We start from the raw sequence: 136,986 nt of genomic DNA on the forward strand, positions 1-136,986 counted from the left end.
GATCAGAAAGGCTTGAAGATGAATCGTGGTGATGCCCAGGCAGATTTGCTAGAGGTGAAGTTCGGTTGCAAAGAGAAGCCAGGGTGGGCATGGAGGGGGCTGGCCAGGGCAGCGATGGGGCTGGGGTGGAAGGGAGCCACGGCAGCCAGAGGTTCAAAGGCCTCTGCAGCGAGGAGCAGAATTGGAGGATTATTCACTTTCTATATTTTCACTCCTGCAGCACACATGGGAATCTAATTGGCCAGGATGAGAAATACAGCCAGACAGCTTACAAGTGGGCTCGAGAAGACAGAAAAATATTTGCAGCTGCAAGCCATTAAAGGCAAACCCAGCCTTGCTCTTACACTTTAATTACCCTGCTGCATGCTCTCCTCCGCGTACCAGTGCTAACGTCAGTTCAGAAACCTTTCTGATCTTAAAAGGCCAAGCGCAACGCCTGGCTGCACCGGGGCAGCAGTGCTCTGGCACGGTGAGGGCTGCACACCTCGCAAGGTGTCCAGGCATCAGCTCTCCCTCCACCGCCCCAACGCCGACCCCGACACTGCTCCTGCAAGGCTGACAGCAGCCCTGAGTCCCCCCAAAGGGTTTAGCTTGGCTCTTTATGGAGGGAGGGAGTCCAGTCTCACGGTCTCGGGGCTTCCCGTGCAGCCTGTGCTCTGCAGGGTCCAGCCAACCTCATCCCAGCATCTCCCTGCAGTGGCGGCATGTGGCAAAGCCCTTTCCAGGGTGATGCCCGCGGGTGTGTCCTCCCACAGCCCCCCCGGCCATCACTGCTACTTCTGTATTTCAGCTGAGCCGCTTATTCCTCAGGATCCGAAAGCACTCGCTGGGCAGATTTTTCTCTTCTCAGTGCCTGGACCCACCCCGATGGCTGGAGGCAAAGGGTGACAGAGGGACCCAATCTCCCCACCTCCATCACGGCAGCCACACACCCAGGTCGCTCTTCCCAGTGCTACAGGCACTGCAGGCTGCCCAGGAGACCACGCTGCCCATGGCCACGGCGCAGCCACCCCGCAGCAGGGCTCTGGATTAGGCGAGGGGTGGTGGGGCAGCAATCATAACCCAGCCCACCCGGCCACCACCGTGCTGCTCCCAGCTCTTTGACTGCTTATTTCCTTTTCCGCTCCTGCAGTGACACCAAAGATGTTATTGCAGGTGCTGGTCCCAGCCCCACTCGCTCCCCAGCGTGGTTCACCCCACTTCTCCTGAAACCTGAGGAGAACTGAACTCATTTTATGCCATTTTATTTCAATGCTCTGAGGGTTAACCTTGTGCCAGGCATTTTTAATCCAGCTATAAACATGGGAGAGGAGAGGGGCTGCAATTTTACTTAATGGGGCAATTTATTATTGGTTATTTTGAGGCATTGATGCAATCTCCTTCCAAATGCATGAGCTGGGGGGGAAGAGGGTGTTTGAGTCTGGACTCATTTTAAATTGAGCTTAAAGTTGTTTGGCAGCACCAAAGGGGCATTGCAGGATGTAGGCAAGGACCCCAAAAGAAGGGGAAAGACCCTCAGGTGGAAGATCTGAAATGAATACACGGTGTTTGCGCTAGTTTGAGATGTTAAACCCAGGTGCGTGCATGGGACAAGAGTAAGACCCACCTGGAAGTGCCGGTGCTGGGACTGTGCACCAGGGCGTAGGCAGGGAGCTCTCTGGTCCTGAGTCCCCACGGTGCCGGTCCTGGGGGTCTGAGAGAGCTGCTGGCTTCTGGGGGAGATGCTTCAAGTCCAGCAAGGAAATGCAGGGACAGGTGGGCTCAGGAGCCCAGCACCGCCTAGGGACATCTCTGCTGGAGCCAGCCTGCTGGGGGGTGAGACGGTGCCGCTGGCACTGCCGGGGGGGCCGACGGGCGCAGCACAGCAGAGCCTCGCAGGCAGGACGGCACAGGGGCAGCAATGCAGCACTGCCGGCAGCCCCGGCAGGCCTCCACGCGTGGAGTGCAGCAAGCAGGACCTGGCCTTTCTCTCTCCTGCCCCAAACCCTGCCAACCTGGCAGGAGCTGGCAGGGAGGGCAGAGAGGGTGCCGTGCCCCGGGAGCCCACCTGTGCCCGAGGACAGGGAGGTGGCTGCTGCAGCCCCGGCCAACAGCTGGGGAGGGCGAACTGAAGGCTAAATAAGGATGCTGGCTGCTCCTGGCTGCCAGCCCAGGGCTGCCCCTGCAAATCACCCAGTGGCAGATGAAAATCAAGCCCCAATGGGAAGACGATGCCCGGGGCCGGGTTAAGTGCCAAAGGAGTGATGTTAGCCCCTCCACGGGGCGTGGGCCAGCAAAGACCCTTCTGGGCATCGTGTCCGCAGCGGGAATTTGCCGTGAGCTGGTCTCATCCCTTGAGAGGGTGGAGGTTCCCTGTGCCCCCCAGGAGAGGACTGACCAGGGGACGAGTCCCTGGGTCGGGTAGCTGGGTGGCTGCCATGTGCCCGGGGCCAGCGTCGGGGCTGCTCCCGGCTCTGCCCCGCTCGGCTGCTCCCGGCCCCTGCCGAGCCCCGGGGGGCAGCGTGGGGGGAGCGGGGCTCCAGATTGGAACCACATGGAAGCACATTTGCAACAAATTAGGCCGGGAGCCAGCAGCTCTTGCTTGGCCGGGTGTGCAGCCAATCTTTGGGGATTGTCAGCTCCTCCCAGGTTTCCACAGCGGATGTTCCCCGGCCAGAGCGCAGCTGGGCTCTGCGCAAAGCTGCGGCCAAGGCAGCCCAGAAGGAGATGAGCACACGCGCAGGCAGGGACCCCCACCCACACGCACAGCCCCGCCAGGTCGAGCGGGCCCCCGCACGCTCCCTGCCTCAGACGGGCATGCTTTTGTGGGGTGAGGATGCCCCAGCACTCCAGAGGAGAGGAGGTGGTGCACGGGAGGGGTTATTCGGCCACTTCCCAGCCTGGCAGCCCTGGGGCAAGGGGGCAGCTGCAGCAGGCATCACATCTCCCTGCCTGCCCCGGCTCACCAACCCCTTGAGCTGCACCCAAAATTTGGCAGCTGAGAAGCCCTGGCTCAGGCACTGGTGTGAAATCACATCTCAGGGGTACCTGAGAAAAGGGCTGACCCGAGAGGTGGGAAAGAAAAGCTCCGCCTGGCAGCCCTCATGGGGGGGTGTGGGGGGGGTGTGGGGGGAGAGGGTTAAATCAGTGGTACAGAAAGGCTTTGAGTGTGCATGTCAAAGAATGACACTAACAACTCATGTGACAACCTGCCAGGAAAACATTTCAGATCATAATTCGCATAGCGTTTGTATCATGTTCCCTTCCTGTTTAAAAAGACAATATGGAAACCGTGCAAGGGGTTATTTGCTGGTCAGGCCGGTTTTCTCGTTACACTCCCTATCACGCGCGACCCTTTAGGAAGTGATGCCACCGTGACAGACATAATTTCTAAAAATAACGCCATCCCATGCATCAGTCTCCAGTGCCATTTGTTCTAATAATTCATTCCCAGTTAAAGAATAATGGCTAATGATTAGTGGTGGGTGCGTATTAAGCCCCTGGCAGAGCAAGAAATTGGGCTGCCTCCCCACAAACCACCTGAGCATCTTCCTCGGTGGCGTGTCCTACCGACAGCGGAGGACAGAGAGGGGACGCTGCCTTCCTCTGCCCAGCCCGGCCGTTTCAGCCCTCACAAACCCGTCAGCAGTATTTCACTGATCCTGCCCCACCTCTAAAGGACAAATCCCTGGGGCACCCAGAGCCCCCACGCAGCCGCAGAGCCATGGCACGGGTGCTCGGCTGGATGCGTGGGGCCCCCAGCAGCACTGCGGCTCTCCGACAAGGCCATGTCTGCTGTAAAACGGACTCTTGTTTCGCAAGTAAGGATATTTATGAAATGACAGGCTGCAGTGTCAATCTTGTTGGCAAGCAAGCATGCCAGCAGCGCAGCAGCCGGGCACAGCCTGCGAAAGCCTTTTGCTGCAGTCCGGGCAGGGAGGCACTTGAGGAGGACCTGGAGATCAGCCTGTCTGCCGGCGGGTTTCACCTCCAGCACTTTGCATGGTCCCTGCTCCCTTACACCCGTGTTGCCCGTGCCCAGCTCCCGGCGCAGAGGGGCTGGGGCAGGAACCGCCCGTGCATGGGCATCTCCAGCTGGGGGAGCTGACCTGAAAGCCCCCGTGTGCTCCTGGTGACGGCCCTGCAGCAACCGCGGCCCAAACACGACTCCCCTTTGGATTTTTTTTTATCACCCGCATAGCACCAGCAAAGGAAGGGAGGCCACCGCCGAGGAACATCTGGGCTCCATTGCTCATTGTCTGGCAATTAATGTCAGCGCTGAAGACAGAAGGGACGTCAGATATTAAATAAACACGACCGCATTCTGCAGACCAAAACAGCCCCCCTGGGGAAAGGCGCACATGCACCCGCACCCGCACACCCCCCCCGGCACGGTCCCGGCCGGGGCGCAGGACACAGGCGGCTCACCGCACACATGTGTGAGCGCAGCCACACACGCTCGCAGGCTCCCACACAGCTTGGGTTTCACGTCAGCTAAGGCACAGAAGGGAAAAAAAATAGAGATCCTTTTCCTTTTTCGTTTTCCAGCAGGCAGATTACATCTGCAAGTGCAGAAACCGCCAAAAACTCTACCCTGTGAAACCGGGTGATGCAGGGAAGGTGGTCGGAGGCCCCTGGGGTCTGGGCTGGCCGGTACCCCCACAGCCAAAGCTGCTGCTTGGGGTCTTACCCTTGGGCTGGACGTACGCCTCTGGCAAGGAGCAGCCACGTGCCGGTCCCCGTGGGTGCACACGCTTCACACGTGGGGCTGTGCGGGCTGTGCGCTGCCTTTGCCGGCGCGCACGGCCCCTCCTGCTGCCCCCACAGTCCCGGCACATTGGGGGGGCTGACGGCAAATCAGCGCAAGACCCTGCCCTACGGCATTCTGCGCTTCCAACCCGCCAAACAGGCTGGACAGTCGCACCCTCCCTTCCATCGAGCTGGTTAAAGGCTGTGTTTCCCCGCTCTGACCTCGGTGGACACCAAAAGCCTTTTCTCCTGCCCTTTCCCTGCGAGCGTGAGAGCGGCCGGACCCCCAGAGAGCAGGGGGGCTGCCGGGCTGCTGCGCAATTGCAGACGCACGCCTCGGTGCTGCTCCCGCGGGCTGCTGGCCCCTGGGCTGAGCGAGCCGGTGCACTATTTAGTTCACAGGCCAGGGCAGCTGCTCCCCATGGGCTGCCTTGTGCTGGGCAGAGGATGCACAGCTGGGCCGCTGGCCCGGCCCCAGCTCGCAGGGCATGCCGGCTGGGGCGCCGGAGCACGGCAGGGCTCAGCATTACCCCTGGCTGCAGGCTGCGGCACCGGGCTGGGCTGCTCTGATGTGTGTGTAAGAGCCATACCGCAGCGCCGGGGCACGGCAGGGACCGGCACTTGCCGTCCAGATGTGTGGGATGCTCCTGACCTCTGCCGCTGCTGCTGCATCGATGGAGCAAGGTTTCCTGCATCCCGGCATCTTCCAGCAAACAGGAGGCATTTCAGCAAGACACGTTCACCCTGCACAAGTGCAGGGGGAAGAGCAAAACACAGCGGGCTGGTAGGTGCCCAGGCTCAGCCTGGGTGGTCTCCCATCCCTTCGGGCCTTAAACTTGTGGGTCCTGTAAAGGGCGGCGAGGAGAGGGACAGGCAGTGAAACGTGCCCCGTTTGCACAGGAGAGGAGTGCTGCACCAGCCAAGGGCAGCACACAGGGTTTTCTGCTCCTGCGTGCAGCAGGGACTCATTAGCTCAGGGCTGGCTGTGCCTACTTTATTCTGTGGAAGCTTTTGTTCCCTTACAGAAACGTAGTCTCTCTCTCCCTTGCCCTTAGCCCCTTTTAATATTAAGGTCAATAGGTTGATGATTAAGCAGGAAAAGGGCATGAAGAATCAACCAAATTAAATCTTGTGTGCAAACAGGTGGGTGTGAAATTTCAATCAATGGCTGGTGTTAGCAGGGACCCCCGGGATCCCGATTTCCCAGGGGAAGACTGGGCAGCCCCAGGGGGATTTGGGTACAAAAACTCCAGACATGGGAGAATAGAAAAAAGTCTTCTCAAAAACCAATATTGACAAGGTTCCTGTGTTTGCACCCCGGCTTTCCCTGGCAGCACAAAGGGAGATGATTATCCCGGGTCCGGTGGGGAGGGGATGACGGGAGCTCAAAGGTGAGCCGGGCCCCCCCTGGCTTCCCTGGCCCCAGCCCCTCCGCTTAATCCCCCTCTTGCCCAAGCTTTGAAGTCGCCAGAGGTCGAATATGGGATGTAAATCACGTTAGCCGCAGTGTGTGATCACAACGCCGCTGCGAGACAATGCCGTGCTTCCCCCGGCGCCCAGGCATCCCGCCGAGCCGTGGCCGGCACCGGGCTATAAACAGCCCCGAGCTGCGGACGAAAGTGGGAACCAAGGGTGGGCTGCGGTGGGGGACACCCATTGCAGGCGGGAGAGAGCCTCGTGTTCCGCCATGGAGCCGAGAGCCGGAGCCACTGCGGGCACTGGCGCCCACCGGCCGCAGGGCTACTGATAGCAGGAGGCTCGTCCCTGGGATTAATTAGCAAAGGCTGTGGCCACAGAGCAATGTAAAACACGAGCCGTTTGCTGGGGTGTTGGTTACTGGGGCTGTCCCACAGCATTGCACATCTTGTAAGCATTAGCATCACGTAAGAGGAGCTTGCACAGAAGGACGTGGGGTTTATTGGGTTGTAAACTGCGTTGTTCCCGTTACAGTAACGACGTTGCTGGTGAAGAAATGTGCCTTTCACACACGAGGCTCGGGAACCAGGTGTGCCGGGAGGAAACATAGCAGGATTTGGAGGCTCTGCTGTCACCACTGGGATAAAGAGGGGAACAAAGCAGGCGTGGGAGAAAGCAGGAGGAGGCGCCAAGGAGATGCTACCACTACCCCCAGGGCTGCTGTCCCTTTCAGCCCTTTGCATTTATCTGCCCCAGACCTGGCTCGCCAGCGCTCAGCCCCCCTGCTCCCCGACACGGGGCTGCACACCCCACCTGCCGCCTGGGAAGTTCAGACCGGGGGTGCGAGGGGTGACAGGGAGACAGAAAGTATCTGCCAGCTCCTCTGCTCTGTTTTGATGCCCTTCGCTCTGCTCCGGCACTTGCACTGCCTCCCGTGGCACCTGGGAAGATGTGACACATGGGGTTTGCTGCCCAGCACAGAACAAGGACACTGCTGCCCGAGCGAGCAGCCCTGAGCACCAGGAGCTTCCCTACCCCGTGGAAAAATCTCCCATGTTTAATTTTCACTTAGCCAAGGAAGCAGCCTCCACAAAAAGTGATGGTGGACCCAAATGATTAACCTGTTTCCTTTTTTCCCCCCGCTACCAAAAATGCATCCATTCTCTGCAGGCATCAAGTAGGCTGTTACAAGTCTTTTTTCACCATTTCACACCCAAACCAGGACTGATTGTCCAAGACCAGCACCAGAGCTTATCAGCCATCACCATCTGGCTCCACAGATCTGGATGAACTGAACGCCCCCTTGGGCTCCCCTTCGCTCCTCTGCAGCTGGAGGGGCTGCTCCATCCCTGCCCACTGCTGCAGCGCCCAAGCACAGGACCCTGGCAGTCAGAAAATATCTGCTTTCAAAATTTTTTTTCTTTCGTCTTAATTGGGAGACCGGATGGCTTTTTTTTTTAACAAAATATGTTGTTATTGTGGAAAATATCTGCTCTCCACAGAAAATGCCTTGCATTCGCTGTACACATTGTGGGCCATACCAGAAAACATCTGATGTGCTTCCAAAACCGCTGGGGCATTTCTTTTCCTAGTAGAGTGGAAATTTTCTTCAGGAAACAAGTTTTACCTAGTTTGCACTGACATTTGCCGCAGCAGAAAGCAAGCAGCCCTATCCACATGCCACCCCTCCGTCTCTGGGAGGTAGCATCGCAGGGGCACCCTGGCATGACCGGGCACCCTGGCATGACCAGGCACCCAAACCTGCAGCACAAACCCTGGCTTCCCCCCAAGCTTTGACCCCCCCAAGCTTTGACCCAAGTCCTGAGGGCCACCAAGCCCCAACCGCCAGCACCCACCCAGCCTGGCCCAAGGGGAACCATGGCTTCTCGGGGCAAGATGATATCTGTTTGACAAACACAGAGGAAAATACACCATTTTAGTCCTGTCAACAGCTCCCCAGTGCCACGCGAGAGCCGAGAGGAGCACAGGCTCCCAGAGTCACGCTGGCCCAAGGACAACTACACAGACGCCCTTTTCTGCCCCGCCATGTGAGCTGCCCGATATTGTGGCACTGCTCTTTGTCCCAGGCCAGAAGAAAGGTCTGAAATTTACTGTGGAATAGCAATGTCTGACTATTAGATCTGGAAAAGTGACCTGATTTTATCACCATATCTTCTGCCTGTATTGCTGGTGTTTCACAATGTGAAGTACCAACAGTGCCCAAAACAAACTTCTAATATAATGAACATTAGCCAGTATGGCTGTACAGCATCATCACTAATTGAAAGTTTAGGAAGCTAAGGCAAAACAAACCACTGTCATTTCAATTTAGCATTTTCCATGATTATTCTATAGAAATAAAAAAAAAAAAAAGCAGAAAAAAACCTTGCAAAATTTCACTTGTGTCTTTAAAATTAATCTGTGACTAGCATAGATGTCAGGATGGTGATTACAGCAACTCTGCCCATCGGTTTTCCTGCTGTGTCCGTAGCACAAGGTAGGAAGCACCCAGGGACAACTGTTATGGTCCCTCCACAACAGCTCTGGCTGCATCTGAATCTGGCAGTCTGGGACTTAAACTCTTCCTGGCTCGGGAGGAGCTGCACCCTTTCCAGCTGGGGACTATTCCTTAACACTGTTCCCCCCAGCAAAGCTTCCAGGGACAGTAAAGAAAATTGCCTGTGCCTTCCCGCCTGAAACATGCCTTGTTTACTAACCGCTCCTCATCAAGTGTTTATAGGGTCAAAACCATGGTGGCTCGCCTCGCATGCCGGAGAGCCCAGGGGCTCATTAGGCAAGGGCTGGCTTCAGCAGTGATGAGCCCAGTGAAGATGCTGCGGTGCCGTGCGGCGCAGCCAGCCAGGCCACAACCATATTCTGAATTTCTTTCTTTTTTTTCCAAGCAGTCTTCTGAGAAAACATCTGCTGTGCCCTGAGCCTGCACTGGAGCTGAAGATCAAAATAAAGGACTTTTGTCTTTTTATTAAGCATTTTAGCAAACGTGACTATTACATTCATATTATATTTCCCTATTTTGTACAAACACGTTTAAGTCAGCACTAAGAGGATTACGTTTATGGCGCACCAATCTCTGCTCAAATGGGCTGACTAAAGAAACTCTTGTTAAACAGTATTTTCTCTAATGCCTGTTGCTTTTCTTCCTTGCCTTAGTGCTCAGACATCCATCCAGGCTCCCTAAATCCACCCTGCTCATAAGCTTTCAGATCAAGACTCTTCCCCCCTCTACTCCCCCTCCACACCCTTTAATACAGCTGAAGATGAACATTAGCGCTTGGTTCAACTGCACTGGAAAGGGAAAGGGCAGATTCATCAAAATCTTTATACCTCCATAGAAAAATGTAGCCTTTTGCCTTTCCTCGAGTGAATGCCTTTTCTAGAGGGTATTCATTAGGGGTTCGGTCTGTTTTTGCAGACAGCTCCACAGATGTTGACATTTTTTTTCTTCGCTGGGTTAAGACGCCTTCTATAGGCTTTCAGTCTTCATTTGTTACTTCTTTATTATCCAAGAGGGGTTTTTCTTTCTTTTTTTTTCCTCCTTTTTTTTTTTTTCTTTCTTCCCAAGAAGTTGACTCAGTTCTCTGAAGAGAGCAGTGGTAGTCAGGCTCATTATTATCTCGGACCCTTTTTCATCGCCCCGGCAGGCCGGCCGGGGCCGCGGGGCCATTGTGGCGGAGCAGCAGGTAGCTGTGGCACGGCGGGGTCAGCGCTCCGGCCGGCACAGCGCCTTTGTGCACCCGCCTCGTGCTGCCGGCTCCATTTGTCCAGCGGTGGGAAAGGTCAGGAGCATGCCACTGCTCCGTACCTGAGCTTTTGTCTCTGGCCTCTGCTGAGAGCTTATGGAAATAATTTGTTGGAAAGCAATCGCTGGACCTGGGGGGGAAGCAGAGTGAAGGGGTGGAGGTGTGCCTGCAGGGATGGGGGTGGTGCCGGAGCTGCCTGGTCCATCAGCCAGGCTGCTTCTTGACCAGAGCTGTTGCATGTTGCCAGTGTCCACCCTCTGCATGCTGCTTGGGAAGCCACGAGCTTGCTGTGGTCCACAAGGCTCGATATCATCACCTTTACATATTGAGATAGCCGGTTTCCCACTGCAAACTTCGCAAAGAGAGCAATTTGGCTCGGTGTGGAGGCTTAAAGCGTGATGCAGGCAGCACCCCACGCTGATGTCCCCATCTCCGAGACCAAACGTACCACACTTTGCCCAGGACCCATCACCCTTGCCTGGAGACATACACCAGCCAAATACGCCATCCCAGTGCCAGCAGGTGTCCGATACCTCTACCCCATCTTCCAAAGAAAATCTACAGTGTATCTAGAGATTTTTCCCAAAAAAAGATTGCTGGCACACACACAAGGACTGGCAAAGGCATCATAATTCAAGTGGTGCTTCAGGACCTGCTGTAACAGAAACTGGAGGTAAGGGCTGCAGCCTATTCACAGCTGGGCTCATTGTGTCGCCTTGCCGCTGCAGGCCATACATTATCTCAGGGATAAGGAAAGCCCTCCTGCTCCTCCTGGGAGCCCTCCCGGCCTGTTCCCGCACTGCCGGGAGCCTCCAGCCCCGCAGCCAGCACCGGGCTCCCCAGCCGTGCTCCCAGCGTGAGCCAGCAGCTGGGCTGGGCAGAGGCGACAGGTATCTTTATCCTGCCACCCAGGAGAGCTCCAGCGTCCCACTGGCAGGAATTTGTCTGCAACGTTCCCCCCATTGAAAGGAGCGAGGGGGCTGAGATGATCTCTTGGTTATGGCTGGGGCAGATGAGGTGGAGAGATGGGGCAGCTCCCAGGGAGCTGTGCTCCCAGCCCTTAACCTCTCCTCCCCAGCCTGATGATTTATTTATTTAATGCCTTGGCGGGGCCCATTGGCTCCAGCTATGGGGCAGCGGCTGGGCATTAAGGGTGACATGATCCCAATTAGCTCTCGCCATCTAAATAACGCCAGCTGTGGCTGGGAAGGAAGGTGCCTGGCCAGCAGGCTCAGCACCCTCCTGCCCCTGCAGCACCGCAGGGTTGTGCTGCTGCTTGTGTGCTGCCCAAGTGCTCCCCAGCTGCCCTCGCCCAGCCGAAGGAGGAGCAGGAGGACAGCAGCCCCCCGCTCCAGCTGCAGCCCCACGTCCCAGCCTGGGACACTGAGCTCACCACCCAGGGTCCAGATGGGAATATCGATGGGGACACCGAAAACCATCACATTCAACTCCCACCAGTATGCTAAAAGCTCCTGCCATTTTCCCCTTTTATCACGGCTTTAGCAGGGGAGGTCCCATTAGCTTTACACATCATCCTTGGAGAAATAGTGCTGATAGGTGCGTGAGATCAGGCAGGCGGATTTTGTTTTCATCACTTATGCCGGAGAAGCCTTCCACTGCTAAAAGCAAGAGGAGAATGAGCCAGCTCGTGCAGCCTGATAGTGATCCACGCGGAGGGTCGCGGCTGGATTTCACGCGCCTTGCTCTGCGCTGGTGCCGGGGGGGCTGCCTGGCCCTGGAGGGCAGGGCAGGAGCTGGCCCAGAGCAGCACGGGCTCAGAAGCGCTTTCCTTGGGGCTGGACTCCCCGTTTACCCCTGCACAGGCATGAGACCCCTCCCAGTGCAGCATTTCACCCTGGCAAAATCCCAGCCACAACCGCAGGGAGAAAGCAGCTTTTCTATAAAAGCATGGTGGCATCCCTTGCTGCGCCTGCTCTGTCTCACCCCGGTGTGTTTGCGTCAGCCGTTGTCCCCCCCGAGCGTGCTGCAAGCTTGGTGGTGCTGGCCGGCTGGCGCTCACGTGCGCTGACCGGCATCAGGGATGCGAAGGAGCCCCAGGCGCAGCATCCGCAGCAGCCTTTGCATGAGCGTTGTGAGTGCTGGGGTTTATAACCCAGAAAATCTGGGCTCTGCAGGGCTCTATCTGGCGGGGCAGGAGGCGTGCCGCCCTGCCCAGAGCCACTTTTATGCCATTGTGCCTTTTCAGCATTGCATTAGGGCGGCCAAAGAAGGAGGATTTTTAATGGTTCCAGGGGAACAAAGCGGGAACATTCGACCCAACTTCATTACAGAATCATCTGAAACGCTTGAGGAACGTTTCCCACTAATTAGCATAAATAGCCGAAAAAAATCTTTCCCTCCCAAAGCAGGTTCCAGCAGCCCCTCTGTGTTTTCTCACCTCCACTTCCAATAGCCTGACCCTGCCCCCGCACAAAGGGGAGACCCCATCTCCGCTCCCCCAACACTCGGGGGCTCTAAAGAAATACAAACAGGCAGCAGATTAACAGCACTTGTTTGCACCTTAAACAAACAGGCGACTTCCGCCCCTCCGGGCTCTCCCACTGCCCAGGGCAGGATGCACCGGCTGGCTTTCCTTGCCCTTGCTCTTGTGCCCTGCCCAAATCCTGGATAAAAGCGTGGGCAGCACAAGGCGTGAAGCAGGTAGGCTGAAGATGGGAAGGCCGGGGGTGCCAGCCCCGCACCCCCTTAAGCCCCGTCCCCCATGGCTGGGTGTCCTCTCGCTGCCCCAGCTGCCCTGGAGGAGGTCAGGTCCCTGCCCCAGCAGGACATGGCTGCAGCCCTTTTGCAGGAGGGTTGGGAGATGCCAAGGCCAAAGCAGACGAATGAATGTCCCAGTCCAGCTCCTGCCCCGTGTGTCGCACACAGCTTCTTGGCAAGGAGCAGCCTGATGCGGCTGGACGGGCGCCGTGAGTGGCACGGGGAGGGATGCTGCAGGTGAAGGATGGGGAGGGACAGACAGACTCCAGACGACACACGGGGGAGTGGTGCTGGTGTTCAAAACCGTCACCAGCATTGAGGGGGCACAGCAGCAACACCGAGCAATGACTGCCAGCCCACTCTCATCTCTGCTGAGCACAATGGGGGACGGATGGGTGCCAGACATGCCTGCCCAGCCGGTCTCTAGGCTGATCCCAGCAGCCACAGCTGCCTCTGCCAGCGAGCTGCCCCAGCTCAGATCCTCACCCCGCGGGTCACTTGTCGCCCGTCCCACCTCTCCAGGCAGCACCGCCAGCACCTCCCTGCTCCTACAGGACCCGGTGCCAAACCAGCCCCTTCTCGCCCTGCCCGCAGCACACAGAGCAGCCAGCCCCCAGCCCCCCGCCCCACCAGGGCAGGCAGTCGTGAGAGACGTGGGGGCTCAAACCACACCAGCAGCCAGCGAGACGCCGCTCCCGGCACAGCTATGGCACGTGTTCGGTGCCAGCACACGAGGTGGGCGCCCCAGGGGGAAGCCGCGGCAGCACAGCCGCGGGCTGGGGCAGGTTCCCAGCAGCAAGCCAGCGGTGGGACTTGCCCACTGGAGGCTCAGGTCTGCTCCCCGCTGGGTTATTGTGCAAATCCCCCCACGCAGGTGTTCGTTGCCCCCCCTTCCCCTCCCAGCCACAAGAAAGGCTGTCACTTGCGAGCCCCCTTCCTGCCCGTGGGGTGCTCCAGGGGCAGGAAGGGGACCGGAGGCAGGTGGCAGGGACAGCCCACCGCACCCGCAGCACGGGGGCTGCTGGGGTGGCTGGCGGGCAGAGGGGTTACAGGTCGGTACTGCAGCATGAGTGACAGGCCTGTGGGAACCACCTCCCACCTGCACAGGGTCGGAAGAGAGCCAGCAGTGGCTGCGGGGCTCCCAGGCCATGCTGGAGACCCCCGCTCCCAGTGCCACTCAAGGACACGCACACACGGTGTCCTGTCTCTGCTTCTAACTGGTTGTAACCTGAGGCTACCTACGAGGACCTCAGGCAGTCATGGCAACTGGGAAGGGGTTTACAGTGTCACTAGCAGCCTGGAGATGCCACACAGGGATGCTCACCTTTTTTTTTTTTTGAATGCAAGAAGCAGGGGCATCCCACGAAAGGAGTGGTGATCGGGGGGAGAGGAAAAGGAGGTGCTGCCTCGTTTGGTGCATCCAAAAATCCCAATCCTGGGCACTCCTTGCCACAGCATGCTGCGGATGCTAAAATCTTACCTGAGTTCAGAGAAACCAGGGAAATTCACAGATTAAAAAATCATCAAGCACTACTCAGTGCAATGGCTGTCCTGCAAAGGGATGCCCACAGCAGAGCAGGGAGAGTGTGCTGGGGGCTGTGCACCCCCCGGGCACCTGCTCTGGCCACGTACCTCCCCGCTGGGAGGAAGGCCTCTCCTTGGCATCGCAGCAAGGTGCGGCTCTGAAGCAGCAAACCTGTACACTGGTCTCGCTGGTGCAGATTCTCCATGCTCTGCCCCATCCCTTCGTGCTCGCTGGCTGCTCTCGCTCAGCGATCAGGAAACCCAAGCGTGTTCCCCCACAGGCTGCCCAGGCACATGACCCCCAGGAAGCCCTGCATCCCACCCACCTCTCAGCCCCTTCCCTCCCGGGGGGACACCAGAGGGAGCAGGGGCAAACTGGAGCGCCTGCTAATTCCTCCCAGCCCAGCACAGCCGTAGCCCTCCAGGGATCAGCCCCACAGCGATGGAGGCAGCCGACTCCTGCCTGTGAGCCAGCTGCACCAGCCTGGCCCATGGAGCACGGGTGGCTGTATTTTCATTGCAAATTAGAAATCAATCATAGAAGGAAATTCCCGTGCTGAGAACACCCTGGCTATTATTATTTTACAGCACTTGGAGGTGTTCTGGGCACTTAGAAAGGCGTGGCCCTTTCGGGGTATTATGGGGCAAATTAATTTTAAAGGCGGCTGTAGGAATGTTGGCCATTTGGTTTCCGGAGCAGGACGCACACAGGTGGAGGCTGCGGGGCTTTGTGCTTTCAGATACACCGCGGCTCTGCAAAGAGGGAATCAGCATGCTCCGGAGTGAACACCTCTAGCCTGACCCCAGCTTTATTAATAACAAGTAATTAATATGAGAGCGGACGTGCCTTGTGTCTCTGAAGACCTTTTAAGATGTGATTATGTTGTGCTAATCTCACCCCAAAGTACTTCCCTGTTTAGACTGCGCTGGGCCATTAAATATCTGAAAAGCCAGCAGGACCCCCCCTTCACCGCCCTGGGAAGTGCTCGGGGTCTGTTCCCCAGCAGCCAGGCCCCGCTTTCAAACCCTCTAAATCAAGTATTAAGTTGAGCCCATCTGGACTGCCAGGAAAAACACTCCCTCCCCCTCATCTGCGTCTCATTACCCGCCATGCCAGCCCCGGCCCCGGAGCCACTCGCTCCATCCCGCCCAGATGTGCTGCCCCGCGCTCACCTCCCGTATTTCACAGCCGTCAGCAGGACTTCAAGGAGCAGCCGAAGGGCCTGTAACACTGCACAGGCTCTTAGCAAAGACATATATCCAGGTCCCTAAAGCATAGCCGCAGGCAAATACCCTAACGTAAAGCCCCTTTCCCCCTCCCTTGGTCTTGCACCAGGCAGGGGAGCTGGGGCGCTTGGGGCTGCCCAGCCAGGAGGTTTCGGAGCCACTTCCCCGGGGCTCCTTGCCCAGCACATGTCCAGACTATTGATTTTCAGGGGTTCTCCCCCTTGAGACCTCCCCAAAGCAGGCAGCGCCTACACCCCACACCTGGGGAGGGGTACCCAAAGGCAGGGCAGGACAGAGCAGGTGCTAGCGGCAAAGGCCAGGGGTTGAGGACAGACACCTGCAACCCTCTTGTAACCCGGGTGATTAAATTTGGGAGCAGCTCGCCTAGCACACGGCAAAGCCAGCACTAAGCCTAGAGGAAATAAGGCACCCAAAGACCCAAACCAAGGAACAGCCCCTGTGTTCATCAGCTCAGAAATCTCCTAGGCTAAAGCTTTCTAGTGAAAGTTTCAGCACGTCCAGAAAACACACAGAAACAGCCGCTTTTGTTTAAGTTTGGCAACTTCCTGGCCCTGGCGGCAGCCCAGGACTGCAGAGGTGAAGGTGCACATCAAACCTACATTTACGAGGAGAGTTATCCCTCTCCTCCCGAGCTTCAGAAGAGCCGGTCCTCAGCCTGCAGTTTGGGCTCAGCATCAGGCGAAGTTACGGTATGAGCCCCACGTGGCCGGCCATGCTCAAATATTACTCTTCCAGAGAGGCCAGGGCAGGCAGCATTGCAAAGAGGTTTTGGGGGCACGAGATTTAAGAGGGGGAAGAAAAGCATGTCTATTGTCTGCGTTGCTGCCTGCAGGAGGATGTGTAACTCTGGTCCTACACCGGTCCCTGACGGCCGGCACTGACGGGGGACCCCACGCTCCAGCAAGCAACAGGAATCCCCCACAGCAGGTCACGGAGAGAAAAGTGCTGGGATGAAAATACTTGTCTCGCTAGTCCTTCAGTGCACGGCAGAGATGCAGCGGAGGCTTTAATATCAGTGAGGAGGAAAGGCAGAAAGAGAGGGGAAGAGGTCAGAGTGTTATGACGGATGTATAGGCACTGACACATCCCGTAAGGAGACACAGGGAAGAAGCCGGGGCGCAGGGCAGGAAGCTTTGGGAAGTCCTTCCCCAAGGACTGCTTGCACCCTGCGGGTACCTGCCAGGGGTGGGGGGAGATGCAGGCAGGAGCCCCGACCAGACCCTGCAAGCAAGAGCGGGCCGTGCCCGAGGTCCAGCGAGGTCCCCAGCCGGCTGGGTGCGGGGTCTCCGGCATTTCGGCGCGGTGCTTCCAGGGCCACTGGTCGCCCTCTCTGCTCCCGGTGGCCCTGGGCAGGCGGTGGCAGCTACTGCCTGTGTCGGGATGCCATCTAGTGTCGCTTGGCAGAAGGGCCCGTCAGCTAGTGACACGACGCATAGGCTCCCCAGGCTCACAGCATCTCCAGGGGTCAGCTGGGAGGCACCCCAAAACAGCCTGGGTGCTGGGACACCCACCCCTGGGGGACTGCACCCCACTGATGCTGGTCCGCACCCCATGACATATGCACCCCATCGCCAGCACGGCTCCAGACCCCAAAAGAGGGCTTTGGGCATTGCCCAGGTCACGCAGGGGCAGCGAAGCTCAAAGCGATGCCTGGGCTTGTTCGGGGGACCCTCGGGCAGCCAGGGCTTGGAGTCTCAGCAGCCTCACCGGCAGCACAGGGTGGCCCTGGCGGCAGGTGGCTTGGTGAAGGAGAAGGGCAAGCATCCCCCACAGCAGCGTGCAGCCCGCCTGCAGTGCCAGCACAGCCAGGCCCAGGGCCAGGGAGACCCGGCAGTGCCGTGGGCTGGACCGCAGGGCGAAGCCCCAGGCGTGACGGCCGCTGGGGGCCAGGGGTGGGGAGGCCGGCCAGGGACTCCTATGGTCTGGCGGCGGGGGGACGGGAGGCTTTGGGAGCAGGATGGTGCCTGCAGGAATGGGAGTGTGATGGGGGGCAGTGGGAGCAGGCTGGGTGCCAGCCACGGACAAGCCCCACAGAGTGACATGGTGCCTCTCCCTGTCTGGCACAGGAGCGTTGTGGGACGGGGAGTGTGAGGCCAGCAGGACCGTGCCTGGCGCAGCAGTCCTGGGGGGTAGCCAGAGGGCCGTGGGAGGGGCTGAGACAAAGGAGATGCTGGGTGTCCCCTGTGGGATGGTGGCTGGCCTGTCCGTGGGCACCAGAAGAGCAGGAGGCACTTGTTGGGTGGTGGCTGCCAGCGGGCTGGTTGGCACTGGTGTAGTGGCAAAAGCTAGAGTGGACAGTGCAGGCTCTGGGCTGGTGACCCCAGGAGGCTGTAGGCTTATGATGGATGGAGTTGGACACAGGCTGAAGGCCTCCTGTGGCACAGCTGGCGATGGGGTGGTGATGGAAGCCTTGGGCAGCACGGTTGATGATGGGGTGGCAATGGAGGCCTTTGGCAGCACAGTGGGTGACAGGGTGATGATGGAAGCCTTGGGCAGCACAGCTGGTGATGGTGTGTTGATGGGGGCCTTTGGCAGCACAGTGGGAGATGGGGTAGTGATGGAAGCCTTGGGCAGCACGGTTGATGATGGGGTGGCAATGGAGGCCTTTGGCAGCACAGTGGGTGACAGGGTGATGATGGAAGCCTTGGGCAGCACAGCTGGTGATGGTGTGTTGATGGGGGCCTTTGGCAGCACAGTGGGAGATGGGGTAGTGATGGAAGCCTTGGGCAGCACGGTTGATGATGGGGTGGCAATGGAGGCCTTTGGCAGCACAGTGGGTGACAGGGTGATGATGGAAGCCTTGGGCAGCACAGCTGGTGATGGTGTGTTGATGGGGGCCTTTGGCAGCACAGTGGGAGATGGGGTAGTGATGGAAGCCTTGGGCAGCACGGTTGATGATGGGGTGGCAATGGAGGCCTTTGGCAGCACAGTGGGTGACAGGGTGATGATGGAAGCCTTGGGCAGCACTGTTGGTGATGGTGTGTTGATGGGGGCCTTTGGCAGCACAGTGGGAGATGGGGTAGTGATGGAAGCCTTGGGCAGCACGGTTGATGATGGGGTGGCAATGGAGGCTGTTAGCAGCACAGTTGGTGATGGTGTGTTGATGGGGCCCTTTGGCAGCACAGTTGGTGATGGGGTGGTGATGGAAGCTTTGGGCAGCACAGCTGGTGATGGTGTGGTGATGGGGGCCTTCAGCAGCACAGTTGGTGATGGGGTGGTGATGGAGGCCTTCAGCAGCACAGCTGATGATGGGGTGGTGATGAAGGCCTTAGATAGCATGGTTGGTGGTGGAGCAGTGAAGAAGGCCTCTGTTGGCATAGTTGGCAACATGGCAGAGGTGGCCACAGGTGACAGCTTGGTTGGCAGTGCCAAGATGGGAAAGGCTGCCAATGGCGGCATGGTCGGCGCTGCAGTGGGCAAGGCTCCAGGTGAGAGCAAGGTTGACATACCTTGTAATGACGTGGAGGTGAATGGCAGAGATGGGCTAAAAGGAGCTGAAAGAGGCAGAGTAGCTGGGCAAATTAAGTGGTCGTCCCTCAGCAATGTCAGTGCTTGCCCTGCCAGGTGGGGTGGACTCTTGCATGACACTTGGGTGGACAATTTGACCTTCTCACTGTTGCCCAGGATCCAGCTGTGCAGGTAGCAGAGGTTGCAGTCACATCTCCATGGGTTCCCACTCAAATACACTGAGCTGAGCTTCTTCAGGGGGTCCAGGAGACCTTGGGGGAGACTCTCCAGCTGGTTCTTCTGAAGGCTGAGGGTTTTCAGATTTGGGAGAGAAGCAAAGACATCATCATCCAGAGCAGAGAGATTATTTGTGTCCAGCTGGAGGTCCGAGAGCTTGCTGAGCCCAGTGAAGGCACCTCTTGGTAGGGCTGCTAGCTGGTTGTGGGACAAGATTAGCTTGCCAAGAGACGTGAGGTTGACAAAGATGCTGTCTGGAAGTGTGGTCAAACTGTTCCTGCCCAGATCCAGCTCCTGCAGATGTGGCATGGTGTCAAAAAGGCAGCAAAGGAGCTCCGTAATGTGGTTTGAACCCAGAGTCAGCAGCTTCAATTTGTTTAAACCAAAAAAGCTCTGAGGTGGGAGAACCGTGATGAGGTTGTTGTCCAAGAAGAGTTTCTCCAGGTGAGACAGGCTCCTCAGGAGCATGGGTGGCAGCACCCTGAGCCTGTTCCTCTGGAGACTGAGCTCCAGCAGCTCCAGCTGACTGTCTAGCAACCCCTCTGGGAGGCCCTGCAACTCATTCTCATACAGCCGGAGGACTTGCAGCCGAGGGAGTTTGCTAAAGGCATCCCCAGGAAGAGTCGTGATCCTGTTTCTAGCCAGGTCCAAAAACGTTAGGTTGACAAGAGAATCAAAAACGCCTTCTGGAAGAGAAGGGATTGTATTGATGCGCAGTGAGAGCTCTCCCAAATTTTCCAGCCCATCAAACAGGCCTTTGGGGATATTTCTGATGTGGCTGTCTCTCAGCTCCAGCCTCTGCAAGCTTGGGAGGTTTTGGAAAGTGCCCACAGCTAGTTCTTCTAACGAGGCACCAGATATCTCCAAGTCCCTCAGCTTCTCCAAACTATCAAAGGCTCCAGGTTCAACTGTCTCGATCTTGTTGTCAATAAACAAAATCTTGATCAGGTTGGGCATGTACCTGAAGGCACCTTTCCTTATAGCAGTGATGCTGGTTTGCACAAAGATCATCTCAGAAATGAATGGCTTTGCAATCTTTGGGATCTCTTTGATGTCATTTTTTGTCCCTCTGTAGACCTCCTGGTAGTCTTTGGGCATTTCATATGGATCTTCACCAAGGATTTGATCTTGGCATTGATGGGGATGGAAGGAGAGGAAGAAAAGGAAAAAGAAATGCTGGTACATTGTCCTGAAAAAAAGGTTTCAAAAATCAGTTATGAAGAACAAAAAAAAATCTCTGTCCACAGCTCATGAACTGTGGTACCATGCTGTTGTTCAGCTCTCAGGACTCTTCCATTCACATATCATAACTCATTTGATGAGAAAGAGAGAGATTGTACAAGCCAATGTATGCTGCATTTACAAGAGTTCACTGCCATTGGTACCGAGGGATGGACAGGAAGGGAGAACAAGCCAGCTCATGGCTTGGCACTGGGAGATGCTCCAGGAGGGGCAAGGGCTGGACAGTCTGTTCTCTGACCATCCTTCTCCCACATTTGGGTGGTAGGCTTGGCATCTGTCTGGGTGAAAAGGGCAAAGTGCTGCTGCCCATTAGTGCTGCCCCAGTGGGTCCAGTTACTCAGCAGGGCAATAGCCCATTCATGCCACAACAGAAGCAATCAGCCTTGTGCTTGCTAATGAGGGACCAGAAAGGGTCCCAGGAGCCAGCCAAGACCAGATGACCTTGTTTACTCAGAATTTCCACACTGTGCTGGATGGACTTGCTATTTCATTGGTGTTTCTCTCAGTTCAGTGGAGTCATTTAAAACATTGCTTCTAAGCATCTCCTTTTCGGGATTCTTGGTAATTGCATCGTATTTTGGCCTTGGTTATGCAGCTATTTCAAATAGAAATGATTAACTTGTGAGCAACAACCAAGATTTAGAGCAAGGCTTGCTAAAAGGCTATGAAATATCCACAGATGACCTCTTTAATACCTAACATTTAAGGGTCTGACCTACAGTTAGGAAGTGAAGTCACTAATGCACACCCACCAGTAGCCATGTAAAGCCCACCACTTCCATTGAGTCATTTAGAAACACTCTACTAACAAATTAGCTGGGGTTTAATGACCGTGAGCATCGTATTGGGTCAGTAGTTTCCAGCTTGTGATTCACAGTCCTGGGTGGGAACAGGGAAAAGGGCTGTGGGTTGCTTCTTGGGTGTCCATCAAAGCTGACCATGCAAAAAAACTTATGCTGGGAGGGTAAATTTGCTACGAAAAGTTATTTTTTGAAAAATGTTGAGATGTCAGCAAATACAGGAGGCTGAAAGCCACTGGGTTTGAAGAGAAACCCGTGGGAGGTGAGGTATGTGCCAGCTGCCCCGCGGGGCTCACCAGGGTAGAAGCCGCTGCTGACCCCTGCCCATCCTCTCCCCAGGGAGACTCAGGTGCAGGAGCTGGGGGCACGGGTGCAAAAGCACCTGCTTCACTTCAGCTGCAGGGGCAACGCAATGGGTTAAATGCACAGGTGGGAATGGCTGGACTGGCTGCACGAGGATTAAGTTTAACAGTTTTGAACTGCAGAGTTCTTTTAAAACCCTCCCTCACCCTGTCTGGCTGTGGTGGACCTCAGTGTGGTCCCCTGCTTGTCCCGCCCTCCAGCAGTGCAGGGACACAAAGAGATGGTTCCAGCTCACGGCGCTGCAGCCTCTCCTGCTCCTTGCTGCAAGAAAATGATCAACAGCCCCCCAGAGCCACCCCTCCCGGCACATTTGAAAGAGAAAACAAAAAGCGTTTTGCATCACTTACTTGGCCAAGCGCTTGTGAACGAGTCCAGCTGCCAGAGCGAGGTGTGCCGTGCGAGGAGTGAGGCCACCAGATGGGGGTCCCATCACCTGGCCAGCTCTTTATCCATGGCCCAGGCGCAGGGCTTGGTTTCTCACAAGGTCAGGGAGCAGGTCTGCAAGGGGAGATAAGGGGCGGTGTGGAAGCGAGCAGCGAGCTCTGCCCACAGCATGGGAGGCCATTTGCAGAAACCCCTCAGAGAGGACACAGGCACGTACTCCCTAGGCATTATCTGCTGGTGCCACTTGACTAATCACATCCAGGGAAACCTGAAGACCTCCAGGCCAGCCTGTTTTGTAGCTGAAGCTCTCTGCAGTCCCATATCTCCACCAGCATAACCCACCAGCTTCACAGGCGCCACCCCCACCAACACAACAAAAAGGATCTTTTCCTATTTAAAGCTTTTCCTATTAAAAATATCCAGCTGTTTCCTTCCTCAGGAATTGGCTCATGTAGCTAAAGGTGCTGCTCTGAAGCCATTTGTTTACGCTTATAGCATTGATGACTTCGGTGGCTGGACAGATAGGCTGACACCCAGATACACCAGGCTCAGCCCCATAGCCTCACACCTCGCCAGCCGTGGGGCTGGGGCTGAGAGCTGTGCTTCCCTCCACGCTAGCACAAGCCAAAGACCCTCCCGCAGTGACACCCAGGACTTCTGGCTGGTGCAGGGCATTTTAAGTCTTGTGCTAGGCATCCATCACTGCCCACTGGATAATTGCACTAGTTGCATTTAAGCATTTCTTCTTCAGCTTTCACCTGCTTGTATTAAGGTTCAGCTTGTGCTCCTGAGCTTTCCTGGCAAATTTAGAAACATTCCAAACTATTGCACATTTTCAACAGCCTTACCCCTTTCCAACATCAACCCTGTACACATCCCCGCTCGGTAACCAGGCTGCTCCAGAGGCTGTAGGGTGGCGGAGCCAGGGTGCACGAGGGCACAGAGCTCGCAGCAGGAATGACAGCAGCCTCCCTGGGCCATGGACAACACCCACCCCATGGCGTGGCAGCTGTGCCAGGGCTGGGGAGCTGCAGCCAGCCCCAGCCTCCCCCGTCCAGGCTTGGAGGTGGCCACACCAGCATCACCTGGGAGATGGCCACAGTAGGGTGGCAGTCATTTGTGCAGGGGTGGCTGTGTGGGATCGCATCTAGGGGTGCAGCCTCAACCGCCTGCCTCCCAGGAGCTAACACAACATGGAGCCTCCACTTTGCTCCCAGCTGGCAGCAGCAGGGAAGGGGCTGGCAGAGACGCACAGCTCGGCAGCAAAACCAGCGCAGCCCCAGGCAAGGACTCCAGTTCCCCTGTTGCTGCAGGCTGGCTCAGAGGAGGGTAGCCAGGCACAGGCAGGGCTCTCCCAGCTTTGCCTGGCCCAGGAGAGCCCGCGTCCCATCGTCGGCAAGACGGTACGGCAACACCACACCACAACCCCTGGCCTCAGCGCCACTGGGAGAAGGGCTCTGCTGGCAGGCAGCTCGCTGCAGCCTGCTGGGCGTGCGCCTTGCACACACGCACGTACCCATGAACACACACACATATGCATGCACACACACATGCACCCATGCACACGTGCATGCACACACTTGCTCCCTTAAGGGAGCACCCACCTTACCTGCCATCCCCTGGGTAGGCAGCTCTGCTGGGACTTTGCACCCCATCTCCGCGGGTCCCCGAGCCTCTCTGGGGCGGAACACAGGGTCCCGTGGCAGGGCTGTGGGCCAAGCCCTGCCAGGGTGGGTGGGTGGGGGACCTGCTGGTGCACAGTCCTGGGCTGGAACCCACCCTGCAGCCAGGCAGCCCGTGCCCCTTGCCGGGCAGTTGGCAGCACTCGCCTACGTCTCCCTTGGACACCCCACACCAAACCCGTGCCCTGGGGGTTGGTGCCAGGCTGCAGCTGGGTCTCTGAACTGCCAAGGGAAACGGGGAAGGAGGTGGGGCTGGAGAGCTGCGGCAGGCAGAGATGAGCCCGCCAGAGAGCAGCACCTACTCAACACCAAGCGTCTGCACCCGTGGGCCAACACGCACAGCCCCAGCCCAGTCGCCGCTGGACCACAGCGACCTTCGCTTCCCCCAAATACGCAGGCAGACACAGGGGGAAGTGTTTCCTTTCTCCACCATGGGAACTGGTTGCATGGGAATAATATATACATTTTAATGATATTTGAAATAGACAGGAAACGCATAGCTGGGAGGAAAAAAATACCACCAGGCCGGCTCTTGCAGAGAGCTCAGTGACAGCTGGTGACTGTGGTAGGGTAAGAAAGTGAGGCGGGGTGCCAGTTCCCAGGCTGGTTCGGAGGTTGCTGGTGCAAAAGCAGAGCAGAAGCGGGCACCTGCCCAAGCCCTAGGGCGCAGGGGGGAGACCTGGCGACGTGGCCTCATCCCCGTTCTGCGCCGTGATGAGGATGCTGACCTGCAGCGTGCCGCAGCGGGAGCGCAGCACCCAGGTGCCCTGATACGCCGGCCCCGGCCCCACCACCTGCCCGGGAGGAGGAAGAGGAGGGAGGGGAAGGCTGAGCGGCTGGCAGCTCACGGCATCGCAGGCCACTTCTATGGTGCCCTCAGGGTTGCTGTAGGTGCACTGCCCTGGAGCATCCTCCCCTGGCACCCCGTCCCAGCCCTCCTCTGGGGGGATGGTGGGCTCTTTCGGGCACTCCAGCTGCCGTTGGGGGACATCTAGCAGGGACCGTCCCTGGATGGCGGCCGGGCTGGCGCAGAAGGCTTGTGCGTGGATGAGTGGTTCGGCAAAGCCTTGCAGCCAGCCCAGGAGATAGGCCAGGCGGCAGTCGCAGGCCCAGGGGTTGTCAGCCAGCCCCACGCGCACCAGCTCCTCGTTGGCATCGAAGAGCCCTGGGGGCAGGCGGGCCAGGCGGTTGTTGTCCAGCACCAGGGAGGCCAGGAGGGGCAGCCGGGCCAGCAGCCCAGCCGGCAGGCTGGAGAGGTTGTTGTGGCTCAGCTGCAACGCCACCAGCCCCGCCAGCCCCTGGAAAGCCCCCTCGGGGAGCTGGTCCATGGCATTGTGCGAGAGCGCCAGGGTCTGCAGCACTGACAGGTTGGCGAAGAGTCCCTGGGGCAGCGTCTCCAGCTGGTTGTGGGCCAGCGAGAGGTGGAGGAGGTGAGGGGTGCTGGCAAGGAGGGTGGCGGGCAGGGTGGCCAGGCGGTTGCCCTCCAGGTTGAGGACAGTGAGGTTGGGGAGACTGGCGAAGATGTCAGGAGCCAGGCTGCCCAGGGCGTTGTGCTGCAGCTGCAGCCGCCGCAGCCCCCCCAGCCCGGCGAAGGCGCCGGCCGGCAGCTCCTCCAGCCGGTTGCCGTCCAGGTGGAGCTCAGCCAGCTGGCCCAGTGCCCCAAAAGCACCGGGGGGCACCTGCACCAGCAGGTTGTCGCTGAGCTTGAGGAGGCGGAGGTTGGCGAGGGGGGCCAGCAGCCCGGCCGGCAGCTCAGCCAGGACGTTCTGTGAGAGGTCGAGGGTCTGGAGGCGCCGGAGCGGGCGGAAGATGCCGGGGGGCAGCGCCTCGATCTTGTTCCCTGGCAAGCGCAGGTCCTGCAGGCCGCAGGCAGCAGCAAAGAGCCCCGGCTGCAGGGAGTGGATGGCGTTGGCACCCAGGGAGAGCTTGCTGAGGCTGGACAGCCCCACCAGCACCCCCGGGCTGACTGCTGGCAAGGGGTTGCCTGACACCTCCAGCTCGGTGACGTTGGGCAGCCCCTGAAAGGCGCCAGCCTCCAGCTCCTGGATGTTGTTGTTGAGGAAGACCAGCTTGGTGAGGGTGGTGCTGGAGCCCAGGTCCCCGCTGCGGATGCTGCTCAGGGCTGTCTCCACGAAGAAGAGCTGAGTGGCTTTCCCTGGCAGGCCCGCCGGGATCTCCCGCATCCTCTCCTCTGAGCAGAAGACCTTGGAGGTGTCGTAGCACTGGCAGGCGGGGTGGCAGGACAGGGGCAGCCCCCCTACCAGTAGGGACCCCAGCCCCAGCAGCGTGTAGACCACCAGCCTGCACTGGAGAAGGAGCCGAGCCTCATCCCCTGCTTTGGCAGGGCAGAAATCTACGCCCGCAGGTGAGTGTTGCTGGGGAAGTGGCTTTTGCAGCCAGAAACGCAGGGGAACAAGCCCAGGGGCACTGCCAGCGCCAGCAGCTGCCCCGGGTCATGGAGCATCCCTCCAGCCCCCGACCCCCACACCACCCCAGCGCTCCCCTTGCGGGAACAGGGAGCACCTCCCCCCCAAATCTCTCCCTGCCTGCCCCATGCGGTCAGCTGGGGCTCTTCCCCTGCACCCCAGCCCTGCTCCAGCCCACCCCGTGACAACCAGGGCAGTGCCACCCTTGCTGATAGTCCCCACGTTCTGCAGAGCAGCAGCAGAGGTGGGAGCTGTGGGGTTCCACGGGGATCTCAGGGGAAGCTGCAGCCTCACAAGACGTCTCTGCAGGCACGGACCTGGCTGCTGGTGAAGGGGAATGTGTGAAGCAGGGGGATGTGCTGCGCACACTGGGTGATGGGGACAACGCTGCAGAGCTGCTCTGCGCTCAGTGACAAAAGGAGCGGGCTCCACTGGTTGTATTTCTAATTGCCCATCGAGTACTTCTTTCTCTGCAAGCAACCAGAGCAGCATCAAACCTGCCTGAAGGATATTTGGCTTGACCAAATGCCTGTTTCCAGCCCATGGCAGGCACTTTTTGACCATCTGAGCAAAGCTGTGGTCTCCAGACCTCCGCCAGTCCCTCCCTACTCAGGACACATGCCAGTGCTGCCAAGTGATGGGGGATGCTGCCTGCCCCACGGCGGTGCCCACCTGCAGACACAAGTGGGGGTATCCTGGACTTACATCAGCGCTCAAGAGCAGTGTTGGGCTTGGCTTTTCCTTTCCACCGTCTCACTTGTTTTCACGCAGAGCCATCAGCGACTCCCACCTGTCCCAGGCCCCCCCAAACCACCCGAGCAGTGTGGCTGCCACTTACCGAGCATGGCATCGTGGGGACCACCACCAAGACTGCAGCAGGTTTACAGGGATGCCGCTCGCCGAGATCGGACAATGTTTTCTGGGGCGGATGGGAAGCTGACCGATGGGCCGTTCCTGCTGGGGCGGAGCTGCTCTTTGCTGCTTATCGGCAACAACAACCCGTGTCCTTGGAACGCTTCGAAAAATAACCTGACCCCAGAGGGACTGGAGGTGAGGTCAGAGGCAGCCACCAGAAAGCATCCTGGCAGGGAGGCGGGGTCCTGGCCCCAGACATTCACTGGCCCTGGGACAGTGGCAGTGGGCTGCTGTCACAGGTGGCACCAGTCCCACACTGAGGTCAGCATGTTTGCTTGCAGCAGCCCCCAAGAGCCCCCTGGACTCAGCGGGCAATGTGGCTAGGAAACATCCCTTGCATGAGAGAAGGGACCGGGTGAAGCTTAGCAAGGCAAAGCAATGCCATGGGGAGGGGATCACCCTGGGACCATCGTGTTGAGATGTACCCAGTGCTTTGTAGCCTGGGACATGGACCCAGCCAGCAGCGGGATGGCCAAAGGGACCCATGGACCAGCTGGGCTCCCAGGGAGCTTGCAGCCTGCCCGGGGGAGCAGCATACTCCACCATAAGGGCTGTCCTGCAAGGGCCTGTGTTGGAACGGGCTAGGGTGGCAGCAGCCACAGAGGCAACCCCACGGGCAGGAGGAAGGACACTTACATGCATTCAGCCAGACCGATGGAGCAGACGGTGACACACAGAGAAACTCAGCTGACGCAAGCCAGCTGCAGCCAGCTCTGAAGGGAGCCAAGTGAGCTCCCCACAACCCTGGGATGGAGCTGGAGAAACCCTCGGGGCCCTGCCCTAGGGAGAGGACTGCAGGAGGCAGTCGGTGTCTCCATCAAGCAGCTTGCCCAGGTCTCAGCTCACTCTCCAAAGCCATCCTGCTGCTGTTGGATGGCCTAGCCCTCCTGGGTCCCTCACCCCAGGTTGGAGCCCAGACCAGCACGGGGTCTGCAGCACAGCCCACTAACACTCTCCCAACCCCACCAGCCTGTACAAGCTTTTCCTCAGCATGAAAAAATTTCAAAATCAAGCGCAGCTCCTGCCCCTGCTGGGTCATCCCCCAGCTACCCACCGCGGAGGAGCAAATGAACGGCTCTTGTCACTGTGGGTGGACAACTGTGCTTTAATGGAGAGGTCACAGCGCAGCACCCAACGGCCCCGCAGCACAGTCCCGTGTCTCCCGCCACCGTGCAGGTCTCAGCCCGGAGGAGCATCCCATCATGTGCATGAGCGTGGGGCTGCTTGTGCCAGCGCTGGCTCCTGGGGTGCTGTCAGCATCCAGGATGCACCATGGGGTGCACACCAAGCGTGACCCTTGTCCCGTGGCAGCGATCCCCAGGCAGCCTGGTGCTGCCACACCGTGCGCAGAGGTGAGCTGGACTCTTGTGGCCATGCCATGGCTGGAGGAGGCACAGTGGCCGCTGGACACAGGTGCTGCTGGGGGACACTGTGGCCCCTGCCTGCGATTTGCAGAGCAGCCAGCACTTGCTGACCACCCTCCCCACCCCGGCATGCAGCATCATCATGCCCGTTGCCTGAGGGCTGCGAGCAGGCAGCAGGACCAGGCACACACACAGGGGCACATTTGGGGTGGGAAGAGGAAGAGGAGAGGGGAGGGGAGGAGAGGATGTAGCTTTGCCAGGCAGAGCAGGACCAGGCTGCTCACTAGCTGGCAGGGTACACACAAGGGTGTCGAGGCAGTGAGGCCCAGGGATAGGGTGCAACAGGAGCAGCCCAAGCATGCTCCAGCAGCCCCAGGGAACAAGTGCGGGAGTCTCTCTCAGCCCCTGGCAGACAGCCCTTGCAGGGGAAGAGGCGGCCAGCATGGCCACCTCTTGGGTCCAGCAGGTCCAGCTCCGTGCATGCTTCGCCCCCCACCTCTATAATTCCCCTGCAGCAGGGGCTGGTGTGAGCCCCCAGCCACCTGTGGGGTTGGGGCAGGGCGCTGCAGGCAGGGGCAGGGCCGCAGGAGGGTTAGCACCAGCGTGAGGCAAGGGCTCAGGGGATCTGCCACTGTGCCCAGATGCTGGCATGTGGCCCCATGGCTCTCCTGGCAGGAGATGCACAAGCGAGAGGGGAGCAGGAGATTGCTTGGGGTGAGGGAAGATGCTGGCTGTGCTCTGGCCCACGCTGCCTGCAGGCAGGGAGGGCGGCTTGGACGCGGCTGAGTTACTCAGGGTGTGCCACCCTAGCAGCAGCGCCAGGTCCAGGCGGCCCAGCCCGGCGGGGATCCCCACCCAGATGTAGGCGAGCTACAAAGCAGCACAAGGACGCGCAGCTCTGCGGGAGGCAAAGGCGCTCGCTCAGCTCCCAGCCCTGCATGACGGCTAGCACCTGCCTGCCCAGGCAGGGGCAGAGGCTGAAGGCACGGGGTGAGGGGGAAGAGGGACTGGGGTAGGGCAGCAGGCAGTGCGAGGGCAGGCAGCGCTGGAGGGGACAATGCGAGGTGAAGGACGGGGAAGTCCTGTTGTTTGGGGTAAGCACCATCATGGCCAGGCTGTGGCTCCCTGCTCAAGGGGTCCCTCTCAACCCCCCCACAGCCCGGCCGCTGCCCCCAGACAGGGAGCAGGCACAGAGGCTGCGCTGGAGGCGGGAGGGGCTGGGGACAGAGGGCAGCGGTGGGAGGACACCCAGGTGCTGCAGAGCAGGGACAGGGCAAAGCAGAGCAGGCAGGGGGGACACGCAGCACACGGGGTGATGCTGGCCTGTCCAAATCAGCGAGGGCAGCTGATGCACAGCTGCTGTCATTTCCCCCGGCCCCAGGGTCTGCCAGGCACTCATGCTTCATTAGGTGCCTTCATCCTCATGAGCACAACGTTGCTCTTCTTCCTACAGCCGTAGACCACGAGTGCCACCAGAGCAGTGAGCAGGGCTACACACAGCAGCACGATGACCGCCACCACCACCCCGCTCTGCGTGCGCGTCAGCCCCCACCACCCCCTCTCCTCCTCTTCTTCCTCTTTCTCCTCCTCCTCCTCCCGGGGGGAGACTGGCAGCCCCATGGGGGGCTCCGTCCAGGCACCCTCTGGCAATGCCACCTCAGAGGGACGAGCAGGGAGTGGGGTGCTGGGATGGGGGGAGGCAGTGCGGGGCTGGGGGGCAAGGAGCTGGTCCCGTGGCAGCCCGGCAATGGGGGTGCCCCGCAGGGCAGGGGGCTGGGCGCAGAGGAGGGGTGTCTCGCCCACCTTGTCGGGGTTGTCCTCCAGCCAGCCCCGCAAGGGCAGGATGCCCTCGTCACAGCGCCAGGAGTTGTTGTGCAGCTTCACCTCCCGCAGGTTGGCCAGTGGGGAGAAGATGCCGGCAGGCAGGTACTCCAAATCGTTGGAGTGCAGCTGCAGGCGCCGCAGCCCCGGGGTGGCCCTGAAGAGGCCCCGCGGCAGTGCCTGCAGCTGGTTGTGGTGCAGGGAGATGTTCTGCAGCTTGGGCAGCCCCTCCAGTGCCTGGGCGTCCAGGCGGTGCAGGGCGTTGGAGTGCAGCGACAGCTCCAGCAGCTCCCCCAAGCCCCGGAAAGCCCCCGGCGCCACAAAGCGCAGCCGGTTCTTGCTGAGGACCAGGAGCTGCAGCTGGGTGAGGTTGCTGAAGACAGCGGCGGGGAGGGTGGAAAGCTCGTTGTCGTAGAGCCAAAGCTCCCGCAGGTCAGGCATGGGTCCAAAGGCGCTGGGGGAGATGTCCCGCAGGCGGTTGACATGCAGGGTGATCTTGGTGAGGGCGCGCAGGGGCAAGAAGACGCCACTTGGCAGGGCAGCGAGGAGGTTGTTGGACAGGTAGAGCTTCTGCAGGTTCCTGTTGTGGACAAAAAGCTCCGGGGACAGCGTCTCCAGCTGGTTCTGGTGCAGCCCCAGCTCCTGCAGCTCCGGCAGCCCGTCGAAGGCACCCGCTGGGATCTGCCGGAGCTGGTTCTCGTAGAGCCGCAGCACCTGCAGCCGTGCCAGCCGCTCAAAGGCCCGGGGCGGCAGGCGGTCGATGTTGTTCCTGGCCAGGTTGAGTTTGGTGAGGCTGGTGAGCTGGTCGAATACACCCTCCTTCAGCTCCTGCAGGTTGTTCCCGTGCAGCTGCAGCTCCTTGAGGTTGCTCAGGTGGGCAAAGTGGGAGGGCTCAACCTGGAGGATCTGGTTGCTGGAGAGAAGTAGCGACTCCAGCTTGTCCAGGGGCTCGAAGACCTGCACGGGGAGCTCCTGCAGCTTGTTGCTGGCCAGGCTGAGGTAGCGCAGGTCGGGCAGGTGCTGGAAGGCCCTGGGGCTGATGCGCGACAGGTCGTTCTTCTCGATGCGCAGCCCGATCAGCAGGGAGGCGTTGCCGAAGGACACGTCACCCAGCTCGGCAATACGTGTGTTGATGATCTGGAGGGTCATGGCGTTTGCGGGGATGGGGCTGGGGACCGCGGTGATGCCGGCACCGGAGCACTCCACCTGGGCAGTGCGGACGCACTGGCACTGCTCCGGGCACTGGCCACCGGCCAGCTGGATACCCACCAGCAGCAGCAGACACCGCCACCAGCCTCCCTGCTCCATTGGGCCTGCAGCAAAAACAAAAGAGGGGGGCTCAACCCCTGCAATTTCCCAGTCCCCCAGGGCCACTGCCAGGGATGGGTGCTGCTTTCCCCCTGGAAAGGGCCACTGAGTCTGTGGCCACTCTCCTGCACCCAGCATGGCAGAGAGGCAGAGGAGGGCAGGCGAGGAAGGCTGGGGGCAGGCAGGGCTGGGCACAGCCCAGGCGGAAGCACAGAGCCGGGGGCTGCGGCGCCTGGCTGCCATACCACAGCTATTAGTGGCATCCCTGGCGTCCCCCTCGCTCAGCTCCTCCAGCAGCTAGGAGTGCGGTTTCCTGTTTTGCAGTGAGCGTGGCAAGCTGCTCCCAGCGGTGCTGGCCTCCTGGGACCACCAAACAGCTGAGATGTTCACCGGAGCAGGCCTGTGGCACCCACAGCTGAGCGGGTCCCGGGGATGCTGGGTGGGGGCAGGAAGAGGAAGAAAGGGCCCCCCCAGCACACCCAAGCACCCTCCTGGCTCTGCCCAGCAGCGAGGGCTCTGAGCTGCTGTTGCGGAGCCGAGAGCAGCACCGGCACCCACTGCCCGGGCATGCTTTAGCTCCAATCCTGCAGGAGCCCGGGTCAGCCAGGCCCTCTGCCAGCTCCCCAGCCCAGGCTGGGTACAGGCGTGGCCCTGTCTGCACTTCATCCCCAGCAGAAGGTCTCAGCCCTGGCTGATTTTGGCCATGAGAGCGGGGTGTCTGGTGCGGGCACCTGTTTGCGGGCTGGTCCAAGGGGTAGTCCAAGGGAGCCTGGGGGGAGCAAGGGCTTTACAATGAGGGGCTCCATCACCCTACAAGCATGGCTACCGTGGACACCCTCTCCTCCCTCCTCTGGCCTGGGAGCTTCCCCCCTCTGTAGATTAAAGCATCAGCCTTGTGCCAGGCTGGCATGGCGCTAACAGCTTCGAGTGGCACAAGGGAGGGAGAAAACCCGCAGCTCCCCCATCCCCGAGCACAGCTCAGCCAGATGGGCAAATCCGGCAGCGCAGGGGTCCGGGCACGGTGCCCTGGCTGGCACAGCACCCCGGGGTGCTGGGGGCACAGCCCATGCCCTCCGCCCCAAGCTCCCTCCAGGGAAGACGCTTGCTCTCTGGCAGGGAGGGAGGAACTCTCCACAAGCCAGCGCAGTTTATGTTTCCCATATGGAAACAATCTGCATCCAAGAACAGCTTTGTTTATAGCAAGCCATTTATAAACTTCCCCAAACGCTCTGCATATCAAAAGCCCTGCTCATGTCACTCCCTGGTAAGACAGCTCAGAGAGCATCCACGCTGGATCGCCGTTCAGGAAAAGCAGCTGAAAACAATTTATCTCCTCTTTTCTTCTAGGGACAAAAAACTTACAGACCAAGGAGCTGAATATGCCCTACCACTCAGCCCCTCAGCATCCCGCTGCTCCTAACCTCAGCCCCCCCTAAATGTTAACTTTGCCCCCCCTTAATTTTCTCTATTGGTTGTTATTTCAGATATGTTGCCTGTGTAACTATTTCAGCTCCTACAATGCCTAAGTGGTCTCATTTTGTTGGAGAACCCTTGCAAGACAAACACCTCCATCAAATCAAAAGATGCTGAACATGCACATCCCACTGCCATGCCGCCACCCTCCAGAGCTGCCCCAGGAGTCCCCCAGGCCCGGGGCCGCTCACAGGGACAGTAGTGGAGAGGAGACTTACCCGAGTGTCCTGCAGCCACGAGCGCCGAGCGAGCACAGCTCTGTGCTGGCAAGAGAGCCGAGTGTGGTTCATGCTTCCCCTCCCAGTATATAACCCGTCCAAATCAATGAATCAGCACAGGGGCAGTGTCGGGGTTAGGGAAAGCACTCGAGCAGAGCTGCTTCCAACACCTATTTCCTCAGCAAACACAGCAATCATCTCCAGCATGGAGTTTTGGGCTTCCCCCTCCTGAACCCCAGTGCCCTTGTTTGAAGACAAGCAGCCAGCCCTGTGAACACGCTGCTCACGTCAGCCAGCACCCAGGTAGCAGCTCGGCCCCGGGAGCCCCCCTGGTCCCCGGTGGGACACGGCTGGGTGCCCTAACCGTGGGGGCAGGGGAGGCAAAGCCAGGCCCCTGGGCACGATCCTGCCCTTCACTGGCACGCATTCACACCAGGGCTACTCCACGGCATTGCCTTGGCACGTGCACAGCACTTGCCTCCCCGGCTACAGCCCCTGCAAGTGTCAGGACCTCCGGCCGTGCCCCAGCCCAGGGCCAGCAGCACGGGCAGCCCCCCAGCACGCCAACCCTGCCTGGGTCACAGCTCTCATTCACTGCCCCCAGCCGCAGATGCAAACGGGCCAGGAACCCACAAGCACCCGCTCCAGGGCTCTGCTCCACAGGCACCTCGGCCAGCCCAGCCAGGGAGCGGGCACCAAGCACGGGTCAGTGCCATTGCTGGGGCCAGGCTGCTTCGCAGAACCCTCAGCAAACCCGAGCATCTCCCACCAGCGCCGCCGTGCCGGCAGGCGCTGAGAAACCCCCTCGATGCTGATTGCAGGCAGCCTAGCAGCCCCAAAGCGGCACATGCTGCCATCTCCCAGGGGCTGCCGCGGCTGTGCAGCAGCCCACATGCTGCTCTTCATCCTCAGCAGCCCTGACGCATGGGTGATGGAGCCCAGCACCCAGGGGTGTTTGGGAAGCAGGGCACAAGCCCGTCCTACCCACTTGTTCAGGGGTGCCTGCTGCCACCCCTCCCCTGCCCCCTCCAACCCACATGGGTGCATGGGGGTGCCCTTGGCCCCCATGGCCCAGCCCATTTCCCGCCCCTCACCCACCTCTCCTGGGCAGCCCGGGTCCACCAGGAACGGATACTGGGGAGGAAGCGGTTGAGGAGAGCCAGCACTCCCATCGGGCTTCCCGGAGCCCGAGCAGCCCCACGCTAACCACGGGGCAGCTGGAATTTCCCTGATCACATCTAATCCTGTCTCAGCCCACCCATGTTTCCGCCGGCTGCAGCAGCCCCTGCTCAGGTCCCAGCCGGTGCTAACAAGCTGCTGGAGATGGGAACAGCACCGGGCTGCTGCCGGAGAGGAGGAAGGAAGGCTGCCTCCATCCCCATGCCACAGCATGCTGTGGCCTGAGGGGTGCGAGGGCGCAGGGGACGGGGACCCTGTTCAAAGTGGAGCTCAGACCAGGATAAACAACAAACTGCAGGGATGGAGGGGGAAGTTTCCAGCCAGACTCTGAGGAAAGTGACAGGGATCGTGGGAAGAGGGAAGGGAGTGGGACCTCAGCTGGAGACAACCGCCACCGCTATGTCAGATTGCATGGGGGGCCTGGCTGCCGTGGGACATGCCGGATGGCCACGGACCCCTCCCCAGCTGGGGAGCAAGCGCCGAGGCTGGGGCTACCCCCCAGCCATACTCCCTGCCTGCTCCTGGAGCAAAGCCCAGGGATTTGGGGACGGAGAAGGGGCATTTTGAAAATACCACCCACAAGTGCTTTAGCTCACACGCCATTGACGTAGCAGATTTTCCCAGCACCATGGTTCCCAAAATAACTTCCCTGCTTCCTTGACAGCAGTGCAGCTGGAGGTCAGGCGGCAAGCTTGGGAGCTGCCCATTCCCTGCAGCCCTGGCACGAAAGCAGGGCTCTCGTGGCCTTATCGCACCCGTATCACCGGCTCTGTCTGCCCGCCGCCAGCGCCAGTGCTGCTGGGCTGCTGCCTGCTCTGACTCATCCCAGAAGCACACAGCTTTTCAGCAAGGCAACACAGAAATTAAACCCCAGCACTTCCGAAAAACCACCACCCCAAGCCCAGTCCGACAGAGGAATGTCAGACTTCACTCCTTCCAAGCAGCACTGCCCCAGGGGGGACACAGGGATGGGGATGCAGTGGTGGCTACCCTCAAACACCCTGCCCCCAGGAGGGAGGGGATCAGATTATGGCACCTACGGCCACGCAAAGGACCCGAAGTTTCAGAAGAACCCAGGTAACAGCCCTGCCAAAATCCCAGCAGCCTCTAGCCAGGCCTCAGGAACCTGGCTCCGGCCCCTGGCTGGAAAGGACGAGTGTGTTTTCAAGACATCCCTAAAAATAAAGCAAGGCTGAGTAACGGCACAAGCCCGTGCACCGCACCCGCAGGAGAGGGAGCTGCTCCTGGAAATGAACACACAGGAGCTTGCTCCAGGCTACATGCAAGGGAGGGGAGCGGGGGGCAGGCAGGGAAGGGGAGCTGCTGCCTGCGGTGCAAGATCTCAGGACACACGGACACGCTGTGCACATCTGGAGGGGAGAGGCAGCTCCCAGAGACAGCATGTGGATGTTATTGAGGGTGAGATAAGCGTTTTGCAAAAGGAGGCTGCTCTGCATAGCAGGGAGCACGCACGATGCTGGATGGAGCGGAGCAAGCTTCGTGCCATGAGAAAGCCCCAGGGTCCAGCAGTGCTCCAGGGACCTTCCCCAGCTCCAGCCACACTGGCCAGAGAAAGGCCGAACAACCCAGACGAAGCTCGGGATGGCGTGGAGTCACTGCCATGTCCCAATGCCTCTAAGGAGAGGACGGAGCCCAAGGGTGGGCACCTGCCAGACCCTGTGCCCCCATGAGATGGAGCTGGCAGCAAAACCTGCGGTCACAGCTGGGCTGGGGGGTTGGCTCCTTCCCCCAGAGCCACCAGCCCTCCTCGCCATCTCTGCTGCTGCACAAACACAATTTTCTGATTCCTCACCAAAGGCAGTGGCCAAACGCTGCTGTGTGAGGAAAAGCCAGAGCACGCGGTGCTGCCCCACAGCCCAGCCGCTGCCGGCAGTGGCAGCCTGGGCTGGAGGTGCCCTTGCACCCGAGAGCCCCCGGAACTTTCCGCTTTCTCCTGCTGAGCCCACAGGAGGGCTGGAGGCCCTGTGGCAAGTGGTCCCAGCTAGTGTTACCCCTTGTGTTTTGATGTAACCCTGGCTGGGGCTCCCAGAGGCTGGCAGGGCCAGGAGCAGGCAACCCTTGGCCACGCTGAGCCACTTGCATTTAACGCAGTCTGGGTTCCCAGCCGCAGCAGGGCTCCCGTCTGTCCTGTGACCTCTTGCACAAGCCCTGGTGCTCCCCCACATCAAGCTCAGCCCCAAAACACCACCAGCCAGGAAGGTCCCAGGAGTCCCAGAACAGCAGCATCACCCATTTTTGGGGAGGTCAGCCTCGCTCCTGGACAGCGGGACAGTCCCGGGTCTGTCCATGCTGGCACACCTCCAGTGCATCCCCACAGCCGGGATGGTGGGCGCAGGAAAGCCGAGTGGCTCTGAATCACCAAAGGACTCAAGGCTGCTTGGAAAAATTCATGTAATCACTAAAATTAGCAGCTTGTGGGCTTGGCCGGGAGAGCACATTGCTCATCTGCCAAACAGCTGAGCACGCTCACCCACACCGCAGGGCTGCACAGCCCAGCAGCCTCCGCTCCTCCCCAGCCCCTGCTCCTCGCACACCTCCAGCTCCAGTGTGCCTAAATTCACACCCCTGGGACGGACAGGACATCCCCAGGCCCCGCCACTCCCCACAGTGCAGGGCTGGGACCCCCTCCCCTGTTATTTTGCACTGCTGCAAGCCACCCACCAGGCCATGAGAAACCCCCACGGTGGCCCCCGGTGCTCACAGAGACTGGCTGGCCCGGGGCGTCAGGCCAAACTCTGCTCTGCTAAAGCGGAGGAGGGTGGGTGGAGGGCTGGGCTAGGGGCCAGAAGAGGGGGTCCCCTCGGTCCTCCAGCACTGGGGGACACCTCCGGGCCTGGGCTGTGCAGCAGGACACGCAGGCTTGAGCCAGAGCTGAGGGGTGAAGGAAGGTGCATTAGTCCCTCGGAAACCCGTGCTGGGGCATTCACCACGCATTAGAGGGGTACCAGCAGCCCCTTCCCCACCACACACCCACCCTAACCCTTTGAGGAGCCCAAACCAGAGAGCTCCTCCATAGGGACAGCAATCCAGCCCCCACAGCATTTTCAGCTCACTGCTTGAGGAAAGCAGAGCTAGGGCTGCCTCCATGCTCATGGCTACATGATGCCCCATCTGCGTCTGCCCCAGGGGATGGGGACAGGTTCTGCCTTCCCTGGGGAAGTTGGGTGGGAGCTTTGGGAAGGAGCAGCAGCCCTGGTTCGTCCAGGATGGGCAGCAGGGATGGCCATGAGGCTGACCTCCATCCAAGCACCAGCAAAAGACCCAGCACAACCCTCCTGGAGCTCAAGGAAAATAGCATTTAGGATCTCAAGCACCAGCGGAGCTCGCCTGGCCAGCAGGACCATCTCCTCCAAGCTCAGCCCTGGCCTGAGCCCTCAGCAACAGCAGCAGCGCGCAGGGCTTGGCGCGGGCTCAGGGCAGCGCTAGGCTGGAAGGAATGTGGGGCTCGCAGCCAAGTCCGCCTGGAGAGATAATCTGAAGCGGAAAGAGCTTGTCCGATGGGCGCTGCGAGAGGGGGGAAGGACCGGCTGGAGCGGGAGGCAATGGCGGGGGGCTGGTCCCTGCTCATGCACTGCGAGGTGTTTGCTGGTTCGGCTTCGTCCCGTTTTCCAGCTCCATAAAGCCATCCCTGGCACCAGGGAGTGCCCCAGGGGCCCCTTCCCGACAGCCCAAGGGAGAAGAGGCCCCATCTCTCTGCTGTGTCCAGGGGAAGCTGGCAGAGGAGTGCACAGCAGGCTGCGGAGCCGCTGCCAGCCATCGCTGGCTCCCTGCCCTGGGCTTTTTTTCATCTAGAGAGATACAAAGACACAGCTGAAAGCCTGGCATGTTGCAGAAAAACCCGACAGCTCTACAGCAGCAATTGTACAAAAACCCGGTGGCGGGGTGCCTCCAGGTCCTGCTGGTGAAGCAGACCCCCACCCCGCAGTGAAGCAGGACTCGCCCACCATGTCCCAGGCAAGAGGCTTTGGCAGGGCTCACCCACCCATAAACACCCAGCAGGGAAGGGGATGTGAACCCATACTCTGGGTAGGAAAATGGAGGCATAACACCTCCACAGCTTGCCCATCTCTGAACAGAGCAGGGGCGGAACAGGAGCCTCAGGCGTCCTGATCACTTTGAGAGTTTATAAACACTTGCAATCCCAGCCCTGTCCCACAGGTACGTGCCTTTGGCTGCATCTCCTCCCAGCTATTCCATCATCCCTAGGAAATGCTGTGCTCCCCTATCGCAGCTGCTGAATGAGCTTCCCCAGGCAACGTACGCTGGTCGGAGGCCTGGAGGAGACACAGCCAATGCTCCATAGCGTCAGCCGGAGGCTCTCAGAGCTCCTGCCTCCCACCCAGTGGTCTCACACGCTCCTGGGTGTCTTCTCTGAGCACGCCTGCCATCACTCAGCTTCTTTTTGCCACCAGGAGAGGGAGGATTCGAGGTGCAGGCTCCAATCTTGCTGCTACATGCTGGGGCTGAGCTGCATTTAGTAGGCACCCACCTGAGCTCACTCCCCTCTGCAAGCAGCCAAGGCCCTCCAGCAGCTACTGGCCTCACGTGGCAGAGGCGACACGGAAAGGGCAGAGATGCCAGGGACACGAGCGCAGCGCATGAGTGCTGGTGGCTTGGAAGGGTCCTGCAGCAGCTGGGAAACATGCAGAGAGCTGCCAGCACGTATGGCAGCAGTTAATCCCCTCCTCGCTACCCCGCTCTTCAGGGACTGTGCATTCAAGTCCCAACAAGCAAAGGAGAAGAGCACCTGCAGCGACATCAGGCTGGAAACACGCTGGGTATTCCTGTGGCCCAGCACAGGGGTCAGAGCTCCCACTGCTCCAGGACTTCCTAAAGCAGAGAGAGCAGGAGCAGCCGCCACAGAAACAAGCGTTTGAGGGAACCGAGCGAGTTACAGAAGACCCTTGACTATCCTGCGTTGGCGATGTACCCCAAGCGCTCCTGACTAGGATGCAGCCCTGGAGGCAAGCTCCTGGACCCTGTGGTCTAGTTAACATGCAGGGCTGTTAACCACGACTCTGCATCCCATACAAGAGCCAAGGGTGTGGAGCCAGTCCCCTCAGCCACCGAGTGCAGATGTGCTTTGCATCCACCCTTTCCCCAGCAGCAGGGACACCCCGCACCAGGGATTAGATACCTCCAACCTTTTCCAGCCCCCTGTCCCCCCAAGCCCAGCCTGGTGGCGAAGGCTGGGCAGTAGATCACGGAGGCATGGGCTGCAGGGACTGGGAAAAACCTTGCCAATACACCGGCAATGGCAAGCCATCAGTGCCTTGAGACAGCAGCAAGGCAACGCTGCAGAGAGGCTCCGAGGTGCAGCTGCACTTTTCCTGAGGAGCCCTCCCTGCTGCCTCCCCGCCTGCCGCAGCCACCATCACGCTGACCTGGAAGATCGTCACCTTCTCCGGTGAAACAGAGATGGGATATAAATAAGCATGTCCTTGGACTTCCCAGGACAGGGAGTTTTGCAGGAACAACTGCTGGGCAACAGGCAATGAATCAGGGGCAGCTCAAAACAGGACACCTCAGAGGAAGAGTTAGTAAAACACCCCAGCCCCTTATTGCTCCAGCCTTTTGTTGTCTGCTGACTTCACTTCCCCGTCTGGCTCAAGTGTGGGGAAAGCCCAATGACAGCATGTAAAGACGAATCACCCTCCTCCGAGCACTTGACTGTACGCAGCCGCGTGCCAAAGCCCCCACGTGCCAGAGCTCAGCGACTGCGGAACGGGAGCCAAAGGAGCAGCACGGAGACCCAGCTGGCCCCGCTGCGGGGCCGGGGCAGCCAAAGGAGGGTTCAAAAAGATGGCAGCTGCTGCTAACCCGCTGCTCTTCCAGAGGTTGGGCATTAGGGTGTTGTACACCCATATGGCAACCGAACTGTTACTTTTTCTTAGAAATCAGGCAGTGTGCATCCCAGAGCCTGTAGCCACGAGTGCAATTCTTCAGTGCCTCACCGAGGCACACAATAACCAGCACGGTTTGTAGAACGATTTCCTCGTTAGTCCAGATTATACTTACCTCCTGCCTGCTGTGAGCAGATGCTTGCGTGGCACTGGTACGACAGCGCTGGAGCTGCAACAACACTAAGTGGTCATTATAGTTGCCTAACCAAGAACCTAAATTTGTAACAACTGCCTCCTTTTAAGCACTAGCATGTAACATCCCAGAACCACCACCAAGAAAGCTTCATGTCGGCTTTGTGCTTCCCTTAAATATGTTGCAAGAAATATTCTGGTGCTTCTGTTTCTGAATCCAGTCCCAGTTTGCTTCGCACCAGCTGTAGTGACTTGCATTTCTCCTCCTTTAGAGATGGCTCTACCTACCAGTTAGCCAGGTTTGCTAAATATTGTTAAACCTCACCAGCAAGACAATGATTATTTAACACCACAGAAGCACACTGCCTCTTTTCACAGCTTAGAAGAGGAATTCAAGTCCAGCAGCAGAGCACCCTGAAACAAAGCAGTCTGTAGTTTATTCTCATTGCCTAGAGTAGCACACAGCAGGAAATAAGCCACAAACCTGCAGCAAATGCAAGCTCTTTTCAGTTCAGGCTTGTGAAGTGCCATCTCAAGGCCATCCAGGAAAGACTTCAATAGTTAGAAAGCCAGTAAGGCTACAAAAGGACTCCTAGAGCACAGGGTCTCCTGCTTGAGATGCCAGGGAACCACATCCAGAGGTTCTTTAATCCAGCCCTAGCTTTTGAGCACAAATTTCAGAGCTTTTAAGAACAAGCTAAGTCACAAAATTAAGATAAAAGCTAATAGTTAAATCCAAGAGCTACAAAGCACATGCAGTCTGACAGCTACCAGTCTACTTACAACTTAACATACGCCTATCATTCAAAATATTAAAAAACATTTCGGTATGAAGACCAAAACCCAAACTATTGCCTCACAGTTGTCTTTGTATATCAACACTCAAAAGGGCTGGAAGTCAGGGAGTAATACTATGGAATAAGAAAAGGTAAAAAGTAGTGAGACTGAATATAACTGAATATGCTACTGCATAATGCAATTTGATGGAGACGTGTATGTTTCCCAGCCAACTTCAAAAAAACGTGGCAACACTTCAGGGCCCTCAGATGAGGCAGGCTCCCTGCCGCTTTTCTGCACGTCTATGTTTTGCTACCCAAGCCCAGGAGAGACCATCCCCTTCTCTCCCAGCTCAGTCAAGACCAGCTCTCAAACCAGCTACGCTCCTCTGGAGCCAAGCCTCAGTCCTGGGCATCTGCCTGGCACTCTCATTTCAAGACTCACTGCATCATGCAGCGAGTAACACCTTGCTTCTCAGACCACTGGTCAAAATTTAAGGATGAAAGTGTTTATTTAAAATCCAGATTTGTAGTAATGTTACAAAGTTTCCAAAAAACAAACAACAAAATACATCAAGGTTATACTTCCTAGGCCAGGATCTTACTTATCTTCCTCTGGTTAAGCTAGAGGAAAGCACTGTCAGCTTTGAATGGTACGCCTTCCTCCTGCCACGTCCTGGAAAGGGACTGAGGACAGAAAAACTAAGATGTTTGCACCATGTCACTCTGCCCCCGCCTCCATTTTTAAAAGGTCTTTTCCAGCATCCCCTCCCAAAAATACTATTTCTTTTTTCAACAAGGAGACAAAACACTGCAGGCAGCATAAGGCATAATAGCATTTGGAGTACTACAGGCAACCTTTAAGGCACAGTTAAAAGCCGTGTTCCTATGTAGACTTCCCTACATTGATGCCACTTCCATCTGAGCAGCGTGAGCACGACAGCAGGCAGTGGTGTCTGGCAGGGACAGGGCTGCAGCCCAAAGCAGGAAACCAGTAGCACACACATAGAGGTGACCACAGGTTTTCTTTCAGCTCTCCATCTGGGTTCCTGCATCAAGTGCTGTAGCAACATACAGTGATTACAATCATTTTCGGTGAACACTGTAAGGTACGTTAAAGCGCATTTTCATTATGCTGTAAAAACAAGGTCTTTATGGTTCTTGCTAAGAAGATTTGTAATCCATATCTGAATTAAGCGTTAACTGCCCAAATGCTCAAAATGCATCCAAAACAGTGCTTCTCTCTTTGGCTGGTATTCTCGATCTTCTTAAAAATTTTACCAGAACTACAGGCTGAGCAGGAGTACTTCTGGAGTGCAGGAGCTGCCTGGTTATACCCATCACATACAGACTGAGCACAATGGTTACACTCTGGAGTGCTAAAATCGAAGTGTGAAGGCACAGTAATAGCTGACAGTAAGCAATTCTGGTATTAAAACAGGGTTTAGCACTCCTGTGGGCTGGCAGCTCATCCCACCAGGCAATAGTAGTTAAATCTGTTCCTCTGACACTGTTGGTTTCTACTGTGATGCTGGGAGAAGCCTGGGTTGGAACATCTGAGAAATGAAACCCAGGCTGTCCAACACCTTGAACACTTGAGTAGGTAAAACCTGGAGTTGCAAGAGGAATTGATGTGGGTGTGCTGGTACCCAAGCTGGACGCCACTGTTACAGTAGTCTCCCAAGATGATACCAAGTGCTCTGTCACAAGGTAAGTCGAAGCCTGGGGATAAGTTGAGCTGAACATCTGGTATGTAACAGCTGTGGTTGGCAGGCACTTCAGGTGGTGATCTGTTAGAGCCACAAGAGAGATATTCTGTAGTGCCAGCGGGCTGTCACACATTAGAGACGGCACATCTTTAACTATCTCCATGTTCTTTTGGAGCCACTCTTGGAAGCCAAGAATTTGGCAATCACATTTCCAAGGGTTGTCGACAAGGAAGACTTCTTGCAGCTCAGGTAAAGCAGTAAAGAAATCTCCAGGAAGAGACTGCACCTTAGTACTATTGAGGTAAACCTTCTGAAGGTGCTTGAGATTATGAAAGAGGTTTCTAGGAAGAGCCTCAAGCCTCGAATCAAAAAGGGAAATGTTCTGCAGTTTCTGAAGGCTCAGGAAGATGCCCTCTGGCAGTCTGGAAATATTATTTGTATGCAGAGAAAGGCCCCGCAGTTCATTCAGACCACTGAATGCATTCTTAGGAAGAACACTAAGCTCTGGATTAAAACTCAGCACAAGAAGCTCTAAATTTGTCAAGTTACTGAACACAAAATCTGGTATTGTTGAGAGTTTTGTGTGATACAGCCACAGGCTACCAAGATGCTTCATTTCTCCAAACAATACTTCTGGAAGAGTCTTCAGGGGGTTCCTGTACAAGGTCAATTTAGACAGGTCATGCAAGTGCAGAAAGAGCCCAGGAGGCAAAACCTCAAGCTTGTTTCTGGAGAGCGTTAGGCTTCTCAGTTTATGAAGACAATGAAACGCATCAGGGGCGATGGACTGGATGTTATTGGAATGCAGGAAGAGTTCCAGCAGCTCCTTCAGGCTATCAAACATACCAGACTCTATTGAAGACAGCCTGTTAAAATACAGCATCAGCTTCTCAAGCCTGGTTAACGCACTAAATATATTTCTAGGCAGTGCTGCCAAATAATTTCTCGACAAGTTCAATACTTTGAGTTTGGCAAGTTTCTTCAGCATGCCACTAGGAAGTGCTGTTAGTTGGTTTTTGTTCAATAAAAGCTCCTCCAAACTAGCTAGTTTGTCAAACAGATTTTCTTCTATGGATTTCAACCTGTTATTTTCAATGATCAGCTGCTGAAGTTGTACCATGTCATCAAACACTTCCGGGGGAAGTTCGACCAGCTTATTATCTAGCAACTTGAGGGCTTTTAGTCTTCTCAAACCTTTAAAAGCCGTTGGTGAAATCAGAGAGATGTTGTTTGAAGACAAGATGAGATGCTGCAGTTCCACCATCCTAGAAAAAACATCCTGCAAGTATGTTACATTAGCGTCCGTTATGCGAATTGTTGTCATGTTGCAAGGCAGATTTAACGATTCCAGGTCTTTTATGTGGGGACCAGAGCAATGAATTGCATTTTTTGAAGAGCAGTCACATTTCTCAGGACAAAAAGATGCAGCCAACTGGAAGAAAAGGTTGATCATCACTGACAAACGAAACACCAACATCCTTGGTGAAGTGCCAGAAACATTAGCTGTTGAGATAAGAGAGAGTTGGGATTTGATCACAGGTAGTTAATAACTTAGCAGCCGACAAAGTTGTGTGACTATATCATAAAACCTGGAAATGCGTGTGAAATTTCTCTTGGCTTGAAAGCAAACTTCAAAATCTCTTTTCCTGTTGACTGCAAATATTTCTAAGGAGCTCAGCTTACACTGAGAAGTACAGATAAAGCTCTTTTGTAAATCAAGTATTCCTTGCTTATATTTGTACTAGTCAAGTATAATAAAAGCATATGAAAATCATGATGGAACTCTAAGTAGTCATAAGGCATATATTTATTTGAACAGAAAAGCATTATACTAAGTTACACACAGCAAGTCTTTAAAAAAAAAATTATCAAAAGGTCCAGTATTTTTTTATTGTAGGTTACCTGAGGTTTAAAAATAAAGTTTAGCTTGCAAAAATAGATAATGGAGGTAAAAAGGGTGTCCTGTATTTTAAGTGGCCAAAAGCAAAACAGCACACAGTTTTGTTAAATCATCTCTCAGCATTTGGAAGTGATCGCTTCTTGGAACAGCCCAAGAACACACAAGAAGCAACAGGCTATTTTTGATGTAGCCTGAAATAAAACGCAAGAGCTCATGCAGCACAGGACAGCAGTGGGCCTCTGATAACCAACGAGTCTCATTTCAGCAGCTTAACACAATACTAAGTTACCAGTGGTATTAAAAATACAGTGAAACGAGAGGAAAGAAATGCCATGAGGTTTGCTAGAAAGCTGTACCAATAAAGTTAGATCTGCATGAAACATACCACAAAGTTGTATAGATTTCCAAACAAAAAAAGGAACAGGAGAGCAATCATTTTGGATATCTGCTCCACCGTGGACCTCCATGGGTGCAGGGGCACAGCTGCCTCACCGTGGGCTTCACCATGGGCTGCAGGGGAACCTCTGCTCCGGTGCCTGGAGCACCTCCTCCCCCTCCTTCTGCACTGACCTCGGTGTCTGCAGTCGTTCCTCTCGCATATTCTCACTCCTCACTCCAGTTGCAGTTTGTGTTCCCGTTGTTTCCCCCCTGCTTCTTAAATACGTTATCACAGAGGCGCTACCACTGTTGCTGATTGGCTCGGCCTTGGCCAGCGGCGGGTCCGTCTTGGAGCCGGCTGGCATTGGCTCTGTCGGATATAGGGGAAGCTTCTACTTCTATACTTCCAGCAGCTTCTCACAGAAGCCACCCCTGTGGCCCCCCCACTACTGAAACCTTCCCATGCAAACCCAATACATGCTATAACGATAATAGTTAAAAGACCAAGTCAAACAGAAATCCTCCACAGTTTAGCAACACTTCTTCAGTGAAATCAACAAGTCCAAGTGTATCAGAAACCTGAAGTCAAGCACCTTGGCTGATCAGCAGAAGCAGCAGCTGGGACTGCTGGAATAGCTGGACAAGTTCTGCAGACCTAACTGGAATAGCTGACACCGTGTCAGTCTTCAGCTCCAAGAACACTGGGGGAGAGGAGGGCTCCATCCCAACATACCCTTTTCTAGGGGCAAGGAGGAAGTTGTCAAACCAACCCCACCAAACAGACATGGGTACAAACACAATCACTTAAAAAGGAGTAAGTCAGGTAGGAGAGCAGAGCTTCTCACATGCCTGAACTGCTGACAAGAACATACCACCATGGAGCAAGAACAGCTGCTGCATCAAAAAAAGCAAGAGAGAGTACTTTATAAAAAAAGATTCTTGGTTAGTTTCGGAATACTGAAGACTGGTAAAATCTGCATCCTTTCCTCAGGAAGGGAAGAACACAGCACCTAGTGGTATCAACTACCAGCAACGTGGTGCTGCAAAGCAAGCTCTCACTGCCCTTTCTACAGCTCTTCGAGACCATAAGTCACCAAAAAAAGGTCTTGTGATTTCACCCTTCCAAAGGACTTTTCCATGTCAAAAAAGAATGTTTCAGAGAATCTCACTCTCCTAGTAATCCCCGCCATCCGACTCCAAAACTGACCCTCTCGCATAAACCAGTGATGCTTTCACCTCAATAGAGAAATTCGTAAGCCAGCCTGTCCCTGATCCTACCTATCCCCCTCAGCACACTGATGAGGAGCACGTCCCCACGCACCCAGGGCAAGTACCTCAGCCTACAGCCCACAGCACGCAGAGCAGACAGCTGGTGAGCTGCTTCTGGGTGGTGCATGAGGGCAGAAACACAGAAAGAAATTTCTGTTTCAAGCCCTGACTGGCATCTCAACCTGCACCAACTCAACCCAAGACCACAGCAGAATTACAGGGTTCAGTGAGGCAAAAGAAATAAGGATCTAGAGAACCAAATGGAGAAAAAAAAAAAACCCCAAAATGTTATGCTACAGACTGCAAATGCAGGTCCCTCAGAGGGCATGACTGCAGGCCAGAGTCTATAAAATAAGAAACAGGCTAACGCTAGTCTGTAGACTGGGGATGTCTGTTTTCCTGGTTTCATAACAAAAGGTAAAAGATTATTCAATGAGACAAGGTTAGACACTCAAAAGTGCTAGAACACATACATTTTCACAAACCAACAATGGAATGGTAGAAATTCTTTGCAAGAGATTAAGGCCACAAGCATATGACTGGCACAGGAACTGGATAATCCTATGGATCTCAAACATCTAGAGCCGCTAATGGTATTTTTTGAAGAAATATTTAAACTTCCACAGTTGAAGATTTTAACAGTAGAGAATACAGTGAGATCCACGCAAGGGTCATACTTACACATTCCCGTGTATTAAAGTCTTGTCAAACCCTCACGTGAGACACCTGCCATTCTAGAACAGACACCAGCCTGGCTGGTCATTTACAGTGTTCCAGTCTACAGCCTCTCCCTTTCTACCACCCTCTTAAGGTTTCTCAAGACTGTGAAAGGATGCCAGAAGCAATACATTAATACTGCTAGTATATTAAAAGTCACAAATCAGTTTTGAACATAGTTTTCATAGAATACTGAGCACATGTATAATTCACTACGGTGCTTAACTTTTTTACTTTCTTGCGAGTTCCTAAACTCATATGAGCATGAAAAAGGAATTTTGAACTGTACCTTAGAAACTTATCCGCTTTTTAGAAGGACTTACTAGGAGCATAGCAGGCAATCAGGCTTCACCATGATTCTGCATTTTAAATGGGAAGTAAAACAGCAAAACGCATCCTCTAGATAACACTTTCACCCGTATTTGCGTAACTACTGAAAGGCCACAAAATATTTTAAGCTTCAGAGCAGATTTTGCCTATATTTAGTTGTGTAAGCAACCAGCTTCCACAGGTTGTGTGTCACTCCAAAAGTAGAACTTGAGACCACTCACAAAACAGAAGAAACTTCGTTTCAAGTCACACACGCAACAGCACAAAAACCACCTGTAGCTTCTTTGACAGTGATATTAGAGTACGTGCTTCAACCAACCCAATGCAAATCTGGCTGGAGTCAGAAACCTGTATTTCAACATGAATTATGATCATAAAGAAATTTCAGATTTGTTAGATGCTTAGTTTCACTGCAGTCTGCTACACAGGTGCACTAGGTTCTGAAGGAGTGGATACATCTACTTTAAACAACCGAGTGATTGATATGTACCCTCACAAGGCTGCTCTGACTTTTACTTTCTTGCAGGATTGGAGTCAAAGCAATTTGAGTAAGGAATGAAGAGTTTTCTACTTAACCCTTTGGCTAAGCAATCCAGGGTTGACCCGTTTGGCTTCTGGTTTTCCTCCAAGTCTTCTCTAGTCACAGGCCAACAAAACCTAAAGCCTGCAAGATTCTGAAGAGACAAAAGCTTTAAGTTTTCAAAATACTAGTTTGAAATTAAAAGATTAAGCTTTTGTAATGGAGTAACCAGGCATTTCAAACATCTTATCTTCAAGTTTAAAATAACATGTTCTGTTAATCAATGTTTAAACAGAATGTGAGCCACAGGATGGAAAAGATGTCTTCGTTTCTGTGTGATTTTTCTGAAGATGACTGCGACAACAGTGCCAGCTCACAACCAGGAACATTTGCCCAGGAGTCTTTTCAAGATAACGCCTCCCACACGTCAAAGAACAGAAGGAACATCTGGATAACAGAAGGTGGAAACAAGCTGCTATCACATGTACACGGTCTGGCTTTAAAATGGCTCTTATAAGCCACCAGATAAAAGTACGGTCAGTATTATCCTACTGCAGAACAGCAGCGCTACCTTATGCACTGCTAACACGTGGCATGCATACTTCTCCATCCCCACCTACAAAAATACAGACACACTGAGCAAGATACCCATGACATCAGTGGGAGTAAGTCTGTATTATTCAACAAGCTTTGAATCTAATTGTATAAAGAATAATTAAAAACAATTTCATGAAACTAACAAAGAGTTAAAATATCTGTTCATTTTAATTTTATTTTCAAAGAGTTTCAGTCACAAAAATGATTTACAAGTCTATTTACAATTCTATTGTACAGTTATTTATGTATGCCTCTTGACAACAGGGTACCATTCTAGAGCAGCAATACATATTCTAAATACAAAGATGTAGTATCATTTCAGATTTAAAAATAAAAAGGAAGCCGAGCTTCTAGAGAGCACTGTAATGATGAGCCTTTTAATCTGTGTTAGGCTTGAGGAATTCATGACAAACTGAGTAGTTTCTGGTTCACATAATTATCAAACAAGCTGCAGTTTGTTGAAAATAGCTTTAAAAACCTGAAGCTTTACTGTATAAAATCAACATATTCAAGACTCTAAAAATTGTCAAAAACCCACAACTTTCCCTTAGACATACAAAAGCCTAAGTTTACAATTCAGAATTTCATGGGAGAAATCCTACAGAACTTTAGCTCTCTCATTTTGTGATGACCAACATAAGCATTAAAAATTTGCAGCATAAAAAGGACTCCACGTCTGCTTAGTATTATACTGTATACACATATACAGTACAGGATTATTTACCCAATTTGGGATGACTGTTCAGCACAACCTTCATGAAGAAAGAAAAAAAATAAATAGAATTAAAAATCCAACAACTTTTAAAAAGTGCAACAGTAAGAGTTTCCAATTTAAAATTATGATGAACATGGACAGTCAGTTCTGTGGGTGTTTTAGCCGCTTCTACTCAAGCATTATTCGCAGCATTTTCTTTACAGTAGATTTAGTTCTATAGTACATGAAACTAGAGTTACTGCTAATTGAATCTGAAGGGAAGAGGAAAAAAAAACCCTTTAAAAATAACCCTGAGGGATACACAATTTAATGATCTTGCAATTTATTTCTAAAAGGTAACATTTATTATTTATCAATTGTTTTTCTGGGTAGACCAGTCCTTTAAGTATGTGCATAAATAAAATTTAAAAATCAGTAATATTTACAAATCCTAATACATCAAAGTAAAATCCATACAGATTAAAGTCTGCATACACAAATAATTTAATAATAAATCAAACTCCTCAACGTAAGGCCAAAATATACAGCAGGAAGAAAATGTCTACCAAGTATCTAGTGGAGATCACTATATTGGTCTGTTCACCTGAATTTAGACTTCCAAGATGAACATTAGAAGAGATTCTTTTCACTACAAACTGAATTTCATCGTACTTCAAAGCAGAAACTGAATACGCTAGTGCAAATCTAGTTTGCTGCATTTCTGAAAACCAGAAAAACTAAACTGCTCAAAATGAGAAAAATTATAGGTGGCCAAACTCAGCTCTTGGGCAGGAAGGCATAAATCCCAATAATTGCAGAAGATGCAAAAGCTTATTTTGTGGCTGAACTTGCAACAACAAGAAGGATTCTCAGAAAAGCTGATTTATGATTCTTGACTAAGCGTCAGAAGCAAATAGGTCAGAGCTGAAGCATGCAACCTCAAGAACACTTACTAATTCTGAACGCATACCTTGAGGAAACTAGCTCCCATTTGCAAAATACTCAAGTTTAAATAGGCTCATGACCCATTAGTCACTCAGTCAAGTGGAGACACTGGGCAATATCAGTTTTAGTAAGAGTTCTCTAACATGTTCTCTGAAGACAAGCACATCTTAATAAGCTGTTTCCTCCTCACTTTCTAGATAAGTCTAATAAACTGGAATAAGATTGAAAGACTAGCTTCAGAAACCAAAGAAGCCGAGAGAAGTTATCAGTTTAGAGGAAGTATTAAGCAAAAGCATATAAAAGGAAAAGACACATATATTTTCTTTCACTTCTGATGGAACAACCAAGCTAAAACGGTCAATGAAATGGGAAGCAAAAGCTTATGCGTTTAAGGATATCACAGCTCCCAGGTCCAAGATGCATAGCTTCACAACATTTTTCAACTAAAATATTATTTTTCTTTAAATTTGAATGCTACTTACACAGCTAAGAATTATTCTTCATCAATTATTCCACGCCACAAAGATTTTGTAAAAGCAACATTGGCAGAAATTAGCCAATTGACTCAAGTTCATGATTAATAAGTTTATCCAAAGTCCACAACTGCAGACCCCTTAAAAGCTACCGATGTTGTTTGATGTTTATGACCCTAAGAAACCAGGATAATAAAACTTTTACATCGCCCTGTTGAATGAATGTTAGGAAAAACATTTCCCCCTTCCTCCTGCTCCACCCCTCGAAAACAAACAATGACAAAAAATTCAGGAAAAGAGTTGACAGCTGGACTAGAGGATAGTACACTACATGCATACTATTTATGAGGAGCAAGTGCTAACAACTTAAACCCCCAAGTTCTAGGAAAAAGTCTTCCAAACCATTTAGCACCACTTTTAAATTCCCCATTGGCACAGTATGTTCAACACTGCAGAAACCGTAACATCAGCAGTGGGGGATGCTGTCCATACTGCCTTACAGAACAGCACAAGGGAATCAGGCCTGACCTGAAAAATTCCCCTTATTAAAACAATGCTGGAATGGAATTGTCTCCACAGGAGTTAAAAAAAAAAAAAAAACAAACAAACCACCAAAAAATAACACCAAAAAAACCCCTCAACACTCAAATTTCATCATCAGAATACACACAATTCAAACAGATCACAGCCGGCCAGGGAGTTTGGGGCCCTCCTTCCACGACTACTCTAAAGGACCCGATGTCCTTCTCTAAAGGATCTCTACAGAATCATGACTTCTCCAGATCCCAGATCCCCTCCCAAAGCTTGGAGGTGTCTGAACCACCAGCTGCATCTGGTCAAAACAGACTGATCAAGAGTCAGTATTTTTATCATCCTCCCAGAAACACCAAAGGAGACTTCTCTGAAAGTTTAGCAAGTTGAAGATGGTTTGGAGATAAGTAATTTTTGGTTTTTTTTTTTTTTTTTTTTTAAAAAAAGAAGAAAGAAAAAAAGTTTTAAGCTTTGCACATGAAGACGATGCCTGCCTCTACATCTTTGCAGATCTATTTTTCTAGTGGTCTGTGTTTTGACACCGCCTAATGGCAAAATGAAGTATAGCTACCCCAAGTGCTTAAGCAGCATTATTGGTGATGCAAGCTTTTTTTTTTTTTTTTTTTTTAAATAAAATCCACATAAGCCTTATAGTTCTGCAGCAAGACAGATTTTAGCTCATCTATTTTCTCTTAATTTTGTTTCATACAGCTACATATAGTGCTTAAGACACTGGCAGACTCTATGCAATGCGTATGTTCTTAACATGCACAAATCCCAAGCACGGGCATGTGAAAATATTCCTCCCTCCCACCCCCATTTCTCTTGCAGCAGTAACTCTGACCTTACTACTTCAAGGTATATAGGAAAGTTATCTTAAGATTTACAAATAAAACATGGTCCACAAAGGTATAATCCAACCCTTCTGCTGGAAAAAGCAAGGTCTGTGGAGAAATGCATAGCTAAATGTAATAAAACATGACACAGAAGAAAGTGTTAAGATTCTCCAGCCTTCCTTCTCCAAAAACTTGAGAGTGTAGCCAAACACTTCCTCCTCTGGAGGCCACCTAAGCCCTTCCTTGGGATTAGCTAGAAAAGAAGCTAAGAACCCACTTGAAAGCAATGTGCTTTCTTCTTAAGGACAGAGCATATTGCTTCTATAGCATTCCCAATTCCTGCTGTGGCAGACTAAAGAATTAAAATTTAAAATCCAAAACTTTACACCTGGAAACACTCCTTACTAGTAGGGACAAACTTAGAGGTACACACACCAAAACTTTAGAACCGTTCTGAGGCACAAAGCTTTTCAACAGTGAGTACTAAAAAAAAAAAAAAAAAAAAAAAGCATGACGAGGTTATTATGTGCCTTAGTACTACCATGAAACCATTACATCATAGGGTTTACATGAACACATGCCCGGGTAAGCAGGTCAGAACAATGATTAAAATACTCCAGGCAAATAAAGGGAACCTGGTTTAACTGCCCTGCAGTTTAAACCTTCAAATACATTTCATTTAGGAATAATGAAATTTGAAAGAAGGTGGAAGGAAACACAATCATTTTTGTTCTGCCTAAGGTAACCTACATTTTTAAAATTTATAGCCATAAGATGTCTGGCTCTGAACTTTGTATTCAGAGAGACAAAACAGTTGGAAATATCTGCATTAGAATTTGACATTTAGTATACTGCAATTTCAAATAAAGCCTTAAAATTACATTCTTCTGAACACTACTAAAGACACACGCCACCAAGATCCACCGTTACGTTACAGTGATGATTTGATATGAACCATTTTCTTGGGATGGTACTTTTGCTTCTGTTGTTGTTCTGGGTTTTGGTGGCCATTCTGGATCAACCTGCAGTTCCTGAGCTAGATGCATATACTTGGCTTTTGGCGTCTTCTCTCTACAACCAAACAGGGAAGAAAGGAAACAGACTCCACAGCGATCCACAGCCTCCTGCAGAAGTGAACAGATTTGAAAACTGGATTACCGTAACAAAAATTAATACAACTAACAATACAGTAAATTACTAGCAGAAAACCTATTATTTTAGTTTCTAATTTACTATTTCATTGTCGCATTGGACCTAGAAAGTGTAGTACAGAAACTCTTCTGTTGTGTCATCTCTTCTATACTATGGTAGCAATGACATTTAAAAAACATTAAGAAAAACAAGTATTCTGCATTATCGTAACATTTAAGGTCACCAACAGCTTTATGTGTATTTTGTAATAGTTTCAATAAACACAGGTGTAACAGGCACCATTAAATGATGTTACTATTGAAGAATAAAAGCCTGGTCTAGAAAAAGCCGTCAAATGCCCAGAGTCTCAAACCCCTTTTTAAGCAATGCATTGTTTTAACTGAAGGCAGGCAGGCAGCCAGAAGTGGCAGAATTTAACTTGCTGATACTGTGAAACCTAAGTCCTACAGGTATTAACAGTTATTAAAACAGACACAAATTATTGAACTTAAGTCTTCCTTCCTATTTTTCCTCTCCCAGTCCTAAATGCATGTAACTTAACTAGCTGGAGAAGAGAAACACCATTCCTCATTCTCAAGACTGGATCCCTCTCATGTCTCAGAAAGCACCTGTAGCCTGCAGGGCTGCCCATTTTAATGGATACATATTCCACGGTTTTCTTCATGCTCCAAATTTCTATCAATTGGTGAACTGAACCAAACATGAGCCTTAAGCACAACTTCCATTCTTCAGTGAACACAAAGCAATTTTTTCTTGAACAGCCTCAAAAGGACAAATGTAAATCTGAAGTGAATACATTTAATAAAATTTAGTGCTGAGAAATAAACCATTATCATTTTAACAAGAACAAATGTACAACCAGCTAAAAGTAATAAGCCAACAGGCTTAAAAAAGAAAAAGCTATTTTTTACGGGATTCACAAAGATTTCCTTCATGTATTAATGACAAAGGGGCAGACCAGACCAAGATTCATGGTCACCCGAAAAGCGGAAGCTAAATCTAGTCTCCTAAACCATCTGAAGCAGTAATAATGTACTTTCATTTGCCATTTTATTTCATTTCATTTGTATGTGCTATAAATTACTGCTCTCACAAGACAATGTTCTAAAACCCTAAACCAAATTAATTTAATAAAGAACTGGATTAGACCCAGCATCAGCAGTTCTGCTTCCAAGCAAATCAAGACGTTCTCCAGTCCTAGCAGGCTAACTTGTGACAACACAAGTGAAATTTGCTAATGTGCATACTGAAGATAAAGTGAGAAAAGTCTTAGAAGTAATCCTCCGTGTTTGCTTCGCAGTTCTTGTATACAGGGCTAAATTTTTTAAGTGTCAACAAGGAGAAAAATATAAAACCAGAAGCCTTTCCTTTTAATATTCAAGTTACAGAAATCTAATTTAAACAGTCTTAAGCTTTAGATAAGGCAACAGACATAGATCATAAAAAAGACAAAACTGAATTCATCTGCATGCACTCAAACGATGACAGCAAAATACTAGTCTCCAACCTGAGGCGGCTGGGGTATGGTGAGGCGATATTCTCCTTGTTTGTCTCGATTGAACACAACCTTCCAAAGGATCATATCAAGGAGGACATTCTGTGAGACATTGCAGTGAGCAGGAAGAATTAAAGAAACTAATGATCATTTGTTGTTAGTGTGCACATTACAAACAAAACCTGAAAGAGTGCGTTAGGCATAACTAATTCAGTGCCAGGCAAAATGGAGAGTTTACGTTACTTGTCAGTACTTAAGTGATAAACATTTTCATTCTTAAAGTGCTCACATGAGATTTAAGAATATGAACATATGCTTTAAATCAATAGCAACAATGACCAAAACTGCATCCAATCAATACAGGTAAAAATCATAAATGCACATTCTTAATGTGTTTCAAATCTCTAAAAAAGCCTGTGAAGCACTGCAGGCATGAGTGCTTAAAGCAGTTACCCCTCAAACCATCTTTAACATTCTAGTGTACTTCATACTGTAGCTACGCTTTGTTTGTAGTCTGTTTTAAACCAGCAGCACTCCCAGAAAAGCTTCAGTGGGGTGTCAAAGCTGAGCCACCAGCAGGAAGTCTGAAGGAATTCTGTAGGAGCTGTTCCAGATTTTGGAAGAGTGGGCAGAAGTTGAACAGTATGTTCAGTACATCTGGTTATTCTCATACAGCTCTGTGGGCGGACTCGAGAGCCTTGAACAAATAAATCCGGCAACACAGGTGTGAACCTGTATCTTCCATGGCCTTGAGCCTACAACTCTCATCTTTGGACAGCTTCCATTTCTAACATCTGACCAACCTCTACCATTGAGAAAGGGGAGCTGATTAGCCAGACTTTTATAACAGATTTTATAAATGCTTATGGTTTTATAATACAGCAGAATTTTATAGTGCTTTTATAAAGCATTTGCCAATAAATCTTCAGCTCGTTAGATGTTCATTTTTGAAGCCAGTCTGATTTAAGTATGTCTATACCAGACCTCAGGGTAAGGAGGAACAACTGCTAGGATCTGCCTTTGTTGTGCACTATTTTCTATCATCTGGTAGAACAAATATGCGTGCTTTGTGAACCTAGTCTGGCACCCACATGGAAGGAGCAAAAGCTTTACAGAGCATTTCAGAAAACATGTCTGGGACAACCAGTCAGAAATCATTCCTGTTGTAGAAGCAATTAAGAAACTACATATGATCATAGTGTGACACAAAAGCGTCAAACTGGCAAGTGCAACAAAAGAGGAGAGATCCAATCCCTCGTGTATCTCGTCATTATGAGACACTTAAAGAGGCAGTTATGGAGGGATTAGTCTCAGCAGAACATACTATAGGTGATATATCTACAGAGTACCTTGTTAAAAGAAATAAGGAGATGCCACCACCTAGCTTTTCCTATACTCAGGATATGACCTGTTATACCCAGTAACTGTGTAGTGAAAAGTGTAGTGGGTAGAAAATCCAGCCAGGCACACAAGGAGAGAAGGGCAATGAGCTATACTGGAAGTGAAGAAATGAAATAGCCTGCGATTTCTACACAGCACATTGGACCCCAATGAGTTAGCACCACATGAAAACGCTTCAAGGAGCCTACAGTAATACTGCTGGAGTTGGACAAATACAGTTCAGAAGGTGGGACAAAAGCAGGTTGAAGTTATGGAAGGTGAAGCGTGTATTGTAAAACAAGGCTTGGGATTTGAGGACCACTAGACAACACTTCTGTTGGACACCTGCTGTACAGTAAGACAACTCATCTCTCTAAACAAAGCATTCAACTAACAGTGAAAGTGGAAAAAAATGGGTTTTAATTAAAAGCAGAACATCCCAAACAATTCATGTCAAGAAAACTAAATTCTATAGTTACTTCTATTCCACTACTCAAGTATGGGCAACAAGATAAATAGGAAAGTCTGTTTAAAAGGAATGTGACAAATGATCCCACCAGTTTTGGTAATGACAGTTAAGTGACTAAATTGTTGAAAGATGCTAACTCACACCTGCATAGGAAAAAGAGTGGGGTGGGGTTTCAAATACAGGGTGAAAGCAAATGCTCTACAGTAATTATATTGCTTAGGTTACGCTTACTAGAAACTCAGTAGTTTACAAATTGATGTGGCAACCAACAAGGCCCAGGAGTGGAACCTTATGAATGTTTAAACCAGAGAACCACTTGTCCTTGACAGACGCGTGCTGATACGTGGACTGACACACTGTACAGCCCTTATCTGCCTGAATAGAAACATCACCAGGTTGTATAAAAGTTAGAAAGATCATCTGCAGAACAAAGTAATTTTTCAGCAGAAGCTAAGTTTAATTTATTTCTCTCAGTAAAGTTTATCACTGGACTGAAAATTGTAACCACCATCTATTTACAGCCCCTGTATCGACACAAAGCTCAATTCCAAGGAATAATCTTAGTGCTTCAAAAAAGCTGATTTCCCAGAGATGGTAATAAAAACATCAAAACTGACTAGAAAAAGTAAACAGGAAAAAAGTATTTCTATCTAGGAGGTTTGTTTTAAACTTATCAGAAGACAAAAAAGCCACGATTCTGCAGCCTAAGAAAAACTATTTTGTTTCAGTAGCAAAGACAACAATATACATAAAATTTAACTTTTAACAAATAAAAAAGGACGCAAAAAAAGAAAACTATTAAGAGTTTAGTAGTAAAAAAAAAAGAAAGAATTAAAGGGCATAAAGGAAAACTCCATCACAAGCAGGGGTGGAGTAAATATAGGACAATGTAAGAAGGCACAGGATCTTTAGGAGAGGATAAACTTATTAACAACATGGCAAAGGCCAAAAAATTTATTATCCATGTTTTGGAAAAGACAAGTTATTGCCTATCATGTGAAAACACTGAAAACCATGTTCCAATAAGGAGCAACAAAATAGCATATATGGCAAATTCTATTTGGAACAACATTTTGAACACCAAGCCTTGATAATTTTGATTAAAGTATCCAAAAAAACTTTAGTTGATTTTATTTCTACTAAGTTGCAAATAAAAGGGAAAAAACTAGTCAACTTGAAAGAATATTAATGCTGTAGTAATCTTCAACAGCCAAAGTGGTACGATCCAAGCAAACATTATGCTGGTTACCTTGATAGCAATCCCTCGCACAGTAATGGAAATACTGACTAGAAGCTGCATAAAATGTTATACAGTAAAAACAGATAATTGTAGTGTGCAAGCGCTAGATAATGTTGAAAGGCTTTTTCATCTTGTAGAAAAAAAAATAGTGACCAATGGCTGCAACCAAAACCCAAATGTATTCAGGTTGGAAATAAGGCATCAGTTTAGAGTAGAACTAACCACAGGAATAAATGACTGGCTTTGAGTCCAGATTCCTTGTGGAAGATGTATCTGCCAAACTCTGATTCTTGGAAACACCACAGAGGTACCTGGATGAAAGGTAGGGCATGTTTCTGCCCACATTAACTCTGGAATTACAGCAGAAGATGTCAATAACCAGAGTGACTGACTTTGGACAAGCTCAGGGCTGGAAAAAGCAGATCTACATGAACATCTCTACTTCTGGACTTGGATCAGATTAGATGAACAAGTTATATAGACCTGCATTATTCTGAACAATAAACTATGTGTATGATCCAACTGAATGAAGACGGGCTCCCCTAATGATTTTATATAGTTCTTTACTATATTATGTTATTCTGAACTGAATTGACATAGTGAATAAATAGGGAGAATACTGTCCTATGAAATAGTTGAGATAATTTAAAGTCTTTCAACTTTTCCCCTTCTTTTTTTAATTAATAAAAAAGGTTTTAAAATTATGCTTTAAACACAGAAAACTTTGACACCTTAAATCTAGCCTACAAGGACTTTTTTAGGAATCTAAACAAGAAAACAGTAGCCACTTACATTGGCATGCTGTTAAGAGACCTTCTAAACAAGAGACAATCATGTACCCTGAAAAAAACAAAACCCACTTAACAGATAAGCATTTTTCAATTTGAATTTCTTACCTCCGTCAGTACGGATACAATTGCATTGAGAATAACAAGGATGAGAATTCTTAGGCGCCACTCATATGGCACACACACGAGCTGTGAGAAAAGGTTGCCAGGTTAGCAACACACGTATGAAGTAAACATACATTCAGAACAGACTCAGAGTTATAAATTCTCCCTTCCCCCCCCCAGAGATGCAAAGTTAAAGCTCTAAAGGGGTCAAGCTTGCCCAAAAGGCAGCCAACCAGTCATCCCAGGAAGTACAGACACCCACGTATCTGCTGAATCTTACCTCAAGAAATGTGTCAATAGATTCAACAGGATGCAACATGATGAAGAATATGAAGACATAAAGAACTATCACAGATATAACAAACAGAACTGTAAAAGAAGAAAAAAATATTTTAATCAGACCATCTCACAACCAGAGTTTTAGACAGTTTTTCCATGTATCATGGGTTCACTACTCCCTGGAAATAATGTTTTTTTCTCCCTCTAAACCCCTTCCAGGTGGATTTTGTCAATCCAAGTTGTGCTGATAGCCATAAAGAGACAGAAGGCCAGACTCAGTTTCTCACTGGCTCACTTGTGGAGCTGGAACATAGATACACATATACTTCTACAAACAAAGCAACTATTAACACAAATTTCTCCATACAGATTAATATTTCCCTATTTCTATCTCTGATTATCAGAGGATAATTGTACTATATTCTCCTAGCAACACTATTACTGCTGAAGTGGCACAACAGAATTGTAAGCAAGCCATCAATGACTAAGTGCAGAGTCACTTGGAGTTTTATTTAGAACTGTATACAGTAAGAAAGGACTTACAATTTTTGTAGCATGGTTGTCTAAAGGGCTTTCCTTTAGAAAAGACAATTGCCACTATGAGGTACTGAAAGCTGGATATAAAAAACAAAGTTGTGTTTTCATAATTTTTAATGTTATGTTCATCATGAAGAGTCTCATTTCCATGGTTTGCAGAGCTGGTGTTTATGACATCCAATACATTACATACACTACAACATAAAAAAAAAAAAACATTTAACACTGAGTCAAGGAGAAGATGCAAACAAGGCCTACTTGTTAATGAAAGTAATGACAGAACAAATTGCTACAGTAGTTAAAAAAAGTTTATCCTTGAAAACATATTACAGGTAGTGAGAAAGAACTCAAAACTACGTCAGGGACACAGCAATTTTTGTGAATTCTGAGCTTCGAGTTCTTTTATGCTTCCAGCTTTTAAGTTCACTATAATGAACTGTATAGAAAATATCACTGTAGATACACTTTGAAGACAGGCAAGAAAATACTGCAATCTAAAAAAAGATGAAAACACCTCTTCATTTTCAGAAATATGAATTTGATTTACTGGAGCTCTAACAGGAAAACAAAACTTTATAATATAGAAGAGTTAAAATAGGTCTGAACCATTAATTTCAAATTTCAATCTTAACTGTCCCAAAGTTGAGGAGTCTTCAGACCCTGCAGTCTGGCTCTGACCCAGTTTTGCATTTCAGCCATTGAGTAACTCCTATGTATTAGTATGCTTTTGACAAAAAAACTCAGCAGACTAACAAGCTGCCATACAGAAGGTTTATTTACGAAGTCACCAAAGGGGGTGAAATAAAGAAGAGAGCAATTATTTCCTATAGCTTTCCAATCATTACTGTATCCTGTATGGAGCCACTGCAACACTTACTCAGATTCCGTTGTCCAAGGCTCATACCAGGACTGCTGTTTGACCCAAAAAAACCCAAAGGCTTGGAAAGCAAAGCAGATGATGATCTGAGACAAAACAGAACACAGAAGTGGACCTGAGATGAGACCTGATGGAGGCCTTCGTGCAACAAGCTCCTTCCAAGCAGGGTTCAGACTCACTGCAAAGAGAAAGAAAAATAAATTACACATTACATCATTATGGTTTTCAAGAGTTACCCTGTTCACATTCTGTGAAATTAGAATGGCTAGCTCATTACATCACTTTAAAAATTAGTGCAGAATGGCAAGTGTGAAGCTACCTTGAAAAGATTATACCACACCATAATAATGCCACAATGCCTTCTATAGGCTCGTTACCCCCAGCAGCACAGGATAGCAGGGGACAATAATAGAAGCCATGAGATTTAAGGAATTAGTAGTCTCTGGCCAAATTCCCTTTGTCTGGCACAAGGACTTACAGCTCATCTCTTCAGTTTTGGTCTGCCATTGCTTCAAAGCAGCAGTTTCTATTAAACTTGAAAAAGGAATTCCACTGTTAGCCAGTAAACTGAGTGCTAGGTTCATATGTGGAATCAAATATTTCACTAGATAACAGGTTTTGAGTATAACATTTTGTGGACAGAAGTTCAACTAAAAATGCAAGAAATCAAAATATTTGAGAAATATGATGTTGGAACAACTCCTGTTTTGATTCCAAAAACAGTTTCCTCATGTCAGTAGAGATTTATGACTTCCTATACAGTGAAGAACTACTTTCCTAAGATGATGCCCACAACCTGCTTTTTGTATGAGGACGTTTCACAAACTTCAGATTAATCTAACTCAGTATGCAGCAGTTTAGGGTTTTTTAATGCATATACTGTAGTAGTCATAACATCTTAACTGTATGTCACATTGCTTACTCCAAAATACTCCATATTAAAGAAAATTTGACCAAGCAATAACTCCTTTCTAGAAGCCAGAAGGGGTAATTCAGCACAATACTTACTAGTGAAGACAACCACCAAAATGATTGCCAAATCAATGAAGAGAAACTGGAAATCTCCCAAATTGCTCAGGATCTAGACAGAAATCACAACTGAAACATCGGTAATTTCTTCACACCGAGAAACACCTTACAGTGACACTCCTATGGCATTAATTCTTTAAATTTCACTCTATAAACAAGACAGTCTCTTATCAAACTGGCTTCCTTTATCTGCAGGAGTCTTGAGTACTCTACAATTCACAGATCAATTCCTGAAGTATCAAGATATGAAACAATTTCAGTTTCAAGATGCAAAAGCTATTTGTAATTGAAATTTGTTTGTAATCAAACTTATATTACTGAATCTTACAAACCAATGAAGTAATAGCTTAGGCCCACAGTTCTCTAAACACCATAACCTTACTATGTAGTCATACAGTTGTCAAAATTTCTACCCTAAAAGTCCTTTAATACTTTGCATGTGTAACTTACTCAGAATACAAATTAAAATACAGGATTTCTACTACATGCCATATTATGAATCCAGTCATATTAAGAGGAAATACTCCACTTCGCTTCCCCCTGCCCAACTCGGTACTTTCAACCCTTACATAAAAGGAATACATTGCCCTTAAATAAAGTTAGGCTATTTTAAAATGCTGACAGTTTTTATAACAGAAAATTGTATTTTCGTTCCATTTATATGCTTATTTGGACTTCCCACTGTAGAGACTTTCTATTCACAGGGATTAGTTATTGCCCTTTTTAAAAAGATACTACTGCGTTTTTCATATAGTTAATACAAAGAAAAGCAAAAAATACTAACAAAACTTTTATCCCAAAGACAGTTTTTAGAATGTGGGTGTTTTGTACTCAGAGACTTGCAAGAATTTATATTAAATATCCATCAATTTGCAGATCTCTGAATTACGTTGACACTGCTTAAGCACAATTAAATACTTACAGAATATAGCAGAGTAACACTGATGTACTGGATAATGCTGTATAATGCCATGAACTTAAATACACAGAAGGAAGTTATTAAAGCAGCACGGCCTTCCCTGTCAAAACAAACGCAATCACGTAACTAGAAAGCTTTCTGTGCAAGCAGTTAAACTCTGCTTAGCAAAACGTTAGCTGCAATTTAACATCTCAGCAAATCCTTTGAGGGACATTAGGCTGAGGACATACGAAGAAAAAGGGGTCAGAATGGTACACTTTCAAGTGCATCAAAGTTGTGAGCGTGCCTTCCAAACTGAGCCACCACCTTACTTTGGTATTCTTTGGAGTTCATGTGGTTTTCCAACAGAGCCTTTAAAATTAAGGTCTGCTTGCAAAAGCATCTATGAAGCACTAGTTTACTACATGGATTGAATGAACATGCAGTCAGCCACAGAGTTGCTGACTTCAGAAACGTCTCTGATTACACATTACTTCATTAGTTCCACACAGACTTAACTAGATTCTTCTCTGGCTGACCTTTATCCAAAATTATTACCTAACTTCCAATTCTAGAATCAAAAATTGGTCAAACCCTATTTAGAAAATTTGTTGTTTTCTACTTTGTAAGGTGCTGAGCAATTATCTGAAGAATTTTACTGCTTGCAATTACACATAGCCTTTATAGAAACTAACATAGTCACTAATACATCAAATTAAATACTAATGTGTAGAAGCGCACTCACGCTCAAAAAAATTAACTTTACATGGACAAAAGGGTTTATAACAAAATACTAAGTCATGCTATGGCAAGCCTTTGCTCAGAGTACCTTCAGTAAACTGAAGTAAACTACTAAAATGTATGGCTCGTTCTTTAATTCAAACTGGCCTCCTACAGCATCAAACATATACTAACAGAGGGCATGCAAAACTAGTTACACAGGTACATTTAAGTTCACAGTAAGTGGCATTACCTGATCAGCTTTGGCACGCAGGAAATACTAGGTGTCCTGGAAGTGAATGGTGATGCCACAGAAGCCTCAAGTTCAGACAAAGATATACCACCATGTGCCCTCTTTAGTGCCTGCCAGTTAAGATTGAAATAGAGAACATCTTAAAACTTGCTTTCAGCTGTAAAATTTAACTGAACAGTTCTGTATGGAAAATAAAAATATACTTACGCCACAGTCATTTGCTCCATCTCCACACATGCCCACATAGTAACTATAAAAACCAAACAGATGTCAGCATTCTGGACCATTCCCTAATCATAGTCCATTTAGCTTATTCCATTAAATACATCTATATTATTTAACTTATTCAGGGTTTGCATAATAATGAGTGATCGTTAATGCTGAAAGCAATTACTGTTCCCATTACACATATAAGGAAGTAGACATAAAAATAACATGACTTAGCCAGGTCAGTCAAACCAATACAGTTATCAGCCCTCTATCATTCCAAGGTGGTCTAAAGTATCTTTGCTCTAGGCAAAGAAACTTTTGTAGTATTTTGTATAGCTGCAAGGCCTGACACCAACAGACAGTATACTGACCAGATATGAACAGAAGTCATCCTGTTAATACTTCTTTAATACACAGAAGACATTTGATGTTTTTTTTTTTTAAGCCAAGCAACCAGATTTAAAAAATATGTTAGTCAGTTTAGTTATTCATCACTTCACGAGAAGTCTGAAACTTTCACAACTAGCCAGCAGGTGGTACTACTCTCATTCCTGCTCAGGTAATAGGCTGATTTACTGGCTCAAGGAAGTTATATTAGCCCGGCCTTTTTCATTTGGCAAAACAGCTAGCAGCATACATAATTTTTTCTCCTATCACACCGAACACTCTATCAACCCTCCTGCTTTCTATGCTTAAGCAAATACTTACTCTACATTTTGTAAAGCTTCCACCAACTGAGTTTTCTGATCAGGCGCCATGCGAGCAAACACAGTGCCATATAACACAAGCTGGAAGACAGAAGATTTCTTAATGCTCACAGGGCAAAGTCTGTTCACCATCAAAAGTGCTCATACTCAAGTAAAATGCTCACCTTGGGTACCAGGTCTTGAAAATGCTCCAAAATCACTGCAAATGACTTTCCATTCATTGCAAAATGGTACTGGGTCTGGCGATCCTCAAGGCTTTCATGGACCAATTTAACTGGAATATCCTATCAAAAGCAGTTTAATACTCTAGCTGTAGTGTATTTATACAGACACCTTGCAATTTCAAGCTAATACTCAGAGGGGTATTCCTGGAGATCCCACACTAGAGGAGGTTTCTAAGAACGTTACTTGAAAGAAAACTTCATAGAATGAAAACACCTATTTAGTAACAAGAAAACATGGTTTAAAGTTTCAACCACAAGCAGCTAGAGCAGTCTTAACAGATTGAAATGTGGAAAAAACCCTGTCTCCTGCACAACTAAAGTGTCAAATCAAGTCGATCCCCAGAAAGTGTCAAATGTCACATCACAGTTGAAAAACTAGCTCCCCCAGCTGTTCTACTGCTCTTTGGTATTTTAAGATCTGAAAGTTAACTAGGACATCAATTTTGACTTGTTACTTAACAGCAGATTTGCTACTTAACAGAATAAGATAAAAAGAAAGAAACTCAACAGTAAAACTAACCGCTCTACACTCTAACGGCATAATAATGCTCAAATTACCTCTGAGTTTATGGCTGGTGATGAACTAGTGCATTTTGCGAGGGTATCTGCATAATGCCAGTTGATCCTGGCAGCCTGCCCATCCTTTGGAGGTAGTGCTTCAGCAATAATGACCTTATCCTGAGGTAGAATCATTCCACAGTCTCTGGCCACAGAGATAGCAGTTAACATGTTATCCCCTGTTAAACAATTGCACGTAAAAAGGTTTGAGTTAGAAAAGTATCAATAGCATACACTGATATTCCACATAAGAGAAAAGCTAACAAAGGCAGTTTTAAACCAGGAGGAGATTTTTTTTATCTTTTTGAGTATGAATGTTTACATGCTAACCTGTAACCATGACAGTGCGAATGTTGGCTTTACGCAAATCTTCAAGTACAGCAGGGGTTTCTTGCTTTAGCTTGTTTTGCATTATAATTAACCCCATAAAATCCATGTTGCTTTCAATAGCATCTCTGTAGAAAAGGAGGCAAGGAGAAGAACAATTATTAGATGTAGCTTAAAGAGCCTGATTTTCTGTTTATCAAAGTAAATGTTTATTTTTAACCATTGAAAGTGTGAAGAATTTGCTTTATAAAAAGTGACCTGAGAGATATCATCATTAACATTCATTTATACTTATTTCCCTTGTTTTAGTTTAAAACCAGTATGAGAAAATGTTGTTTCCTCTCAGGCACACAGCTGTTCAGTTTCTTCCACAAGAATTCTTTCTAGAAGAAATTACATTGTCAAAAAGGTCATTGCTAGAAAAAAATACTCTGAAACTAACTGCATTCACAGCCAAATTTATAGACTTGTTTGGAATGCAGATCTCTAATTTCCAAATTAGCTGAACCTTAACGTACAAAGTTACCAAATTGTGTTACCAAGGCTAGTAAGATTAATAGACATTAGCTAATTAGGTAACTAATTGACTTTGTTTTACATGAAAGTCAGCGTATTTACAGGTCTTGGGTATTCTACTGCTACTGTAGATTTTTCACACCTGAAATTGGAAAACCCATTTCTCTGCTGTGTACTGTTTTGAAAAAAGTTCATCTTGTGCACAGAGTTGATACAAAAGAACAGAGTCAAAGCTGGCATTTTCATAGCAATGCTACACTTTCAAACACTATGGAAAAAGATAGCATTATCCACAAAACTAGGACCAGCTTAAAGGTAATTAAGAGGAAATATGACTCTTTGAAGAAAGAAAACTTTCTACCTTCAAAACCCTTCTGACAAGCTTTGCGATGAGAAAATGGACATGCTGCCTATAGCGAATGAAGAAACTGAATCAAACACGTACAGGAGTGTTTCCACTACATGCCGTTATCTTCAATAGAAGCAGATGATACAAGTTTGTTCAAGTAACAAAGAAATCAGATGAGGTTTTCTGCCACATTATCATAAATTAAACCTCATCAAGAATTATTATTACAGTTCATTTCAAGCTTAAAGATGTTCCTCAGAATTCACATTATTGCAGAAAAATTTCCTTATCTTAAATTTCTATTTATTGTCCAGGGTACAAATAAAGAATGCACAGAACTACATATGTCAAGACAGAAGAAAGCGAAAGAGTAGTAGTAATTGATTTAAACAAAAATAAATATTACATAATTCATTCAAAGCATGCAGCTTTTAAAGCCTGTTACTTACGAAAAAAGTGAAGTCACTCTTACCTATTAATAGTCTGGACTTTGTGCCATGTAAGCTTAGACTCCAATTTTCTGTGAGCCAGAGCAATAACTCGGAAGCCCTGCTTAGTGTATTCTTCCAGGACACACTCAAAGTCAACAGGAACTTTAAAAAGATTAAGTTTAGAGTTATTAAAATTATTCATCTTACAGCTGAGCTACACAAGAAATAAAAATAGTTTGGTCCTTTACCTGTTTCCTGCTTACACAAGCTGGCAATCACTTCAGGGGCACCTTTCATGTAAGCATCCATTCTCTTCTCCCCTAGAACTCTCGCTATTACACACATACGCTGCAAAACTGAAGAAAATGGAAACTGGCGCACAATTCCAATCTCATAACTGGTCTGTGTCATACAGGAAGGAAGGAAGAACAGGGTTATATCCACATACATTCTGAAAAAAGATATACATGTTTAATTGAAAAAGCATACTTACCGAAAGCTCAAACAATTCCTAAAAAAAGAAAAAATACATTTACTGTAAATTTTAAAGTATTTTTTCAGCTACAAACTATTTCACCATAAATCAGCAAATGAATCTACACAGCACTCTATATAAAGTCACCCTATTTGCAACAGATTTCATGGAAGCTGAATATGAATATACTGCATCTGTTTAGTATCCTTTACTTTAAGTAAGATATAGTAGAACTTTAGAGCTTGATTACTTGATGAGAATTTGCAAGACTTTTCACAGTCCAACCTGTGTCTGTTTAGCCTATCTAAACGATTAAGATATGATATTTCAGAATAAGTCCATGATTATTAAGTATATCCCCCAAAAATCATGTAATAAATTTCAAGAATGTTCATGTGTCAACTACCTCACAATAATTACTGCTGTGCATGTACACTGAGTTCTGAACAAAACGAGACACTTCTACCCACTTAGAGTAAGACTCATACAGAGGAACCAACCTGCTATACCCTCCCGCTACCCTGCTCTGTAATAATCCGGCTATACAGTCACATGCTTAAATTTCCCCTCCTGTTTAAAAAAATACTTAAAAATGCAGATAGAAGAAAATTTTAAATCTGCACTTAATGAAAACATACATCTCTAAGGTACAACGGTGGCAAGAATTCCGTAATGTGCAGTGACATTAACAAACGATTGTTTTAGCTGAAACTGCAAGGTGAGCACACCTAAGCACTTCATTAGCATGGTAAGAATTTGGTAATGATACTAATATTAAAATGCATAGACTTAAAAAACATTACAGCACTTTATAACCAGTCTGTAAGGGTAATAATGCTTGCAATCAGTCTGCTCATCTTGAAAGTGGCATATACCAAACCACTACCTTCAACAATGGTTTAAACATGTCTTCTCTATCTTTGCAATCAAAAAACACAGTTTTGATTCTGTTTGGATTATATCAGCCAGAACCACAGCATACGGTAAAATGTATTTGTTTAGCACAAAGGATTACTTTGACTCAAATAACTGCTTTGAATTTTTATACCATTTCTTGATTTGTTGCTTGCTTGGATTCTGGGAAAAGCTGTTTTGAAGGTCGAACCACCGTCGGCATGATTCGATTATGAAGGGCTGTTTCCTCTTCAGTTGATTCTTCTAAAATCTGTATTAAAAATAATCAACTAATTTATACATTCATTAACTCTAATTTTCTCATAACGTAATTTTCAGGAAAAAAAAAAAAAAGCCTTGGATGTCAGCCCAAGGTGCAATGATCTTTCTAAACAAGATTTCCTATGAGAATCAAGTGTCTTAATTTAGCAGTTAACTTAAGATCCACTTAGCTATTTTACATGTTTATTATATGCATTAAAACCTTGCCACACAACATCAGAAAGCAGCAAATTAGCAATTCAGATTCTTTCAGTTCTATGAATTGTTGCCCAGAACACATTTTAGGAACATTTTCACGTTAAGATGTCCTTTGACACATGGGCATTGTGAAAAGCCCACCATTTTACAGTTACAGGTTGAAACAGCATATAATAGCTTATCTTGTATGGCACAGTGTAAGAAATTTCAGGATACTCCTCTTAAAAAAATGTTGCTTCTCTTGAAACAAGCAGACACTTACCCATCCTATTGCTTCAAACATCTTCAAATCAAGCGGATCCCCAGAAAGTACCCCTTCAATTTTTGTAAGGGAATGACAAGTTGCCATGCAAGCAACAAACTCAGACTTCAGCAAGCTCTCACTGCAAGCCCTCTCTTCCGGCAAAAGGAAACTAAAACAATGAAGTTATAATATACTTAGCACTATAATTATTTATTATGAGCCAATTCAAAAAGTTTGTTTAGATTAACAGAAGAAAATTGACTGCACAAGTCTCTTCACTTGTATTTTCACACATCAGAGAAAACAGATTAAGATTCCAGGCTGGAATCTTCAGAAACAGTCATAACTTCTGTTTCCTTCAAAAACTCTGTGTTAATTCACTGTCTAGTTTGATTCCTCATACAGAGGCCTCTCATCACTTTGTACTTAACTCAATTAGCTAAGCTAATTCATTTTAGCAGCCCAAAAAGTCATCACTTAGGAGGACAGAATTAAGGAAATGTGCTATACTTTAACTGCATCATTTCTGCAGTATGAACCTAACGAGGTCTCAGACCTTAACAAATTGAATTGCACCTCAGCCTCATGAGAGAGTTATAACTTCCATTACACCTAAAGCATATTTTCAGTTGCATTCTTACAGCTCATTACAGAAATGCAAACACATATTAGCTCACATGGAATTTTCTATTCTATTCTGCTGAAGCTGTTAAAACACAACTAAGTATCATATTTGCTATCAGCTCCGAGGTTGTCCTTACCGAGCATTTTCCACCCGTTGAATTCCCCAAAGATCCAAGCCATCCTCAGTAAGCGTGCCAGTCTGCAAGATAAACCAAGAGGCATGGCAAGAAGAAAAAGCCTTCAGAAACAAGTTATCCACAGATAGAGCAAAAATTAACAGCTAATTAACCAAATTGCACATGAACAATATATTTTATTTTGTTTTCACTTAAAAATCAAGACTTCAGGACAGGAAATACAGTATCTCCCTTGCTTTTTGCTAGTAACTAAGTTCCAACTCTGTTAAATAACTTAAAAATCCAAAGTTAATAACTCAGCATCTCTGGATTCAGAGGTTGGGGGCAACAGAAAATAGGTACTAAACCCTTAGTACTACTTTCTTACATAGCTAAAACAGTAACTGGAATATATTTACAATGGAAATAATAAATTTAGTGTGGGTACTTAAGATTTTAGATAAAAATCTAAGGAGGAAAATAAATTTTCTCTAGGAATTAACCAGAAGCAAAGGATTCAGGCTAGTGGCACTACTGTCTTTCACTCACGTTTCTGTTATGGAATAATAACAAAATATGCTGGTTTGGCTTTTCATTGAAATAAATGAAAATGAGAAAGAAGTCTGACCTCACACTCCAATTTTCCAGAAGCCTGTGTACTAACTAAAACTCTTAATAGACCCCAACTCTCACATTTCTGGGGTGCCAGTAGTAAGTTAGGACTTGGGGGTCTTGAGATAAGAAAGCAGCTCTATATTATAACAACTTTTTACAGCAGACTAAATTAAGTGAGTTAAAAGGTGGTAAACACTGAATACCTGCAAGCTAACAGGACAAAAATTATCTAACTTATATGAAAGTAATGAATTTTATTGTAGTTGCTAGTCTACACGAATTCCCACTTATAATACAATGCCTCTCCAGGTGGCAACACAAAGTTTCAAAATTCACCTAACCTTATCAAAACACACGAGATTCAGCTGGCCACAAATATTTATCCTTTGTGGGCTGATGCAAAAGATGCCAATTTTTTTCAACCTTCGTTGTGCATAAACAATGCCAGCAGTCATGGCAGCAGGGAGCGCTGGAGGCACTGTGATAGTGATAATGTCAAGAGACTCGATGATGATGGTACGAGCTGGAACCTGCAATGAAGGTCAGAGTTAATGAACAAGAACTGACTACTTAAATATTCACTATCCCACCGAAGAGTTACATCACCGTTACCAAAAGCAAATCCACACATTGCTTTGCCCAGTACAGCATGTTCTGGATTGCCCAGAAACCCAGCACAATCTTGACCTGCTATCAGCAACCATGATAACCCAGTCCTAAATTATCCACAACCCATAACTTCAAGTTTGCCCTTTTTACCCTGCAAACACATTACTTTAAAACAGTAACTGAATAATGCAAAATTTTTCGAGAGAAAAGAAATTACAGTTATCAGGTTATCAATTTCTTGCTAAGGATTTTTTTGCCTGCAGCATGCTTTAGATGTGCTGTATCCTATTTCTTCCAACTGGATATCAGTCAGGTGGTAATCTTACATATAATAAATATAAAAATCTAGTAATTGAGTCAGCAGAAATTGAAGTAAACTCAAATTTCACTGTAATATATTCAAATTCTGCTTCTCTGCTGAATTTTGTTCTCAGTAACCTTGCCTTTCTCTTTCCATTGATACAAAATAAAGCAAAGAAATTTTCACTTAAAATCAAATTGTTTCTCATCATCTGAAGTACGTTGGAAATCATGATCAACCCTTTTCAAAAATAAGGCGGTTCTGGACCAGAAATTAAAACATACCTCATTTAAGATGCTATTGACAACCGTGTAAAGAAACCCAAAGCCTGCCACCACTACCAGAAACAAGAGAAACAAATAGGCGTCTCTGTAGAGTTTAAAATCAGTTGGCTTTGGATATAGTATGGAACGAACAAGCTGTCCTTTAGCAGTACTAAAGCCTAGAAATAAAAAGGAGTAAGTTATAAAAAGTATAAACAAGAGCAAAGCTATTCAAATATATTAAAAACCTCAATGAAACCCTTAAGCTACTCATTTCATTAAGACTGTTTCTCAATATACAGTCACAGATGTTTTGCAATACTGTAATTAAGGTGCTTCAAAAACGTACATGCACATCGTACTAAGTGCTTCTATCCCATGGCAAGGACACGCAGCTGATGCAAACAAATCCCTCTTCTACACCAGCAGTAAACCCTCAAATGGTTTGGCCTGGAAGAGTTTGTTGTACTGCATTCTGTCCCCCACAGTGCAGAGTTAGTGGGTATATTTATTACTTGTCTAATTTAGCCAGTCCTTGCAAAAAGAAAATTAAGTTATTCATAGGGTCCAACTTTAAGTACGTAAATGACAAGTCTTTGTAAGCACCCTTGACAGACAGAAAGAAAGATTCAGAAAAAAAATGCAGTGTACAGAGTCATCTTTTGGAGAAACCCCCCTCCTGATTGCGTTTTGACACCTAAACTAGGAGACTAGACTTCTAAGGGTCTTAGAGTCAGACAACCAACAGACACCCTGAGATCCTCCTTGAACCTTTGCCTCAACATGTGAAAAGGCCAACACCAGTGCCCAATTTTGTATGCCTGAAATATTTTGTATCTGCTTAGACTTCAAAATCTATTGCTACAACCTCAATATCAGCGTCAGTTCTGCTGGCACTAACGCTCCTTGACAGCTTCTCAGTCTGCAAGCCATCACAGCAAAAGCTAAGCCCTCCACACTGATATGTGTTCTACCAGAACGAAGCAGCTATTGCATCAGTCTTAAAGCGGATGAGTTCATCACAAGAGGAACAAGGTGTGAAGCCTCCAGGCTTTGAATTTGCTACTGCAGAATACTAGCCACGGGCCTGTTCAGAGAAGTTCAGCATGTCAGTGTGTATTTGAGTACTTAGTCATGAATGCTTTGTAATTTGACACAGCAGTCAAAAAAATCATAACTACTTCTGATTTTTTTTAATGGTTTTGCAGCAGGTTCTGTAGCCACATAGGCTGGAACACACCAGGGTAAAATCATAAATGAAAACCTCACGTGGTGTCTTGAGAACACAATGGACATACAATAGCTTTAGTGAACATCTCTGTTCTCTAAAAAGAATAACCAGTTTTGAATTCTTTACAATCACAGTAGGAGCCACAATGACATACACACTAACATATCCATGAACTGAGTTTCAGGAGCAAAAAAAATGCATACATTTAGTTCATTGTTATTATATGTATATTTCAGCTGTAACATCAAACATTTCATGTTAAAGGCTTAACTCTGAAGAGTACTGTGAGTATAGTCCCAGCATGATCAATCTTATATCCTGATTTACAACAAGATTAAGACTACACACCTTTGCACACAACCATATGGAGTTCTGCTCTCCTAGAATTCTTTTAAGGACTAAATTTTCTAGTATCTTCAATTTTGTGGCATCCCCCTTCCTCAGATAAAGGGATTTTTACTTGTATCTCACTAGGTAAGAATTACTTTAGTTCTTACTATCAGACATCTTAGGAGTGAGAAGCTACAAGCACTGTGACATATATCTAGTTCTGTGAAGTGGGAAATTCCCAACTTGCCTAAAAGCCATCCCTGTAAACCAGACAGAACAGAAAGGATTTTATACCCCTTTGCTCCTCTCTATATATAGTCATAGGATGAAAAGTGTGCTTGGCCATACATTTAACCTGAACGAGGTCCACAGAGTTAAATTCATCCTGCTTACAACATAGGAGCTAACTCTGACCTGTCATGGGCAAAGAGCAGATTAAAAAAATTGCTTCAGATGTCAGGGCAGTAAGACTCAGTGTGTTGGAAGCAATTACAATTCTAAGAGTATGTAAGAGTTCCCAAACCATGGTTTCAGACTTTTAAAAAAAAAAAAAAAAAAAAAGCATTATCCTTCCTGCAGAGCAGAAGAAATAAGTCTTCAGCAGTTCATTTCTGTTCCTGTTTTGGACCACCTATCTGTATATACATGTCAGGCTGAGCACATAAAATTTCTTATTTAAGAAACAAAAGAAATCGAGATGGATATTATTAAAGGGGAGATGTGTTCAAGGGAAGGGAAATATTTTTCTTTGAAAAAAAGACTAATAAAAGCCTCTAGAAAGACAGAATTTAATAAAAAAAATCAGAACATTTACTGCTAAAACAGACTAACAGAAGGTAAAGAGAAGACACCAGGGAAAGAAGAGGCTAATTAGGATGAAGTTACTTCTTGGAAAACTTGCTTTTAGTAGTATTCTATCAATATAGTCAAATTTATTCTATCCAATCCTATTGTAGCTTGGATTATAGCCTACATTCATCTATTTTGTGGCAGTTTTCTTAAGAACATCTTGGAAAAGCAGAATCCCACAACTACATTAGTCTGTGCGATGGTTTTTAATAGAACAACTATTATCTAAAACCAAACCTTTACCGTATGAATAAGCACTTCTGTAGAAAGGGCTAGATCGAACACATTTTTTAAGCAAATGTTATGTGCTTTGACAAAACTATGGGCAAAGAAAAACATCTGACATTGCCAAGGGCTCCACTAAAATAAGCTGTTCCTCGCTACCCACCCGATCCAATGGTATGCCAAACCTTTTCAGAGGCACATATAGTTCAACCAACACACAGTAAAAAGACATCTAAAGGACTTGAAAATGCATTCAGGTAAGTTTTAAATTGATGTTAAAGAGTGATTCGCTTTCTTGCTTGCCAGTTGATACTCAGCAGGCCATTATCTAGTTCTATTATTGTTGTAAGACATTTATCAAATTATTCAGGGTATACTTATTTATCCAAGCTTAGCAACATTCAACACAATACTCCAGAGTATTAGTTGACATACACCTACAAAAGCCGAGCAGTATGTTAACAACTGATAAACTTAACAATCAATACCTGTTCTCACTACTAGAGCTTTGACCAATTCTCCAGTATAAAAACGGGTTTGAATAACATTGGTTCCACAGAACAAAGTATGCCGTTTATGTACTTCTGGACTGTATATTTCATCTCCCATTGCTTTCGGATATTCTGAAGGATTTGGTAGGTTAATCTTTGTGACAGGAACACTTTCACCTTAAACGGAAAAAGAGTCTCTAAGTAAGAACAAATAAGAATAGACATTTTTTCCTTCACAGCTTCAAGTAGAACAATATAATTTCACTTCATCAGCACAGAAGGAGACTTACGGAAGAAGTCATCTTTCTTTCAGCACATTATTGGGCAGTCTCTCACCTATTAGCCTCAGCTCACCAGATTCCTTATCCAAATCCTATTTAACTCTCTTCATTATTCACCAATACAGCTTTTGTGCCTCTTACTTCAAATCAGATAGATGTAAAATACAATTCATTGAAAGAAAACAGGACAAGCTTCCTTCTCCTGCTGCAAGGCATCACCCATCTTTACTCAGAAAAACTAGAAGCTGAAGACAATTATTCTCAGCTCCTTTGGTGACTGAGTACACTCAAGCCAGGGCTGCAATCAATTTTTATCAGTTGACAGCAGCAGCAAGAAGCTCAAGTATATTCAAAGAATTGAACATGACAGAACACACAATCTCTGAACTACAATTTTCTAAATGCTGCCAGTTTGGACATAGGATTATCCTAGGAATAACAAGAAATCCATCCTATTCGCTGAAGCTGTCCTTCAAATACATCAGGTCCCTGGTTTCAGAGTATGCAGGCACAACTTGAGATAATAATTTCTGTTTTTAAATACAGCAGAACATTCTACTCGCTACCTTCACTCTTGGAAGCAGCTAAAAAGTTTGGGCAAAAGTTTTCTGAAGAAACATAGTGCAGAACTCAATCTACACTGAGAACACCAAGTCAAGATGCAGGAAGACAAACTATCAAGAAGAAAGCTTTTCAACAAGAAACCATCACTCATTTTTGGAGTTGCCAAGCAGTACCAGGTAGCTGTTGCAGATAAGCAGAACACAAGTATGTAAGTACTTAGGAGCATATGGTAATTGCAAGAACATACACATTTCAAGCAAAATAAACATATCCACTTCTGCCAGAGCATACTGCAAGTTAAGCATGCACACAGGTATAAACTAATACGTTTAGCCACGCAAAACTACCAAGTTTACTTTACCTGTTAACATACTTTCATTTACAATGCAAGTACCACTAAGAAGTACTGCATCACAGGGCATAATTGTCCCATTAGATGGAATCAACATAACATCTCCAGGCACAAGGTCAGTGGAAAGGATTTCTTCTATTTCTGAGTGTTAAAACACAAACAAGTTTACCTAAAAATAGCCACCATCTACAAAACCTGATAAAGATCTTCACGGCTAAGATCCAGGTAGTGACAATCAAAATTATGCTCCATTTTATTAATGGCAGTATGAAAAGTTTTTGAAAAAATACAGAAAAAGCCATTGATAAACCCAATGCCATTACAGATTAAACTCTAGAGCACATGGATATAGTTCATCATAACAAATTAAAGGAATCAAGCTTGTACAGAAGATATTAACAATTACACTGAAGTTATACTTTAGTTAAAGATACAAGTCCAACACAAATGTATGTCTTAGAAAACAGTATCACACACCACACACAACCTGACCATCTTCAACTACTGTGGTATCTAAATGAGCAAAAGTCCAGAAACCAATTTGTAGCCCCTGCTGTGTAATAAATTGTAATGGAAACCAAACACATGCACAACTTTAAGCCAAGAAAGAAACTACAATGACAATTACATATGTGGAGTGGTAGATAATGAGAAACAGGAATAGGACAAGCACCTCAACTAGAACAAACCTGATACCAAAAATACCATCTAGAAAGATAATCCTGAACACGTGATTATCCTATCTAAATTCCACTTTGCAACTTCTCATGCCATTTTGCCAAGAAATGCAAGCATTTCAAGCTGATCAAAGAAAGCACAGATGCACACCAACTTTACATTCACACTTAATGAACAATTTAAACTCAACCTTCCAAACCGCCTGCGAAATTTACCTTGGTTTCCTCTGCAGACAGAAACCCTGACAATGCTGTGAACTGCTACCATGTCATATAACATAACATATTGCTGCAAAGGGGAGAAAACAGTTCATTATTTAAAAGCACAGCTTGTCGTCTTCTAAATGTACATTCTATCTCTACAAGTAGAAGTGATGAGATTCTTTACTAACATTCTTTTACAACAAAATGTTGCTCAAAACATTCTCTTGAACAGTGTTTAGGAAACTTGCGGGCAAATAGAGTTCGAGTGCATCAACCTGTACAGGTTCCTACTTCTAACAGCACTCTGGAAACAAATAGACACCGCCACGCAAAATGTTATAAAAGCATTTGGTCATTAACATACATAAGTAAAAACTGCAGTAGTTGTATGAACCCGGATTAAGGTAAGAGGGTTTTTTGTCTGCAGGCTGAATTCAGAGATTGCAATTTAAGGATAATTACTACTTTGATTTCCATCAGCTACAGCTAAGTCTACACAGCAAAAATGCATCACCAATTTAACAATCCACACATTTGGCTGGTGCTCAATTCCACTGGACTTTTTCAAACAGAAGGAAACAATGCAAGATGGAATCACTACTGTCAATACAACTTGGTACATAAACTCGCGTCCGGGTTTTATTTAAGTGAGGTAGTGTTTCTGTTATCTGAGGTCAACCTACTGATTCAACAGCATGGAAAGTCAGCAGAGAAAGGTCTTGAATAGAACTGTAAATCCAAATTCTTTCAGCTCAAAGAGGGAAAACCCATGACAATATTATACCTGCATACCTCTGAAAAATTCTTACAGATTTGTAGGCAATTTCACATCAAAATAAACCAATCGGTAAAAAGCTGAAAAGATGCATCTGTTTTCTTTGAACTTACCTTTCTAATGGTGTAGAGTGAGCTAACAATGGATATTACAGACATGATCACAATTGCTAATGCATAGTAGTGATATTCATCAGTGATCCACAATATCACACTGAACAACTGAAAAATGTAAAAAGGGTTGAGAACCTAGAAGAGTGACAGAACATTAAAGTTACACCAAAAGGTCACATACATTCTCCATCAGAAGAGAGTCAGAATCATCCTCCTCCTCCAGGGAGGAGATAAACCTTTCAGTTCTTCATACGTTATATTTGTCTGTTTTGCCAAACTGATCCCTCTTTTTCACTACTTCCTCAACCCCTCAAAAGCACAGTTCTCACTTAAATAATACACAAATACATACTTTTAAGACTGTATGCATTTCCCCCTACACCTCAAAGTAAAATGATAGGAACATCTGATGCACCTTAAGTTACAATTCTTAAATTAATTTGGATATTAGCTATTTCTTATTAACAAGTGCACTGACACCTCGAGTTCTTACTCTTCTAGTTCAGGTTGGAGTTTCTTTGTTCAAAAGTTTCTATCATGCATTATTACAGTACATGGATAACAAGTCAATTATTCAAATCCACCTGATACAAGGAAAATGGAACAAATCCAACAAAAGTATATGCAAGAACACATTTGATTTGATGCGTATGTTGTAATGTATAACCACTGGGCTGATAATGGAGAACACAATTGGTTGTTTTATGTTTGAAATTAACAACAAAAAATAAGTAAGATGCATACCCTCTCAAAGAATTCTGACACATTTTCTAGTGTCCTTGCTAAGGCACCAGGTTGTCAACTCTGAAGAACTTACAGCTAAGGCCTCTTAAGATTGGAGAGCTCAAAAATAAAGGTCCATATCATTTTGCTTTACAGTGCTGGGCTCTGGGGGAAGGTTTCTGTTTTACATTATTATTTGAAGACCAGTCCAATAGTCATTGTACTGAAAGTAACTTTTAATAATATACTTTTTTTTTTAAATTTGTTAAAGATCTTACCTCCTTAATCAGAAGCTTAAAAATGGAAGGCACTTTCACAGCAATTTCATTTACTCCATAGAATGCTTTTCTGCATTAAGAAAAAATATCAAAAGACAGTTAAAATTTTTATTAGAAATCTTATTCACTTCAAAGTAATTCCATTAATATGAGAAAGTATAAAATATTACTTAATCTCTGGGCCCTTTTATTTATCTTATTGTTTCAGAAGGTGTTTATCAGAAAACATTTACCCAGTGAGATGTTCCAATACAAAGATAATTATTTTATACTTCAATTTAAACTGTAACTTAATTTTTAGGTTCTTTCATAATAAGATTTCCCTGTAAACTGTGTATAGGTCCAATGATATTAAACATGTCATTCTGAAAGCCAATATGGGGTTCTCACTAACTTAAGCTCAAACAAGTGTTAACTCTTACCCTGCAGTAAGACACTGTTTTCACGGTTCTGTATCTGAAGTTTTATTCTTTGTATGAAGGCAAATCATGGAAGGGGGTGGGGCAAGAAACTAACCTCTGAAGGGATCTGAGCTGGTTAAATGACATCGACATGAAGAGGCCTTTAAAGGACGTTCTTAAGGAAAAGGCTTTTATTATAGGAAAAGACTCAAATTGACAGAAAATGGAATGATGAGCAAGCAGACACTTCCATATTTTAAACTCTAAGAAGGTCTCATTTGCAAAAAGCATCTAGGAATGCAACAGAACCCAAACTATTCTAGTTTGGGTAGTGTGTCAATAAATTAGAACACCAATAATTAAGTACATAGCTATATTTTCACAAAATATATTCCAGCTTGCTGTTCACATTTGAGAACTAAGAAATCCCTGACCTATGTACCATTACTGTTACATTTTAAAGTTTTTTTGTAGACTAAGTTCTTCTCTACCTATGCACTTCAGCTGTGTTCCTTGACAGGCATAATTACACCATTAGTCTAAAATAGCATATTAAAAAAATTTTTTTTCCTCCAGTTATTTCTTGCCAACCAGAATTAAAAGAAAAAGAGGGGAATGCATGTAGCCCCAACCAACCAGAGATAGATCCATGCAAGCTATGGGACAGACCTGTCATACTAACTAAGCTTTTAAAATTAAAGCCAAAGTCCTGAGAGCTGGGAAGTTTCAGCCTGATCTTCCTAAAATAAAAGTAAGTTACAGATCAGGCCAGGTTTGCTGCTTCCTGGCATCCAATATTCCTTATTAGCCACCTAGCATGCTATCTCCTCTGTCACAATGACCACTAGCCAAGGATGGGAAAGAAAACAAAGCAGCAGAGTGATCTCCCTCAGCGTTCCCTTCAAGCCTTCAACAATCTGCAGCTGGAGACAAATGAGCATCTTTCCAGCTAAAGAACTCTTGATGGACTTTTCCACTGGGAATCAGCCTATTTGCCTCTGAACCCATACAAGCCCTTCAACAACAACAGTACGTTAGGGTAACATTTACGTCACTTAAAGGTGAGTTATGTGGAAAAAATAACTACTTTGTTTTACATCAACTGCTAAATTTCACTGTATACCTGGCCAATGTGGTTGAAGACCTAACTGCTCGCTTCTTTCTGTACACTCATTTTACTTCAAAATCTAAGTGGCAAATACAATTTCAGAAATGCATTCTGAATTACTTTAAGCAACGGTTCCAATTCCCACGGTCAGTGTAGTTTGAGAAAAGTCAGCCAACATAATATCAGAGTCTAGTTCCTACTCAACATATAGGTAAGAAAAACAAGAACTTCACACATCTAACGGCTGCCTTTGAAGGAAGTGCAAGAGCCTGTCTGTAAACACTAACCACTTAATTGTCTTCTAATTTTGTTAACACTTTGAGCACAGGTAATGGAACAAAAACAGTTCTTCCCTCAAATACTGTAATATTACCTGTAATCATGCATTCCCTTTGTCAGTCCTGTGCTGTGTTCGTTATGAATTGAAGAACAGAATGTAGATTCATCGAGACCTCTAAGTAAAGGAAAAAGTCAACGAATTATTTAAGAAACCTCATATTTAAAATTAAGTATTCAGTAACCCAAAAGAGCTAGGTCTTTGCCAAGAGTTACACTGTATTATAAAAGAACAAAGTCTATGGTTAATGTTTTTCTAGCTATTTTTGTCCCAACTGCAGATACCAATGAGATGTTAAAAGCAGTCCTCTTGTTGACATGTCTTACTCTGTAAGACAGTCATATCTATTTCAATCAAAATGGAGATACACTTCAAAAATGAACTAAAATACTACCATGACTAGTGGTCAAAGTATCTAAAAAGAAAAAATGAGCAAGTTTCATAAAACATTATATGAAATCATTACGGATTAATAATTCTTCAAATTATTTTCATTTGTCTCTAAGTAGTAACAGAGGCATTTTAGAAACAGTTATTAATCAATTTATCAAATAAATCTACACCGAAGCTATTTTGCAGCATCTTGCTTCAAAATTTTATCCATGACTAGGCAAAGTACAGTCTACATTTTAAGTACTTCCTTATCACTGGAAAACTCATCTTCGCAGGACTTTTCTACATGCTGTGAAAGTAAATGATATAATTAAGATGATCTGCAGATAAGCAAGCACACCTGAAATATCATTATGTTTACAGCTACGGGATCATTTCAGCTACCAAACTCAGTAAACGGGACATATCATGCCCAATATCCAGGCATTTTCTAGCGGACATACGCTGGATGCACAGGAAAATATCATTACCTTCCAAAAGGCTTTCACAGATGACATGCCAAAACCACACCATCCAACACCAGTCTTTTTTTATATTAGATATCTATTAAGCTATCTAATAAAAAGCATTCAGAGTTGTCCCAGTGAAGAAAAAACTCTTTATTGTGCATATACAGTAATAATTATTGCCATTCTCTAGAACACAGGGAAAGTTTTAAACATCCTCACTTTTGCAAAGGCTAGGACCATGTTTCCACCAATTTCTCATGAAAGAACAGAAGGTGAAAATGTTAATGTGTTAATCTGGCCAAAGCTTTACAAGGTTTCCCTAAAATTTTTCAAGTTCAAGGATTTTAAAATTACGATTTTTTGATGAATAAATATACAATTCTCTGTTAATAACTGTGCCTTTCCTCCCATTCTATCCCAAATGATTCAATTTTTATTTTCATGCACAAAAAGGAGTGTAACAGTGGGCTTAAGAAGGGTCCCTAAAACTAAGTTCTTTATATGCAAATATGCATACCTATGTGTGTAACGTCCAAAGACAAAGCTTCTAGCAGGATGTTATCTGCTTTATTACAGTACTGAATTCCCAGGGCATTTAAAAAAAATTCCCTGCGTGCATGCAGTTTATTATATAAAACACTCATCAACTCACTCAGAGATTCAGTTGACACTAGCTAAAACAAAACAGACATACAAGGTCAAAGTTGCATCCTCTTTGGCTATGCGACCAAGTCTGATTTAGTTTAAGAACAATTACACTTGCATTTCCTGTGTTTAAAACAGTGATCTTAATATTACGTTATTATAACAAGAACAATTATATGAAACTCAAGCTCTCATAACCGAATTAGTTGCCGAAGAAATCTTAATTTGCCTCCCTTCTGCATTGTGCTAAGTCTTCAATTATGTGATCAAACTGTTCTGTCTCTGGATACTTGCGTAATTAACTGCACAGAGTGAATCTATCTTCATGATGCAGTATTGTGCTTAGATCACAACTACAACTGTGTTGCTTGCCTTATGGATTTTACTACAAAGCCCTCAGTCTCATATACTGTCTCTTTACAAATATTGACTCAATTCTCTACCATGTTATTAGGTAATACCAATTTCTGGTTTTTACGTAAACCAAACAGCAGATTAAGAAAAAGTATCTCGATGAAGAAAATTTTTAAGTCTTTTCAGAATATTTATCATTCATAAATTATTATTTCGCAGGTGGTATCTAGTACTTCACTACATCATACCTAATCACTTTATAGAAAAGTTATAGCAAACTCTCATTTGTATTTGACCTTGTGCAAAAGTGACTTAGTACTCTGCCAGTATCAGGTATGTTTCAGATCCAGCTGTTTCTCCTCTTTGTTATCCAATTGCTAAATAATGGTGTCCAGCTCAGCTACAGTACCTGACTAAACAAGTGGTCAGGCTCAGTCATTGCTAATACATCAAACAAATGAAAGTTTGGCATATCAGCAAGAATGTGATTGAATAAATGCTCACATAACTTCACAGGCATATTTGAGATTTTTCTGGGGCTTATAAATTGGCTGAGTTATCACAAGAACATCAAAAGGCACAGACAAACAGCCAACAAATGCCAAGTTTCAAGTCACTGCTTTAATGCACAGAACAACATTTTTTTCTAAAGACGTGGAGTCTTATGATTTTTTTCCCCCATACCTGTTCTTAGCATAAAAGTATAGTTTTGAGGTTTTTTAATCTCATCTGTGGGAAATATTCCCTTTGAACAGTTTAAATTAGCAACACTGTAGGCATGAAAACAGGACCCTGTAATGCAAAATGACAGGAGTCACTACCTGCACCACTGTAATTCATGGGAGACTTAACAGAAAAAATGCACACAAAGCTTTTAATTATTTACACAAGAACTGAGACATTTCCACCCTCCCAGAGGAGGGGAGCTCAGGTTTGTAATTGCTTGTATTGTGATAATTTCTTTAAATTGCTGTCATCGCTGACAACTTTCCATACTATTTGCACACACTTGTTTTGAAAACATAAGAAACATTTGCAGAGTATGTTTCTTCTTACAGAAATTTTGGCTATTTTTCTTTCCTTCAGTCCCTGGTCATTGATTCTTTCTATACGTAGTGCTTGCACTCTTCCACATGATGGTTCAATGCAGTGAACATTGATTTACGTTAAAAAGAGATTGTCTTTCTGATCTGAACTTCTTATTTTAACAATCACTTGTCAAAACCTGAGAAGCCTGTGTTCATTTAACTTGTTAGCACTATGAGAAGGCCTTATCAGTAGCATCAGAGAAAAGAACTTTCTTCTTCAACCCCAATGTCATGCAATAGAGCTGCTGGATAAAAGAAAATACAGCACATCACATTCAGTGAGCGCAGCTAGTACCACCCACTAAAAGACATTTTCTATCAATGCAAGAGACCTGTTTTTGTTACTAAGAGTAATAAAAGAGGGATCAAATTCAGCTCAACTGGACTAAATGCAGCAGCAGACCTACAGAAAGGTGAGCAACAAGGTATTTGGTGAATTCCGCTCTTCCTAGATACTCCTTTTGGGTCTAGCTCAGCAGTAATGCAAAAAATATAAGTTATTTCATCAGAAGGGAAGTTTTTAAGAGTTTATAGAAGGAGAAGTACTGTCTATAAACAGGTGCTCTGATTCTCAAATAACACTCCAAGAACAGGCAAAAAGCCTGCAGAGGCATGCAGCCTGTCACCCGATATGCATTACGCTCAATAAAGGTAGATTAAACAAATACCTTCCTTCCAAAGTCACACCGAGTTAGAATCTCCCTGCTCTCACTACGGTTCAAACAAAGACTCAATGAGCTAAAACAGCTGGTCAGAATACAATACCAATTTTCACCATGTTCTTAGTCGTGCTATTGTAGTTTAAAAAAAAAAAAGGCAGTTTGAAGCACAACACATTAGAAAATTGTATTCTTACCGTACAACATCAAAACTTTGAACTGAGTAATTCCAGAAATACTTCACGCTGTGATGTGTGAAATAACGAATCTGCAAGGGCAACAGACAGATATTAAACTAGCACCACTTAACAACGTCTCTTCTGACTGACCTTATTCTGAACAGCAATAGAAAGTGAATTTAGAAAAACTTCACTGAAAAATGAATACTTTTCTTTCAAAATAATCTTTCAAGCATTCCACAATTTCCAGTAACAGGTTATTGAGTGTTGTGGTTTAACCTGGCAGACAGCTAAACACCACACAGCCATTCACTCACTCTCCCCCTCCCCAGTGGGATGGGGGAGAGAATCGGGGGGGAAAAAAAAGTAAAATTCATGGGTTGAGATAAAGATGGTTTAATAGGACAGAAAAGGAAGGGAAAATAATAATAATAATAATAATAATAATAATATACAAAGTAAGTGATGCACAATGCAATTGCTCACCACCCGCTGACCAATACCCAGCCAGTTCCTGAGCAGTGATTACAGCCTCCTGGCCAACTCCCCCCAGTTTCTATACTGAGCATGACGTCATATGGTATGGAATAGCCCTTGGGTCAGTTTGGATCAACTGTCCTGGCTGTGCTCCCTCCCAGTTTCTTGTGCACCTGGCAGAGCACAGGAAGCTGAAAAGTCCTTGAGTAGAGTAAGCACTACCTAGCAACAACTACAACATCAGTGTGTTATCAGCATTATTCTCAAACTAAATCCAAAACACAGCACTGTGTCAGCTACTAGGAAGAAAATTATCTCTATCCCAGCCGAAACCAAGACATTGAGGAAAAGATTTGTGCTCCACCCAAAGAATGAGTTAGCCTTTTAGACAAAAGTAGCAGCTCACCTGTACTGTATTGTGTGTGTTTACTCTAGATACTAACTGAGATACTTTGAAAATTACCAAGTGTAGTATTGCAGGTTTACTTACAGGCAAATATTTTTTCAAATAATTTTTATTCTCTTCTGGAGCAGATTCAGAGAAATGAACAGCATGGCCATTTGAAACCTTGTGTACAATAGGGTTAGGATTCTGTAAAGGATTGGCTCCCAAAGAAGGCGTAATGCAAACCTTTGCACAAAACCATATCTTGAATTCATCCTTAAAGAAAGGGGAAAAAATGAATTGGATGAAACAGCATTTTACTACAATAGCTGTAGCTAAATGCGTCAACAACAGACGACAGATTAGCAGAGCCCATACACAACTACAGAAGATATCCCAAGTTATTATCAGCTACCTTAAGAGTACATTTTCTTTCCACAATTCTAAAAAGCATATTTTTTTGTACTGAAAGGTGTGTTGGTTTTTGTTTTGTTTTTTTTTAAACAATGAGTCTTGTTACTTGAATTTTGACATCTTCAGCCCTTCACAATTTAATATAGTTGTTCTGTAGTAGAAGGAACTATGGGATTCCTATGCATTCAGCTGCACCCACCCTGCAACTTCAAATAACTGAGGACTTAACACAAGATCATAACCAGGGACTGTACACTGCAATTGTGGAGGAAGAAAATCACTTGAAATCAAACCACACTTGGGTCCACAGTTACACCTTAATTCAACAAATATATCTGCTGAACAAGGGAGGGAAAACCTGAAAACCACGTTATCAGGTTATATGAACAAGGTGTCTGTTCCATAACTTTTGATGAGAACAGCATCAAATCCAAAAGCAAAGACTATCTTTTTGCTATATCCTCTACAAACAGCTGTCAGTCTTCCCATATGGGCAGCAAAGCTACATACAGTACCAAGGCGCACAGATCTGCAGTGCTGTAAAATAAAATCATGTCTACATTGCAGGCAAGGATTTGTGTATTTTAGCAAGCAGCAAGAGGGATGCAAAACAACTGCAAACTGGGAGAAGCGCACCCTCCTATAGACTTACAGTTGTTCTCAGCAGAACCACTTCACAGTCTTTAAGCGTAGTCCTTTTGCATGTTGCTTTCACACGCCACTGAGGCATCCAGTAGAGGAGGAGGAGAAGCAAGCCACCAGAACAGATCACTCCTACAGTAACTAGCACCAATTTCCAGCGACATAGATCATAGCCATAGATCTCCTGCATGGAAACAGAGAAACAAATAACAAACAATGACCCTCTTAATTACTTTGGCTTGGGAAGCCAACATTAATTTTTCATAAAGTGCAGTATTTAAAGCGAATCAAGTTTCAAAGCCATTTTCTCCTTTTTCTTTTCTGGGGGAGGGAAAGATTTTAAAAAGTTAATACGTGATGGAGTGGCAACAAAAAGGAACACTGTTTTGCTCGGTCAGAAATACATACATCAGTAAAAGCCTGACAAAGGCAGAACATCCACATTGTTTAAAACATTTCATTGCAGGACCCGTCTCCTCCCTGCACTGCTCCCCAAGGACTGAGGCTGCAACACCACCTGCCTTAATTCGCAGTGAACAACCGAATTTTTGACCATGACACAGCACAAGTCAGCTACACATTTAAGAGCAAAAACATATGTGTGTTTGTCAAATGCTGATTTTACGACATTAGCATTTGATTAGCTAGCATACATAGTTTCGAATTACTAGTGCTAGCTGAATTTCATACTTTCTAAACAAGCCTGTAAATATATTTATCAAACACAACTTTTTAGTACAGAAACTGGCACATTTTGCCTGCCATTTAATAAGAAATGCTACCATGAAACATTAGAAACTGCAAGCCACACTGTCAAAGGTTCTGTAACTTGTACCAGCTGGAAAAATCCTCTTCTCCCATTAAAAAAAAAAAAAAAAACCCACAAAGTATTAAGTGTGCCTTGGTCAAAGGCAAGTACCAACTTAACCTGATGACAGCCAGTAACAGAAAATAATTCAGGGACTTAGCAGATCTTACACTCCTGAGTTTCACATTACATCATCAGATTACGTTTCATGCTGGAAAAGGGCAATGAAGTTTCCCATTGAGTCCCACCCACATTGTTCATATCGACACCAACTTTTTGCAAATTTTTTGTGCTTTTCATTAAACAGTATTAGAAATTGTTTAAACTCCTTTCCTAAAAAAAGGCTTTTCAACAGGTTTGTTTTGCAGCCTTCTCAGCTGACAAAAAGCAGAGACAAAACCCATTCTCCATTACCCCCAAAACACTGGAGCCAGTATTCACTCCTTACCAACAAAAACAGGTGGGTGAAAGATAGCAGGAGAGGTTAATGCTTCTTTTGGGACAAAACAAAATTATTTCCTCTGAAAACCATTTATTTTGGTAATCAAACCATAAGCATCTCAGTTTCAAGGTGCACTTGCCTACTCTCTGTATTAGAGCTGGTCTAGTGAAGAGCAGCTTTTCCTAGCAGCGTGCACAAAGACGGAACAAGGGCTTCAGTTCACAGGAATCTACCATTTTTTAAAACAAAAATCTTTATATACCCCAAATAGTTTCTGCTGTCTCTAGAATGGGCTAGAAATTTAAAGATCAGCTGCCACTATTTGCCTGTCAAAGCTAACCACTGAGTCTTCCAGGACAAACAAGAAGAGAGATCATTGCTCCAGAAGGAAGCAAAGTTTATGTGCTACCAAATACCCTTAAAACTGCTTGCCATGCTTTAGGGAGTGGGTCTTATCTGCATAAATATGAATATGCAAGAGTATGCAGAGTACAGTCAGATTATGGAGCATTAACCTGTTTTAAATGGCAAGGAAAAAAGCTCCAGGATTTGAAGAAGAGAAAAAATAAAAAACCACACAAACAAACCACCACCCATAACCCACTTTGCTTCCATTTTCCTTTAAAAAAAAAAAAAAAAAATGTTGGTAAGTACCAAAATCTGTTATCTATTGTACTACTGACCTCAATGTAGCCAACCCACCACCTTTGCAAAGGCTTTCAACAAAAATATTCCCTATCCCAAGACTAGACTTCTTAATACCAAAAAAGATTGTCAAAGATAACCTTATAAAATTGCTAAACTGATTTAAACTGAGACAGTCTACTTCCTGATGTGATATGCCCCACTTAGAGAGAAAACCATGAAAATGTGTTTCTTTCACTGTATAAAAACAGACGAACAGAATTCATTACCATCTCATCTTCCTCTGCTTTATTGACAAATTTCTTTTCTTCTTTCTCCATGTTTAGTATGATATGGAACTTCTCGACTTGAGATATGGAAGACCTTTAACAAGAAAAGAATCAAGAACTGAAGCAACATTACTGATTTTATACCTAAGTATTGGGTTATTTTCTGTAAGGGCATACACATAAAACACACTGACTGACAACATATTAATATAGATCTTAAATTTGCACTGTTACTAGTTTCCAGTAGTAACAACACAAGAAGCTCTAGTAAAGCTTTAAGATTGAACACTGGATGAATACAAGTGAAATACTGCAGAAACAGTGGGCTTTGAAGCAGGGAAAAGAGCTTGTACCAATTTAAATTGGTTACACTCCACATGCAGCAAGCAGGTTTTGGTACGTTCTACAAACTTCACAATGGAAACGTAAATTAATCCTGTAAAAAAAGCTTACAAATAGGTCAAGATTACACATTTCTATCATTCTATATGTAATAGCTCCAACCAGATGCTTTCAGAAGCCAGGCTATCCTTCAAAAGGAATGGCATTGTACCTGAGACGTGCATTTCTCATCTGAGCAGAAAAAGTACATGCTAAAATAAGTTTAGTCCACAGTTTAATATTTCTAAATCAAGACATGTTTAATGGCCAGTTAGTCTTTTCCCTTCTTTCCAATTATTTTACCATTCAATTTGTATCAATGGGTTAATTTCTTATTGTAAATCTCCCATAGTTGCAAATCTTGAGGGTTGCTTTGAGGAGAGATTACAATCACAAGTTTCGTGAATAGGGAAAGGCATGAAAAAATATGAAGCTGTCTATGAGACATAGTGCACACAGATCCCTATTCCAAAAGGGAAGAACTACAAACAAAAGGCTACAACATACTATGAGGCTCATCAGAAGTTTCAACATCACATAAACAAAGAAAAATCAAAGATACCAAGTCAAAAAGCTACATTTTTTAAATTAAAACTGCTGCTAACCTTCATTTGGGCACTCCTGTACGTGTTAATTGTACACAATTTATAATTAATGCACCCATATCATATTTCCACAGGACTACCTACCATAGTTAAAACCACTGAATAGCCAGTGCTCACCTGCCAAGCCACGGATTAACTATCATTCTCTGCACTGACATCGTACAGCCTTTGATTTATTTACTGTACATATATAAATCTCTCGGAAGACAGCACTTACTACCACAGCATATAAGGAGTCCTCAAGTATTAACAATTCACTGTCATAGCACAAGTAGTTATTGTAATTGCCATTTTTCAGACAGAAGGCTGTTACCAAAAAAAACCAAACAAAAAAAAAAGATGAAAGCCATCCACCTAACTTCAACCTCAGCTGTCCATTGAAGAGTAGGATGCCACTATTTAAAATACTTAGTATTAGGTAGCATGATGATAAAAGCAGAACATTATCAAGTTCTTTGCTGTCATTAACTCCCCAACATTTTCACAAATCAAATCACCAGACTCCAAGTCAGATCCTCTCAAAGCCAGCCCCTGAACCCATGCACTTACATTCAGCAGCAATGCCAACTTCAAAGAGTCCTTCCTCCAAACTCCTGCAGTTTATCAACATCATCACATCCTTGCACGTTTTCTGCAAGCTACCACCTCCTTTCCAATTAAGCCAATAAATGAAGCAGGAACCCAACATAAAAGGTTTCTTTTGCTGCCCAAATCTGGGTCTCCTCAGAAATCTATTCCCACTGCTGAACAAGGTCCTAGTGGAAGAAACACACACTCGAAGCACAGAACTGCCTCACAACACAGGGTTCAGTCACAGGTGAAAAACAAATCAGCACTTCGTAAGTTGAGTGCTTGATACAGTTTGTATTTTGTTCTGTATGGAAGGAAGCTCATTTGGCAACAACTGTCTCCTTTGACAGAAACATCAGCTCACACACTCCTTGCTTTGTTAAGCTGAAAATTTTCTATTACCATCCAATATTGAACTATGAACACCTTTCTTACTGCAGATTAATTTGGAAATAAAGTGAAAAGGTGTGCACCACTGATACTTCTTTATCTGTTACACAAGTCATGCAAGTTCTAAAACATATTTTTGTTTAAATTGCCACTTTTCTTCACTAAATAGCTTTTTATCCTGGGGGGGGGGGGGGGGGGGAGAGAGAGAGAGAGATGAATGACACCAGTTAAAATCTGCCCTAAACCTACACAGAATTGCTAAGAAAGCTCCTAGAACTATCTCTGCACTAATAACATCAAACTACTTTATGTACACCGTACAAATCACATTTTCAATCAAGAAGCCATGCAGCCAGAGAAAGTTTTGTGTATTTACAAAATTACACTTCTAATAGAGTTCACAGCTCCATGAGGGAATTATTAGATTTATCATACTTGAACTAGCCTGCTCTTAAACAAACACACATTTCCCTGCTATAGTGTACTGCAACATCAAAAACAGTGCCTGCAGGCAAAACTCCAATCTTGATGAACATATCTAGCAACAACTGTACTTGACACAGGAAAGCATCAGGTGGCAAAATAAATGCAAACAGCTTCAAGATCAGTAAATCTCAACTGAGATTTCCATATGGCCAGCATGTCAGAACAGGCACCTTAAAGGACACCGTGGCAGCACGAGAGAGAAGTGCAATTGCTTTATTTTAGGGCTGTTCCACAGCTAGGAAGGGGCGTCAAGTCTTTGGTCTGAAGAAGCATGAAGGGAAATCTGAGCACTGAGAGCACTGGCAATAATTCCTGCGATTCGATGAGTTCTTTGAACAGCTGGGTAGAGTCACACAGGGAATACACAAGAAGCATTAGGAGGCTATTTTTGACTCACATCATTAGCTCCATCTGCATTATTTTATACAGACTCATTTACTGAGCAACCTTCAACTAACACACACGTTCTCAATATTTCACATACTGTAATTTTCCATATTAAACTCAAATTCAAATCTCTAAACTTAGAAAACATTAAAGATCTTTTCTTAGCTGATGGGTCATGAAAATCATTACTATTCAGCAACGAAGAACAGCACTCTTTCTCCAATCTTATCACTTTTGGCACATCATCAAGAGTTCAAACACGTAACTGCTTTGGTTTTGCTTCTCACTGCCCTGCTGAAAGTTGGGGTCGAACACCACCACCATGGGCTCCACAGGGTTGCCCTCTTTGGAGGTGACTTCAGGCTGCTGGGTCAGACTGAAGAAAGAAGTAGCAGCATCTCGCCAATTCAGAAGAGACTTTAGCAATCTGCATTTCATCTTTACTTCCTTCCTTCTATAATATGGTAGGAAATTAAACATTTCAATACTTTAAACAGTTAATTCAATATTTAAATATAAGCCTGGGACTTTTCAGACTACAAGGGAGTATGACATTTTACTAGTACTCGAATTGAAGTGAGGTTGAAATCCACTCAGGAGAAGCAACGTAGACTCAGAAATATTCAAATACAAAGTGCCTCTGATGCAAGGGCTGCCACTCAGCCTCTCTCCGGCACAAGCTCCCTGGAGCGAATAGCTAGAGAAGTCCTCTACCCCTTTAACAAACTGAAAATAGCAACCAAAAAGCACTATTTAAAGAAAGGGGCCAAAAACAATGGAAATGGTGAAAGTCACTGTCGCTCCACTTACATAATTTTTACTCACTGAGCTACTATTGTATAGCTAAGCATATTCTAGAGTCAGAAAAGTAGGAAGTATCAAAAAAGTCTGTAAAAGAAATGCTGTTTGCTGCTGAGACTAAGAGAATGAAATCGCAACATTTTAGGACATAGGTATAAATTTAACAAATGGTATAGCGATCAGCTGAACAGTGTCTGAAGTGAAAATACTTCCAAGAGCATACATTTGCATCACAAGCTTAAACGGTAGATCTGCAACTTTGTTAAAAAAAGAAAAGGTATATTAAAATTAAGTTAAACTGCATTGCTATTTGCCTCTGTCCTGAAGAGTATGGAGCTATGAGTAGGACAGCACCTGCAATTTCAGATTTAAGTTATTATTTTGGAGCTAAAGTAGATCACAAATTGGATCAGTGAAGAAATTAACAGCAGCGTACAGACCTTAAAACTACATGCATCCCCCACAGTGAAGAAAATGTTGCACCATTTCTGAATTGCTACACCAATATCTATTTGCTGATCTATCCTGACTAAACAACCAGGATACCAAGCAGTTCTACCGAAATATTTATAGGCAATGAACATTTGTAGCAACAATATAAAAGGTGCAAGTGAACTCATGGCATTTTTATTAAGGAAAATGTTGTTAAAGAACTATAGTAGGTCTCAAGCAGTATGCCTGAAGAGTTCTGCAAACCACACTTTTGAAGGACTACTAGGTTATCTGAAGTCAGTTTTCTAATAGTTGGCATAATTAACAAACTACTTCAGTGCAAATTTTATCCTTCAAGTTTGATTTGGGGGGTGGGAAGCAAAGAGATCTTCCTTCTGTTCTCCTCAACATTTCTCCCAAGTCCATAATCCTTAAAAACTAGTTCTACTTTAGCATACATATGTTGTCACCACCGGTTTATTCTTCCAGTTTCCCAGTTTAACTGGAAGTTTCATCATATCAAGAGAGAAATTCCAAGGTCTGGAAAGACTACAGCTACAAAAGAAGAAACTTTTGCGATCTCCTGCAGTCACTGGGTAATTCAAATACCAAGTTTCTCAGATGAAAATACAATTTTGACAGCTCAAGTCTAGTAAAATCCATGTATGGATACACATAAAAAAAATTATTAGTGTTACATATGTTTATGCTCTGTCATCATTTGTCTGCTTAAAATATGCAAGTAAATAAACTTACAAACTTGTATCCAAAACATTCCCTATTTTATTCTTTTCAGATATTCATAAAAATCCTGAGATAACTAAAAGAGTTGCTCTTACCAACAAGCAGTCCAGCAGCTGTCCTCTGCACTTGCTTTTGTTATCATGAGTTAGTGAGGCAGTTCTTAATAACTGAGACCCTATCTACAAGGGAAGTCCTGACAAATGAACTATTTTGTCTAAAATCTAAAAAAAAGTCTCCAAGGGCTTTTCAAACTGTTATCAAAAGATTAACATATCAAAGAAAATTTGGCACTGCTTGGAATGCTTTTTTTTTTTCCCCCTCTTCCCTCTAGTGTGGCTGAACAATTGCAAGCCTGTGGCCGGGCCGGCGCGGATGCTGCGCTTCCAGGCTTCCAGGCATCAGCCGCCCGCTCCAGCTCCTGCTATTCAAACCACAAATGCCTCACCAGGAGCCCGCAGACAGTGTCAGGTCCATGCACGAGTCCTGATATTATCTGCCCAGCTAAAAGCATATACGCTTCTGACCAAACCCTTCCTTGTATTTACAACTGTTGTGAGCGAAGACAACAACATTCATTTTGAGGAGCTAATCGATGTTAAAGGCAGCAGTTAAGAAATACACACGTTTCTCACTCTCAGCATTTTACAGTTTATCGCAGAGCATAATGAAGGAATCACATACACCAAATTAGATGACCTTTAGAGATCAAGTGCTACAAAGCTAAAACAGGCAACTTGGTCGCTACCCGAACGTTGCAGAAATAAGTTACTTTTCTGTACAAGACAAGGATCAACCAGCACTGCTTTGGTAAGAACACAAAGGGCAAATGAAAAGATCTAGCAAAGCAGACAGGAAAAGTGAGAGACATGCATGAAAGAAGCCAAATTTAAAGACGACCTATGTGCAGACATTAATACAAGTCAATCGTCCTCGGCTCCCTGCGTAATCATTGTCATGAAATAAACCAAGCACCATAAATTTCTACAGGAAGATAATTAAGGAAAAAAAAAAAAAAAAAAAAAATTGGCCTGTCTAGAAAAAGATCATAAGATAGATCAAACATGAATCATGTCCCTGAGATCTGATCTAGCGCCTTACTAAGTGACCAGTCTGGCTCTCCTGGGTCCAAAAGGATCCATTATGGTATCTTTAGGGGCTACTGAAATACTTTTCAAGTCCTTTTCAAGAACTTATTTACAACAAACATATCTTCCATTAAGAGACACTTCACAGCTCTGGAGTTGAAAATTAAGTTTCTAAATGGCCTGATGCCATTACAAGTCTTTCAGATTTCTGAATTAAAAAAAAAAAAAGTCTCGAACAGTCATTCTTAACTGCAGATAGTGCCTGTTGCACAGCAGACAGACCTCAGTTTCAAATGTAGCCTGACTAGCTGTCAAAACACCGAAAAACCCTGTTTCATTTTGAAACTAGAAAGCCAACATTATTTCAGTCACTCCGAAATTAAGTATTTCTACACTTTAGAGCCACGCTTCCAACCCTTGACCATGAGAAGGAATCAACTAGCAAGGTAACAGCCCTTACAAAGGCAACGTCTACCACCAGGGCTTATTCTTGTTCCCGTAACACGCAATTCCCACACATGCAGAGCAGTTACCAAACTGAGTCTATTTTTTCCATGCGTTACGGTAAAGGCTTTTGGCATTCATGCAATGGACCTACAGGAAGTAAGCCACTGCTTTACATATACAAAACACCAACTAATGCTCAATCTCTGCCATACTGGCAGTTATGAAATTAAAAATTGAAGAAGTACTCAAACTAGAAGAGCAGTAACAGGCCAGGAAGAGGTATGAATGTATCTTCCGAGAATACATTCAGTTTCAAAATACATTCAATTTCTTAGGAAAGATGAAAATGCAGCCTGGGCTACAGCTGACCATTAGCAGAAGAGGATGGCCAGTTAATTTTACAAAGCTATTGACACAGGAAAAGCGCATGCTTTTGCCCTTCCACAGAAGGCAGCTTTCCACATCACCCTACATGGGCTGCATATCAGGTGCTGCACAGGAGCACTTGGCACACCCAAGGAGACGGTGCTTTTGAAGACACTTCTGCCCTCGTACCTCAAGAATGCCAAAAGTTGCTCTGAATATTGAGGGGTATTTCAAAATTTGAACATTATAATATGTCCATACACATATTAAAAAAAAGTACCTCTTATCCAGCTACTAGCAGTAAAAAAACACAATGAAAATGCTTCTTCACGATTATTCCAGAAAGATTAAGAACTCTTTCCCCCAGACCACGGAAACATTTCTCAGCAGGGGGGGTGGGTGCGTGCATGCGCGTGATCAATCTGTTCTTGACCCACGATCTCCTTTGCCATCCTGCTAATGAGACCTCCTGGTCTACACAACACTTGGCAGCACTGACCATACAAAGCTGCATTCAATACATTGCTTTCAATGTATGTGTAATATTTAATCTGATGTCAGAATTGCCAGCAGCCAAGGAAAGGAGTTCTAGGTATAGATCAAGAGACCATATTCTAGAAAAAGCGCACTGTTAAATGGAGCTATAAAAATAGAAGGAAAAGTCTTATCAGCTATTACTACTTGAGCTTGCAGCTCCTGCCCATGCCAACTGCAAATAAGTTCCACATACAATACCTGAAAAGCTGAATCTAAAACACTGACTTCATTTAAGAAGTGCTGTACCTATAAATAAATGGTCAAGGACACAAGGCTAAGATGTAATGATCAGAAAAAATAAAGATAAAAAAAATATTTAGGAGCACATTCTTCTCAAACCATATCATGTAACATGCTGCACACTTTAAAAATCAACCATCCAAAAAAAAAAGCAAACTTGAACAGAACATTTCAAGCTTTCAAGAGCTGAAACAAAAGCTTCTGCCCACAGTGTCTTGGACATAAATCCCGTATTTACTTTCCAGTCCTCCTCCTTTATGTAAGAGATCCTATTTCAGCATCTATAAAAATAATGTACTATATACTAAAAATCTCCACTGGCTGCTTTGGAAAAGATTGGCAGAACCTGCAGCCACTGAAAATGAAAAAACAGCCCATTTTTAAACAGACTTGCAATTACAAAAGCTAGGAGTTGGTTTTAAAGGCTGTAAGAATGCCCTGCTAAAATCCACATTGTGACATCTTGTCTCCCAACAGTCTGTTATCAGGATTCATCATCCCTCACTCATTAGTCTTGGTATCTCCTCAGAGGAAACAGTTTCCAAAGTTCCTTTTTATGAATTCTTACATCTTCGAGGAGCTTCTGAACATAGGTGTGCCTGCACTCAGCATTTTTGCATCTCTGATGTGCACCACTGTTGCAGTGACAACTTCCACCCAGTATCGAGGACCGCAGCCATAGGGCAGATAGGATTCTGCTGCACCCGAGGGATCCACGTATCTGAGCTGCAGCACAATGCTAGAGACTTCTCGTGCCCCCTGGCAAGCCCCACAACATGTGCGAGCCAACAACATGTGCAAGATCCTGTCTTTGCCTGCCCCCAAAACATAAAAGCCTTGTCACTCAAAGATCACTTCAAAACTGAAACAGATCACTGTATACCTGATATACAACTTAGCCAATAGTCTGGGGATATCACACTTTTATGACCATAAAAGACAAAGGTTATCACATTTTACTTCAACATACACTATGATGAGCTTACATGTGTTAATAAAATCTAATTTTTAATGTTTTCAGTATTATTTTAACATATTAATATTTATTATAAGGTTGTAGTCCAGACTACAAACATAAAAGATACTCTCCTTGAGAGGCACCTTCAATCCGAGAAATGCACCTTACATGAATGGAAGTTGTTGCGATTTACGGTTCTCCAGTAGCTCACAGCTGAACCTTTAAATACAAAATTATCCACATAATGTACAATAAATGTTTGGATAAGACCTACAAGCTAAAAGAACTATGGAAGATCAAAAATCCTCCAGCTACATTTTGAAGGAAGTTAAGGTTATAATTTGTACTACAAACAAAGCTTAACACTTTAGTCAACTAACCAAGCTCTAACAATAAGAATGACATAATAGTTTAATGAATACATGGAAATTTTACAAGTACACGAGCTAAATTTTAACAAAGCCCTCCACTCAATACCTATTTTATCACTTCCCATCTTGGGCTTTCTGTTATAATACAGGCTTTTGTTTCTGTGTTTAGGCTTAAGGAAGACCATTGTATCCAACAATCACCAAACCAAAATTGTATTTACATTTGTAGAGTGTATTCTTTGTAAAGTATACTTTTTGCAGGCTGCAATAGCAATTGCAATGTTTATAGTAGAATACGTGCTACATTACGGAAAGATATTTCTACATCTAACAATAAACTCAGTATCACAATTCATCATGATAACAAAAGTACTATAGCCAACACTATACTCAAAACTTACTTTCTAACTGGTCATCAGATTGTTATTTTCAGACCACTTTAAAATTTGCTATTAATGTAACAGCACATGCACAAGTTGAAGACATGTTAGAAGAGAGTGTAGGAAAGCAGTCATTCATATCGAGGACAACTAGTCAAGCACTTCACCACCTAACCTTCCTGGCATCTCATTTATCTTACTTCAAAAGCAGCACCTATTTACATTAATGCAAGTTTTCAACTGATAAGCACCAAACGTCAAAATTGCCCAAAGCTTGTTCCCACTCTCAGGCACACAGAATTAGTCTTTCCTTGTTTCCTTTTTAGACTTCTGCATCTCCTACCTGGCTGCCATGAGGGCAAGAAGGTCTGTTTCACAGTCAGGGAATCCAATAAAGCATACATTCATTTTAGATGCTCATTGTTTCTTTCCTCTCTTGGAAGAGTATACTAGACATTTGGGTTAGAATTCACAGGCCTTGATAACAGGGCAAATGAAATGTTTTATTTATTCTTGGAAGAGGAAGTTAAACTGTTTCAAATATCTTGGGTAAGGCCTGGCGCCATTACACCCAGCAAAAGTTTTCAATAGCTGAGCACTGAAGAAATCCACACATCCAAAAAGATGTTCCTTTCTCCCATGGGGTGTGAACTTTACTCAGTCCTATTTGATTAAATAACCAAGATTGTTATGGTCAGATAATGGAGATGGCAAAGATGCCCCATCCCAGCACCAAGAGAACCGCAAGTATTCTAGCGGAGAATTGGGAGTCTGAAGACCCAGACCCAGCAACAATGGGTCCTTTCAAGGAAGCATTTCCCCTCAGGGGCTGTGCCAAGAGCCCAACCTTTCCTGTGTGGCTGCCGCCTCATTGTGCGATGTAGAGTATCTGCTTCCTGGGATATATTTGCTTTTGTAGTATGGATGCTCAGTAAAAGGACGCAATGACTTTTCTTCCTCTTCCTCTAAATTCTTGGAAAATATTTTTGAGGTTAACATAACATCTGAATCAAATTTCTGTTTGCCTACAAGAAGATCATCAAGCACAACCAGACTAATCACAAGAGATGAACTTTTCTCTAAAGTATAGACATTTAACTTTTGTTTCCTCAAAAGCACATATAGTTGGCATACAGCTATAACTACAGCATAGTTTGAGAACCAGTCATACTCATCATAAGCAAGCAATCTGCTTTAGTGTCTTTCTTTTCTTTCCCATCGTAAATATGACTTAGTACCTTCCATTGCTTTCAGCCAAGCATTCTGAGACAAAGCAGCAGTATTTCTTCACACTTTTCCAAAGTTGTGATGTAAAACTTAAAAGATTCTTAAAGTTCAACTATGTGACTGATAAATGCAGAGTATCTTCCAGATTAACAGTAATAGCACCAAATTGTACTCACGTCTAAAAATTTATTCTGTAAGAGCTATACATGCAAATAGGTTAACTTCAGCACTTAAACCTGGCTTTTCTAATGTTTACTGAAAGTACAGTTTTTTTGAAGTCATAATAAACTGATACAAAGCCTTAAGTATATAGCATATTCACTTTACTTAGATCAGAAACACTTCAATGAAAGAGCTCTTCCTGTGTGCAACCAACCCACCAATCAATAGAAATACTATGCATGACAGAAGTTGGTAAAACTCTATCATATCACAGCACTAAAAATTAAAGTTAAAAGGCTGTATCGAAGAACTTAACACAATTTAAGATGTCAAGCACGACAATTTATTTGCCTTGATCAAATTCTAGTAACTGAGATAAGCAACAGAAAAACCTGCAAACAAGTTCCATTCAGAGATTAGACTGCTGTAGAAGGCTGTTTTCTTATGCACAGGAATTTATACAACCTGACACCTTAGGTCCTGAAAATTATTCATTTACTCTGAGAATTACCATATGAGGTAAGATGAGAAAACCAAGGCAGAAAAGTTACACTCTCTATCTCCATGAACTGAAGTTTGTCAAAGACAAGAAGAAAACAGACATACAGGACTGTAACATTTAACCCAATTCCTCCATGCCTGTAATGTAAACTTTGGCCCGCATCCATCTAGCTACTATGTCCCAGTCATTCAGAACAGTCCTACAAACCCAGAAGAGCCTCAGCGATTTAGTAAACAGTTATCCCTCAGAGAAGGACTTCTACAATACATGAAATTAAATGAACTCGCAGCAGCCTACTACAATACATTTCATCATTGCCTTAAATAGCTCAGCCTAAATGATCCTTTGCAGAGCTTGTGTACCTCTTGGGAATGATTTCCACAGCACCAGCAGTGGGAGACATCTTCTGTAGAATGGAAACAGACTCTGCAAAAATCTGACACGATCCCCCTTCAACTGCTGCAATCTTCTCAGCACTGATGATGACAGCCAGTAAAGGTCTTCAGACTTGCTTCTTCCAGTAAGCAATAGCTTTTGGTTATCACTCCATTTATAGTTAACTTTTATCCTGCACACTTACCTGAAAGGAGAAATTCTCCTTTAATGTCTCATGTCTAGAGCAATATTTACGTCCGCATGTGAGCTACCTCTTTTAGAATTTTTTTTTCTTTCCTAGCCTATAAACTTTTTCATAACAGTACTAAGAGATGTAACTGTATCCATCTTCTCTGCTGTAAGGAGAAAAGTCAGTTTTCTTAAAACAAAGAGTGAAATGTAGTAAGTGAGTACATTAAATGTATCAAGGAGCACTCTTTCCTCAAGCGTTGACCTCACTAACTGAAATATCACCACTGTCTAGCCAAATATTCAGAAGTAGCCTCTTCCCAGATGCTCCACTCAGATTTCCCCCATCAGCCTTGTGTTTTCATAAATATTAGGTGAAAACAGAGGTCAGCTTTCTAAAGCACCGTTAAGGACTGCCACAGTCCTCCACATACCTTAAATGCATGAGGAGCTTTTACTCTATACTCTTTGAATGAAAGTAACTGAAGAATAGAAAGCCTGGCTGAAGGCTAACAGAGCATCAAAATAACAGTCCCAGAAAGGTCAGATCAAATGTGTGCTTAGCCCAGCATCCCGAAGAGCAGCAGCCAAGGAGCCATCACGGGTAGAGTTGCATAGTGATACTATCCAGCAGACTCTGCAATCCCAGTGATTTGCAGTTCAAGGGCTTTGTCAGCCAAATACCATATCACCTTATTTAATACTAAGTAGATTTTTCTTAATTTTTTAAATTCTTTTGGGGCACATTTCAAGCATGCCAACATCCTGCAGCAAAGAATTCCTGAGTTCATGGGGAAGGATTTTTGTGTTTCATTATTTTGGCCCTCCATCTGCTAGTTTCAGCTGAAGCCGCCTACTTGCTGTATTTGAAGGGGCAGCAAAGCCATGCCTTATTTACTCCCTCCCTGCCACCTGTGATTCTTTTACAAACTGTTTTATTCTCAACCCTTCAGTTTCCTCCATGCAGAAATGACTAACAGCTTCCTTTACAGAGGTCATTCCATACTTTTAATCATCCTTGTCAGCACCTTTCACAGTTCTGCTATGTATCTTTCTTACAGTGTCTCACCCCCCATAAAAATTTGCATGTGGCCAATAACATGCTCATGCTACAAATAAATCAGAAAATAATACACTACACAAATAGCTAATTAAGATTGGTTAAAAAACATTTTTCAAGTGCAGAAGTGTCTGTTTTCTCTCATACATACTCAGTCTTTACAGGTAAGTGGAAGAAGTCACACATTCCTAGAAGCACCTGCTGGTTACATGAAGTGCTGACATTAAAAAAAATAATCCTTGGAATAGAAACATTAAATACCATTATGTATAATTAAAAAACCAAAAATATTCCACGTGGACACAGTTCTGGGCAACTGACTCTAGGTGGCCGTGCTTGAGCAGGGGGACTGGACAAGATGACCTCCAGAGGGCCCTTTCAACCTCAACCATCCTGCCAGTCTGCGATTCTACTTATCATACACAGTACGTTTTCATAAAAGAACATTCAAACAATGGTGGCTCATGAGATGAGAGATTTAAAAGAAATATTTTAATAACTTTTCATAAGTCAGCAAGGAATTAAGCTTGCAATTATATAGGTACTAAATTCCTCATCATCAAGTCCCAGATCCCTGAAATATCTCTAGAACATGTGAAGTTCACATCCGGACTATCTCCACGTGCCATTTCTGATGAGCACAGGTCTTTCTGGATTTCCGGTTTACAGGATGAAGCTAACACTTCTATTCCAGATGGTGCCACAGCATCCAAATCCCCACCCCTGTCCTACACTTTGAACCTCACAGTAAAGGGGATCAGGAGCAGAGTGCAGAATGCGTTTGAAGCATTTTCAGATAGAAAGTAACCAATTTTTTTTTACCCTGGCTTTCTACACCAAGGAAGAGGAGGTGGACATTCACAGTTTACATAAAGCTGACCACAGGACAGCTCTGTCAAAGTTGACACCTCACCCTGAAGCTTCAACGGGATTCTAAGACTGAAGCATAAACTGAACCCCTTGTAGATGCTCTGCAGAGTCCTCAAATTTGTACGCTCCTTACAGAAACTACAGCAGAGTAGCCCGATTCCAGATGCAGTACGCTTTGATACCTAGCAAACCAGTGTGATTTACAGTTAGAAATCCACACATGCAACTTTCTGACAGACATTAACTTAACTCCCATCTTACTTGCAAACATACCAACCACTGCAGAGTTTTTAAAAATGCCTTCATTTATCAAGACAGAACAAAAGAACTTAGGAAAAACCCAACTTAAACGCTATCACAACTTGCTGTATGAATATGCACTTTGGTTTCTCCTTGGCCATAGCACTCAGGAAAGGAAATTCACAAGCAACTACTTTATCTGAATGAAAGCAAAACAATCAAAAAGGTTTTGAAAAAAGACTGAAGCGCTGAACATTACCTTATTTCTATGGATTAAGGTGGCAATCATCCACAAGTTACTGTATTTTTACAGTCTTTCAAGCTGATGTTACAGGTATCAAGCCCATTTTCATAGCTGTATTTAATAGATACACCACCACACTTTCAAAATTAAGAAATACTAACATAGCTAAAATCTAAATTAGCATCCAAGGAATGAGGATGTTCCCTGATGGAGAAAAGCGTAGATATAACACATACACTTCAGGAATCTAGCAAAGATGGCAGGATACAGTGAAACATCGAGCAGACGATTCACCACAAAATACTGCCCCATAGAACTTAGCAAATTCAGCTGCCTAGGTATAGCTCAATGTCCACAATATCAAAAATTACAGTCGCCAAGGCAAATGAGCTTTACAAAAGGTGAACTACTTCAATTTAGCAATAAGGTAACAGAAAGCATTTTCTCAGGATGCACACCAAAATATTCTCAATTTGATACAGCTTCTGTTGACAGTAGCTAATCAACCAGCACAATTACTGTCTGACTACAGTCTGTGTAAGTTCTCCTACTGCACCCATCAATGTTACATATGACAAGTGTTACCTGACTTCAGCTGGACAGACAGTTATGTCATTTAATATACTATTGCTTCTCAGACATTTATGACATAGGAAGGTAACAGTAAGCAGAAGAAACTGAGGCACTCTATGTTTGTTCCACATGCAAGATGCAGACTTCGCAAGTTCAAAATACTCTGCGCTGAAACCTGAGCAAAACACTCCTGTGATCCATTCCACCAATGGAGTTATGTGGACCAGCAATCTCCAGCAAAGAGACAGCAGCAATTTAACGCACCAGATAATCACTACTGAAATGACCACAGGCTAAGAACTGGTGTTACAAATGCTACTAGCATATCAGTACCAGCTTGAGGCACTAAAGTCCTTCATAACACATGATCAGAATGCAATTATGCCAATAGTCTTGCTACTGACAAAAGCTGTCTCTCTGGGGAAGGGATGTTGCTGGATAAAGGAAAGGATAGCACAGGGAAGGGCACTACGAGGACACCTACGTTTGCATGCTATAGAGTGAGGACTCTGCCAAGCTGTCAAAACCATCATTTATTTTTCACCGTGCTCTCTCCCTACAAAAGGCACATAATTTGTGTGGTGAAACGTTATGTGTGTTCCCAGATTTTTGCCTGTGTATTACTATAGTAAAGCTATTTCTGCTGGAAAAGACATGATCATACGAAAATGCAATTTATATTTCAAACAAAAAATAAAATTTGTAGACTAACTAACAAAACTTAGGAAGTCAGGAGCCCGAGTACACTTTCAAACAATGGAGACAGCACAACAGGGGTTTTCCAAGTGCTTCTGTTCACTAAAGACACATTACATCTGCCTCTGCTCCAGACACATGCCCTTCACCATGGGTTGACCTCACCCAAGCACTAGATAACTGCCACAGTAGTACAGTTGTACAGAACAACAAATAGGCGGAAGCTGTGTTTCATCCATACACAGTTGGCATTTACAGCCTGGCAGTCCAAACTGGAGTCAAAACCATTACTCCTCTTCACACCACAGGTCTTTGATATCGCCAGTATTAAGGTTCAGTAGACTGCCTGTAGCAATAAGGCATGGCTATGATGCAGGAAAGTAATGTCAAGACCCACTCTTGAAACACTACTTAACTTTTTTGTGGTCCTCATCAAATGGACCAACTGAAGATATGGTTAATCCAAAGAATGCACTCTGCAAGACTGCACATTTGACAGCTCTTTTATGTTCCTGTTTGAATGACCAGCTTGTCTGAAAAGAACTTTTTGCTGGCTTGTCAGATCTGGAGTACTGCTATAGTGACAGAAGCACCAGTTTTAGACAGTAGCACCCTCAGCCAAAGACTGCTCAAGCCAATGGAATAACCCTTCGAATTCAGTGGACTTTGGATCAAGCCTTCACAACTTAGTGACAATGGCAGGTATGTTAAGATTCCTCCACTCCTCTAAGATAAAAACAGTTCCTCTGTTTGAAAAAGAGAGGTAAGAAAAACTATCCCTCTGCTCAGAGAAAAAAATTCTCTAGCAATTCAACAGTAATAGGACTTTTCAGGAAGTTCATCTGTACCTAAAAGTTATACGGTTCAATAAATACTATTATGTCGTGAAGGTAAGGTCATGTAGGTAACGCAACATAAACACACCACACTGAAGGCCAACCTTATCTAAATGATTGAGCTTTCAGCTGCTGCTATCTACCACTGCATTAAACGTATCCTCCAGATGATAAGCTCTTACTACTGTTGACATTAAATGCTGTGGCAGATCTGAAGGCCAGAGTTCACAAGGGTAACTGTTCTTTTCTTCATTGATTTGGAGACATGGTGTGACAGCAAAATGCATAGGATTAATTTAAATGTTTTCATACATTCCAGTTATCTTACAAATCAATCACTGAAACAGAAGGAATAGTTGGATCCTTTGTTTTGTCATGCAGTCTACTGCAGACAATCAAAAGCAATTATAAGAGTACACGAAAATAATGATAAATAAAATAGCATGGCTAGACTCGCACCTGGACTTTCCACTTTGAAATCTGTCCATCCTCACTTAGGCTCCCTGTACTGGTGAATATACTCAAGTATGCGTCCTTCAAAAAAGCTCTTCAAAGCCAAAGGTGGACTTTCTAAGTATGGATCAGAAGCATTAGGATTACCATCTGAGTCTAAAATAGTAATCTGAAGCTACTAAAACTACTAAAATTATTGAAAATTCCTCACTGCTCTGCTACACTGAAGTTATACATGCACCTTGTCATCCTGCAGTACCTCCACCACGGAGGTTTAGAACACCTTGACAGCACAAGAAAACTTGCTCCATTTACAAGAGGCAGCATCCCAGAGAAGAGAGTAACATCCACAACACCGTATGTTTCCAAATCCATACAAGCACCATGATCTGGCCATTTGACCCTGTGGCAAGGTCTAAACTCACATGATATGACCAAGCAATGGACAAAAAGAATCCTGTGTTATTTCCTTCTCCTTGGCCCAAACTTGACACAAACTAAAACTACAATCCTATGAAATGAGATGAAAGGGCCATCAATGGAGAGTTTAGTCTATTCCCCAACCTAAATCAACTATACTAGTCTTTCTCAACACACGAACTTCTTCTTAATGGCCACCAATAAAAGACTTCTTAAAGTACCATTTTTACTGTGAGAAAGTTAAAAGCTTAATTGGTGTTTTCCTTGATAAAACTTAATCCCATTTCCACCTGCCCATCATGGTCACTGAAAATAGCATTTCCTTCTTACAAATGTTTTGAATACTTGAACTCTCTTACATTCCCCTTAACCTCCTCATCTCTTGTGAAAATAACTTGGATTTTCTTCCATCTTTATGAAGTTATTTCCTCGAACCCTGATCATTTGTATTTCTCTCTCTTCTTTCCAAGTGGTCCAAATTCTTCTTGAATTTTGGCACCCAAAACAGATGCCATCCACACACTGAGAGTATACCAGCAGCAAATAAAGCCAACAGATTTAAACTTTACATCTCACAGACAATACTACCATTTAAACATCCCAGCAAGATATTTGCCTTTTCTGCAAACAGCATGATACTGACTCATGTTCAACTTGTGATCTAGTACACCCCCAGGTCCTTTTTCTACTACCTAACCAGTTATTCCTCACTCTGCATTTGCACAGCTGATAATTCCTGCCTAAGTGCAGTACTCTGCCTTTGTGCCTACCAAATTTCATCCTATTTTTCAGGCCATTCTGAACTCTTATCATGTCCTCCAACACATAGTCCCTGAGAATTTAATAAGCACATTTAATCATCCAGTTGACTGATGCTTCCATTAAAGGCAACTGTACCCAGGACAGAACCCTTCAACATAACCTCTTATTTCAACACTGAATCAATAATTACTGTTCTCTGAATAGGACCATCTACCCAATTTTGCACGTTTCCTAGACTGCTTTCCCTGTACCATGCCTCCATTTACTTATGAGGCCATTAAAATGTGGAAAACCTTATTAAATAAATGATCAATCAGGAGACAAGACCTCCACTGCTTCTGCCATAGCCACAAAGCCTCCTGCTTTGCAGTAAAAAGGTATTAGACTTTGGACACGATTAGTTTTCCCACAAATCAGTTCGCGCTGTTATTCTTCTCATCGTTACCTGCCAAGCACTTGAAAAGAAAATATTTGCTTATTAATCTCAACTGATGGAAAAAGATGAGATGAAGTGAACTGCCAGACTTCAACTCCTCTTCCTCAGCTCTCTTCCATTATAACTCTCTGAAGACTTGTCCTTTGCGAGTCTTCTAGTACTTCTGAGTATTTCTAGACAATATTTTTGCATTTTTTGAGCTGTTTTGAGAATCGTACAGCGAAGCTTATCAGGGCCAGCTGACACAGGAACGTCTAATGGAAGTACACTCCAGTGTAAAATACTACTTCATCACAAGTCCTTATTAAGATTAAGCACCTGCATGACACTATGTTAGAGAAGACAAGCAAAACAGGCACTGAGCACTTTAAATGTTCTGCAGCTTCTGTAGATACATACGTTCTCCACTGAATCAAGAGAGACATTTTCGAATCTTCCTCCTGCTATTAATGTATTTCTACAGGAACCTTGCTAGCTTTTATGCCTCTTGCTAGCTGCAATTCCATTTGCACTTTGGCCTTTCCAATATCTGCCTCTACTATTCTTTTATACATGTTCTTCATAATGTTACTTACTTTCACACTCTACATAATTTTTTTTTTCTTGCATCCAAAGTTAGTAAAAGCTCATAATATAAGGTCGTCTTACTACTTTCTCTATTTCTCAAAAGCCTTCCCATTTTGCTGTTCTGTCTCCTACCCTTTACAAGGATCACGAGCTCTGATTTCATAGCTATCGCCATTTATCACCTTTCATTCTGAAATCCTCTAGCTAGAATAAAATCTAAAGGAGTTGCCATTTTTGTTGCTGTATGTACCTTCTAAACTGAAAATGTCACCACCACATAACTTTGATAAAGGTCAAAAAAGAGAGAGAGTTAGGTATTTCTATTTTGAAGGATGGCCTTTTGGTCTTAAATACCACATAAAATCTCAATCCAATGAACGTACTAATGGACTTGCTACCATTTCCAGTACCTGGTCCTCTTCCAAAGAGCTGCTTTAAGATGAACAATGCAATGCCACAATTCTAATAAACCAGAACCACAAAAAAGGGCTAAATTCTTTCAAAGGAAAAAATACACAATGAAAAAATGAAAATACAGAATGAATGCAAAATGCAGCTAATTCTGGTAGGACTGATAGGATTACAAACACTACGATTGACACTGCATCACTTCAGAGCAAACAGCTAGACTCCACGGCCACAGAGACCCCTCCCCAATCCCAATGCGTGCACGGCACTCCGTACAGATGGTGCTAAGTTACGTATTTTAGAAAAGAAGCAGCAACATACAGCACTTCAGATTTTTGTGTAGACCACATCCATAATTCCTCAAGAGTAACTGTGAATCACCCAACCTTTTTTATTTAAGTGTGCCTTTCAGCTACCAAAGATTAAAGTTTACAGTCTTATTTCAATCAGGAATAAAGGTGTCAGACTTGAAGCTGTAATACCACTACAGTTTACTACAAACTGAACTTTTGTTCTCTGCCAAGCAGATTATTTAACAAAGGAAGTAGCTTTTTTTATGAATGAAAACTATTTTTAGCTCATTGTATAACAGTGAAAGGGAAACACTTTAGCATTACTGTTATTTAAAATATTTTTTTTAATGTCTAATTGGGAAATTAGCATTTTTGGACTAGGATTTGTTTTGTACGAACTCTGCCATACTAAACATAACCAAATCCAAGCAGTAGTCAGAATTTTGGGGGGTTTTCGCCACCGAAAGAACACAAAACCTACTAATTTGTACAATACCGTGCCTACAGACCCAAAGCAGGCTCGGCCATACTAGATGCCATGCTGTGGAGACCGGTAATCCCTGCCTGAAAAAGCATACACTTACATACATACTCAGTTCTCTAATGCAAGTCTTTAGGCCGTTCAAAAGAGGAGTCTGAACGTACATACATTTTTACATTACACTGATACTGTTTGGGCATTGAGAAAATGAAATCTAAGGAAGCCCTTTTTTCTAATTTCCAAAACTCAGAGTTTTAGAAGAATTAGCTAAAGGACTTTGTCTCACAAGGTATTAAAGGAATGAAACCTCTTCCCTCCATGCCAGCTACCATCAGGTTCATACTAGACAGACATTTAATAAGGAAAGTGTTAAAACAGTTGTCCCTGGCCTGCTGTTACAGATGCTTAAGCATACCACTCAAACGTTTTTTTAACACTAGAAGTAATAATTGCAGACCTTGGACAAGCTAAGTCAAAGTAGTCCACTGCTGGTATTTGACAGAAATAAAGCAAACAGTATCTGAAGGTTGCCAGAAAAAGGACCAAGGGTGCAATGCTTAAGATGCTTGATGAAAACCTGGCCTTTCCATGTCAGCTCCCAGTTCTAGTACAGATTTTCTCTATGACCTGGGCAACCCACTTGGACCTGGCTTTAACAATAAAAAGGTATTTTATTCCCACAGAATAAATGGAATTTGTCTCCATACCACTAAAAATCTGTGTCTTGACTGTTTTATACTCCGCACAGAAGACAGCGAGGACACTACCCCCTCGAGGCAAATGAGAAATGTTGATCTGAGGGCTCCATGTCAATACATATTTTTTTAAAATTCCTTTTTTAAATAATTTATTAGAACCACAGCAGAACAGCTTGTCTGATGCACTACGCCTGTCACATGGCACACTAGCAGAAGAGAACTGATTTCTCAATCATACTCAGCCATGACACAACTTCCCTCCCCGCTAGGCAGCCCCCACACTCCCTCACCAGGCACTGCTTGCTGCCTGACCAGGAAGCTAGGACCTTTCATCCCTCTCTCTTCAGGTTAGGGATGAACTAGTGCCTGCCTGAGTCATCAAGACCTCCCTAGAGGAGCAAGGGATGAATGAAAAAGAAATACAGGAACAGACACTTGATTCTAGAAGACAACTAACAAAAAAATTAAGGGGTGAGACCATAATGGGCTCAAAGTCCAGAGCACACTACTGGAAGTCACCCAGCAGAGCACCTAGAACAGCACCACTGCTCCTGGAAGGTATTCAGGAAGGCAGCAGCTGCTGTCCAGCGGCTCTGCTGGAGACAGTCTGCAGAATTGCTCGGATCCCTTTCACTGCTTTCTCCTTCTTGTGGCATGGACAGTCAGCTTTGGCCAAAACCAAAGTTAACAAGAAGATCTCTCTTCTGAAGCACTTTAAAAGCTGAGTACTTTGGAGCACATCACTTTTTCCTAGCTGACCTAGGCATTCACACTGGAATGCTCCATGCTGCCAGAAGCCGGTGTTCTTCCTCCTCACAGGCGACTACACCAACACAACATTTTTATTTCACCAAGCCGTCTTTAACAACACGCTTCTGAGAAGTCAGGAGAGTTAAGTCAGTAACAATAAATACATACATAGTATGTACATAGTACCTCTTCTTTAAACTTTGTAAAGTTGTATTTATAATTAACCAGCAAGAAAAAGCTTACAAAACTAGCAGTATATGGCCCTTACTTGTCACGCTACATACCAGGACAAATATTTCCTCAGTGTACCTGCAGTCAAGGTCTGTTGCTGTCACCAGTGACACTGCTACATGGACACTAAGTTTACAAGTGGGCCTGACTCATACCATAGAGTATATCTAAAAAACTCTAAAAAAAAGCTGTTTCTCCACAGGTACAGGAAAATCAATATTTTACAGGAGATAACACAGGGTTGTACAAAAGTCAGTTTTACTTTAATAAAAGGTAAAAGTAGCAACTCAGATATGATGGAACTGACGGCAGAAAGATATAGCTAACCTGTATGAAGAGCCAGTGTGTGGACAAATCTCAGACACACAGTGGTTGAGTCACCTACAATTAAAAAGAAAAAATAGTCAGAGGAATGAATAGGCTAAATGAAACCTAATCGTAATTGCCCTAGCTAAGAAAATAGCATACAGTTCTAGCAAGTGTATACAGCAAAGAAAACACGTGAATGAATTCTAGAACTGGAACAAAATTCTCAGCAAGCTCAGATGAAGAGGAAGCAGTCAGTCGGTGCAGCTAGACAACTACCAGTGCTCATGTTAGAACAGTTTAGAGTTAACCACCTCCCATGGCTGGAGGCTACGCTATCTCAGCTCAGGGAGACAACAGCTTCTCAAACGGCTCCAAAAGCCTCCTCCAACCGCAGCACCTGCAGGGATACACGGACCCCGGCAGGCAAGCCAGAGCACTAGTGGCAGCAGCAAGCTTTCACAGCCAACACTGCAGATACTCCGGTTCTTCCTCTTCACCTTAAGCATCAGTGCAGTTTCTAAAACTGCCTCGTCAATTCTGTTTCAGTTCTCAGGTGTTTAATTCACCTAGTAGTTGTTTATCCCTGAACAAGCACAAACAGGCCCCCTCTTCGGGATGAGGCAGCGGTTGTCAGAGGCGCCTGCAGTGCGAGATCACCATCTCCACGGCTCAGCTGATAGGAAAGCACTCTACAGCCTTCGCCAACAGCAGCGTAACGCACCGCCTCATCTGCTGAAAACATGGATGAGATGCACCGAGCCCTCTCCTTGCACTTTGCCGGGGAAGTTTCTCTTTGGTACAGGATCACCATTTCCCGCCCACCCCGCCACTACAGAACAAGCTGACGTGTGCCCAAGCAGCGAAATGCTATTATGCACCGGTGTGTCGTAACCGGAGCCCGCAGGCACAGCCGAAAGCCGGGCGGAGCAGGCGGAAAAAGTGCAATCGGACTTCTGCCCGGGCTGCTGAAGATGCCGCCCGGGGCCGCGGCGGGGGCCGCCCGGCGCTGCTGGCGCGAAGCCGGGCAGCGGGAGGGGAGGGGAGGGGAGGGGAGAGGCGGGGGGCCGCCGGGCCGCTGGGAAGGCGCCGCACGTGTCCGGAGACCGGCGGCCGGGAGAGCCCGGGCAGCCGCGCACACGCTCCCGGCCAGACCCCCGCGCCCTCCCCGCCGGCGGGGCTGCCACAGCCGCGGGCCCGCTCCGAGCAGCGCGGGGGGGCGGCGGCGACTCACGGCAGCGGCCCCGCCACGACCTCCGCGCCCGAGCCGGGCCGCCCCGCGGGGGCCGCTGCGGGGGCAGAGGAGAGGCCGGCGCGGCCTGGCCGAGCCCGGGGCGACGGGGCTGCGGGCGGCGCCGGAGGCCCGGCGCGGCGCGGCGCGGCCCGCGGACCCTCCCTCACCTGCCGGGGCGCGCCGGGCCCGCCGCCCCGCGGCCCCACTCACCGGCGGCCCCTCAGCTGAGCCCCATGCCGGCGGGGCGGGCGCGGGTCCGGAGCGGCACCGGCTCTCCCCCGCCCCACCCCGCCCGCCCGGCGGCGCGCCCGCGGCTGCCTCGTGAGGCGCCACCGAATCCAGCGCCAAGCGGCTCCACGCGCCGGCGGCGCTGGGGCGGGGGCAAGGAGGGGCGCGGAAGTGACGCCGCCGTAGACGCCCTCCGTGCCCCCGTCACGCGCCGGAAGAGCGGGATGGCGGGGGGGCACGGTCATGGGGGGACACGGCTGGGGGGGTATGGGCATGGAGGGTATGGCCATGGGGGGGCACGGCTGGGGGGGTATGGGCATGGGGGGCATGGCTGGGGGGGGTGTGGCTATGGGGGACATGGCCGTGGGGGGTATGGGCATGGGGGGCACAGCTGGGGAGGTATGGCTATGGGGGGATGTGGCCATGGGGGGGCACGGCTGGGGGGGTATGGGCATGGGGGGACACGGCTGGGGGGGTATGGGCATGGGGGGTATGGGCATGGGGGGACACGGCTGGGGGGGTATGGGCATGGAGGGTATGGCCATGGGGGGGCACGGCTGGGGGTGTATGGGCATGGGGGGCATGGCTGGGGGGGTGTGGCTATGGGGGGGTATAGGCTGGGGGGGTATGGCCATGGAGGGTATAGCCATGGGGGGGCACGGCTGGGGGGGTATGGCTATGGGGGGATGTGGCCATGAGGGGGTATGGGCATGAGGGGGCACGGCTGGGGGGGGGTACGGCTATGGGGGACATGGCCGTGGGGGTCATGGGCATGGGGGGATACGGCTGGGGGCGTATGGGCATGGGGGACATGGCCGTGGGGGGTATGGGCATGGGGGGACACGGCTGGGGGCGTATGGGCATGGGGGACATGGCCGTGGGGGGTATGGGCATGGGGGGACACGGCTGGGGGCGTATGGGCATGGGGGACATGGCCGTGGGGGGTATGGGCATGGGGGGACACGGCTGGGGGGGTATGGCTATGGGGGGATGTGGCCATGGGGGGGCACGGCTGGGGGGGTATGGCTATGGGGGACATGGCTGTGGGGGGTATGGGCATGGGGGGGCACGGCTGGGGGGGTATGGCTATGGGGGGACATGGCTGGGGGGGCATGGCTGTGGGGGACAAGGCCATGGGGGGACAAGGCCGTGGGGGGGCACGGCCATGAGGGGGGGCATAGCTATGAGGGGGCATGGCCATGGGGGGGGCATGGCTGTACAGGGGTTTGGCTATGGGGGGGCATGGCCCTGGGGGACTCTGTGGGGCAGGACCGGGTCTCTGGGGCAGCGGGGCCCAGGGAGGCGCCTTGCACAGGGGTGGGGCCCCTGCGGGAGCGGGCCTGGGGCTCCCTGGGGACCCACAGGTGTGGGGCAGTGCTGGGGGTCTCAGCTGGGGAGGGCGGTGGCTGTTGGGCTGCAAGGCCTCACTCCAGGGTGGGAGCGGAGGCTCCCGGGGTCCCCCACGCCGCAGGTGCTGGCTGTGGGGTGTCCTGCAGGCGCTGGGGGGGGCTTGACGTTGTCCCCAAAAGCCGCAGGGCAGACATCCCCTTGGAGTTGGGGGCCAGCTCCTCCAGGCACCCTCCTGAGCTGCCCCCGGTCCTCAGTTGCCGTGGGATGGGGAGCGGCACCACGGGGTGCACTGGGCCAAGGCCTTGAAAGCCGCTGTTGGAGGAGCTGACCCCGTCCAGCGCGGGCATTCGCGCCGTGGTGGGCAGACGGTCAGCCACGGCAGGTACAGTTGTGTATGGCCACTGCACGCCTTACAGCGTGCTGAGAGAGGGCAGGGAACGGCTCCCGGAAACTCCCCGTGAGAGCCGAGCGTCCCCTCCGCGCCCTGGGACGCCCCGGCAGAGGCACCACCCGCCCAGGGGCTCCCTCGCAGACCCCGGGTCAGGCGTGGGGGACAGCCCAGTCCCCCGTTTAAAAAAAGCCAGCAGGTCGCTCAGCTCCTCCTCCCCTCGGCCCAACCAAGGGGGCTTCACACAGTCTGCTGTCCGATGTACACCTGCTTCGAATAATCCATCTCTGCTTCTGTCAGCTGCCTTTGCCATCTCCTAACGATACACTTACCTGGAAATGTAATGGTGTCCAAGGAACATGCCCAGCGCTCAGCTGCCTGCTACCTTCCTCGTCGGCAGCCCTCTCCCGTGCCACCGCTCTCCATGGCGTGCTCAGCTGGGACTCGGCTGCGCTCTGCTCTCAGTGCCTACAGCCCGGCCTTTCATTTTGTAAAATCTGCGTTGCTCAGACAGGCCCAGCCAAGAAAGCCAGCTAGAGCAGCGTATTGGTTTGCGTGGCAAGGTTTTGGTAGCCCAGGAATCTTGGCAGTGATCGTGGACTGGCCAGAAGGCAAAGATTTTGGAGTATCACCAGAGGAGGAGGTGACACATGCTGAGGAGGCCCCACCATCGCTGATGGGTTCCGCCTTGGCCAGCGGTGGGTCCGTCTTGGAGCTGGCTGGTGTTGGATTTGTCAGACATAGGGGAAGCTTCTAGCAGCTTCTCACAGAAGCCACCCCTGTAGCCCCCCCCCCCCCCCCCCAAAACCTTGCGACACAAACCCAATACAGGCGGCGTGCCTGACGTCCCACTCAATTCCTGTCCCACCAACTTAGGCATCTCTCCAGGCACTATATCAGAAATTATTTTTACTACTTCCAGGTGACATACAAAGATAATCAACACTGTAAGGCCAAAAAAGGGACACCTGCAATTTCACTAAACATACCCTCAGGTGGATGACAGGTTAAGTTTTCAGATGTATCAAAGATTTTGAAGAGCACTCTAAACCATTCAGGGGGTCTGTAAACCACCATAGGGTCTATATTTATTTCCACATAGTACTGTTTTTTTCCCACTAGTTGCCCGCCACTGCAGATTAAGGGAGCCGTTATCTCATTGCATGCAACCCCAGCAGTGACTGAACAGGGGCTACATCCATCTGACAGAGCAGCCCATCGCCCCAGCAGTGTACTCAGCTCCCTGCACCAGCTCCAGTGACCCCACAGCTCCAGGCTGAGTCAGCCCGGCATGGGGATCCAGCAGGAAACTCTGCCAATAATAAAAAGAAAAGGCTTAGTTTTTTGTTGGCCCAGTGAGTTGGACTGATTCACTGGGCAGGCATGTGACCGCTGTTTAAGGGAATGAGAGGAAAAGAAAAGGAGAAACAAAAGTGCCCCTTTTGGCAGCCGCCCACAGATCAGGCATAATACTAAGCTGCTCTGACTCAAATCAGAATGGTCACCTTCCTCTATTAAAAAAAAGAAAAATTAAACCCATCTATTTTCTGTTAATGTGTTAACTCTAGTACTGTCAGAGTTTAATTCTGTGTTGACTGCATGCTTCATCACCCTCCTTACCACTTTTGCCAAAGGTTGGCATCAGCCTAGCTGAGCTGAATTTCCCTAATTCATTACCCCTGTTTCCAAACTGTTGATCTACCCATTGCTATCAGCTTGCCAAATTTTCACCTATATACAAGTCTTTATTGTTGCCTATGCCTCCCCTTTTGAGCAGGATGTTTTGTTTCATTTTAAAACCAGAAAATCCTCCTTTGGTGACATTGAAATGGTGGGCATTTGAGTCATCTAATAACACAGTGGTGAAGAACTCCCCCAATTTCCATTCAGATCGCACTGAAGTATTTCCTCAGGCTCACTTTTGCTCATAACTGCTTTTAGCCTTGCAAACGTGGCAACAGTGTCCCCAGTAGTCATAAGAAGGCAGGGAGATTGAAATGGGTACCATTCTGCCTGGATATTGATGGAAAGAGAAAAACAGAGGCAAAACACATAAGCAGAAGCAGCAGACATCCAAACAGACCCAGAAACATGGCTATGATGAGGAGAAGCCAAAGAGGAGATTTTTTTGGACTACGCATTGACTGGTAAAGAGAGTCTACCATATGACTCAAAGGAAAAATATTATGAAGTTATTAGTGCTATTAAACAGAAGCTCTTATGATGTCATTCCCTATTAGAAACAAGAGTAGAAAGATTTGCTTTGATACATACATTTCTATGTTCTTCATCAAAATTCCTTTAGTCATTTTCAATAAAAGATTCATTTCTCATCACATTTTTCAACCCATTGTATATTCTAATGTATTATCTTTATCCCCATTAGAAGGTTTCCCTTAACCCCTAATTGCTTTTCTTTTTCAGTCTCTGGCAAATTTGAACTCGTTTATTGCTTCACAAACCTCAAACCATGCAGGCTTTTGTTAATTCAGAGATTAATTTTGTGGTTGGCACGTTCCCTCCACCCATCTCCTTAAACTGTTTCTCAGCTGCTTTCCAGCTCTCTTGGCATCGCTCTGGTTTGTAGCACTGGAAGTGCTTGGCAAGCTCCGCTCTCCCGCAGCATCGCTGGCTGCAGCTTCTCTAGGGAAGGGATGGGTCACAGGGCATCATGAGTTATGACTTACATAGAAATCGTGGTGTTTGGTGCTTTTAAAGCATCAGGTGTTCAGCCTGGTAGAAACAAGAAGAAAAAAAAATTACAAGAGAAATAACAGTTTTCCTCTGTTCAGTCCACCTTAGTGAGACTGGTTAACAGGAGGAAATGACCCGGAGCACACAATCCAGCACTGTCACCGCTTCTGGAAATGTTACGGCCATTCACAGCCAGTGTAATTCCTCAAGACCTTCCTCAATAATGTGGGAGCAGGCAAGCAGCATGGGGCTTGAGGAAGGAGGAGCTGCAACAGCCTGCTTAGATCACTTCCAGCAGCCTTTCTTAATGGGCTTCCCATGACTATTTTATTTTCATAGTCACATATATTCCACCTGAATCTGAGCTGGGTACAGTTCCCACAATAAAACTTAGCAGCTCCTTTACAACTTTCTGTGACTGGAACATTTTTCACAGGTGACATTTCTGGATTGCTCCCTCCCACCACCTTTTCCCCCAGTGTCGAGGGTGTACGCTGTTTTCCATGTCCACCTTTGCCCCACCAAACCCTGCACTCTCCCAGGCAGAGGCACAGATGTGCTAACCGATGCTCATTAGATATATGGCATTCAGTGAGTCTCAGGCTAACTAATCATGTTTTATGTGCTTTCCCAGTCCAATTGTATGCACTGTTATCTCACCTTAAACTGTAAATCCTTCAGGGCAGAGACTGGCTTTATTACCTGTTGTATATTACCCAGCTGACGGGGGCCAAGGATTTTACATGCATTGGCAGTACACAGCATAAAAATCATTTTCTTTAAGAACATTTGCAAAGCTTCTTTTCTCCTTTGCACTGATTTTTAAATCAACCAGGACAAGAGCCTATCTGGAGATCACGTTTGTGTACGAAATCTATCTTGTGCCAAAACTAAGATACACAAGTAGCAGAGAAAATAAATCAAAACCTACTGTTTATTTATTCAGTCTCTTTAATGTGTGTATATGAGCATGTTCCACCCTGCCTTTTCTGGTAGGGCTGTATAAATATGTGCCTTAGCTCAGAGGAGGTTATGGGACCCACCTCCGCAGTGCACAGGCGCCCAGCTGGCCACATCTGGTCCCAAATGCTGCAAGCACACCTCTGCTAGCCCTGTGCCACCAAGCCCTCCCTGGGGACAGCCATGGGGCCTCCTGTGGGACGCCTCTCACCTCGTTTGTTTGACTTGCCTGGCAAGGGTGTTATATGCTTAGGGGATGAAGTCCCCATGGCCCACTCTCTCTAATCCCCGTACATCCTTAGGCAAATAAAAAGAGCCTCATAAGAAAAGGAACTGAGAGTGGATAAGGCTCCATGCCTTCCCCAAATCACAGAAGGGAATTGGCTGTGGGTGGACATGACATTTCTCCTCCTACCTTTATTTGTTTTCCCTGACCTCAGTTGCTTGCAGGCTCTGCCAGCTGAGATTTTCAAGTTCAGTAGGTTGGCAACAGCAACGGCATCGCTGCCGCACTGGGCTCTCGGACGCAGGCATGGGATCTGCATGGGAACATTTGACTCCTGAACTGAGTGCCAGAGCTGGTGAATGCACTGACAGGTATATGGTGACCCATGAGATGGTGGTTACCAATCTGCAATTACAGTTTCATTCTTCAAGAAGATGATTCACATGCAGTTGAAAGCCACAAGTCTTTAAGAGTCTCCTTTGAAAGCTCCTTAAACTACTTTGGCAAGCCTGAGTTGTTAAACAATTTATTATCGCTTCTCTGCCAGAAGAGCTTGTGAAACAGCTTAAAGAGCAAATTGTACAAAGTGCCCAAGATTGTCACAGATGAAGCTCTCTATTCTCTTGTGCCACCCAATCCTTTTTCCCCCCTTCCCCCAGACATCCAGTTCTTCTTGGTTTAAAATAGCCTGGCTAGTTATTTCCATTACAACAGCAGCATATCTAGTAAGTCACATGCCTTCAGCAGCAGTCAGAGTGAAAGGGGAATTCATTGCTCCGTTTCTTCGAACAAGATCTTAATAGTCACTTTTTATAGCAGATGGAATAAATAATACTGTGCCCTCCCATTCCTCTTGCTAGCCCCACGACTGCCATGGGAAGCACTAAAGGAGGTCACGCCTGTCTCCAGGTTACTTCTCAGGCCCTTTAAAAACTACTTCCTCCCCAGAAGTTACCACCCTCTTTCCTCTCCTGGCTCCCTGCCGCCACAAAGTTGTAACTGAATCATCACCGTGCAGCTGCTTGGCACGTCCTTTTTGTTGCCCCTTTCCCCGCTCCCCTCTGTATTTTGAATAATGCAGAAATCCTTCAGTCAATAGGACTGTCAGACTTTGCCTAGCACATATCACACCTAAAGAAAAGTGGGATCTGAGTGCCTTTACCTGCTTTCACGCGTCACCGTATTATTTCTTAACGCTGCCATGCAGTGTGCACGCAAAAACTCGATGATGGATCGTCTCCACCGAGGACACCGGTCTCCTGATGGCTTGCACAGGGCTTGTCACATCCAGCCCCCGGGCCGGGCTGAAATCCTTGGGCACCACATCAGCACTGGTGATAGTAACAGCAGAGCACAGGCTGCCACCCCAGGAAGGAGGGTTGAGTTTGGTAGCAGTTGTCCCAGCCAGAGGGAAAAATTGCCAAGGGGACCCAGCAGGTACTTGCAAAGCTACTGGCTTCACTGGGAAGTATTCCAGTAAATGGGGGAGCTCCACCCACACCAATGGACAGCATAAACACAATACTAGGTAACCTATTTACAGAGAAACTACCCCAGGACAGCTAAGAAAAATAAACCAACTATCTAAACAGAGCTAAAAAAAAAATATGCAGGCAAACCTCGAATGCACTCTTGAGAAACCATCACTTTTACCTAGCAGAGTACAACTGGCAAAGGGCAAGTGCTTGTGCATTTATTATTTGGCTGCAAGTAAGGGGACTGTGAAATGAATCTGCCTCTCACTGCCCACCCAGCACAGAGGACAGATTCAAGCTCTCTGGCAACCTTCCTAGCTGGAGAAGGAGATACCGTCTCCAGCTGAAGAATGCACACACACTGCTAATGGAACTGGCCATCTAGCAGCACCATGTTTTGATTTCATATTAGAATTGCTTGAAAAAAGGGCCTTTAATACCTCTATTGTTGTACGTTTCTCCCTCAAAGTATGTTTAAAGGACTTAATCAGACTCATTTCCTTAATTTCAAGCATATCTCTGAAAAGGTATTATCCCAGGCTGATGGCATCAAAGAGTGAATTAGGAATAAAGCCAAGTGAACAAAAACAAAGATATTTCCTTTCAGTTACTGTGCAGCCTTCACAGGCTGCAGAGCATTAGAGCTGCTGAAATACCACTGCCACATTCTTCAAGATCTGCGAATTAGTGCCTTGCTTTTATACCCTTGGTGGGAAGCGAGGATGCGATCCCTGTTACACTTAGCCTGACAAGGGCTGTGCTGTGATGAGAAGCTTTAGATCTGCAGCACCAAAAAAATGTCTTTGAACTATTGCTGTTTGGATTCCCAGTTTCCGAGACATATTTGTCATAGCAAAGTTCCCCTATTGAACCAAAAAAACCACCTGGTTTTTAATTTTGTAGCATACGCAACACTTGCTTTCACCTTCTGTCCTTCTGTTGTCCAAAACTGATGCTGCTATAGATGTCCATTGTAAGGCCCTACCCTAACTATGCTTTTGTTTAGTGAACAGATTGTCTGAGAGCAGAAGTCTAGGTGATGTATTACTGACTTGATCAGTAAATGATGAGGAGTTGCTTAAGATCTGCCAAGAAGGAAATTAGGGGAAACGTAATTCCGGCGAGGGGGATGGCAACCACCAACTCAGGAGCCCCCTACCACAATTACACCCCAGACTCAAACTGAAGGAACGCTGAGCATGCTCACTAATTTAAATACTAGACAAAGGGATTTTAACCAATCATAGCACTGCATATGTATTAGGGAATTAAATATGGGAATGAGTGTGTATAAATAGGTGCTGACTTGATGACTCGGTGTGCTAGCTTTGTGGAATTACCACCTAGCACCCATCTCTGTGCAGAAATGAAATAAAACAGTATCTCATCTCAGTGTGTGCAGATTGGCTTATTGCACACCGGGTAAATGAGCCCTATTTGGGACAACGTTTCAACATCGATTGCGGAGAAGCAGCAGCTCTTGCAGCCATCCTGGGCCAGGCTGAAGGCCTGTGCAGACCATCATCCTGGCCATTTCTGATGGGAGCTGGCCAGCATGCAGCAAGGAGCTGAAGTGCACTGAAATTCAGTGTGAGGGGACAGCTTGTGTACCCTCCCATCAGGGAATCAAACACAAACCTCCTTTTTACTGCCATGCCACCGGGGACTGTGACATGGGCAGGATGGGGGGCGTTTGGCAGCCACAGCTTCTCCAGGGGTTTATCACAGATCTCAAACCAAAAGTACCCTTGTCCTGCCAGGTTAAGGAACAACTCCTAACCCCTGCTGTGCTTGGAGACAGGACATGACTTTAACAGTGTGGTCCAGGGCAGAGCAAGCAGAGTTATTGCTGAAGTGACTTACACAACCTTGTTCTCACAGCACCTCCTGGGAAAACGCCCGGCAGACCGGCGGTCGGTGCTGTTAAAACAAAGCAGAAGGCTGGCAAGCCTTTCTTCTGCTTCGTGCTCTCCCGAGCAAGGCTGGGCTATGCCTGCTTTCAAAGACCACAGGGGGCCAGCGCCTGCGTGCATCTCCTCTCCTTGGCACGGCGCCTCGGAGAAGGAGGCTAGGCAGGTTATGCTGGCTGGTCACTTGGCACACCATCAATCATCCTCATTAATAACTTTTTCATCTCCGCTATTTCAACTAAATGGGCAAAGTCCACAAGTTTATTACGGTCTGAGAAGCGGTGCTTCGGCAATGCCCTCTGCCGCCCCGGTGGCTCCCCATTCACCCCGCAGAGCGGCGGCATCGCTGCCATCAGGACCAGCATGCCCAGCCCGCGTGGCCCAGCACCAGCTGGAACAGAGCAGGAGCTAAATGTGCTGATGGGCAAAGAACATCTTGTGCAAGGGTCAGAGAAGATCAGCTCGCCCACAGGACACTGAAAAGCAGTTTCTAGGGCAGGCAGACAGCCTTGGGAATACAAGCAGCACTGTCTGGTAGCTGCAGAGAGACAAGAGGCAGGCAGCTCTGCACGGGGTGCCTGCTGTTGGCCCTGGCGAGGGGTACCTGCGCGCTGGGCTGTTGGGCACAGCAGCATCCAAAGGCTCCTGCTTGTGAAAGGCTCGGAGAAACCCAGGGCTACCTGTCACAGAGCCCAGGCCTGGGGGTTCTGCCTCCAGCTCTCCTCCCTTCCTGAGCTCCCCAAGCAAGGCAGGGGAGCGTCGCCAGCATGGGAGCCCAGTTCCCCCACCTCGGGGAGGCTGGGTTTGCTGGCGGGCAGCAGCACCCCAGAGCACCGGGCGGGGGGGGGCAGCAGGCAGCGCTGCACAACTGGGGAGGCCCCAGGCTACAGCCAGCCCCACACACAAATGTGCACAAACCGGCTTTACAAAACACAACGCAAGATCACGTTTGAGGCTCATTTTGCTTTTCTGAAACTACAGACTTTAGAAGTTTCCTGCTTTTCCTTTCCCCCCTGCTTTCCAAGCCACACTGCTTGGGCTCCCTCCATCTCTCCAGCCTTTCCCAACAACAGCCAGGCCTGGAGACAGTGCTACAAAGAAGCCGGGGAGGAGAGTCACTTGCTGACAGGAGCCAGAGTCCTCTATGCCCAGCCATGGTAGCACCGTGACAGAACTTGGCAGTGCTGCAGCCTGACAAAAACGGGCAGCTCTGGGCTTCCTCCTTCTCCCAGCCCATCCAAAAGATGGTTTCCCCGTGCTCTCCCTCCCACAGCTCAGCAGGGTGGCAGCTCCAAAGCCACCACTTCTAAGCAGCTGCTAATGCTGAACAGGAAGCTGCTGGATCCTTTCCACCACCCCTTGCCCTCTGGGGTCCTTTCTTTTGCATCAGTAAGGTATTAGCATAAGAAATTACTAATTACTTTTGCAGCTCCACCCTAACAAAGCAAGCTCATCTGCCTCCTCAGGATAGGTCATGCCCTGACAACCATCTGGCTGCTTGATTGCTCCAGACACCCCTTGGGGCTCTGCAGACAGTGCAGGCTCCAGGGCATGAGGAGACAAGTGGTTGCTGAGTAGCTATGGGGTGAAGCAGCTTTCACCCATGCTCTTGGTGGCTGGGAAACCCAAAGGGACAACTATGGAGGGAAGAGAGGTGCTTGCGTGACAGCACGTCCCACCTGCCCACACATGTGTGCAAAGGAATGCACCCATGTGCACATGCCTGTGCACCTTATTGGGGCTTCCTGCAGCCTTCCCACGAGGCAGCATAGCACATGCTGATGGAGACCTCTCCAAAGGGCTGTATTCATGGAGAGGATGTTCTTGGGGCCCTTGAGGGCTTCATCCAAGACATCTGGCCGCACTGCTCCATCAGCTGTGCCTGACACCTGGGGACCTGGCTGGACCCTCCTTCCCTCCTGTCCACAGCTACAAAACCAGCAGATGTGAAGGTCCCCCACTGAGCTCAAAGCAGGTGAGCTCGAGTCACTCTGTGGAGCAGAGGCTGCCTGGCAAACACACCAAAGCCACCAGGTCTGCCCAAACCCAACCTGGTGCCAGCCCTGTCCCTGGCCAGGCTGGTGACCTTGGCTGAGCACAGCATCCCCTGCACATCTCTCGGGAAGGGGGAGCCGAGCACACAGATGCGGCTGCAGCCCCTCAGGAAAAGCGTCCTCCAAAGCTGCGCCTGCTCAGAGCATTCCCACCCTGGCCATTGTTTTGGGAATGGCTGGAAAATGTCAGCAGGGCGCTGGGTGCGGGTGGGGGGGTCAGGAAAAAGGAAAAACAGATGATTAGATTTTTTTTTTAAATCAGCCAATAAATTATATTAACTTTTCCATTGACCTTTTGTCAGGTCACATTATCAGACTGGTGAATGTGGTTCATGAAGATAGTATTATGCTCAGATTTCAAACTGTGCAGAAAGTGCATCCCAAGCAATATGCCAAAATGGAAACGTCGGCTCCACCAGAGGGGTGTGCTGACCATTACCCTCCCCAGGAAAGCCAGATCCAGCATCTACAAATATTATATATATTATTAAAAAGGTCTGGTTCCCAGGGTGGCCAGGGACTTCATAAGGTCAGGCTTTGTCAATGGTGCCATTTATTGCTTTCTTCTCAAGACTGTGGTTCCACCAGAGCTGCCTGTGGAGGGACTGGCTTGCAGCAGGCAGCCGAGATCGCCTTCCTGCCTGTGCTTGGCCAGCAAGCCGTGGTACAGGCAGCTTTCCTCAGCCAGGGCATGAACACTGGTCTCGCATCACAGTGCTGCCTTTAGGACAGGATAATGTTCAAAGCATGGGAGGGAAGAGAGCGTGAGGGTGCAGCTACGTGTGTTGGGTGCCTGCAAGGGTAAGAGGGAGCAGTGCTGATCCTGGCTGCCCCAGCCCCAAGGCGGGGTTTACCAGGTGTTGGCAGGACTGCAGCATCGTGCTGCGTCATATCGGCTCCATATCAAGAAGCCAGCAGTGACAGCTTGTCCTGCAGCCATGACATCTTCCAGGAGCAGGAAGCATGCCAGCCCGCGGGAGCCAGTGTGACCCAGCTGCCTCTGGGGCCATCCTGGTCCTTGGGGCTCAGGGAGCTGCTCTGCCCCTTGGACCACAGCCCCGACACAGAGGCCTCCTCTCACCCCCTGCCAGCCCAGCAAGGCCAAAATTAGCCTTCACTGTGTGTGTGCTGGGTAGAAGAGCCACAATTGTATCTCAGGAAAGCATTATTGTACTCCGCGAGCCCTATCTTATCAGGGAAAGGAAAATGGGACTTTGACAAACTGCCTCTGTCGCAGCCGGGGTAAGCACATGATTTTTGGTAATCGCCCACCCTGGCCACAGCACTGCCTCAGCCACTATTGTTCCCGGTCCCGGCACTGCGCCGTGCGGGGTCCAGGCAGCCGCTGCCCTCCCAAAGGCGAAAGAGCACATGGGGCCCCAGCTGTGCTCACTTTGGCTGCACCCGTGCATTGTGTTTGCAGCCCCAGTGGGGATGCAGTTGGAGTTAGATTGATCTCTTTATCAGGAGGCTTCAAGTGCTGATAAGGTGACATCACCCTCCAGGAGCAGGGACTTGAACTCTTTTGCAAGGGGAGATGGTTATCAGCGGGCTCTGGCAGGGCCGCACTTGCTCTTCAGCCCCGCAGCTGGAAGCAGAGCCACCCTCTGAGCCTCTGACACGATAGGAAGGGTTTGTTTTTCTTCACACAATGGCTGCTCAGATCCTGTCCAACAGCGGTGCAGAGCGTGGTGCGGGGCACTTCAGCGGCACTCAGCTTTGCGCCACCACAGCATGGGGGACCCAGCATGGCCAGCAGCCATCCTCCCCCTGGGACACTCGGCCTGACCCCAGGGACAGCTCAGTCCCTGAAACACCAGTTGCAACAGGAGGCACATTGTTCCAGTCCCGAGCAAAGAGCATTCTCTCCTGAAGAGCTTACCTCATCTCACCAGCAAGCCCAAGAGCAGCCCACGAGCCCAACTCTGCCTGCAGAGCATTCCTGCAGGGAGGAGAGCAGGTGACTCCTGCCATCTCTCCACTCCTCGCTTCTGCAAGACCACCCAGGGACCCTCCACAGAAAGGCTGGGAGAGCTGAGAGAACCTCTTGAGGGGGTCCAGATACCCCACAAACCACATTCCCTGGCACAGCAGAGAGCAGCAGGTGCTCAGCTCACCTCTGCTGCAAGCCACAGGGCAGGAGAAGACTCAAAAGGCAACTGTGATGGCCACCGGGACAGCCAGCACAAGGCCACAGTGATGTCCCACGGGGGACGCCTGCCTGGCCCGCTCGGTTCGCCTGCCCGGGATGGGTAACAGCACAGGGGCCACGCCGGGTGCATGCAGCCAACCTCATCCTGCAACTGCTTGTGCAACGCGTGGCTGCAGCAGGTCTGGCCTGGCAGCAGCGCTGGGAATGCTCCAGTGGGCTCTGCACTGGGAAGAGCTCTTCATCCCCCCAAGCATGACCCTGGTTGCTGGCGGGTTGATCTTCATCAGGGGTGTTGGTGCCGGTGGTAGCTCCCCAGATACCCCAGCAGAAGCAGCCACTGAGGGCTACAGGGAGTGGGCAGAGAGGTTACAGCAAACTGCGCTGCGCGGGTGTGTAATCCTGCGCGGCATTACGGTGCTTTGTGCCCTTTTTTGCTCTGCTGCCAGCTCCTGCTTCTCAAGGCAGGATGAAGGGACAGACTGCCAAGCGCTGCAAGCGTCACGACTGTCCGACCAAAGCTGCTGCTGTCCTGATTCCTGCATGCCTCCCTATGCCTACAGCTCAGCCCTCTGCTTTCCAGAGCTGGGCCATTAGTGTAAAACCAAAGGGGAAAAAAACCCAGGTGGACTGAATGCAAGATCTGAAAGAGCTGAGACCACCGATTTCCCCTCACTGCACCTCAGGGCAGAGAGCGAGCGCAGTTGCTGCAGAGCTGCAAACCGCAGTAATGGGTGATGTGCCTGAGCCCCAGTGCTGTCCCGCACAGCTCCTCCCTTTGCCCGGGTCCCTGCAGCCTGCAACATCCCTTCCCGCAGCCTGAGCAAGCACCATCGCACCCCTTCGCAGCTCCCATCCCAGGACCCCCCACAAGAAGGGAGCAGGCGCTGCCCCGCTGGGGAAAGCCCCTGTCCTGCTGTTGTCTGCGATTTAACTCTTCATGATGGGACACCAAAGCCGCCCTTGGGGCAGACCAGAGGCTCACCTCTGGGGCCAAAGCAGAGCAGGGCAGCGCAGGGCAACCTCCTGCAGCCCGCCCTGCCGCTCCCAGCGGCCACAGCCCGGGGGCTTCCTGAGCCAGAGGGGCAGCCCTGGCCTGCCTCCTTGAACTTCTCTCATCATTCATCCCAGTCTCACTGCCCAAAATAGCCCACAATGATTTCCGCAGTTAATTTGGGCTTTCTCTGAGCACGCAGGCTGTAGTCTGAACTTGTCTCCAGCCAGTTTCATTTTGGAGCTCCCTGTCCCTGTGCTCTGAGACGCAGCAGAGGCACTCGTCCTTTCCTTTCCTCTGGAAAGGCACCCCACCACATCCCCTCCTTGGGACTGGACAGCTCTTCAGAGGCTTGCCCCGTTTAGTCGTCCCTTACTAGGATGCCATCCATGCCCCTTGCTGTCCTTGCTCCTCTTCTCATAGCCTACAGAGCTCTGGGTGCTGGGGGCATGCCCATGCACACTGGCATGGCACAGATTCACTTGCAGCCCTTGCCCTAGCAGCTCCCACACGGCACCACGCTCCCACAACCAGCCTCCTCTACGGCAGCAGCTAATCCTGCTCCCACCCCGACCACACGGACATGCTCTCTGTCGCCACAGCTCTGACATGCAACGTAACCTGTCCCTCTGTCCCCCAGCCACTCATCAGTGCTAAACCCCTTCAACGCATTCTGGCACCGGCCTTGGGATGTTCGTACACCCAATAATTATGTATCACTAGCAAATGTTGCGGCCTCACTTTTCTCAGCTCTTCCAGAGCATTTAAAGTAAGATTTCTTCTGTCAGTACGTAAATGAAGGGATGGATGTGCCCGTGGGATGGAGCAGTAGCAGGCCACATTACCTGTTGTTCAAGACTCATTGCAAAGCACCGCAAACCCCACGGCCCGGTGCACACCTGTGCAGCAGCCACGCACGCCGGCTGCGCCCCACTGGCACGGGAGGTCCCGGCTCACACAGCCAGCCTCCTGCCACTTTCGAAAGCGACTGGGGTGCCCAGCCCACCGTCTGCAGCGGAGACTTTTGTTTCACTTCAGGTTATCTTATCGCCATAGGAAAGGCAATACAGCAGAAGAATTTCCTTTCCTTTATGTTTCCAGCCTTTCCATTGTCTGGCGTCTGGATTTCTGAGCCTTGCCACTCAGCAATTCACTCGGGCCTTTGGAAACATGAATGCAGGCAGTTCTTATCAGCAGGAGCTCTCTAAAGGCTCCTTTTGCTGCTGCAGGCAAACCAGGCAGGGTCTGGCCACCCTGGGGGCCCATGTTCACCCTGTTAAGCCTCACCCTGTTAGCAGGCTGTGCATTTTCCACTGCCCAAGTCAGGTGCCAGCTCAGCCATTCACCCGGAGGGAGGGTAGTGACAGGCAGCATGGCCTGATGAGATTTGACCATGGAACTGAAACACCATGGTCTCCAGTTTCTTTCTTCCTTCATTTAGCCAGAGCAGAGCCTCGAGGCCAGGGCAGGATGCCTGCCATTGGGAAGGAAGGACAGCTACAACCCACCAGCACCTCAGGAAAGACCATGGGAGACACATGCCAGCCCAGGGCAAAGGCTCTTTCCCTGATGTGCTCCTTGTAAGAGCCACCACCACCCATCCTGGGGCAAGGAGCTAAGCTCCAGCTGCAGGGAGCAAACTGGCCCCAGTTGTGCTCTCCACCGCTCTCCTGTGCGGGAAGCTCTTCTTTTCCCCCATGCTCTGTGACAGTGAGGAGCAAGAGAGCAGCCAGGCAGGTCTCCAAGTCCCCACCCTGGCATCCGGGATCATCTCGCTCCAGCTGAGCCTCCCAGCATCAGGGGGCTGAGGCAGCAGGGCACAGCACATGGATTTGAAAGATACAGACAAGGTTTCAGACAGAGCAGTGCTTCATGTGCAATAAATCCATCAGCATGGGCTGCAGGGTCCTGGGCAACATCACCAGAGCACATGGGGCCCAAGGCACTTGAATGCACCCAGTGCTGTGAATGCACACAGGCTGCTCCCTCCTGAGCTTTGTGTGAGCTCCTGCATTTCTGCAGCTTCCTCTGGTCTGCACCACACACCATCATCATCACCTTCATCCCAGGGCAAGAAATTCACCTCCCCATCACAGGAACTGGCAGCGCTCTCATTTATGGCAGCCAGTAGGAGCAGATGGTACCTGCCAGGCAGACCACAAGTGATTGATCAGTCCCCCCTGTACAGCACTTAAGACATATATAACCTTCCAGGTGGGTTTCTGTCTCACTGGTCCCTGGCTCAGTGCTAGTTTGGCAGTCAGGGATGACTGGGAAGTGTGGCAGCCACCAGTGGGAAGCCACAGTGGGGACTGTCCCTATCTCCGGCCTTGCTAGGCAAATCAGGAGGCTTAAATTCTAGAGTCTGCAGAGCATGACTGGGCAGGGCTTGTAACCCCCAATGCCGGGGAAACACCAGCCCAACCAGAAGAGAAGACTGCTGGGTTTAAACGCAGCCCTGAGGTTGCAGCTCTCCCGCAACCCCAATCCCAGGGAGTGCAGCCAACAGTGGCGGGGAAGGGGGACCCCCCACACCCTGCTGCAGCAGGACAAGGCTGAAAGGAGATGCTGGAAGCTGCCACCGCTCCACCTAGGCAGTGGTCCAGGCACAGCACTGCATGGCAGCCTGTAATGGCACCCCAGAGCTTACCACCTCTCCCAGGGGAGCCCCAAGGAAGAACCTTCTGCTGTTTACTGCTTGCTCAGTCGGGTGGATGGGTGCTCGGGGCATCTCGGAGGGGCTGCGGGTTGTCCGAAGGTGCCTGGGCACAGCACGGAGCGAGGCTGAGCAGCAGGGCTGGGTCGGCTCCACTGCAACATCACATCTTCAAAGTCCCACTGCAAAGAGAAAGGATCAGGTGGTCCCACAGCCAGGTGCAAGGGAAGCCCAGGCAGTGCTGCTCCCCATGGGCAGCACATGGCCTGCACCACCTCTTTCCAGAAAGGGGAATTGGCTACATTTGAAACTAGAAATTATTTGGTTCTCCCTTTCTCCATGACAATGCATGCAAAGCTCAAAGCAGAACAATACTAGTTTCTATTTTTCTCACGTGTTTCCCTCCCCACCCAGGCAGCATGAGGAGAGGGCTCACGAGCACACAGAGTGGTGTGTGCTCAGCTCATGAGCAGAGCGAGACGTGGGGTGTCTCAAGAGAGGGAGAATCCCATTTCCCTGGGACCCCCACAGCAACAGTCCCTGAGCATCCCCCTGTGCTGCTCCGAACATAGCTGGTTCCAAGAGCCACCAAGCAGAGACAACCCTTGCTAAAAACCCTGTGAAGCCCCAGATGAGGCTTGGCTGGTTCACCAACACCGGTCAACACAAAGGGGCTCTGCAGAGGCTTCCAGCTTCCCTTTGCTCTGTGCAGCAAAAGCCTGGCTGGACTGCAGGAACTTCCCGTCAGGGTCATGACGATGTTTCTGTTTCTTTGCCTCAACTGCTATGACTCCCAAGCGACAAGGGGCTGGGGATCGGAGGAGGACATTTCCAGGAGTGCAAACCCAAGTCTGCTCCACCCAGCAAGTGCAGCCCTCCCGCCCTGACACCACCCATGCGACAGACCCTTTTCCCACAGATACAGCAAGAAAAACACTGGGTCAGAGTTCCTCTGACTCAAGAGTGGTTTCTTTTCCTCTTGTCCTCACCATGACCTCACTTCATGTCCCAAGATGTCTTGGGCACCTCGGGCATTTAGCCCTGAGAAATTACACTCTGAGGTGCCCTGGAGAGCTGCTCCCTGCCTCTCTCCCAGCAGCCCAGTGATGTTTTATGCCAATATTTCTACTGCAAAAGGGGGGAGAAAAAAAAAAAAAGAAAAAAACAGTCAGGAAAAAAGCTGGACCAAAGCCACCACACAGGAGGGTAGCAGAGCATAACTCTGCTCCTTGCAGACGCATGGCGTTGAGGAACCTGCTGGGGCCAGGCAATGGCTTAAAGCTCATGGGAGCAGGGAAGGAGCTTTGAGCAGAGAAAAAAAAAAAAAAGGCTGCTTCTTACTTTAAAGCAACAGTGTTTCAGGACAACCAGGGAAGAGCTGCTGAAATTCAGCAGAAGGAGCCTGAGACGCCCTAGACCCAGCTCCTGACTTGCAAGAGCCATTTTGCCCACCACGGTCCTCTTCACTACCTCAAGCAGGCTGCTGGGAACAGCCAGTTCGTGCGCTGCTCTGCAGGGGTGATGCCAGGGGGTCCCCGGGGACCTGCACCTCTGCTGGGATTCCCAACTGCAATGGGACCCAGCACTGCTGCACAGGGGACCAGGGACACTCTTCCTCTCCCTTGGAAAGGCCGGCCCCTAATGGCAGGAGAGAAGGATTTCAGCCTCCTCCGGAGGAATAATGAAGTATTTTTGGACCAGGCTGTGACTGCAGAAAGCTGGCAGGATGCATGCATAGCAGACCCTCGCCGCATGACTCCCTGGTGCAAAAGTCATCATCCCACTCATCCTTGTGCATCAGGAAAAGATCAGAGAAAACCTGGCCATGACCCTGCCCAGCCACATGGCCTGGTCTGCAGGGAATGCAGATGGGAACAGGACTTTTTTGTGTAGTGCTGGCTCTGCAAAGCTGAGGGAAGTGAGGTTTGTACATCACCTGCCATGGGCCCCAGTGTTAGAAGAGCCATGGTGCCCCACAGCAGAGCAGCTCAGGGATTTGCAGTTGGTGAGTGCATCCTGGCATCCCCCTCACTTGTTCACCTACAATGCTTCCATTTGCAAGGATAGAGTAAAAAAATACTGCTCTCCCCCAATACAGACCCTGCAAAGCACATTTTATAGTAGATGGACAGCCTAGGCAGCAGCTCTGACATGCAATGGCAGGTCCTGTGCGTGAAGGACAGTCCCAGCCTTCTGGACCTCCAGGGCAGAACTGGAGCCAGTGTTACACCAGGGTGACCTCCACTGAAACCCTCTTGCAGCCAACAGCAGCAGCCCAATTGGGAAAAGCCCTTAGGAGAAACTAAGCAAGACTACCAGGAGGTAGCAGAGAAGCTCTGAAAAGGTACAAGTCTCGCCCCTCTCCTAATAATAAAATTCCATTAAGAAGCAGGCAGACAGGAAAGGGCCAATGTAATACCACCAACAGGAGCCCTGTGAAATCCCCTCATTTCACAGCAGCTTCTCTGCAGGGCCATGCCACCTACAGCTCAGCCAGAGTAAGATGACCTTTGAGCAAGCCTGGGACAACCTGGAGTTCACCCTGGCTCCAGCCTTTTTAGGAGCAGCCATGGATGGAGAATCCCCAGGCAGGCAGGCGAGGCTGCGAGCAGGGCTGGCACACTTGTGTGAGGGGATGCAGAGATGCTGTGGTGGTTTACCCACGCCTTGACAGAATAAACTAGTCTCCACGTTCCTTTTCCAAGCTCTGCTCTACAAAGCAGCCTGTGCACCTCAGCAGCATCCTGGGCATTGCTGTGGGATGGACCCATCTGAACAGGGCTCTAGACCTGTGCCCAGCACCAGAGCTGTCACTGTATGGGGTGGATGCCTTAATGTACATGCTACAACAGGGAGAGCCCCAAAGGGAGAAGAAACAGCATCTAAAAATCCAGGAGCAGGCACTGACCTCAAGCTCTGAGGTGATAGAGGCAGCATCGGAGGAGCTGGATGAGGAGAGCCCAGCGCGCAGGGCTGGGAGCAGGGGGCAGGCAGGGGGCTGTGATGGCACAGGGCCTGCTGCACCCATCTGTGCATCCCTGGGCAGCCTTGCCACACCGTGACCAGTCTGATAGGTGACAGAAAGCAAGAGGAGGACATCAAAGGGAAGCATCACTGGGGAGAGCACCAAAACCCAGCAGCCCCCGTGCATGCACAGCACCTCAGGGCTCACATTGCAACAGCATCTGCAAGCTGCTGGCCTCTCCGTGCTGTGCAGGACAGCAAGGCAGATGCATCCACTCTCCCCCACACACATCTGGGCACACACCCCGCAGCCATCCACAGAGCCCATTCTCTGCCAAAGGAGCAAGAGCATCCCTGCCCCTCCACCCCGCATCCCGCCCCAGTCCCGGGGGTGCACTGAGCCCCGGCAGCCTCTCACCTGCTGCACCAGCCTGATCATCAGGTCTAGGCAGTGGCTGGGTGCCACCAACCTGTGCCCAGATTTGGGTTTTGGAAACATGTTAAGTGGGGCCCAGTTTTCAGCCTGCAAAGGAGAGCAAGCCACATCAGCTACAACCAGGAGAGCTGCACCCACACCACAGCCTGCACCAAGGGGCACAGCACCCATCCCCATCCAACAGCAGTGTCACTCTAGCCACACCAAGAACTGGGGACCTGGCTGGCTGCAGGATGGTGCTGAGCTGACACAGTCAGATCCTGTAGCCAGGACCTCCCAACCTCCCAGAGGGAGCGGGGGATGAGGAACCCTCAACCAGCCTCCCCCTTCGCAGCGACCGCTGGGGCTGGGCAAGCATCTGGGAGCTGCACACCAGTGCCAAGCTGCTCCCAGGTCAGCATAGCAGAAAAATGCGTGTGGCCCTGTGGTGAGGGTGACGTTCCCAGTGCCAGCTGTGCCCTGCAGCCTGCTAACCCTCTGTAAAAATCCCCCGAGGGGCTCCGGCCGCTGACATCCCTCCACCCTCCCCTGGGGAGGCAGAGCAGTAATGCTGCTGAGCAGGGCAGCTCTCCTTTCCACCCTTCAAGCAGAGAGAAAAAAAAAAAACCCAAACCTGTTCTTCCTCTGCTCCCCCGTCATCTTCCTCCCCCTCTCCAGCCAGGAGGGCCCAGGCATTGGGGACCTCTGGCACAAGCTGCTGGCCCATCTGGCTCTTGGCAGCGCAGGCAAGGAACAGGAGCTGAGCCCCCATTAAGGGTATTTCTGGAGTGACAGGGGAGCCCCCTCCCCACACCAGTCCCACAGCCCTGAGACACCCACCACAGCAGAGGAGCCGTGCCCTGTCCACCTCTTCATCCCAGCCAAGAGCCCTGGGAGAGGAGCTGGGAAAGGATACAGCCACGTCCAGCGCAGCCGAGCCCAGGGCGATCAGGAGCCAGGGCAGGGCCCTCAGGACGTGCGCAGGCTGCTGGTCGCAGGTGACAATCGCTGCTGTGTAGAGGACGCCGGCTGCGGCCGAGCAGAGGGTGGCCCACAGCCGCCTGCATGGGCATGGCTTCCCCCTGCACTGAGCCACCCCGAGGCTGCTTTGAGGCCATGGACCCCGTCCCCAGACAGGGACACTGCCGCAGCCAGCACGGGGACCCCACACCCCACTGGGAAGGGGGCTGCTGTGCCAAATGTGCCAGCTGCCCCAAGGACCAAGCAGCTGGGAGGGGCTGTGCAGGGGGCACAGGCACCTGACATCCCCCCAGGGCTTTTGCAACAGGACGCAGGAGTCACCATCACAGCTGGGGAGCCCTGCCTGGGACTGGGGGGCATAAGGGCAGCTGTGCCAGGCAGACACTTACTGCTCTGGAGAACGTGGGGATCCTGGCCATGAGGGCAATGAGGGCAGAGAGCAGCCCTAGGACAAACCCCAGCGCTTCTCTGTTGTCCTGAGGGAGGCAGAAGAAACAGGGAAGGCAGGGGAACACCTCTATCACAGCCCACCGGGAGAGTGCCCAGTGCACGCCACCCAGCAGGAGCCCAGTCCCCACCGGCTGCTCCAGGCCCCCCTGATGATTCCAAGGACTTCACCCCGCCTCCTGCCAGACCAGAAGTGCCACAGTGTGTGGGGGCTGCCTCTCCCAGCCCCTGGGGTGCAGGGGCTGGGCTGGGTCCTGGGAGACCACAAAGCACCCCTGGACCAGCCTGGGGCACCACAGGGACACGAAGCCCTGGGCAGCCGAGATGCCAGCTTGGGCAGCACCAAAGGTGCTAAAAGGGAAAATACAACCAAACCCAACCTGCTGGTGCTCCGAGCCTGGCAGCTGCCTGTGCTCGCCCGGGCTCTGCCCGCTGCCCACCCGACCCTGGGGGGAGAGGGGGGATGAGGAGGGGGCAGCTCACCTCGAACACCACCCCAAGCAGCCTCCGCCGGGCTCCTTGGAGCTGTTCCCGGGAGGGACCGGGGCTGGCTGCCAGCAGAGACCTGCCAGCACCTACAGTCAGGGGCAGGGTGAGGGCGAGCAGGCCGTCCCACGGCCGCCGCCGCCTCCTCCACCAGCAGGGCGGACCTGCATGGGACAAGGGCTCACTTTCAGTGCGTCATCCCCAGGGACAGGCTTTGCCCCATAGCACCCTCATGGGCTGCACTGGGTCCCCCACTCCTCACCCGTCCCAGGGGCCACACAGCCACCCCCTGCTCGCCCAGGGTGCCACACCGCTACCCCAAGCACTGCTGTCCCCAGGGTGCCCGTGCCAGGCTGCCCAGCCGCGGGCATGCAGTGCTCCCCGGGACAGGCTACTGCTGACCTGCACTGATGGCAGGAGGGGCACCGCTGCACAAACCTGCCAGCTTCTGGGACTCAGGTGGGCACGGGGGAAAGAGGGTGAGCAGGAAGCGGATGATGTTGGCCACAGCCATGTAGGCACCTGTGAGGATCTGGGGAGAGACATTGACAGCACAGCAAGGCTGAACCTCCCTGAAATGCAAAACCTCAGGCAACAGCTCACAGCCCCCCACGTGAGCGGCTGCATTTGCTGTGCTGTCTTGAGCCAGGCTGCCAAAATCCTCGCCCCTCCAGGCCCAGCACCCCAGGGCAGCAGAGAAGCACCTCCAACAGGCAGGTGTGGGTCCCACAGCCGTGGCGGAGGCTGGGCAGGGTGCAGGGGGCTGTCCCCACCCTGCCGCGCAGAGCCTTGCCCACCTGGATGCCGAGCTGGCTGGCGAGCAGCGCCCCGACTGTGTTGCAGACGTGGCCCAGGAAGCTGTACAGGAGGCAGAAGACAGACGCCTGCCGCCGGCCCTGCCCCGGGCACCTGCAGGACAGCCTAGGGCAGAGGGAGAGGCTGCTCCAGCCACACTCAGCGCTGCGAGATGTCGGAGTGGAGCAGCCCCGCAGCCCAGCCCACCCCCGTGGAGTTACAGCGAGCGGGCGGCGATCCAGCACAGCGCAGCCAGCATCCAGAGCCCCCAGGACACACAGCTCGGCTCCCCGGCCAGGCAAGCCGCTGGCCAGGTGGCAGAGCCACTGTGCCCGGCAGCCAGCGTCCCCGCCATGGCTGGCTCCGAGTGTCCCTGGGCAGGGAGTGCCACCACGGGCTGCCAGCGCCGCCCCGCAGGTACAGCACCCAGCACCACCCCCCGCCCACAGTACAGCACCCAGCAGCTCCTCCAGGGCAGAAAGCACCACACACTGCTGGCAGCAGACTCCTGGTTGGACTAGGGCTCCCTACACTGGGCAGAAGAAACCTGGAGCAGAATGGCAGCTCCAGCTCCTGCCCTGCAGGGAGGAGAACTGTAGTTCATGATGCAAGCGCAAGATACCATAAAAGAGAAGTTCAGCTTCAAACCATATTCCCAAAACAGCTCTGCACTTCTGCTGCAGGTATCAGTACAGCAGGTAACGACATCAGACAGGAAAAAGAAATGCTTGCATTATAAAGCAAAGCCCCCTAAAAGGGGAGGCGGACTGCTGGGGTGCTGAAAGTGCTGCAGATCCCAAAGAACAGACTGGAGGCAGTTGCAGCCCACACGCTCCCTCTACATGCACAAGGTGCTTTAAGAAAGCAACACTCAAAAATGGAAACGCCTTCTGCAGAAAGCAACGAGAGCAGCAGAGAGGCTCCTTTAGCAGGTGGCCGGGGTAAAGCACAACACCTCCTTTGTGCAGGCTCCCAACAACAGAGCAGTCCCCACATTGCCTCACGCCTGCCAGCTGCTCGAATGCGCTGTATTGGGCTGTCAACACAGCCTGGCGGCATTCCCCAGCAAAGGTAAGGCAGGGTGAATGCTGTTCAGCTACAGACCAAGCCACCACAGGAAAGCATTAATTTAACCATGACCCTCACCTATTACCTAGTTTGCCCACTGCTCAATAGCAGCATAAAATATTAACAAGCCTTTAGGTCCACAACTCTTGTTTATGGCCCTTCGTCTATCAAGGCAAGAGTTCTTTAGCACAGCAAGGAGTGGTTTGCATTTAACAAACCTGAGCAAACATGACTTGCATTTAAACCTGAGCAAACATGATTTGCTCGGTCGTATTTACATTATCCTCCATTCACTCACACAAACACTGCAAGTGGTTTGGCAGGTCTTGTGGCCAAAGGTTTCTGTGAGCAACAAGAAGAGTCATCCCAATTCTCAAGCTCTGGGGATTGCTGTTCTTCACTAGATTTGGAAGGGTCCACACCAGGACACAGCCTGTCCAGCAAGGAGGCTCATGGAGACCCAGCTGGCAGGAAAGGGCTGAGAATGCAAAAGGAAAGACTCAGGTATATGCAACAAAGAATTCAAAATGCTTTGAAGGACAGAAATAGAAGAGAAAAAAAAATATTTTAGAACTTCAATAAAGGATACCCCAACTTCAGTTTGACAGGTAATTTGTCAGATAATAGCTTCACACAAGACAGGACAAAAAGAAATGGGTGTTTGAGCAATCAGGTCCCTAAAGTATTATGAGGGACAAAAGCAGAAACAATCCGTCCAAGGAGGGTGGGGAAGTCTGATCAGAGACTGATTTGGCTAGGGCACAACCTCATCAGGAAACAAAGGCAAAAATCACCTTCTCCAGGACAACCAGATTAGTCTCTCCTGAGAATCTACTTTGCACTATGGCACACCGACTTAAAATACCATTGACCGTATTCATTCAGTATAATTATGCTTTAGTTTTTCAAGTGGCAGGGAAATATCTTCCCTCCAGTGATATAATTAAGAACCTGAGAGCAGGGACTCCAGGGGAAGCAGGAGCCAAGAGCTCTGCTGTCAGGCGACCCTCCACATACACAGTGCAAACTGGCTGTACAGGACAAGCACACAAAGGGTCACAAACCCAAAACCAGCTTGGGTGCACACCCCACATCAAAGCTACGGCTTTGCTCAGCAGTTGGTTTCATCTCTCCATCCACATTTAAGGCCTGAAAAGTACAAAATTACAAGACAGAAATCCTTTTTTTAGTATCAGAGACCAGCATCATCTGTTACTCTGCTTCACCACCTAAAAACAAAGCACAACTTGTCTTTGCGAGCCTTTCCAGTCCTATCATTACTCCCTGCGCTGGACTAGGAATGAAGAGCACTGGCCAAGTGCACCAACATTTTCTCAGCAGGGCAACCAAGGAGTAAATCTCACTTAAGTCTGACCCCAAGCAAGGGCAGTCTTTCTAGTGTCAAATACTAATGTACACATTAAAATTTGCTATTATGACACTTCTGCCACTAGATCAATGCCTAACAGGTCAGTGAGACAGAACATGACGCCATATAGGAAGTAAAATCTCAAATATATTTAAGGACAAATTAACACCAGATTTTTGGCCAGTCACACAGAGCAAATGTTTTAAAATACCAACAGGAAGTCACATAGAACAACTGATACCAGCT

The 136,986-nt window shown here is 47.8% G+C and overlaps 4 protein-coding genes across 4 annotated transcripts; all 4 read right to left on the reverse strand.

Annotated features, from left to right (window-relative positions):
- Positions 1–24,209: 24,209 nt before the first annotated feature.
- Positions 24,210–29,360, reverse strand: CPN2 (carboxypeptidase N subunit 2). The gene is made up of 4 exons (XM_075716869.1): positions 29,208–29,360; positions 29,047–29,125; positions 26,815–26,957; positions 24,210–25,856 (listed from the first exon to the last, which is right to left on the reverse strand). The coding sequence occupies exons 1-4, from the start codon at positions 29,358–29,360 to the stop codon at positions 24,210–24,212; spliced, it is 2,022 nt and encodes a 673-aa protein (XP_075572984.1).
- A 290-nt stretch (positions 29,361–29,650) lies between these two features.
- Positions 29,651–31,384, reverse strand: LOC142594330 (uncharacterized). The gene has a single exon (XM_075717041.1). The coding sequence runs from the start codon at positions 31,382–31,384 to the stop codon at positions 29,651–29,653; it is 1,734 nt and encodes a 577-aa protein (XP_075573156.1).
- Positions 31,385–41,631: 10,247 nt separating this feature from the next.
- On the reverse strand, positions 41,632–45,147 carry LOC104036200 (uncharacterized). Its single transcript, XM_075716600.1, has 2 exons — positions 45,081–45,147; positions 41,632–44,298 (listed from the first exon to the last, which is right to left on the reverse strand). The coding sequence occupies exon 2, from the start codon at positions 44,270–44,272 to the stop codon at positions 42,302–42,304; it is 1,971 nt and encodes a 656-aa protein (XP_075572715.1). The 5' UTR covers positions 44,273–44,298; positions 45,081–45,147; the 3' UTR covers positions 41,632–42,301.
- Positions 45,148–52,911: 7,764 nt separating this feature from the next.
- Positions 52,912–109,940, reverse strand: ATP13A3 (ATPase 13A3). The gene is made up of 33 exons (XM_075715944.1): positions 109,919–109,940; positions 87,939–88,032; positions 85,785–85,958; positions 84,824–84,994; positions 83,875–83,945; positions 80,126–80,206; positions 78,244–78,313; positions 77,243–77,377; positions 76,367–76,439; positions 75,483–75,614; positions 74,274–74,453; positions 71,172–71,329; positions 70,319–70,507; positions 69,384–69,445; positions 68,641–68,791; positions 68,053–68,169; positions 67,023–67,040; positions 66,778–66,931; positions 66,571–66,691; positions 65,237–65,361; positions 64,907–65,085; positions 64,289–64,408; positions 64,126–64,205; positions 63,415–63,457; positions 63,208–63,317; positions 62,259–62,355; positions 61,316–61,388; positions 60,308–60,485; positions 59,437–59,624; positions 58,895–58,983; positions 58,618–58,698; positions 54,645–54,734; positions 52,912–53,109 (listed from the first exon to the last, which is right to left on the reverse strand). Exons 2-33 carry the CDS (start codon positions 87,987–87,989, stop codon positions 52,912–52,914), a joined length of 3,759 nt encoding a protein of 1,252 aa, XP_075572059.1. The 5' UTR covers positions 87,990–88,032; positions 109,919–109,940.
- Between the last annotated feature and the right edge of the window lie 27,046 nt (positions 109,941–136,986).

This window comes from Pelecanus crispus, chromosome 9, assembly GCF_030463565.1.
Source record: "Pelecanus crispus isolate bPelCri1 chromosome 9, bPelCri1.pri, whole genome shotgun sequence".
Taxonomy (NCBI): Eukaryota; Metazoa; Chordata; class Aves; order Pelecaniformes; family Pelecanidae; genus Pelecanus; species Pelecanus crispus.

Bases quoted from the DNA above. Each gene is read 5' to 3' on its own strand.
- CPN2 (XM_075716869.1), bottom strand. From the start codon at position 29,360: ATGGTGCTTACCCCAAACAACAGGACTTCCCCGTCCTTCACCTCGCAT. The intron at 26,958-29,046 runs GTAACTCAGCCG...GTTGCCGATAAG, and splicing joins GCTAGGGTGGCACACCCTGA to CAGCAAAGAGCAGCTCCGCC. The intron at 25,857-26,814 runs GTAAGTGGCAGC...CTCCTTCTCCAG, and splicing joins TCCCCACGATGCCATGCTCG to TGCAGGCTGGTGGTCTACAC.
- LOC142594330 (XM_075717041.1), bottom strand. From the start codon at position 31,384: ATGGAGCAGGGAGGCTGGTGGCGGTGTCTGCTGCTGCTGGTGGGTATC.
- LOC104036200 (XM_075716600.1), bottom strand. From the start codon at position 44,272: ATGTTGGTGTTTCGTTTGTCAGTGATGATCAACCTTTTCTTCCAGTTG.
- ATP13A3 (XM_075715944.1), bottom strand. From the start codon at position 87,989: ATGGAGAAAGAAGAAAAGAAATTTGTCAATAAAGCAGAGGAAGATGAG. The intron at 78,314-80,125 runs GTAATATTACAG...TTCTTAATGCAG, and splicing joins AAGGGAATGCATGATTACAG to AAAAGCATTCTATGGAGTAA. The intron at 77,378-78,243 runs GTAAGATCTTTA...TCACTCTTCTAG, and splicing joins TTAAGCTTCTGATTAAGGAG to GTTCTCAACCCTTTTTACAT.